This window comes from Columba livia, chromosome 4 (assembly GCF_036013475.1).
Source record: "Columba livia isolate bColLiv1 breed racing homer chromosome 4, bColLiv1.pat.W.v2, whole genome shotgun sequence".
NCBI lineage: Eukaryota > Metazoa > Chordata > Aves > Columbiformes > Columbidae > Columba > Columba livia.
The window spans coordinates 50,176,955-50,321,133 of NC_088605.1; the positions used below are offsets into that span (position 1 = coordinate 50,176,955).

Genomic DNA, 144,179 nt, shown 5'->3' on the forward strand with positions numbered 1-144,179 from the left:
CTCCTGTCACTTAAGGATCCAGGCTTCCTCAAGCCAAACGGTATGAGTAACGCTACAATATGTTCTGAATTAATGAAAGAGCACTTCAGTACTGCTGTAGCAGAATTAAAATGAAGTGCTTAGTAAAAAAGCACTTGGTTTTGGATTCTGGAATATCTTTTTTTTTTTTTTTTTTTTTTTTCCTTAGCAATGACTTTCAAGACATTAACAAAACACCTGAAATACAAATACAGATCTGTGATGTTATCAATACTGCAACAGTTTTGGACAGACTTATTATCTTTTTTTTTTTTTTTAAAAGTAAACAGAAGTGTAATTTATCTGGTTAGATTTATTTGGTTTTGAACTAGTTGACCTACTTAATCCCTATTACACCAGTCTCAAAGAGACTTCTTGTTAACAGCCTGCTACTTCTCTGTCTGGAGTCAGTGAGGATTATACTTGCCTTTACCTGATATTGTACCTGAATCTTATATTTTATCATGAAGCATGAAGGAAGGAAACTCCAGTAAAGTTTAAAACAGCTTGTGCTAAATAGTCAGTATTTTCTTTCAAAGACTGAGATTTTTAAATGCATCTGTGGGTTAAAAGGAATGAGAATGACCATGTAATGAATAGATTTAGTTCACAATAAGTTAAGTGGAAAACACCTTTCATATCTATTCTGCCTGATAAGAAGGGCTGACAGATTTTTTGCTTTATTTGTTCCAATTCAGATGTAATTTGATGAGATATACATGTTCAAATTTTGATTAAAAATGTAAAAGAAATCTTCAATGAATATTATTGAAAAGGAGCAAGGGAAAAAAAGACAAGACATCTGGGGCCAGCTTGTTGTTTGGGAGCAGTATGTAATCTGAGCAAAGACTTTGTTTATAACCTGAAAATTTTGGTCTGCTTCTTAACAAAGCTTTTAGTGCTGCTGACTTCGGTAGCTGAGCATCCCCTCCTGTTTTTCTCCCCACAAGCCTGATGGTTTTTTAATGCAGGCACAGTAAAACATGGCCTAAAAAACCTCGAGCCCAGTCAAAACAAAGCATTTGAACATGACACACACCCCCAGGTTCATCAGTGCATCCCATCCATCTAGGCTTTGTGCTTATTGTAAGCAAATGTCTGCACTTACTGGATACTTGTTTAGACTTTGCTACAGATACTCTTTGAAAGCAAAAAGTGAGAAAAGCAGAGCAGGTATCCTATCAAAACATTTTTAAGTTTTTAAAGCTCAGGGCTCTGAAAGCATCATGCAGATACTAAACCAAATGTAACTGGCTAACTGTAAGCATTGTCTTTAGGTGCTTAAACACATGGAAGAATAGTTTCTGAGGAAGGAAGCTTTGAAACCTAATTTGAACGTTCAATTTCCTAGTGTGAGTATTTGATTTTTCAGTTAAAAATATCATGACACACTGCTTGTGATCTGTTCCAGAATACAGAGTTTAAGCCTCAAATAATGGTATGTCTTCAAAGAGTCTTCAAATCCAAAATTTCTACATCTTTACTCTAAAAGTTAAGCTATCACCATTATCAAAATTGCCAAGGCTGAAAAAAACCTGTATCCTTTCTTTTTTTGTGTATGTTTTCCTGTTCTTAGTAAAGGCACAGAAGAACTGACAGGCCTCTAAAGAAACTGAATGTGTGAGGTGCTACATTCCTTTTCCAGGGTGATGAGCCTCACTCTTAAGCTGCTCCTGTTGCTAAAGCCTTTGCTCATCTTGTCACCATCTTCTGACCCCTTTTTGCACTGTTGTTGTCTTTTCAGAAAAGATCAGAGCTCTATACAGTGCTGAAGGTGCAGATACTGCACAGTTTCAATGTCATAATCCACTCTTTACTCCTCTTCTAATAATTCTGAACTTTTCCTTTGCTTTTTGACCACTGCTGAACAGTGAGCTGATATTTACATGAAATCAGCTGTTATTCCCCTATGGTTCGTTCCTGAGGGGTAACAGCTCAGAAACTGCCTTTATACATTGATGTTGGGATTGGTTTTTCTTGTTTCACTTTACTCAGTGTCCTTTCCCTACTCGTTCATTCCTCAACATATAATTAGGTCTGCAGGTTATTTGCTGTACTAATCAGCCTCCCACAGAACCAGACATTGATTGCAGCATGGGTTCCTTAGATATAAGCTGTGCATCTCTATATGGACGAGGGAGTTTCTGTCTGGGTCAGGCTGACATGTGCAGCTGAGCTAGTTTGCTTCTCATCAGTGCTGGATGTGACTGACTCCCTAGGAGCAGCTGAACAGTTTCAGGTAACGAGTTGTACACTAAAATACTTGAGTAGGGTTTTTTATTTTCTCCGACTTCTTTCTGTGACACAAGTATCTTTAATGAGCATGGAGTTTGTGGTGAGAATACAGGCTAAGTTTGGAAAAGGCAAAGTAGATGCTCCAACACATCCTTGTGACCCTCAGACTTGGAAGTAGCTTACATCTTAGTGGTTTGCCATGAACTCACCCATTCCCAGCTTTTCCTGTTTTCTCTTGTGTCTTTTAGTTCTTGCTATCTGAAAATGCAAATTGCAGTAAAGCTGCCGCTTTTACAGAGGGTGTGTCTGTAGTGCTGTTGTTGCTGATTTGTCCCAAGTCTTGATTTGGTCAATCACTTGCAAAGATTAGCAAAGCCACTTGCTAGTTATATGTATGTAGTCGCTCTGTACGCATTGGGAATTGTTTATGCTTTCCATTTAAAACCCACTATGGCAAAGGGCAGTTGCATGAGACTGATTGCTTTGTGCTCTTTCCTGCTATAAATATCAATGTTACCTTGAGTCAAACTTCAAGTATGTAAGTGCTGCCAGAGGGGCTGGTTTCATGCCAGCTGCCACTGAATGGGAGAGCCTTCTCTGTCATCTTTTGGTGATGGAGAAAAGGACTCAATCAGGTAGCTGAGGTCTGCTGTAGGAAAATGTTGTACTCTGACTTCTGTCAGGGATGAGGATAGTTAAGTTACACTTCTGTATTGACAATAGCTCTAGTGAAGATGCATTATTTGCTGGCACATGAGAATGTGTTCTAGCATAAAGCTAACTTATTTGATAGAAACACAAGCTACAGAGGGAAGCTCCTCTTTTACTGGCATAAGTTGCACTGGTGGTGTATGGGAATATAGCAGAAAAATGGTGAGGAGGTTGGTTAAATGTAAATACGCTCAAGTGACTTGCAGCTGTGGTGTGGAAAAAGCATATGCATCACACTAATTGTTTTACTGACCTTGTGTGCTTGACAAGCAGAACCTCTCTGTTAGATAACATAGGCCTGAGAGAAACTCTAAGGCACCTTGTCATCGTGCCTGAGATTCCTGCTTTGTTGTGAGAAAGACCACAAGGCTGTGCCTGCTTGAAGCCTTGAAATACAGGCGAACGCAGCAGGCCCACAGATCTCCTACCAGGGCTGAATTCTGCCCGCATGCATCCCCGGTTGTGTTACCTCTGCATGGGAACTTAGGTGCTACCTCGGATTTCCCCCAGTAGAGAGGTACCTAAAATAAAACTTGCTCTTTGCAAATGCATTCATGGCCTCTGGCTCTTCTTGCAACGTTGGTTGCATTGGTTTACACAGGTGGAAGGGGGACTTGCTGGTATCATTTCAAGCCTTCTAGTGCAAACCAGGCCCCAGAAGAACAGACATTACTGAAGGAGCAAAATACCAAGTAATTAACTGCTAGGTGGAGAATAATACACCCAATGCATCTAGAAAATGGGAGGAATGTATTGAAAAAGCAACATATGGTGCTGAGTCCTCCAAAGGATGGAGCACCTCAAGTGCCTGCTTTTCCATCTGTGCTTTACTTTTCCAGTGAATGTATTCTGACATCTGCAAACACTGTCCTTGGTGGCGTAAAGAATAAAAATCTACGTTTTACCCCAGAACCACTAATGAGCTCACTGGGACTCAGACACTCACACTCTTTTTCTCCTGCATCCCACATGTGGGTTAAGAAGCAGGCTCAGAAGCAGGCTCCTGCCTGCCCTGGTACTAGTGACACACTGGGATTTTTTAATGAGTGGCAATAGAAGCTAGAGAACCATGGAGGCTTTAGCTCCCTGGTAGATGGGAGCATATGATGAACAACCTTCTTGTCCTGTTGTCTTTATAGGTCTCACAGCAGAGTTTCTAAAAGGAGAGTTCAGGCTAAGATGCTGCTAGCTGAGGACAAGGTGTGACACAATGGAATAAGGCAGTTTTTGTTATTTCAGTAACCTCAGAGACATTAGAGAGCATCAAAAGGTATCTCTCAGTGACAGTGTCCTGAGATGTTGATGTCAGAGCATTATCCTTAATGCCATTGGTGCATCTTGTTAGACTGTGTGTTCGTGACGTGGGCAGGGAGCCACCTGCTCTCATATTTGTGGTGCTTCCACGTGGCCAGCATACCCTGCCGGCTGACCTTACTATCTGGGAAAGCTTTGAGCCACTGCTCTATGGACAATGGAGACTTTTAGAAAAACAAAACAAAAAAACAAACAAAAACCCTTCAACCCCCCAAATCACAGAAAATTGACAAAAACCCCAGCTTGCTCATGTCAGGAAAGTTCAGAAGCATTGCAGCTTTGGGGGAAGGGAAAAAGAAAAACCAAACCAAACAAAAAAAAAAAAAAAACCCAAACATTTATGAACTTTGATATTTCAGGAGAGGGTTGATTTGTCCTCCAGTATTTCATGTCACTTGGTGGTGAGCCAGCAAAGGTGTCAATGCTTAAGGTGTAAACTCCTTGGCTGCTGCAGATCTTCTAGAGAAGAGATCATGTTTGAATTTGTGTGAAGGCACAGTTGTACCTAATGGCATTAAAAGAAAAAACAGCATGGTGGTTTTGGCAGTTTTATTGTACCCAAGCAAACATGTCACTAGCAAGAGTGTGAAAAAACAATGGGAAAATAAAATTAGTATTAAAAATGAAACAGCCCTTTGGAATGGAAAATGAAGAAAATAACTGATTCTTGTTTTTTTTCTCATGCCAGACTGTTCATCAAAACTAGCATGTTTAAAAAACCAAAGACTACAACAACAAAATACCACCAGTAAATCTTTTTTTTTTTTTTTTTTCTTAAAAAGCAACAATGTTTAGACAAATGTCTGGCTGGGTGGGTTATGGTGTTGCCTGTTTCTGGTGGTTGCTCATGCCTGATGCCACCAAGAGCATGAAGTCAGATTCTGCATTTGCTGTACAGCAGAATGATTTGTGCTGACTTCCTACGAAGGTGAGACGCCCCGGTATTCAAAGTATGGTCAGATCTAAGCAAGCGCTCCTGTAACTAAGAGTAGCCTGGAGACCACGTACGAGCTCCAGTTAGGGATAATAAAGTCTGAATTGCCAGCAGGGAAACCCAAGAGTTTTTATAATGGAGCTCAAGGGGTGATAGAGAAGGCATGGGCTGTCAAGCACTCAGAGTCAGCTTTTTCTTTGAAGGGACAGATGAACAATTTCTCTGCTTGTAAGTCCTGAACTGGGAGACACTTGAATTTCTAGATTTTGAGGAAATGTCAAAGGGATGGAGTGAAATCTTGGTAGCTTTTGCTTATGTCAGGAAAGACCAGGAGAATGAACTTGTGTGGACATATTATTGATTTCTTTATGTATTTCATTGGTTTTTCAGCTTGACATGCTAAATCTTTGATCATGTGGCTGGGTACAGGGGAGCAGAAAGGTTTTCCAGCCCAGCTAGAGCTGTGAAAGAGCTGCCAAGGCGGAGGCCACAGGAGGCTGCTTCCCAGAAGAATGTTTGTGAAGGAAGCAGCAGGATAGTGTGATCGTCCAGAAAAAAAGTCAAGGAAATGAGTAGGGGACAAAATATAAAATCTGAAAAGTCAAGAATGATTTGAACATAGTGAATGTTGAGAACAAAGAAGAGAGAGTCCTTTGTCACCTGCAGGGCAGCCTTTTGAGGGTTTCTGTTGTGAGGTTTGTGGGTCTTTTTGCTGCAATCAATAGGATTAAAAGGTTTCAGAGTTCTTGATAAAATATGAAATGTGAGCAACTGCAACATTTGCTTGTAAGAAGGCAGGGGATTTGCATGACAAGAGGAGAAGCTGTGATCCTGTTTGAAAGATAAGATTTCAAAAGAAGGTGTGTGCATGTGTATCTCCTATTAATTTCAATGGATAATACAAATATCTATCAGGGTGACTATACACCTACAAATTTAAAATTAATGTCTGATTGCTATAATGCATACGAGGAATCTGATTTATTACAGTAGGAGAAGAGCAGCTAGACAAAATGATAGAGGATTAAAAAAATACATTGTGGGAAACTGCAGCGGGTCTGTGGAATCCTTGACAGAAAATATGAGAGTAGAGATCAGCCTTGAGATATTAAGATTTACCCTTGAGAAGGATGGGAGTAAAGGAGTATCCAGAGAGAGGAGAGATGTACCCGTGAGAAAGAAGGGGATAGAAGAATAACATGGATGATAGAAAAATTAACCAATGAGATGTTAGTGCTGTAACTTGTAACCAATAATGAAAAGACACATGAACCGGTAGAATTGTATAAAAATGCACTTGTAGCAATAAATGGCACTCCATTACTTTCATCTTGAAAGAACTTGGTCCATGTCGCTTGTCCGTCTCAACCGCGACAATACATTATGTAACTTGATGAATAATCAACAGTATAAAGTTTGTTTATGTGCCTATATCTCCAATTGGAACCCAAATATTATGCAAATTTATCTCCAAACGCTGTGCCTAGCATAACAATGCATTTTCATTCTGGTGTTTTGCTGCTTTGTACACAGCTTTTGCAGTTCGTGCTGTCACACAATAGTTCTTCTGATTGCAGCATGCACTATAATTTAAGCCTTGATTAAAAAATGCACTCTCTAATGGATCTTTAATGGAGTTCCTCTTTAATGAGGAAAGTAGAAGTGATAGGTAATGTTGAACACAGGAAGGTTTGATCCTTATTTATGTTGAACAGTTTTACACCTCTCCAGCGTTGAAAGGATTCCGTAACGTATGACATGAATTTCCAGATGTGCTTGTACTTACAGAGTGGGTAGAGAAGCTTGGAAATAAGAGAGTCTCAAAGTTTATTTTGGGGCTTGTTTCATGGGAAGAGTCAGAAGCACTATCTCTCATGGAGTTAGCAATGTGTGAAAAGAAAGTAACAAAATAAACCACCTACTCTCTCTCCTGGGGGATTTAGTCACAGCTACAGAAATGGTGGGAAGTGTGTTCCAATCCAAAGATGGGTTACTGAGCTGGTCAGAACATCATATTTGTAAGATCTAATGTTGTCTTTTTGGTCACACCATTAACTTCCCTTGCCAAATTGTAATTTAAGATGAACTTTGAAATAAATCAGATGGAAATTTTTTAATAGCTTTATTTTTGATACCTACAGGACAGGAGATGACTTGCTTAGCAGTCAGGACTTAATAGGGCTGTGGAGTCTAGGATTTCACTGAGCAGTTGTGACCACTGTACAGCAGGCCAAATGAGTCTTCAGAACTTTTTGTGTGAAAAGCACATTGTTTCAGGTTCTTGTACCAGCCCAAATATCTCAGGGTGCAAAGCTGGCATCTAACATACAGGCAGCATACAGTACCCACCAGTTGTATAGCAGCTGCTGCAAGCCGGTAGAAGTTGCTTATTCCTAGGCAGCCTTGCCAGAGGGTGCAGATGGCAGGAGAGAGGAGCAGCAAGCAGCCAGCCAGTGTTTGGCATCCAGGCCTTAGTACCAGCCATGTTGGAGACAACAAGCAAGGCCAGTTGTTGGCATGTTCTTCCTGTCTGCCTGCTGCCAAGGGCTGGTGTCTGCCAAGCCATGGAGAACAAGAGCAGCCAGGAACTCATCCCACTTCTCCATTCCCTGTGGAGATGACCCAGGCAGGCTGCCAGGATGATGCTGAGATATGGTGACTGCTGTAGTGCTGCAGATATTTCAGAGAGACTCAGAATCTCAGTGGTGTGCTACCTAAGTTTGGGCCTGATGTATAGAGCCTGGGAGGCCAAGACCTGCAGAGCATCAGTTCATGTTCTTTTATGAGGCTGTAGAAAAGGGCCAAATGAGCTTTTCTAACCCAGATGCATTCCCTGGAAAACCAAAGTACACATCAGTAAGCAAATAAGCACAAGAAATATTTAAAAATATCAAGGATGCATGAACTCAAGCACTCAGGCCTTGACCTGCTCTACTTGCATAATTATTACCTGATATCTTTCCAAATGCAACAGCCAGATTTACAGCTGAACATTTGGCTTTCTGCAAATATCCTCAACTTGTTTGATTCCAGAATGGTGCCTGTTCATGAAATGTTTAGAGGAGGTTACTGAAAATACCATCTAAGGAGCCATCTAGCAGTTGTCCTGCTCTTTTCTTGCCTGTCTGATCACAGAAATTTGTCAAGATGGGACTAGAAAATGTTACTGACCATAATATGTATAAATTTACCTGGTTTTATTTGACTTACACATTTTACATGAAAAGCAAACTCTCCTCTCCTGTAGTGCGAGACCTCCCAGTTATATGGACTGGAGAAGGTTTGGCCCCAGCTCCCCACAGGTGACACCCCGCTCTTCTCTCACCCCCACATATTCTCACAGCTCTTACACACAGATGAGAAAACACTTGTATTCAGGAGCCTCTGGCTATTGATCTAAAAAGTAAGCAATATTCGTTTGCAGTCGGGGGTTGTCATGATTAGCCTGAGGACAACCTACCCTGACAAATAAATTTTTAAGGCTGGTTTTCCAAAGATTAATTATTTGCCTAAATTAATTTCTTAAGTGCAGCATTTTTGAAACACTCAACCTTTTTAATTTATCTCTCCAGCAATACCTAAAACAGATACCCTAAAGCAAAAAAGCAAAATCCTCAAGGGATTACCAAAGCATGAGTAGTTCATTACTCTCTTCCACCTGACATCCACACAAATAAGTTAAAGCCAAGTGGCTACACTCATAGGAAAGTGAGTGAGGGTATTTGAGCTAGGAGAAATATATGATGCCAAGAAAGATTTCTCTGACAGGCTGAAATGCAATATTAATTTCAATTTTCAAACCTCTTTGTTTTATCCTGTGAGGATAGCTCACCTAGAAATCCTATACAGAAGTAGCCTGTTGTCCCTTATGTGGCTTATGAAAATGCTGATATTTGCATTTTAAAGTATTCCTGATTTGTATACAAACTGCATGATGCTATAGAATTATTGATACTGAAAATAAACAAGAAACTGCAAAAGACAAAAGACATGTTCAGAGACACATTATTAAATAGCTAAATAATTGCCTCTCCAACCCTCTTCAGAATACTTGAAAGAAAAACTTGTGTCTTCCTTTCTCTTTCTGCTTAGAAGTCTATCGTTAGTCACAACTACATGACTTCCACAGCACAACCTTCACACCCAGTATGGAGAACACTCTGGTCTCAGAAGTCCACAGGCAGGATGAGCTTGGTGCAAAGGTATGACCGAAGCTGATGTATGGGCATACGCTGGAAATGCAGCAGACCTACAGACCTGGCTAAGGCGTTGGCTGCACTCTGGTAACAAGGGCTTCTCACTGAAGGCATCTGCTGTACAGGCAGGAGGATTTTTGGACCCCAGAGCTTTCCCCATTGGCGTGTCCTAATGCTTTCCTTAGACCTCTGCTTGAGCACAAGCTTGTTTCCATACAGCTTTGATGCATGACATCCTGCAGATGGACTTACTGACATCACTCCTGGGAGTTTTGAGTGAAATCTTTCCTCTTGTCCTTTCTTCTGTTGGCCAGTTGTTGTCAACAGTGGCTTACAAAGTTTTCAGCACACTAAAACACTGGGGACTTCTGGTTTTGGTCCTTTTGTCAAGGCACACTGCAAAGTTGTGCATCCTTATAGGTGTATCTGCAGATTGCTACCAATGAAGAGCTCACAGAATATGTGGAAGGAAGATCAGCAGCTTGGGGGAATGTATTAAAAATGACAGCTTGATCAGAAGTCAGCAGCATGCATTAATAGGCAAGCAAAGCAACAGAATACTCTGCTTTAGTGGTGTACTTTGCAGTGGTAGGTTAATGATTGGATTGTATGATGATAAAAGTCTTTTGCAAACAAAATGATTCTACGACTGGAGTGTCTCTCTCTCTGCAGGAACTGGAGAAGCAGTCTTAGGGAAACCAGCCAGATGAACCTGGGTGTTGTCATTACCTTCCTATAGCTTAGTATGTAATGGGGAGTAAAATACATTCTGGCATTTTTGCCTCATGAGTGCTTGATTTTGCAAGCTTAATGTTGTTTAAGTGCATTTTTTGCCGTTTGTTTGATCGTTTGATGCAATGCTAAATAAAAAGGGCAGTAACCATGGAATACTTCTCACAGTCTAAGTATGTAATACAACCAGAGAGAGCACATATTGAATTAAGATTATAGTAATCTTTAGCTTTCAAGTTGAAATGAAAACCTGCCCAGGGAATCCGTAATGGATACCATTACAAAAGGCATAATGTGAGCATTGCCTTAACTTCAAATTTCTTGCTGAATGTTTACTAGAACTCTGCCAACATGTCTTTCAAGATTCTTTGACTATTTGTTCGGCTGCTTCTTTTTTAATAATATCTCAGGAACTTGAAAATGCAATAAGTTTTATTATTGAAATGGATTTGCCTTCAGCTTTTTTATACACACACTTGCTTGTTATTACAATATTTCTTCCAGAGTGCCAAGTGTCTGGCTGTGATTTGTCTAGGGCTTTTTAGGGAGCAAGAGAAGTTACGAAGAACATGCTTGGAAAGATGTAATGAACTGCAGTAGAACTACTTTACAAGCAATGCCTAGGTCAGCTTCGAGACGTAAAATGAAGGTGCAGACCCTGCTCTGACAAGGTTACAGAGTCAAACCCTAGTCCTATGACAGGATTTATTAAAGTTAAACTTAGTTCTGCAGTGAAGGTGCTTTTGAAATAATTTTTATTTTGTCATTTATTTCTATTAATCAAAAGAAAGGAAGCAAGTAGATATATGTAGACAAAGTGCCATGTTTATCAAGGACATTTGTAAAATAGGCTTCATTAAAGAATATTATTTGTCCAACCAGGAAAAATAGCTCCCCTTCTATTTTTCTGCCCTTGCAGGGCATTGTTCTGTGTTTGTAGCACTGTCCCTTTCATGGTTCTGAATCACTCGCTGTCACACAGATCCCTTATATTAACCAGTTTAGAAAACAGTTGCAATTTCCTACCTTGTTCCTAGTATTTGGGGAAAAATAATTTAAATGGGAAAAAAATAACTAAAAGCCTAATACTAAGAAGAAGGTACTTTTGAAAACATATGTCTCAGTCACCTGATTGGGACCATAAAATTGGTATGTAAAAAATAATGTCAATTTCTTATACTTTGTATTTTAAATCTTTTCGTTGTAATGAGGGTTTAGGATTTGCAGCATTATTCATAAGATAGCGTGTGATATCTGTGTTCAAATATCTTGAGAATCTTAGGTTCAAAACTGCAGCTGTAGATTCACATCCATCCATGATTTTTTCTAAACAAATGGGTCACATCCTGAGGTGCTGTATGTCAGTGAGACAGCATTGGCTTTAATGAAGCTCAGCAGGAAAATTGTGCACGATATATTCCATTAAGTGCTGAGCTGGAAGTGACTGCTGTCCTCATCAGATACCATCTCCTGACACAGAGGTGTTTAGTGAACGCCTTGAAAGAAAAAACCTCCTTTCTCTCTGTGATTTATTTAGCTATGAGGGTGATATTACACAGCACAGGGGAAGAGTTGTCTTATTTGAGAAGCAACAGAAGTCATTTGTTCCTGGAAGAAAATGCAGATTAATATCAGTTGTGAATTTTCAGGCTAGCTGTGTGACATTGATGTTGCATGGACTTTATGCTGGTCTTCTACACAGGTGATCTTATTCTCTGTTGGATCCGGAATATGCAACATTTCTCTACTATATTTACAAGTGTTTACATACTTGCGGAGTTGACCATGCTTGCTTTCTCCTGGTGTGGAGTTGATGGGAGTTGATTTCTGACGCAGAGATTGGTATCATGCAGAACCTGTGCCTTGTTTTCAAGAGAAAATGAGGATATGCATGACCTGACTTCTTTTATGCAACATTATAATTTATAAATATAAAGGCTTCACTGTTCACTGGAAATGGAGGGATATTAAGGTAGTGATAGATGTCCTGGAACTTGATATTTAGCAATTACCAATCATTTGAATGTGATTGTTCCTGAGTATTATAGACAGCTTTTTGGTTTTGTTGTCCAGACAGGCAGGATGTTCCTCTGGCTAAGAACTCCCCAGATATTTCCTTCCCTCATTTGGAAAAAGAGATTGCCTCATCTAAGCAGCTGCTGTGAGATGAGACATCCATTTAACTCGTATCAGTAAGCAGTGAGATGGGGTACTTTGTGAGTTTTATGTGATAACTTAGTTGAAGATGCCTGCCTGTTTTGTTTGGAAAAAGGCTCCTAAAATAGCAGACCCATCCAAAAATCCCTTCCCATGAGAGAAGAATACTTTGCAAGGCCTTTCTCCATGTCAGGGGCCAGGACAGAGGTGAGTTGAAGGATCCATTCTGGTTACCAGCTTTTTTTGTATTACACATGGAATGAGTTGTCTCCACTGTGTCTCCTGGGCAACAATCAGATGATGGGTAGAAGGGCTGCCATTAGCATCAATGAGCTAAGGAGGGAAACGCTCCACCCCTCACTGCGGGACTGGAGAATTGCAAGATATACAGGAGAGTGATCCAACAGCTTTCACAACATCTGGGGCAGAAATGGAGCACAAATTCAGATCTCGGTCTCAGCCCATAGTCTGGGCCTGTTGCATGGTGCTTTGCATCTTCCCACCATTAAAAGCTTACTCCTTGATTTGCTTCTCTCCATCATGGCATGTTGGGGAATTTCTTTACTATGAAGTGTTGATAGAGTACTGATAATTTATCAGTCTTACCCAGGCAAAATAATTGCTTTGAGATACAAGCTTCTAAACACTTCATAAATATACATTCCTCAAAACCATGTCCTTCCATGTACCTCTTTCCAAGGACAGTGAAGAGGAGATAGCGAGCTAAAGAAGCTGGGAATGTAGAAAAGGTGTCGTGGGAGTTGTCACCATTGTGTGTGCTGCTGGGGAGTGGACTTGATGTAGTTAAATATTCCAGATCCCCTGGGATTTGGCACCCAAATGTGTGAATAAAACATAATTCTTAGCAACGTAATGTTTTTGTGAAACAGAGATGTGGTCCCAAGCCAATTACTTAATTCACATTATTTCGCTCAATTGTGAAACCCACTGCACATTCCAGATTAATTGAATATTTACATCCTTAATTAGAGTCACGATTAGGAAGATTAAATGGCTATGTTTTTCACAAAGGACAATAACATTGTAAACCTGCCTTTGAAACCACCTCCTATTCTTGACCTTGGGGAGAAAGATAAACACATATACCATTCACTTGCTCCAGCTGACGCAGAGCCCATGCAGAAGACAGGATGATGTGGTTAATGTATTGGGGCCACGAAGAGAAGGTGGAAGTTCACAAATGCAGAGAAAAGCTCAGTGAACAGTGGCTCTTTTTCTTTCTTTTTCCTTTTGGGTTCGGTGGCCATAAAACCCGACCAAACAACAAATCAAAGACCAACCAAATAAAAACCAAAGCAACTTAGGAGGGAGGAATTAGTTTTACTTGGACTGAAAGAGCTATTTTGAGGGGGACTTGGACTCAAGTGAGAGAACAATGACAAAAGAAAATGTGTCTCAATTGGGAAAGTTTGGTAGAAATTAAGTGGTAGCCTTCACGGGTAGAAGTAAGCATCCAGCCTGAAGCACACAGACCCTCAGGGTCTTTAGAGACACCATTCTCCCATATTCCACCTCCCTTGAAGCCCAAAACCAAACTGTTACACCTGCTGGTAACTCACTGTGCATGTTAGGCCTGGCTGATGTGTAGTGTTGAGTCTTTCATACTTAGCCACTAACATTCATGAGGGGAAATACAATTCAGAGCCCCAAATCTTTAAATCTCATACAACAATTATAGAGCTTTGCACCTTTTCCAGCCTTTTCATACGTTTACTGAAGTATCGTGCTAAAAGCTGGTGGCAGTATTTTAGATAAGGCTTTCCCAGGGCTGAGTATACCGGAAGCAGAATGTCACAAGAGACTGTCTCATGTCTAGGCCTCCATCACCATGCTGTACTTTATCACATTGCTTCATAGCTTCATTATGTTGTAAAATAAAATTAAGCAGATATATTGGGAAACAGAAACTTTAAATGCCCAGAGGTGTTTTTGTTTTGAATGAAAAGATGTCCAACAATGCAATTAATTTTAAGTTTCACACAATGTGAGATGAGTTAAAGAAATTTTGATGTACAGATTCATAGGTATCTGTCATTCAAGGGCAGAACTTGGATAGCAGTTGTATAAAGAGGACACCCTGTTGAAGATAAGGGAATGGCTAGCTACTTCTTAAAGATAAGAAATTATCTTTCTCCTGATCATATACTTAAAAGACATGTAAAAGTTTAGTTTGTCCTCTTTAACTAGAACAAACATGCTGATTAAGTTTTGCTTTTCAAGGAGTAAAGGGGTTATTTTTCTTCTATTTACAAATACAGAAAAGGAAAACAAAAGCAAGTTTTTTACAGGTTTACTGTTCCAATGGTTAATGTAGAGAAAGATAACATTACACAGTATCACAGTATGTTTGGGATTGGAAGGGACCTCAAAAGATCATCTAGTCCAATCCCCCTGCTGGAGCAGGAACGCCTAAGTGAGGTCGCACAGGAACATGTCCAGGCGGGTTTTGAATGTCTCCAGAGGAGGAGACTCCACAACCTCCCTGGGCAGCCTGTTCCAGTGCTCTGTCACCCTTACTGAGAAGAAGTTTTTTCTCAAATTTAAGTGGAACCTTTTGTGTTCCAGCTTGATCCCATTACCCCTTGTCCTATCATTGTTTGCCACCAAGAAGAGCCTGGCTCCATCCTCATGGCACTCACCCTTTATATATTTATAAACATTAATAAGGTCACCCCTCAGTCTCCTCTTCTCCAAACTAAAGAGACCCAGCTCCCTCAGCCTTTCTTCATAAGGGAGGTGCTCCACTCCCTTAATCATCTTCCTTACCCTACGCTGGACCCTTTCCAGCAGTTCCCTGTCCTTCTTGAACTGGACACAATATTCCAGATGTGGTCTCACCAGGGCGGAGTAGAGGGGAAGGAGGACCTCTCTCAATCTACTAACCACCCCCCTTGTAATACACCCTAGGATGCCATTGGCCTTCCTGGTCACAAGGGCACAGTGCTGGCTCATGGTCATCCTGCTGTCCACCAGGACCACCAGGTCCCTTTCCCCTACACTGCTCTCTAATATGTAATTTCCCAACCTATACTGGAACCTGGGGTTGTTCCTGCCCAGATGCAGGACTCTACACTTTCCCTAGTTAAATTTCATTAGGTTATTCCCCGCCCAACTCTCCAGCCTGTCCAGGTCCCGCTGGATGGCAGCACAGCCTTCTGGTGTGTCAGCCACTCCTCCCAGCTTAGTGTCATCAGCAAACTTGCTGATAGTACACTCTATTCCCTCGTCTAAATCGTTAATGAATATATTGAATAATATTGGCCCCAGTATTGACCCCTGAGGCACTCCACTAGATACTGGCCTCCAACTAGACTCCGCACCATTGACTACCACTCTCTGGCTTCTCTCCTTAAGCCAGTTTGCAACCCACCTCACTACTCTATTGTCTAGACCACACCTCCTCAACTTAGCTGTGAGGATGCTGAGGGAGACTGTGTCAAAGGCTTTACTGAAGTCAAGGTAGACCACATCCACCGCTCTGCCATCGTCCATCCACCTTGTTACATTCTCATAAAAGGCTATGAGGTTGGTCAAGCATGACTTACCCTTGGTAAAGCCATGCTGACTGCCCCCAACAACCCTCTTATCCTTGATATGCCTTGAGATGGCACCAAGGATAAGCTGTTCCATTACTTTCCCAGGGACAGAGGTGAGGCTGACTGGTCTATAATTACCCTGGTCCTCCTTCTTGCCCTTTTTGAAGACTGGAGTGACATTTGCTTTCCTCCAATCCTCGGGCAACTCTCCCATTTCCCAAGACTTGGCAAAGATGATGGAGAGCGGTCCAGCAATGACTTTAGCCAGCTCCCTCAGCACCCGTGGTTGCATCCCATCTGGATCCATGGATTTATGGATGTCCAGACTATTTAATTGCTCCCTAACCCAGTCCTCATCGACTAAAGCAAACTCCTCCATTGACCTGGCTTCATCTGGGGTCTGAAGGGTACAGGGCTCCCCAGGACAGCCTCCAGCAGAGTAGACAGAGACAAAGAAGGCATTCAGTAATTCTGCCTTCTCTGTATCTTCTGCCACCAGGGCACCCACCCCGTTCATCAGTGGGCCTACATTGCCTCTGGTATTAGTTTTATCTGCTATGTATTTGAAAAAGTTCTTTTTGCTGTCCTTGACCCCTCTCGCCAGCTGTAATTCTAAGGAGGCCTTGGCTATCCTAGCTGCCTTCCTACATCCTCTAACAGCAGCCTTATATTCTTCCCAAGTGGCCAGCCCCTGCTTCCATGACCTGTAAACTCTCCTCTTCTGCTTGAGCATAACCAACAGATCTCTATTCAGCCACACAGGCCTCCTGGCTCCCTTCCTTGACTTCCTCTCTCACATAGAGAGCAACTCCACCACCACGCCCGGCTGGCTTGTCTTTCCTGAAAAGGGCATAGCCATCCATGACCACATTCCAGTCATGTGAACTGTCCCACCATGTTTCTGTAATTGCCACCAGATCATAATCTCCCAGCCGAACACAGGATTCTATCTCCTCTTGCTTATTCCCCATGCTGCGCACATTGGTGTACAGGCATTTCAGGGAGCGAGCAGAGCACACCAATTTCTCCCTAGGGGCATAGGAGGCCACCCGGTCCTCATCAGCTTTAGAATGCTGCCCCACTGGGACAAGCCTAGGCCCTTCGAGCCTAGTTTAAAGCTCTCCAAATGAGCCCAGCTAATTCCTGCCCCAGCATCCTTTTGCCCCTCGAGATAAACCTTTCCCACGTGACACTGTCTGGACTGGTGTCTTATAAAACCAACCATTATAAAAAAATCCAAAGCCCTGCCTGTAGCACCAGTCTTGGAGCCAACCATTTAGAGACTGAATTTTCCTATTCCATCCCACATTGTCCCTTGAAGATGGAAGGAGTGAAGAGAAGATCACTTGAGCCCCTGAGTCTTTCACCATCCTTCCCAAGACCTTGAAATCGTTCTTCATTCCCCTCAGACTACGGGAAGCAGCTTCCTCCCCATCTGTTTGGAAGACCAGCACCGGGTAGTAGTCTGTCAGGCGCACCAGTTTGGGGAGCTCTCTAGCGATATCCTTGATCTGGGTTCCAGGTAGACTACAAACTTCCCTAAGATGAGGGTCAACTCTGCATATTGGGCCCTCTGTTCCTTTCAGAAGGGAGTTTCCTATTACAATCACCCTTCTTTCTTTCTTATCAGAGGCAGTCTTAAGTTGTGAAGTCAACCGCCTCTTCCTATGTGATCTTGTAGGCAGGTCTGGCACCACCTCCTCACCTACCTCTTCTTCAAGATCCAGGGCCTCAAACCTATTACGGAGGGGCACCTGGGGAGACAAAGCAGGCAGGGAGGGGGGCTGCCCGTGACGCTGAACCGGAATACGCTTCCAACCCTCGTCGTCTTTCAGGTCCCCTACCTCTGCCCGACAGCAACAAGGGTGGGGCCGTCTCAGGACTTCCGCCTCTGTCCGAGAGGGCAGGAGGTCCATCTCCTTTTGGGGGGTACCTCCCTGGGGCCTTACCGACTGGCACGTCAGGGTGTTATTCCACCAGTCGATCTCCCATTTCGCACTCCCTGATGGTCCTCAGCGTCTCAGTCTCCTCCTAAAGTTTCACAACCATGTCGAGCAGGTCTTGCACCTGCTCACACCTCACACAGGTGGAGTGCTGGCCTCCCTCCCCCGGCAGCAGCAGGCTCTGGCACTCCCTGCAGCCAGAGACCTGAACAGCCACCATTCGGAACAGAACCTCCTCAGTCTGCGTAGCCACAGTCTGTTTGAGACAAGCTCTCCTCCTGGAGGCGACCATGGTCATCAGCAGTCTGGGATGCTGGCAATAAGTTAGAGGGGCTGACAAGCAACAAGTGCTCTCTGCACCCTGCTGCAGAAGCTACCACACCCGCTGCTGCAGCCCAGCGCGGGTGGGACTCACCCGCTATACAAACTGGTTGCTCCTCCTTACACCTGGTGGGCAGTGACTAGTCGCTGCCCTCCCAAAGGATTTTTCAAGGCAAGGGGAGGGGGTGTGGTCGCCGTCACCGTGGGAACGCCCCCACGGTGATACGTCAGCCGCTCTCTTGCAATGGCTGCCGGGGCTGCGGGGATCGGGACTCGCCGGGAATCACGCTGTCCCTGTACGTTTCCCTCTGAGCTTCCTAATCTCGGCTGAACCTCGTGGTCGGCTGAACCCCGCCGGCTCCAGCTCTCGCTGGGCTGGCTCCGATCAGCTGACATTACCCTACTAAGGCTTAAAATGAAGGGTTTCTATTACATGCTACATTTTAATGGATTCTGAAAGACCTGATTTTTTTTTAAGGCTTTGTTTTTGTACAAGTTGTAAGCTGAAGTAAGGTTTTATTCTGCATTTACAGTTTTAGTTTTAAATATTGAATAACTGTGTGTACAAGGATTATTAATAGAAAGGATGATGAAGTAATATATTGGAAGCTTAAAGAGAAATTGCTGCAATGTGGATCATAATGTGCTGAGTGCTCTTGAGTTTCTATAAATAAAATGTGGACAAGGAAAATTAATATAAACATGCAGTTCACTGCTCCTCAAATGTGACTTACACCCAAATATCTAAACCCCAGCATTTAAGCTAAATATAGAGCATGTTACATGTTCAGCTGTGTTACAGATTATGCATCTGCTCAGATTTTTGTGTCTGTGGGGCTAATCAGTGACGTCTTTTAAAAAACAGGATGCTTAGTTTTCCTAGTTTTGTTTCTATCTAGAATAGCAAGCTGATGTTCTCCGTGCCTTGTTGTGTTTTTTTAAAACCAATGTGTCATATTTTGGTGTAGATGATATGTCATTGGGGGACCTAAAAGAAGTTTACACATGTGCATTTCTCTTCATAGTTTGTGTGAGACTGGAGGAACAATTGTTTCTCAGACCTTAGAGGACGGTGGACATTTTATAGAATAAAAATAATAATATGCTTGGACATGTAAGCATTTGCTGGATTTTTTACTATTTCATTAATGGTTGCATTGCTGCGTGGCAGCCCTTCTGAAATCAGCTGTTGCTCATAGACTGTTCCTCAGTTCATGGAAACCATCCAACTTAGAATTAAAGTGCTTATAACTCTCAAGTTCTTAAAACTGACGTACTCACAGAGCACAGGTGTCAAACATCCGGCCCACAGGCTGGATCCGGCTGCCACCTTGTTTTATTCAGCCTGGCACTTGATTTCCACCCGGTGACAGTGCCAGGCTCCTTGTCCCCAGGTGACTGCCAATGCACTGGTCACGCGTGCAGCAATTGTGACACGTGTTGCGCTGCAGGAGCAGAATGGCAGGAGCTGTGGCTGTGGCTGCAGAACGGCCATGAGCCTGTGTAAGAAGAATAACAGGTGAGACTGATGGGGGATACTAGTAACTGCCTTGGGGCATTGAAAAACAAGACAGACAATAATTATGGGGGCGGGGTGTTTGGTGGTGCTTAAAGGGGTACTCTCAACTGGGAAAACATTTCATTTATTTTTTTTAATAAATTAGCTAGATACATGAACTTTAGCAATTGCATGTTATTTTTAAAAAATACCTATGAAAAGATATTTTGCAACCAGCAGCCAGGGTCTACGTTCTTTTCCATGGATATGGCCAGTTCTGCCGTGTGGGGAGGGGGTTTGAAGAAAAGGTGAGCCTGTGTGAGAGGGCCTGAGTATTATTTAACCTGGTCCTAAAGGATATCTTGGTTTTATTTGGGTGGTGCATCATACCATCTTTGGTGGAAAAATTTGCATCCCAAAATGTCCAGTAAGAGAAAGATTGATGCAGAAGGAAGGCAGTTTAATGATAGATGGGAAAGTGAATACATGTTTGTATTTGAAGGAGGAAAATGAGACAGTGACGGTGATAAAGGAGTGCAATGCACATAACCAAGTGGCAAACACAAGGCCCATGGGCCAAATCTTAAAATGACATTCAGCCCTTTGAAGGCAATTGTGAGGCTGATGTGGCCCCCAGTGAAAATGAGATTGACACCCCTGCTCTAGACCATTCTAGAAAGCTGTAGTTAAGTCAGGAAAAGTAGCCATTCCACTCTGCTTAGTATGAAAAGACTACAAAGAAGTACAGAAGCAAGTTTAAATATTGTTTCTGTGTCGTGGTTGAGACGGACAAACGACATGGACCAAGTTCTTTCAAGATGAAAGTAGTAGATGCCATTTTTTGTCACAAGTGCATTTTTATACAGTTTTACCAATTAATGTGTCTCTTCACTATTGGTTACAAGTTACAGCAGTAACATCTCATTGGCTGTTTTTGCTGTCATCAGTGTTACTCTTCTACTCCCTTCTCTCTCACGGGTACATCCTTAACATCTCTGGGTACTCCTTTACTCCCATCTTTCTCACGGGTAGGCCTTCATATCTTCAGGGCTAATTTCTGTTCCCATGCCCTCCGTCAGGGAATCCACGGACTCACCGTAGTCCCCCACATTTCTGCTCTCCAGCAGTATTCCAGAGGAACAGTTAGCAGAATGGGAGGGCTGGGAATTGTTATCATCTTTCTAATTTGTTCTGCGCTGGAGAATTTATTTTAAAATATCATTTATTAAATTGGAAACACAAATATTCTGTACCTTTCTGATTGTGTTTTGGAGACTTTCGTAAAAGGGCAAGAGTTTAATACCTGATCAAAAAATACACCTCAGGGTAAGGAGGAGACAAGCATCTGTCCCTCAGCTGAGTGCTTACCTGCAGTGTCTGCCTGGGTTTAATTTGTTTGTACAGCCACTTTTTGTGAAACGGCGAGGGCTTTTGAAAGGCTCACCTTTTCCCTTGAGTTTTGTGATGATAAAAGAGGGTACTTTAATACTTCAAACCTGGAGCTACCCACTGGCTGTCCACTGAACATAAGAGACTCTTTTGTGTTCTCCTCTCAGAGCAATATTGCTTCTAGAAATAATGGCTTTGCTGAAGGTGATCTTTGAACAGAGACAAGGTTGCCCTGGTGCAGGGCTGTCAAACTCTTCTACACTTGGGGCCACATCAGCCTTGCCGTTGCCTTCAAAGGGCCAAATGTAATTTTAGGGTAGGATAAATGTAACTACTCTTATACTACACTTACAGGGTTAGGGGTTTGGGTTAGGGGTAGGTCACAGAGGATGATCAGTTGATTGTGAGATACAGAATGAACTGTTTTGTCGATGGTAATTCAGTGTTAAATAACCATCAGGTTTTAGATTTAAAGAATGATAGAGCATTTTGTGAAATCTCTTAGTGTTACAATGTGTATTTTTGTCTATCCATTAAAGCCATGTGGGAGCCATGTCTTTAGCTGAGTTTTGTAATTTTGAAATGCTTTTCCTTCTGTAGCAGAACAAAGGCTTTTCATGTAAATGTTCTGTTAAATGAAATGTCCCTCAAGTACCCCGCTAGGGTTGAAAAAAACAATGTAATTAATACAATTTTTGAGGCTTTTCTTTATATTATTTTATAAATACCAAGTAAATAATTACTGAAATGAAAAGTAATTTCAAAATAGAGGATTAGAATGCTTTGTCCCACAATGTCAAAATAAAACATTTTTACCTATGTAAACTTTTTCCATTTTTATTTCAAATAATAATTTTCATCAAACACTTTACTATTGATGAACTCTCATTTTTAATGTAAAATATATAGCAGGAAAAAATCTGACTAAATGTGTGCAATGGTAGAAAGAAATATATTTTTCACTGTTGTCAATCTGAAGACTTGCACAAATGTTTAAAGGTTAAAAAGAACTAAGATCTGCAACAGAAGCCAAAGAAGGGAAATGTTCCCTAAGTCCCTTCAATTATCTTGTATTTGGTTTCCTCTGTTATTGATAAGCCTTACATCTTAAGGAGGATAACATTACCATACTTTTTATTTATTTAGTTGTAGTTAAATATCTTTGTTTCAAAGGCAAGTTTGAATTTTGAAAAACTGAGCTGAAAGTATTTTTTTCTCCGTTAGCTTTATCTGTCAGGCTCGCAAGTTTGTGAGAACTAGCTGTCTCCTGCTGTTAGAGGTGACAGTAACTCCGTTATTTACAAGGGCTAGATAAAATGTAAATGTGTGTAGCCTTGTTTAAAAGTTGATTGGGGGAGTTGACCAAAATATTAAAGTGTCAGTGTGTGTGTCTGAAAGATCTAAAGCCCAATCCTGACTGTACCAGCTATTTTTAGAGGTGGGAGGAGAGGCAGCAATATATAATGCTGCTTTGGTACTTCACTCCGCAGTGCCTGTTGGATGGACTTGTAAAAGAAATCTGCTGGAGTACTTACACCCCCTGGGAGAGAAGGAGCTGGGCTTGGGCATATGGGCAGACTTCAAGGGATATCAAAAACCCCTCAGCTGTAAAATCTGAGCTCCAGCAGGGAATTTAATTAGATACCCAGGCTATAAAAAAAGAAGCTACATCCTGAATAGGTATTCTGAAAAGCTGAGGTCCTACTTAGGCAACTAAATACAGTTTTTGATGTGAAAAGGTCTTGCACCCTCTGCCCAGTCTTTTCATTCAACTAATTAAATACTATCTGAGTGCCTTTAGAAAACCGCATAGCTGTTCAGGTGCCCACAGGGTAATGACTCTCCAGCATCTGATTTTGTCCATCATCACACTTGCTCCCTGTGTCACCAGCAAACTGGAAACTCCCCGGCACCTTCAAATAACTAGAAAGGAGAAGATTCTAGTAGACTAATTATAAGAGCGATCCTATTCAGTATCCTCTATTAGCTGTAATTCCATATTAATCTTTTAAAGACTGCAACCTTTTGATTTGCAAAGTATAGCGTGGTGTAGACACATATTCAGGAGCTATAAGCTCACTGTGGAATTTATAGAGAAAATCCCTTGACTTTATGGTGCTCAGGAAATGGTGTATTTTGAAATTTTTGTCATCTGCAAAGTTGTGGGAGGTGATTTTGGTTTACAAGATGTGCACTTAAACAGAAAATTTTTACTTTGATAATTATTGACCTGTTCATTGGTGATGAATGGGGAAGGTGGTACCTTCTAGTGTGTTCTCAGCTTGCTTGTAATTCAGGAAAATGAAGGTAGCAACACAATATTCTGATGTTTTTAATCTCAAATATAAAGGATAGACATGTTTAGGGCTTTTTTCTTGATAAACTTGCAAATGGGAAGTGCAGCACTACAGTTTTCCTTAAGGTTTCCCTGAGAAATCTGAAATTTTGAGGAAAAAAAATGATCATTTTGGAGATGTGACTGGAGCACAGTTGCAATGTGGCTGGCTTTCAGCCGATTGTTTCCAATGACATGTGCCAGACTGACTTCAGACTAGAGGCTGCTTTCCCTTGGATCCAAGGAGCAGGGTTTTTACAGGCGTAAATCACCATTGAGTGGAGTTTTATCATCTTATACTAACTTCTGCCATCACTGTGAAGATCTTCTGAAGTTGCTTTTATAACTAAACAGCTTTTCTTTCCCATACTATGTCTCCACAATGCCAACTACGTTTAGTTTCCACTTCCAAGGAGACAGCGGCAAAGGGCTGTGTGCTGCATCCTCCCCTTAAACTGAGCTTTCATTTTTTTCAAGGTTCTGAGTTAGCTACCACTTGAAGATACCAGATAGTGTAAGAGGAGAAACTCAGTGGTACTTAGCAAACTTTGATTATAAGCCAAGCTCTGCCCTTTTGAAACACCAAAATAAGACGCTTTTCTGACTGTGCACCATCACTAATACAGAATATCATCAGTGGCTGTTGTTTAGCTTCAATACCTTTACTGATAATGGTAAAACTGAGCAGAACTTCATATTTAAATGAATGAACACCAAAGCAGAGCAAAATTCCCTGTTATCCCTCCTTGTTAATGGTAACACATTCTTTGGAGCTTGATATTAAAGGAGTTCTCAAGCTATGCATGGAGTCAAAGTAAAGGGGCTGGAAATGGCCTCAGATAGCAATATAGTCAACTTCGCAGTTGCTCATCCTTTCCTGAGAAACATGCATGTTTTGCCTCTAATGCTGCACATTCATTTCTTTGGAGTGAATGGTTGAAAAGTCCTTTTATGCAGCCATTAATCTTGACTTTTTTCAAAGGGATTTTATCGTTGCTATAGAATAGTTAAAACCTGTATGAAAAGGATTAGACAAAGATGCATCTAAAAGTAAGTATATTCAGAAAAATAAAGCCAGAGGTTAGTAAAATTCTAGAATTTTAGAGAATGCCTGCAATCCTGGCATTTATCAGCTTTTAAACTTGACAACTATTTAGTTGCTTTTAAAATTTATAGATGATAGATACATGGATCAATTGTTGCATTACCCTCTCGCCTTTTAATTTGAGGTAGAAATAGTGTGATAGCTCCTTCTAACCTTAAAAGAAAAAGATTTCACACTACCATAGAATATCTGTGATCATTATGTATATGCTCCCAGGCATTTCAAGCAAGTGCATTTATGATGGGTTCTATCCTGAACTGAATTGTTTGAGTGTTTGAAGATGGTAAACTTGGGAAGATGATCTGGAACAGAGTTGCATGGAGTTCTGTATAAAAAGTGTGATTAAACAAGGTAACTTCATACCCAAGGCAGAAAAAAAGTGACTTGTCTGATTATCTCTTCTTACAGCTGCACACTGTTTGCCTTTCCATCACCTCCTCCTTTGGAAGGAAACATACGTGACAAGATCTAATTTTCCATTATTTCTGGAGATTTCTTCCAACTGGGAAGCAGGCAAGGATGTCATTTAGTAGCAGGTACATTTATGCACAGATGTTTAATTAGATTCAAAATGAAGGGTCTTTTTGATGGTTATGTTCTATAACTGTGCAAGAGTGTAATTTTACAGACATAAATACAGTATTGGTAAGTATCAAATATTGAGGTTGCTGTGCTTAAATATTCACCAACAAGAGTTTGCTTTGAAGTTGGGTTTGAGAAATTTCCACTTGTGTCATGCTCATTATTTACATAAGCCGCACCATCAAGGAATTGCAAATGAAACCATGTAGCAGAAATTATTAACCAAGAAAACAACTGAATATTTTCAAAAGCTGGTTTGCCATACTGACTCCAAAGATATTCAAACAGCTTTGAATATATTAAAATGAGAATTTTTCAGTGTGTCTTTTAGCAATTAATGGAGGAAAAAAAGGAAAACAGAATTTATTCAAAACCATATTTATTGGTAATTTTTGTTTTTCTCTGCTGACAGTATGGTATTTATGAACTGAGCTGCTCTGAAATCAGAACAGAAAGGTGGCAAATACAGATTTATTTACCTTCATTCAATTCCCGTATTCTTTTCAGTAAAATGTTTCTCTGCTGAAACTTTCAAAGCGGCACAAGGAAGATAGCTTGCAATTCCATTGAGTCCTTTTAGGACCTAGCACATCCAGTATATAAATCTTAAATTCTCAGTTTTTGGTGGCTTATGCCGGTTTGGTGTTTTTCCATTACAAAGCAACAGAAATTGTTTTTAAAGGAGCATGTCACCCTGAGTGCCATTGCACAGCTCATAAATCCAGACCTTGTTTTAATTTAGTGTGTCAGAAAATGACTCATTTGTTCATTACTACATTAATTCATTCAGAACAGTACTTTGTCATGGATGTCTAGCTGCTATAAAACTAATCATTTCAGACTGTCTTCTCTCTGGAAAAGCAAGTATACTTCCTTCTCATGATGGGTGGAAGCATACCTGACTAGAAAAATGGGTTATGCTTCAAATTGTGTGGGGCTTTATACCATCAATAACAAGTATTCTTAGAAAATATGAATTCTCCCTACCCGAATTAATTAGGGTAGATTAGTTTAAAACTATCCTACCGGAGTATTAAAGTGTAATCACTGTTTTAAGGATAGGGTATTTCTTTATTAGTTCTTTTTTTCTAGGTATGTGTAATGATCTGTGATCATGTTTCGAGAGTGATAGTACCAGGAACTTCTGTGTTCTGATGAAAGCTGAGATTCTTGTGTAGCATCTCCTTGACAGCCATGGTGCATCATGAGAGTACAGGGACATCATAAGCTTTAGCAACACAATAGCGAAGTCATTTCAACAGATGCAGTTTTAAGTGTGCATTTCATGTAACAGAGGCAGAAAGATTGGTTACATTCATAGAACTTGTCTTTCAATATGATTTGCTGTCATTACTCATCACCAAAACATGTAAATAAGTACACCTTCAAACCCAGTTTGTTTGTCTTAATTGTGCCTCCTCTACTCCCAGATCTGTATAAAGATCTGGAAGCAAATTTCCCCTTTCCTAGACTGATGCAGACCCACTCTGGTGCAATATTTTCTTTTTCTCTCTCCCCACTCTCCTCACCCCTCTTCTTGTCTTCATAAGAATTTCAGTGTAGGAAATTCTGTGCTTTGGGAATATTACACTGCAGTTCAGGAAGTTGTGATCAAGTTCTTCTCTAAGCGTTGTTGGTTTAGATACATAAAAAACACTGTTGACTTTGGTGAATTTGTTCTGGCTTTACTCCAATACACTGGCGAGCAGAACTAGCCATTTGCTATTTTATCTGACCATGGTCATCTCTTCGACTGGGTTTCTCAACTGTTAGACTCAGAACAATATCTTCTACCAGGATTTCAAAGAACTAATCCTGTTGCACTTGTCAAGCAGCTGAAGATCTTCTAAGCTGCTTCCAGCCTGTTGTTGCACTGTTGTGAAGGCTGTGTTCTCCACAGGAGGAGTTTTGCAGAGAGGCACAGTAAGTGTATATATTTGTGGGGTTTTGCCTATACTGCAGAATACCCACAGCTCTGTGGAGAAATGATAGTTGTCCCATTCTGCCACGGAGGAGACAAAGCAGTCAGCATGGATTCCACTAATAGAAGTGACAGATTCAGGATGCAGAAAATGCCTCCAATTGGAGAAAAAAACCCAGTAGCCATTGTGCTTCTTGCTGATATATGGGGTGCTTTGGTTATCTCCTTTGAACTTCTGTTGGAGAAATGGAAAATTACTTCTAGAACGAGGCATGGGCTTAAGGCTGCCAGACTTATTCTTGAGCCTGCTTTCTTCATCTAGAAAGGCACAATTGATGGGTGCCCTCGGAGAACGAATAGGACAGTAACGTGTTTTATCTGGTGCCCATGACTAAAATAGAAAGCTTGATGTAAAGGATGGGAAATTGTGATCTTACCAAAAATTGTTGTCACTGGAAATTTATTTGCTGCTAATGTTATGATGTATAGTATTTTTAAAGGCCCTGAATTTTCTTGCAGCAGGTACAGCTTGGAGAATAAACTTTGTAATCTTTGCTTTACACTCTTCAGCTGGATCTGTCTCAGACAACACGTTGCTTATGCAGGATGTGAACCTGTGTAAGATTTATTCTCTTCTGGGTACAGCAGATGATTTGTTATGGCACTCTCTAATCTTGATATGAGTTACTTGTCCTGAAACGTTTTTATGAAAAAGAGAAACAGTTTTTGAAAACCAAAATGCTAGGGAAGGGACGGGTGTGTATCAGGATTAGAATCAGTTCCCTTAATATATTTAAATAATGTCATCTTTCCGTTTAATTGCTACTGTAAATGTTAATATGTTAGTCTGACATTTTCACACTCCTTTTACAGAGCAGTACTTGTTGAGAAAGCAGAGAAAGGCATTGCTATGCAAATGACATGTGACTTTTAGACAATACGGAAATATTTGTGCTGAGTTTTGCTCCATTAACTGTGAAGTAGTCAGGGTTTTATGTAATTATGAAGTGCTGTGTTTCCTTAGAAAACTAGGACACAGATTTCCCAGGAGGAATTAGCAAATAATTAAAATCTTGAGGAAAATAAAACAACAATGAAGTCTCAGCCAACAGACTTCCAGATCTCTGATATCTGACAGCATTTTGATTTGGTTTCTTTTAAAGTGTTTCAACTAAAGGATGTTCTGGGTTTGACTCCATGCTGCTGTGTTGTGGTCTAGGAAAATAGATGCAAAAAGCATTGGATTCAGTGAGTTGTGCCAAGCATCTTCAGGTTACCATGTATCCATCTGCTTTGTAGTTTGTCATCCCTCTCCCATTCTGTGTTGTTCAGTTGTCCCTTTTCCTTCACTCCAGGCAATCAGTATTCGCACCACTGTTTGATACCTCTTGTACCTCTGCCAGAGGCAGAATGACAGATTTGTTCTGGATTTGCCCTTCCTTGTGCTCACCTGTATACCTGTAACTCCACAAAATAAAGTTTAAGGTGACCTTTCTTTCTTTCTTTCTTCTTTTTTTTTTTTTTTTTTTTTTTGTGGAAAGGAACGAGTTTTGATTTAATCTTTTTTTTTTTACACATCGTATTATGGTATCTACTTCATAGTGGTTAATTTCTGTGGAAGCAAGCGCAGTGGAGATCAATATTACAAGACTTACACTTTGCTAGGCAGTACTCATTGACTGTCTTTACACCTAATTACCTGTGACCATCTTGTCTTAATTACTTAAAGAAAGAAAAACGGAGTTTGTAATCCCATTTGGAGATGGCAAGGGAACACCTGTCCATGCTTTGCAACTGGCTGCATGTTACAGGTTAAACCACTGCACATCTGTGATGAGAAGTAATTTGAAAGTCAGTTAAAGCTGTGGGGTCTGTGCGTGTATATGTGCATATGATGTATACAGCTCTGAAGTGGGCTTTTATGCCAGAAGTACCTTTCTTCTCTAAGGAGTCATCATTTCAGTGTTCACAGCCTATCATGTGGAAGGATTGATGTAGAAGAGTCTGCTAAACTGTAACATCAGAAAGCTAAGGAGTGACAAGCTGTGAGGAGTACGCTTCATTATTTACCTTAATTTCTAAACCGGCATGTCCATCTAGGAGCATATGAGTCAATTATGCTCAGATTTAATTCTGAACTGAATATATTATATTGATGATTTTTGGAACCGAGCCTATCAAACATGTTAGTGAGAAGTTTAGATAGGACTCAGTAGCCTTTTTTGGTTTAGCAGATGAATTCTTTGCTCCCATCATGGAAAATGAGAGCACCCTTAGCTGCAGCATTCAGGTAGGAACGCTGCTGGTCTTCTGCTTCAGCTGTGCAAATTTATACCTGAAACTGTGTTACATCTTTCAGTTGTCACTGTTCCTTATACAGTGATGAGATCTCTTTGTTTTAAAGGTTTTTGTAATACGCCAAGTAACCATTGATATCAGGAGGTTAAGTGATTCCTCTATCATACTAATCTTAGAGGTTCCCTCCACACTAAATAAAATCCAGCTCATTTTGCTTGCACCCTGAATTACTAATCAATTTGGTGAAAGGCAAAATGGCTCCAGCTTTTGGTATGCTGTCATCAGTGCAGAGGGAAATCTGCTCCGGGTGCCTGATGAAAGGAATGCTGATTCACTGTTAGCTTTGATTTCTGACTGGAAAGGCTGGATTATTCCTTCAAAATATTCTTTTTCATCTCCTTTACAACTCCTTTCCTGAAAGTATGGGTATGAGTTCTCAACTGAACAGAATTGAGTTATGGTGACTTAAAAAAGTGTCTGCTTGCTGTGGGTGAGCCTTGGTAACTAGCTGTGTGATTGTTCTGACTTTGCTCCAATTCCAGAGTAAAATATTATTAGCCCTAGTGACATCACTGTTTTTCGGATAAATGTAGACTGAATGTAGACTATGTTTTCCTTCCTTTTGTGACTATGGATGTCTACATGTACCCTGAGGGCTTTTTTCTATGACAATAATTGGGAGGCTGTGCAGAGCAGGATGGAAAGTAAGGCCTGCTGAACTGCAGAGATAAAAACACCACTGAGGATACTGATGGGGTGCTAAGTCACAGAATAAGGGTCCAGTGACTTACTGTCTCTGCTGCAAGATCCTCATCAGGATCAGGCTCTCAAAGATTTTAAAAGGACACGGGCATTAATCTTATGCTGCTGTTATTGCCCAAGGGGAAAAGCTATTGTGTGCTCTGAATAATTAAGAAGTTCTTGTAAACATTGACTTTTTGTTTGTTTGTCTGATTTACTGAATCAGATTTTGAAGACAGTGAATAGTGTATGCCATCGTTTTACTTGGCACCAGCCTCTGTAGCTGCTACCTGTGCAGGGAGTTTGTTCTCATAGACCCTGCAGATAAGTGTTTCAAGAATTGGATGCATGGGATTTATTAATCACACACACAGTCAGTGACTGGCTTGTGTAACAAAGTAAATCTAGTATAGTCTAGAATAAATATTTATGAAGATGAAAACTTTTTTGGAATCTGAAATTGCAGTAGAAATAGCTCAGGTAATATCCTGCATGAATTTCTCCACCTTTTGGTGACACAAGACTTAAAGCAGTCTTTATCACATCTCACTGCCTTTCCTTGACCTCTGCTTTCCCCATGGGCCTGAGCAATGAAATGTGTCTCAGCACAGTCCTATGTAAGCACAACTTATCTAATACTACAAGCTACCATTCACGTACTGGTGACCTCTGTGTGTTAACCATCTCCTGGTGTGTTAGCCAAGCTCCGTTAGCAATGGTAAGAGCGTTTGGTCCATGTGATGTTGATTCTTTTCATTTGGTGATATGTCTGTTCTACCACTACAAGACTCTAACATGCATGAGCAATTTTGGAATAACTCTCGAGCAACTAAAAGAATACCACCACCACCTCACCAACTAACATTAAAGTAAACAAAACAAAGCAAAACAAACAAAAAACAACAAACAAAAAACCTAAAATTGCACTCTTGTAACTGAATGTCAAGGCCAAGATATTTGCTTGTGGGGTCACTGGCTGCTGGAGGAAGGGTTTTAGTAGAAAATTTGCAGCTATTGCCAACATACGTCAGCAGCTACTAGATGCTGATGGGATTTTGCACAGCTGTCGCTTCCAAGACACTACTTGGGGTCATCTATATTGAAAGTTTTCCATGCATGGAGGTCATATAACCAAGTCTGCTACTTGTGCCTTCCTGGGTAAGAATGTAAATGCCAGTGAGAGATGGAAATAACTTTCTTTGTTAATAAAGCTGGTAAGTAGTGATGGAGGGGGATTGTGAGGTCGTTAGAGCATCCTCTGTGTTTCCAAAGGCAACAGTAGGGCCCCTTTTTGACTGTCCTGGATGAAGGTATTTTTTTAGTCAATAGAATTAACTTTTTGTTAGGGAATTCATTAGTTGAGACAACAGCAATGCCTCAAATGAGAAAGTCTTCCATCCGAAAGAGATGAGCTTGTCCAGGTACTATGCTGCGGAGTATTACCTTTGAGGGCAGTGCAGTCCCTAGGCTGGCTCTGAAACATGTTGTGCGCCTGGGCTGTGACATTCAAAAAGAAGAATGAGGAAAACTTGCAACAGTTTTCTTTTCTGCTGCTGCGTTGAAGACAGCAAGGTGAATCTCGTCTTGCCAATCCCCCTGCTCTCCAGCAGTTAGACTAGTGTTCAGTTTGTTTTGGTGCTGTCTAGTGTAGTAAGCGGATGCTAGAAAAAGGCAGACCAGAGGAATAAAAAACTAGATGAAAAGGAAAAAGTAAATCATCCAAGTTCTTAGCAGAAAGAGCTGAAATTTACTTTAAGGCCCCATGTTTTATCTTCCTGTTCTTACCTTGTCCTGTAGTGAAGACCTCACAGTTTGTCTAATACAATAATACTTCAGAAATGGAAGCAGAAAGGGCAAAGAGAAATATGAAGAACAAGTCACCAAATTGTATTAAACTTTCTTAAATGCATTAGGAAGAAGAGCACAGTCAGGAGATTTTTACATTACTTCAGAGACAGCTGAATGAGAAGCTGCAGAAGGGGGGTAGTGGTTGCTCTCAGCACGCACTTGAAGAAAGTTTCAAGATTTTCTGCATTGCTTTCTGTGAAGACCTTCTTTACCATTGCTCTAATTTCACCACTATGGATTAAAAGCCTAATTACAAACAATAATGGCAAGTTTAAGAAAAGTATAGGATAAAGCTTTGGAAAGGCTTTGGAAAAAGCAGCATAGCGATGGCCACCTGTTGCAACCATGTGGAGTTTCAAGGTATGGGCATTTTGGAAGGTTTAGTTTCAAAGCTTTCCACTGGATCTGAAAAGGAATCTGTGGTCCTGCTGAGATCCAACAAAGCCATTCTGAAGGCATCCAGCAGGCAGTAGTGGTGCCTCCAAGGGCACTGACACACCGTGAGGGTATTCAAACATGGTAACCAGAGAGGTTGGGGAATATGTTTCATTCAACATATCAGAAGCTTCACTGGACAATTTTGGAGCTGCCTTCTCCAACTAGACATGTTCTGCAGGAGGCTGACTGGATGACCTGCTGAAGTCCCTTCCAACTAAAGTGACTGTATGGTTTCATGTGGTGTCCATTTATTTATATTGGGGGTGGGGGGAGAGAAGAAGCCTAGGGATGGTACTGAGGGATTAGATAAATGGCAGTAAAGGTGCAGGCAAGATGTGGTCTCCAGAACAGACAGAATTTAGCAGTGCTGTGTGTACAGTGTGTACAGAACTGAAACCTGCAGCTGTTACTGAGTAGAAAGTAGACAAGCAGCTGGTGATGTCATAGTAATTCTGAATAAGTTGCAATGCCTAGTTGAAATAAAGAGGGATGTGGTTAGAAAGCTTGTTTCTCATCATCCAAATTCTTATATTTGAGTAAAATATGACTTTTGTTTATGAAGAAATTGTTAGTTTCTGAGGATCAAACTAATAGAATCACAGTTGGAGTTGAAAGGGTCCTTTGGATATTTTCTGGTCCTACCTCACTGCTCCAAGTCAGCTAGAGCCTGATACATGTCCCATGTGAAAAGAACAGTTTGGGAAGGAAATTATGTGTTGTGACTTGTCCTGAATGTTAGGAGGCAAGATTTAATGCTACAGAAAATCTTACCCGTCTCTGGTACTAGATTACTAATTCTGCTGAAGTTCCCCTCTCAGTTTTGATAGGGATTAGAGCACAGTTCAGACTTGTTTCTAACACTGCTCTCAAGTACCTGCATGCCTGGAGATAATGCCTCATTAGGGTCCAAGACTAAATTATTTTTTATTACCTTACATCCTTCTCCAGGTCACTCTGTCAATATGAAGGGGCCAAGTAGAATTTGTTTCTGAACTGAAGTACTCTTTGCAAAGTGGTATAGAAAACCAGGCAGGAGCGGTTCCTACTATGAACAGTGTGGAAACTGTGTGATCGGTATGGCATGATGTTTGTTACCTGCATAAATTATTAATGGCCTTTAATTCTTGTGTTTAAGCTTGCTTGTAGCCAGCTCCTTGTTGTGGTAGGTCAGATGCTTCCAGGTGTCCTGAAAGAAAGGAGTCTTCCTTTAAACCCCACTACTTTTGTTCTGGAAGGAGCTTAAACCATTCATGAGCACTAAACACCAGGCTCACAGATTTCTGGATTGAGTGAGCATCCAGTGTTTGATATGAGACCCTCTACCATGTGTTATCATGGCAATGATAACACAAAGCAAATGAGGTTCTCTGCCAGAACTAGGAAGGTGGGGAGATCATAGTACAAACTGGCTGTGATGTTTCAAATTCTGTGCATAACAGATCTACTACCAGCCTTGCTGTCTAATACATATCTTGCCAGTAGGTACAGATTTACACTCCTTTAGAGTTTAAAAATACTGTCAACACATTCTTTCATGTGCAATTTGAAGTTTGTAAACCATTGGGTTATTTGAATTCATCTGCAGTGTTCCTTACTTTCTCAGGCTGTCTTCCAGTTCTGTGACTTCCCTCTTCTCCTCCCATCCTCACTCCAGTTACCTTACATTTTGACCTTTACTGTTTTTTCTTCAAAAAAAATTTATACAGCTGTCTACCCACTCTTGTCACTAAACTCCTGGTTTGCTTTCAAGCAGATATTAATATACAGATGTAACGCATTCCAGTGCTGAGGTTCCTACATAGTTTATACTCAGGGCTCAACAGTGTTATAGAGCTCTGTCTTACAGGGTGACAACAACTTTGAGTTCACTTTAGTTTGTATTCCAAAGCAGTTGTTTAAAGAGTGAATTTGCCTTGTTTGCTTACAAATAAACAATTTACTGTTTAAATGAACACTTAGTGGTACTCCCTCGATGCAGGGTCTTTAATGTCTGTCATGAGGTCATCTTGCCATCAGAAAATACCGTAAGAAAGGCACCACTTCCTTAAAATGACAGAAGCCAAATTTGCTATTTTCCCACTGCATATTACAGCCCCAAACTTTCAGGCACACTTACACTTCCTTACATAAGTAAACTGCTTTCAAGGGGACCATGCATAAGAAAATGACAGTGCACATCTGCGTGTTGACATCATTTAGACTCTGATAACATATCTCTGCAACCGGTGTCATTTTGTTCAGCTGCAGTTGCTGAAGTTGCAGGTAATAGGAGCTATTTCATATTGAAGTAGAGTTGTATGTGCACAAGAGCTACAGGTCTGTTGTGAAACAACACTCTTTTCTGGATACCCTTCTTGTGCACTTACCACCTTCAAAAGTCATAAAGTTTTGCCAAGGGCTGATGTTTAATAATATCAAGAAGATCCTTCCCCTAAAGCGGGAGAAATAGTGCTCTGCTTTATGCCTGATGGACTGCATTTCATTGAATCTGGTATATTAAGGCTTCAAAGGTCAATCAAGCTTTGATTCAGATATTTTCGTAGGCCCATTGAACGCAAGAACTCCCCAGGTACCTTTGGTCTTACCACATTTATTACTGTGTATAGTACAACTCCTTATGAGTAAGAATAATAGAATTGGGTCCTTGATTTCTCTTCTAAAAATAACAAACCAAAATAATCACTTTGCATCTTTGAACATTCTGCCTTAGTAGTTCCTGTAAACCAAGCATCAGAAGTATTGAAGAAGACTGAACAACACATTGTGAGTTATTCTGAGGCCACCTAGTTCGCCCAATAGACAGATACTTGCAGAGCTGACTTGTGTAAAGTATGTATCCACGATTAAAGCTTTTCAGTATTGAAGTGTCAAAATCTATTCTAAAAAACTACACGTTTGGGGCTTGCCTGAAATAATTCAAGACTTCTTGTCTTCCTGGCTATACAGAATAAAATCTTAAGATGGCATGGGCATGTTTGCCTTCAATAGCATCCTAAATGGGATGATAAAATTTGAAAACATCTGGAAAGTGCTTTTCCTGTATCAAGCACGCTGTGCTTGGTATAAAAGTTATGCTGATACTCTCTCTGCTTGTTTTACTGTCCGCTCATTATTTCTGTATCAATATTAAAGATTGAGATTACAGGGAAAGGACCCTTGATGAAACTGCCATGCTGTGTAAACTGGAGTCTTGTGGAATCTGAGTGAAGGCTCCCAGAACTCTCAAAAAAATGCCCATCACTGACTTTTGATAAATTTACTGTCCTGAGAATGGTAAAAGGTGTTGCTACATTAGGCAATACACAATATTGCCTTTTCTCACTACCTTACTTTCTCTGAATTGGATTCTGTCTATCTTTCGGCTAGTGTAAACTTGGAATAAACTCAAAATTATTGGTTTAGCTAGCTAATGTCACACTTGGGTTGAAATGTCAGATCTAAATCAAATGCATACAGAAAATGCACCTGCTGGATTGTCACAATTACAAAGGGACAGCCTAGGCATGAAAAGGATATCATTGCTTGTTGGTAATATCAGTCATTTTCTAAATCAAATAAGCAGGTGATAAAATGACTCAGAACTGTCTGCTGATGGGTTTATGCCAGGTCCTAGAGGAGTTACTAAATGCGCACTTTTGAAGTCCTTGAATTACTCCCATTCTGTCAAGGGACTGCCTCAGGGTGGGTGAAGCAGTTTTGTTGCATAATATCTCCAGAGAGCTGAGCTCCAGGAACGTGTTGACCTGCAAGCTGGTGAAGGAAATCAGAACAAACACCGTTGCCTGTGTGCTTCTAAATTACTGTGTGCTGCACTGAACAAGACAAGAGATCTCCTGCCCTTTCCCAGCTCTCCACAGCTTAACACTTTATCTTGTGTTTTCTTGATTGTCCTGGTACAGCTATTTGTGCACTTCTATGAAAAACTAGACTCAGGAAATGGATCTCAATGAAGCTTTGCGAGCAAAACATGTGAGTGGATGTGGTGTGTGCTGGTTTTCTTTTTTCTTTTTTTAACTGACCATGCTTTGAGTAACTTCAGCAGAGACCCTCCAATATGTGCAAATGTCTGAGATCAGAGCTTAGCCAGCTGAGGGAATGAGAAACAGGGGGGGTTCCTAAATGTTGTTTGATCAAATGGAAGTTGAAGATGACTTGCACTGTCCTAGCTGCAAACACTGATTGTCAAATGCACTTTACCTCTAAAGCGCTAAGGATTATTATAAGCTTAAAGACAAGTGAGTGACCGGATACATTTTAATGACAGTAAACAATGGGAAGGTGATGTACACTTAGCAGAAGCCATTTACAGCAAGTTTCTAGAGGGCTCTTTTACCTTCCTTCTGTCCCTCTCATTATCAGGAGGTAATGGCAGCTCATACAGTGTGTGCAATGAAAGGGACCATTTGAAGGGAAGCTCAGTAACCTGCAGCTACCATGAACACTAAAAGGAAGCACTTTTTACTTCAATGCTACTGTTAAAAGCTCAGCTTTAACCTGAGGGGGGAGGAGGCAATTTTGGAAGCCTGTTTAGCTTAATTTATTTGTGGCTTGAGAGCTCAGATACAAAGGTATATTTGTCATTTAATTCTTGCTGCAAGACTTGCCAAATACCCTGGGACTTTAATGAACCTGGGGGAAGACATCTTTACTTATGAATATCCTTTAAATTAAAAATACCAACTGGCATCAGAATTTTGAAGGCTGGGTGCACAACAGGGGGAATGAGCAAATGGTAGAGCTCATATGCACAACTGAGGACATTTTTTTATCCCTGGAAAGGTGTGCCCTTTGAACAGATAATGTTTTCCACCATGCTGCTCTTTGTCCTTTTTCTTGAATGCTGGAGTTAAAAGCCAGCTTTATTGTTTCTCCATTTTGATGTATATTGAGTATGAGAGTCAGCGCACCCTAGGCAGTGTGCACTTGGCTGCCAATGCAATGGGAAGCAGAAGGAACTTTGTAAAAAGTTGAAGAATAAAATTCAGCTCTGAAAATTGTCTGCTACATATTAGTCATATATTCCTTCTTCATTACATTAAAACTGAACTCCTAGTCATCTGTTGAAAAATAGAGCAAAACAGAGAGCCCAGTCCTTGCAGGGTCCTATTGTGCCAGTTCTGGGCTCCCCAGTTTAAGAAGGACAAGGAATTACTGGAGAGAGTCCAGCGGTGGGCTATGAAGATGCTCAGGGCTCTGGAGCCATCTTATGAGGAAAGACTGAGAGAGCTGGGGCTGTTCAGCCTGGAGAAAAGAAGATGAGAGGGGACATTATTTCTGATAATATCTCCAGGGTGGGTGTCAAGAGGATAGGACCAGACCGTTTTCAGTGGTGCCCAAATTGGGTCTTCTGAATAGTTTTATTTTACATCTCAGTTCAGTTGTACTTGTCTTGTACTTGCTTTCTCCATGCACTCTCTATTTCCTCATGTTTATTTTATCTCCTGCCCTACAGTCTTCTTTATATAAGAAAATGTACAGTATCTATGTCTCTAGTTGTTATCTTTGTGCAGCATGAAAGAGCTTTTAAGATACCTGGGAACTATTCATTCTCTTCCTTTTGTACTAATGGCATGGATAATAAGTGTATATGCACATCTTAAGCAAATCTAATGATAAAACGGTGTACATAGGTATCAATAATATACAGGAACAGTCAGCTTATAGGTGTATAGCACACACCTGTATAAAACAAAACTGCACTTACTGGAGGAATAGTGTTTATTGGTATGTCTTAAACCAGGGTTGGGGATTTTGACTTGAGTTTTGCACAGGGGCAACAATTTTATTACTGTAAGTTTATTGTAGATAACTTTTGGGGTTGTAGATGGTGGGTCAAGCTGCCTCGGATGTCCTTAGGCCTGTATGTTGTGTGACTTTGTAAGGTGGTCAGTGTTGTCTGAGCTCAGACATCAGTTTGCTCTGTTAAAATCTGTTGCAGAAGAATAGTCTAGTTCGCAGGGTGTTTGGTTCTTTTGGAGGGGGGAGGTGGTTTGGGAGGCTGTGGGTTATTTTTGCTGTTATTGATTGTTGGGGGGGGGGTGTTGTTTTGTTTTTGCTGGGTTTGGTTGGTTATTTGGGTTTTTTTTAGTAAAAGCCAACAAAGCAAGAATTCACCTTCCACCTCCTGAAAAATATCTCCATTAGGAAAGATCTCAGAATGCAATAAAAGCCAAGAAAATCTTGCCGCAAGAGGGGAAAAACAGTCAGGGTGGCTGAAATTAGCTGTCAAAGGCAGCTAAAATCCTAGCTGTAACCTGGAAATCTGCTGATGATCCCGTGCTTCTGATGGTTGAAGCTGCTTGGCATGTCACTGGATCAAAATTAACCTATTCTATACCAGGCCAACATTCAAGACTAAATCTGTTTTACAGATTAATTGGACTATCTATTGTGGCCAAGAGGCTGTGTTGAGTGGAAAAATTGAGATAATTATTTGAGAAAATTCTTGAACTGGTGCTCCTGCTGGTGTGGAGACAGAGAAAGAATTGAAGAGAAGGTTTTGAATGTCCTGGCAATTCTCCACTTTTGTGGTCAAACCATGCTCATGGCATAGACTGGTTTATATCATAATTCACCAGAAATTGCGTCCCATTTTTTTCTTGTAAAGAGATGAAAAATAATTGTATTTCTAGTCCCCATTCTGGTCTTTGGTTTAGGCATCCTTAACCACATGGACCAGATGTGCTAGACATCTGATGCTACTACTGAAGTCTAGCACAAAATCCTTTGGGAGAAAATGTATTATTTGAAATACCTGCTTTCCCAGCAGTCCCAAGAACAGGTAAAAGAACTTAACTATAAGGTATCTGGCTGTTTTATTCTCTTTCTAGTTACTTCAGAAATTCAAGAGAAAAAAACATCTGGAAGGATTCAAAGACTGCATTTAGCTAAAGAAAGTGAACAAGAACTAGCTAGCTTTTGTAATCCAGACTGGATTAGCAGTTAGGCCTAAATCAACAAAGTAGATAGAAGGCAGACAAGACATACTCTAACACACTTCTGAGTGGCAGAAGGGAGGAGTTTTCTTTTGAAAGCCCTTTCACAAAAGGATTTAGGTGAGAGAAGCTTATGTTAAAAAGAGGATAATGGGTAGCTGGGAGACTGTTACTTTTTGACAGCAGCAGGAATTAGTTCATATTTTAGAGAGATTTTCTTTAGGATAAAACCTGGAAAGTTTCAAGGAATCTAACCTATATGGCATTAAAGCAAGCAATAAGAATTTTGCTGTAAATCTAGAAATGGGACGGAAACCCCGGAGAAGAGAAATGAAGGGATGAAAGAGATGAAGATTACAGATAAAAGAGTATTATATTTCTTAGACTTTTCTTGTGCCCTTTTAAAATTCATTCTTTATCTGTGCTTATGAAAAACTTCTGGAAACAGTGGCTCAGGCAAGAGGTCAGCTGTGGAAAACTAGGCAATGGCTGAAGGACCTTCACATACTTACATTTTTCATGAAGTTAATGATGGTGTCACATCCAGGGTCTGCTACCTGTTCTCTACAGTCTTGTGTGTTGTGGTGTGCAGCCCACTAAAGGGAATAGCTGTAACAACGATCTGTATGAACTTTGGATCATGCATGTTGTTTGATGCTTAGATCATCCTGTACCACTGGCAGTAACTGGCTGAGATTCTGCCTGAGAAAGAATCATAGAACCACAGCAAGGTTTCCAAGTTTACCCAGTCCAACCTCCTGCCATGAGCAGGGACATCTTCACCCAGATCAGGTTGCTCAGAGCCCCGTCCAGCATGGCCTGGGATGTCTCCAGGGATGGGGCATGCACCACCTCTCTGGGCAACCTGGGCCAGTGTTTCACCACCCTCATTGATATAATATTGGTCCCTGGCAGACAGGATTATATATTATATATACATCATATTGATCCCTGGCAGACAGGATTATCCATCTGTAGACAGGCTTGTTAACCTGCCTTTGGAATTTGATTGTTATCTTCCCCTTCTAGGAAGTCAGTAAACTGGATGGGGTTGGGTTATTAGCATGAGAGCCCTGAGGCCAAGAGCTGGCTGGAAGTTGAAAAAGGAACTGGGTCTTTCTGTACATGTCACGAGTTGTCACAGTTAACAGGCAAGCAGTCTGGAAGAGATGCCAAGCTTGGAGTTTAAGTGAGTTTCTGTTTATTAGAGATCAGCAAAAGGAGACAGATGTATGAGATTCCTAAATCTTTCCATGGAGTAACTTCATTCTGTCTCCAGTAGGAAATGGTACATGGAAAAGCCTGGGCCAGGCATTGCTTTAAATTGAGTGACTCCGAGTTGTTGAATCTGCCCGTCTGGGAGGAAACCTCATTTCCCTGAAATTATCCTGAAAACTGAGGAAGGCTACAAGTATTTCCAGAATTCATGTGTTAGCTGCAGTTTTAAGTCAGATTCAAGGCTTTATCCAACAGCCATTCATCTGTCTTTTAACTTGAGAACTGAAAGTATTGTATTTGCATGCTTGTTTGAGAAAGAAAACAGAAAACAAAATTTGGTAGCATAATGATGTGAACATTTACCCCCAAATGGGGTTCTGCACATTATTGCTATTTTTGCCCTGTGTTTTGTAGTGATTGTTTCTGTTTGCACTGTTACGAAGGGACAAAAGTAGAACGTTTTGATCCTGTCTGTTGTGCCCGTGTCTCTGTGTTTCAGACTACTGTTTTTATTTTCAGCTATTGCCTTGCTGCAGTAGTTCTGTATCTTGTGCCTGATTTACATCAAGCCTTTCTTGCTGAATTGTCTTATCCTCTTGAACATAAACACTGGATGAATGCTTCTGTCCCTGCTCAGCTAGGCTAGTTTTAGTATTTAACTTGTTGTGCTGTTGGTACTCTTCTGAAGGGTGAAGGTTTTTTTGGCAAACAGATCAGCATCAACGGTGCTAATCATGGATACCTTCTTGTAGTCACTGCTTCCAAGTTCAACTAAATGACTGATTAAAAATGTGCAACTTCTCAGTTGTAGAGAAGGGCAATGTTACTTTTGCTCAAAAGGTGCACATGAGCTAAACACTTTATTCCTCTGCAGCATGAACCAGGTTCCTCGTGTAACTGTTTTTCCTTTTCCTTGCAGAAAATAATATTACAAAAAAGGTATTGAATAAGATTGTACCTGGGATGAGCCACAGGATAGCCACTGGGTACACTATGAAAATATATATGGTGTTAATACCCTAATTCCAAAGTAGTCATCTGATGTTTTCCTGCATTATTTTCATAGACAGACTACTTGGAAAATACATGCAACCAACTTTATGTGTACAATAAACCCTATTGAGGGAGAATAGAAATTGGTAGCAGAGTGGGTAAATGTGTTTCTTCTGCTTCCTGAAAAAAAATAAAGCAATGAGCTATTTTATCCCTAAATAATCTGCAGCACATCTGCTGTTGCTCTTAATTCAGCTGTAAACTTCAAGAGTTCAGTATCAAGGATATTCCCCAGCAGGTTTCTAGTACATCGCTGAATGGGCCAGAATTCAGCTAGCTTTCCAATAGCTCTGTTAACACAAATCATTACTGCCTTCCAATGACAGATTTTTGGAGAGTGGCATGTCTTTCTGTGTGGAAGGCACAGCCTTAGGTCCTGCAGAGCATGCCGGGTCCTGGCTTCATGGCTGGTTGCCTCTTCATCTGCTGCTCTCCAGGTTTGTGCAATCACTGCAGAAAGGCTTAGGAATGCCAGTGTGCCATACACTCAGCTGTCTCCTTTCCATTTGCTGTTCCCTCCCATTCATTAACACAATATTTATGGTTTTAATTAACTCTGAGCAAACTCATTGCTTGTCCATCCTGTCAGAACATCGTTAAAATTGTGCAGATGGCCACACAGACAAGGCCTTGGGTTTTTCAGAAGGCAGAGGAGTTGTTCATGTTGAAAGCTGCAAAATTTGTAGGAGTGTGCATCTACTTGGCTGGCTTTCAGGAGAGATAAGTGCAGTTTTGAGTGCCACTAGGTGGTTTTGCTCTAGAACCTGCGGTTTCTGTGTGGTGTAACTGGCAAGATGTCAAGCCTCTGCCCATGCCTGATGCCTTAGTGTGGATGAACTTAGGATACTCTGCTTTAAGATGGAAGTTCTGTTATCCATGTGCATGTGTGGGATTTTTTTTAAACTTCATACTCACCTGGTTGTCCTCTGATTAACTATTTTAATTAACTCTGGTTTCTGTGGAAAGGCAGCACAAGTGCATGGGTCGGGAGCTGAATGAGCAGCACTGAATCATTGCAGGATGCCCCAGAAGTGCGGTGCAGTGCCCCTTTGAATCCACACGCATCCAGACAGATACTGGGTCTCACTGGGTCGTGAACTGGGAGGATGCAGGAGGTGGCAGCAGGTTCCTAAGCTGTCACTCAGCTGCAGCTGATCATGTGGCAGTTTGATCCTGGTCCACCACAGGATAAAACTGAGCTAACACAAAACACGGCTGAAAATTAAGGTGTTTAAATGCTTCAAAATATTGCCTACTGTTGCTGTGCTGAATTTGTTTCCCTTTTTTCCATGTCCTGACCACTGATACAGTTTCTGAAAAGGCTCCCTGATGGAGCATAAGTTCACAACTAAATGAGTTCTTCCTATTAGCATTTCTGTGTGAATTGCCCTATGGAAGTCAGATGCATGAACTAAATTTTATTTTGTAACACATAACCTGTAAAATGGGAAGGGCTCCATATCTGTGTACGTATGAATAGGTATTTATGTAGACATCTCCAAAGATAGATACAAACAGAAAATTAACAGAAGCATGCATGATGTTACAGGCATTTTTCAGTCCTGCTGCATGTTAATGCTGTAAAGCTGTAATAAAAATATGCATAGAAAGAGAAGTCAAGTTTAAATGAAGATTACAGAGTCATCAGTGAGAATATTTAGACAAAATGCTGCAACCAAGAAAATACAGGTATAACAGATCACCAATTGTCTGTGAAAGGCCTGATAACCATTGTGGTTTCTAAGTTAATGTGCAAAGCCAAACTAAGCATGGATAGGAACAGTAGAAAAGATTGCATTGAATGGATGAAGAGATGTTATTAACTGGCCATTTATCTCAAAGAGGCTGGGTATTGAAGTACTGTGTCTAGTATTTTTCTAGCTAATACCTACTTGAAGGAGCCCATTTAGAGACCCTGGGCAGGGAATTTCAGAAGGACAAAATGCCAAAGAAATGTTGGTTCTGCTTTGTTGCTTTTTTTTTTTTCCTCTAACGGTCAGTTTATCTGCAAGTTGATTCTTCATGGTGTGAGGGAAAGCAAGTGATAGTTAGAAGTGGTGTACTCCTGCTTAGCTCTGACTTGTGGGAGGCCAGTATGGAAAATGCTCAGACCTGTGGTGACATTTGCAGTTGAAGCTCCAAGAACTATTCCCTGACTGCAGGTAGGTATCTTCTTGACCTCAGTGCTGCTAAATCAGTTGTAGTTAGCTGCAGAGCATAATTAAAACGCAAAACCATTGTGTCACAGTGTAATTTGTGTGATGGAGGGAGCTTCTTTGGGACTTAAGTGGAAGGCACTGAAGGTAGGCGTAGATCTTGCTAAGAGAAAGGGAATATCCTTTATGGTTATTGTAAAAGCATGTACTTTGGTAATCTGATATTTTTTATAATCCTGGGAATACTGTCTGCTTCTGTTGCCTTGAACTCCCCATAGTCTTGATATGAGAAGTCAGTGACTCGTTTAAAACTCTTAAGCAGAGAAACTGCATAATCCTGAAGAGACATGAGAATTAATAGAAGGAGCACTGGATTTCAGGAGAGAGATCAATTCCTGGCCTTACTACTGTCCTCCTGAGTACCTGGGTACCTCCTCTTTACTCTGTGTTTCAGTTTTCCCACCAAGAAAACTGGCAGAAGCAGCCTCTTTCTACAAAGCGTTTAAACATTTCTTCAGATTAAAGCATCTTCCCAACCCTGCGTATTGCATACAAGTGATTGTGAAGATGCTCCTTTAACTGAATCCAAGGCAGAATCTCCTGGGCTGCCTCTGTGGCATCAAGTCTTGTATGAAAGGGAATGCAGGTGCCCAAGTGGGAGCACTACAGCGCCCACAGAGAGGGCAAGAACAGGAAAATCATCCTAAAGTAAGTCATCTAACTCCAGCTCTGGAAGTACCAGTTTATCTCCCCTAGGTGGAACAGATTCTAGAGGACTACACCAGAAATTCCTGATGTTGTTTGCCAATATCACTGCGTGTCTTTCTGTGAGACTTCCCCCATTACCTAACTCTAGTGCAATCCTCCGTGTGTGGCAGTTGTTACTTTGGAGTTTATTCCATCCTAACATGAAAGTCTTGCAAGGAACAGAATTCATGGGGCTCCCACAAAGCATCAACATCCGATCCTGTACCCTTATTTAAGGTCTGTCTTTAATGAAGTCTAAACCAAATCTGAAAGACAAATTGGGTAGGTTTTGTTTGGTTGTTTTTTTTCCTTCTGGGTGTGGAGAAGGGTAAAAACCAAGCTCTAATAAAATACAGTCAAAAATTTATATGTATCTAAACACAAGGGGAGTGATTTTTGTATGCTGTGTGAGTTTTACATAGGCTTGTCACTAGAAGTTGTGCTTCCAAGTTCAGCAGTCCCTTACTAATATGCGGAATGTGATTTTTGCCCAGTGGTGTGTGATGAAAGATGGAGAATTGAGAATGAATGTCTGTGCATGTTCTCAGGGCTGCTGTCTGCATCCCAAGCTGTATGGATTAGTTGCCAAAGGATGCTGCCATTTGATGCCTTCACTGACTCCATTAAGTGAGCAGCAGTTCAGTAGACTTCAGTAGGAACTGTGCATGTGTATATCCCTGGGATAAGTTTATCTCTCAGTCTATCAGAATCCATTATATCTTCTGCCTTATCTCGAAACCACAATAAATAAGTACACCAGGGACGGTATATATAATACTGTAATACAAAGAAGAAAACTGAATCCATGGCTTTGTGCTCCCTTGCTGAAGTATGGGCTTCAGAAATAAATTAGAATCGATTTCTTTAAATGTCTATGTCAAGAGAGATATGGGTCTTGCATACAGGGGTTTTGGGTCTTCTTTTTCTTGTAGCTCCTTATATCATAACTAATTACCACTGAGGTTTCTTCTAAATAACTTTGTAACTATGTTAAAGGCAATTTAGTAGAATCTATATTACAAAGGAGTAATTATTCCCAACAGTGTCATTTTAGCTTCACCAAAGACAAGGCTGCTCCCTTGGGCATATAGCTTTGGTTTCAACTGTTAAGATTAAAGCCAATCAAACAAAAACAACAACAAAAACCTCCCCCCAAACTCCAAACAAACAAAAAACCCCAAATAAAAACCCCAAAACAAACAAACAAACCAACCCAAAAATCACAAACAACACCCCCACCCCCACCAAAAACCACAAAAAAACCTGGAGCTGTCTTTCAGTTTAGTCTTATAGAAATAGTCTCAGATTTTTGAAAGTCTGTTTACCTGCAAAGTGTCCATTGCTGCAGAACACTCCAGGCAGTGGTCATTCATCTGTAATCAAAATAACACAAACTGCAACCCTTTCCTCCAGATTTTAAATGGGGTGAATGACATCTCCGCGTTTCATTATGACTTGGTATCTTGCTTTAGAACAAGTTTGACACCAAGGTCGTCCCAACTCTGTTGCTCTGTTTGGTCAATCTGAAATGTACAGCAGTGTTAAGCTGGGAAGAACCAGGGCTTTCAGGATCTATGGGGTCATAGAGCAATGCAAAATGAAATTTTTGCTTGCTGCAGAATCTGGTAAAGCCATTTTTCTAGTCACTTTAAGAAACTTAACCCCAACATGGAACTTTTGCCTAGGCAAATAAGGTGAATAAGTTTTATTTGGAGTAGCTGCCCAATGGCTGTCAAAAGTGTATTGACAGGTAGAAAGACAAATGGAAGGACTGTGCAGGAAAGCTGGTACGGTAATATTCATTTACCTCATGTAATAGTGGCTTGTTGGTTCTGTATGACCTTTGAGAGAGGAAGGAAGAGTCTTATGGAATAAGACAGTTCACAGTACTGAACATCTGGGGAGACTGAAGTGCAATGGCTGCACAGAGCAAAGGAGGAAGGACACCATACCCTGTGCTCCAGCCCTATAGCAAGAGCCACCTGCGAATGATGTGATACAGAGCTGTGATCATCACCACTGCACTTGTGCTGATGTGCAGGTGAAGCTTTCATTATGATTTGAGTGTGATTTTTGTTTGGTTTTGTTGTTGTTGTTGTTGTTTTTAGTGATGTGAATGACCTTTCCATAGGCATTTTAACAATCTGAATGTTTGGATTTTATTATACTGGAAGTAGGCATTTGCATGAACACTTCAGAAAGTTGAGACATGAATATGAAATAAATACATTTGGAATACATATCACTTATGTAAATGCTGGGAGTTGTCCTAGTCATAAGAGAGACATACTGCTATCTATGAGATGGGACCTTATTGCAGTCAGTGGATTTAACCACAGCCTGTCACATACAATCATTTGTGAGGATATTTTAGCACATGTTACCATCTAGAGATTGAAACATTGGCTGGCCTGCAACTAGAGCAGCAAACACACTTCCTATGCATATGGTAGTAGCACTGAACTTAGAGTCTTGACAAAACCTTACAAGGCTGGATGCTCACATTAAGATTCATACCTGTCCTACAGCCCAGCACTGTTTCTTACCCCATCGCCTTTCTTAGAGAAACTGCACAATAAATGTGTCACTAACTTTTAGAGCTATTCCGAGGCCAGGTGTGAATGATATTTCATTTAGGAGAGAAATAAGATCCAAAAGTGAGGACTGCCTCACTGGAAACACCTATCAGCCAGCCCTTGCTCCTGTGGGCCCCACCATCATTAGCTTAAATGTATCAGCAACTGCCAATTGCGGTAGTATAGCGAAAGGAGAGAGTCAGGTTCCTGAGTGCTGTTGCAAGATAAATAATATTGTTAATAGTGGTGTGTGAAATAGCTAGAAGCCAAATCTACATTAGGATTTACTTGTTTTCCAGGTGTTAGGAGGGTGATGCTTTTTGGTATGTTTTTGCCTGTGATTCTGGTGTTAACTGGCAAAGAAACAAATTTCACTTTTTCTTAAACTATGAGTCTCTCAGCAGATGTAGATTTTACATACTTACTTGGAAAGTGGTGCTTGCAAGAGGCCTTAATTCTGGAATTTACTTTTTTTTTTTTTCTTCTAAGTAATGCCAATACTTGCTGATCATTGGATCATGGTCAGAGCACATGGCTATTGTTATTATTCATTCAATAAGCAAATGAGGTGAAGTCTGTTAACCACCTACAAGTTCTAAATGAGCCTGGACTGATTTTTATGTAAAAGTCTACTGTGCTTTCAGAGCTAGTTTACTACAGGAGAAGTTGCTGGTAATAGAGTTTGGAAATGTAACCACATTTTTTGAACTCTCAATATTAGGCAAAGAATCATGGATTCATTAGAATAAAGGTGATGTGTCACGGACTTAAGAAAGAAAAACAAAACAAAACCCCCCAAACAAAAACAAACAAACAAAAAGTAAATAAACTCATAGAGCTGCAGTACTATTCTAGAGATGTTTGGGAATACATGCTTTTTTCCCCATGGAAGAGAACCTTATAAATGTGTCATTTCAAGAGGAAAAAGAGTTGCTTTAGGGTCACCTTTTGAACTTTTCATGAAAACATTTGGGTTACCCAGTAAGTTATTTTTGATAAAAAACTTTTGAACTAACTCTACTATATACAGATTTTAAAGCTTAACTTCACTCTGCTGCATTTTACAGTCTTGACTTATGTTTCTGAACTGTCCGGATATCAGATGATAAATATTTTTCATTGCTGTATGCAAGTATAGTCTTGAAGGATTTGTTTTGACTCTGGGTTGTTTTTGGGAAACTTACTGACTGAATTGTGCAACAACATTAGATTGATACCATGGCTTTATACAATCAAATACTGTCTTGCTGAATAACTTGGGGTGAGAGAGAAAACATGCAATAAATTGTAGATGAGCTCTGGCTTTTCCTTTGTCACTATGCTGTGCTTGAATGAGTCCTGAAGCTCATTCTGTTGTGTTTGGCAGATTGCTTCTAAAACAGCAGCTTGAATAAAATCATCCCAGACCTGTCTGAGTCAAATTGAGCCCTGGCCCCTGGGGAAAACTCTGCTCAGTAAGCTGGATAATGTCATCTCACACCATTCTCAGGAGGAATTAAAGAAGTTAGGTACCTTTCTGTATCAAACAGCTTTCTGATGGGCATTAAAAGCTCCTTTACTAGTTACTGTTCTCTCTTTATAAAACAGTGCTTGATATTTGTGACTTTATCACTGAATTCTGCATATTTTTAAGGGCCGGATTCTCAGCTCTGCCAGTCTGCATTGTTTAATAAGGCATATAGTCAGTCTGGGGAGATTCTTGTCTTTGGGGTTAAATCCCACGCTTGCTCCATTCGTAGCTGATGTAAAGGATCAATTAAAGAAGTGTAGGTTTTACCTGAATCTATGCCTAACTTCAGTCCCTAGGTGTGCATACATTTGGGTATTCTTCAGCAGATATAGGCTGTAGCTAACCTACAATGTAAGAGATTTGAGCAGGCAAATGAATTTCTGTTGTTTCCAAATTTGTTTTCCTTGCTAATTATCATAGCCACAGGAAACTTGGATGAGGCTTTAAGGAAACCCAGAGAAGGCCTCAGAAGGTATAACCATGAGAGAGGCTGCATCATTCCAGCTAATCAAGGTTTTATTTCCCTCCTCTCCACTTCCTATCTATTATCTGAACTGTGCTTCTGAATAATCGTTTTAGAAGTGGACCTGTACTCAAGTGTATCTTGCCAGAAGAAATCCCACTTAGTGTACGTGAAATGCTGCCTATTTGGAAGATCACACTTCTGGATATGTATTCCCTGGAAGTGTAGCAATTACATATTCAACAATCAGTTACTGTTACCTGGCTGTAATACTGTAACACACTGACTTTGATGCTGTTGCTTTACATTACCTGCTTACTTCACAGCATGATGTTTTAAGACAGCATAGAAGACCAATTGATGTGAAAGTGTTTTGAAGTCTTTGATGCTCAACTGACACACAGAAAATGACCATACACCTGTCATTGAAACAGGAACTTTTGCATATTTTTTCCCCAAAAAGTCAACCATAGTTTAAGTGAGTTAATTAGGTTTTGATGCACTTTTTTTCTTTATGGAACAGCTGTCCATCACCACTAGTGTTATTCAAAGCACTTTTCTGACAATGAAGCAATAGTATTTGTAGGACTCTGATGCTAGGTGACTTGTAAACCAGCTGCACCTAGCACATGGCCCATGAAATGGGAGCAGAGATGATGCTGCTGTGCAGCAAGCAGTGTGCTGCCCTGTAGGATGCCAACCTGTAGAAGAGAGCCAAGCCGAAAGGTAACCAAGTGTATGAAAGCAGCTGCTGGATAATGCAACAGAGCGGGAAACCAAACCAAACCAAACCAACGTGTTTCTTTGCATGTGCCTCAAAAAAATGGGCACAAAATGTGTGTACAGCTACCTTTTTCCTCTTTGTCATTACATTACTTTTTAATGTTAAAGTACAGGAGTAATAGCCAGGCATGATTCTGTGTTGCTTATTTTGAGCAGCTCTAGCAAACTGCAGTCCAGTGGCTCCAGCACAGATGGAGGAGTCTGGGAATGCAGCTTAATTGAGGAGATTTGATCAATACTTCTTCTGTGGCCTCAGGCTGGTCTTTGAGATCTAGGTACTTAAAAGTATTTTAGGACTTAGAGGCTGGGGGAATCTGAGCTTGGTCTTCATCTAGTCTGCTTCCAACCTGCACAGGGGAAAAACCAGCTATTGTCTCTCTCTACCTCTGTGGCACAGGTTTTCTAATGCTCACCGTCACATGGAGAATGAGTGTAAACTGGAAGCTTTTCCCTGAGGAAGGCTCACAACACTTGCCATTCACTTCTGCTTGCCAGCAGACAGTAACTAATGCTCCTGGAGGCTGTGCTTTTCTCATTCCGTTTGATATCGACTCTACAGCCTCCCCAGGGAGGACAACACACAAATGCATGTTGATTTAGCTTTGAATGTTATATGACAGATGCAAGTAAATACTCAGACTGCTTGACTAGCTCCAGATGCAGTGGCCGCCTCCTGTTAAAATATATAATCTGCAAAAGATCAATGTGGTATGGAATCGAGTGGGTTGCCTCACTGGGATACTATCAGACAATAGGACAATATCTGCAGAAAAAAAGCCCTCATTAATGTTGTTTTTGGATTCTCTACTGTTCTTGCTCTGATCTGCTCTTCTCCATGTTCAACTCACCTCTCCTGAAGTGGTTGTGCAGGCTGTGACCTTCTGTTTCTCTAAACAGATTTCATTAGGCAGCTGCATGAAAAGGCAGTGCAGAAGGTGTGTGACATTTATTCCTGTGCATTTGGTCCAAGAATTAAATATAATAGCAGCAGAGCCTTTCCAATACATCTTCAGCTAGAGGAAACTGGAATAAAAATGCCCCGACTTGCTGTGTCTGGGAATCTGGGACGGAATACAAGCACCATTTCATTCCAGCTACCTTGCTTATATATTCTATGCCGACGAGCAGAATGGCTGGGAAGCATGCATGGAATTCCCAATTCTGGCAAAAGCAGGGCTGAGCTCTTTAAAAGTCTATAGTTGTGTGTGGCGATGGTGAGAAGAATCTTGTTTTTCACAATTTACTTGCCAGTCATGTCCTTATGGGGACCAAAGAAGAGCCCAAGTGTCTCATGTTTTCCCCTAAACACACATTTTTGTGCAAAAGCAATATTCAGATGTGATGTAGCTGTTTCTGCTGCTTCTGCCTTCTCTGTCACCATCAGAACAGGCTGTATCTGGCCTTGTAATTGTAGTATAGATGCCAGCAGAAGACTCCTACTTAGCAACAACTAAACCATCTGTGTATTATCAATGTTATTCTCATTCAAAATCCAGAACACAGAACTATACAAGCTGCTAGGAAGAAAATTAACTTTATCCCAGATGGAACGAGGACAAACCTAGAAACTCTACTGTGGGGGAGTACGGTGGGTCCGTGGATTCCCTTACAGGGGGCAGGGGAACAGAAATTAGCCTTGAAGATATGAAGGCTTACCTGTGAGGAAGATAGGAGTAAAGGAGTATCCGGAGATGTTAAGGATGTACCTGTGAGAGAGAAGGGAGTAGAAGAGTAACATTGATGATAGCAAAATTAGCCAATGAGATGTTACTGCTGTAACTTGTAACCAATAATGAAGAGACACATTAATTGGTAAAACTGTATAAAAATGCACTTCTGGCAATAAATGGCATCTACTACTTTCATCCTGGAAGAACTTGGTCTATGTCGTTTGTCCGTCTCAACCACGACACTCTACAGGAGTTAGCTCTGCATAAATGAGCCAGATGCTCATTTGCAGTGTTTGGCCAAAATGTGGCTACTCAGCAGAGAATAGCACTGTTTCAGAGTATAAACTCATTCTTTTCCTTAAAGGAATGTGTACTTTAGATTGTGTACTAAACGTATAGCGTAATTGTAAAAATGTGTTTTAATTAAAATAACTATTGTGACTGAGGCACTCTTACACTGTGATTTGGGAGCCCAGCTATTACACATGAACTTTTTTGTTTCTTTTAAACTATATCACTTCTTAAGCCGAGATAAAATAATAACTCCCGTTCAAACAAGGTGTCTATCTTCTTTCCCTTGGTTGCTTTGGCAGGGAGGTAGTTGGGGCAGGTTGTGAATGAATGGACAGCTGCTCACTAGGACATTGAATGGAGCCACCAGAGCCCCTCTGCCCCCAGCATAGTCCTCAAAAAGCAGCTGAATGATAATCACTTCCCCTCAATAATGAATCTACCTGAATTTCAACCAAACACTCCGAGATAAAAGCTTTCATAGTCTATTACCATTCACTGACCTATCTATCTAGCCCACACATTTAATTTTGCTTTAGTTCTCGTAGTTCCTTCCAAAAGATCTGACACTTGAATGTTTTTTTAAATAAATGTACTTGGAGCGGAAAACCGCAGTCCAACATAATAACGCTGGAAGTATGCTTGAATCAGGAGTCCTTCTGTAGAACTACTAGAAATTGTCCCCGTCTTGTGTTGCTGCTTGGTTGTTTTGATAGCAGATTCACATCAGGCTTGTGCCCCTTTAACTGGATTAGGCTTTGCATCCTAGCTTCAGCTCAGTAAGCTGCATGTTACAGAGTTTACATACTATTTCCTGCATAACTCTGTTGTTTTACATATTCATAGGCATTCATGCATTTGAGCGAGGGATTTTTACAGAATCAGTGGTATCAGGGCTGTCCCAGGACTTTAAATACCTACTGATCTGAGGTGGTGCTGCAGTATCACCAGTACTGGTAAATAATTCAAATTAAAGTCCTTTCCTCTGTATGTACCCCTATTAAGGTGACTTCATTTACTTTCTTTCAATGGTTTCATTCTGTGCTGTTCTCACCCTGCATTATTCATGTGCAACCTTGCAAATTGCCTCTAGTTCTTACAGCCCTGATATAAATCATAGGGTGATTTTCTCTGGAGGACTTCAGCCTTGAGCTCCACAGCTTGTTTTCACATGAAACCCTGTTCAATTAAGGTGATTTGTTTGCTGCACAAAAATTTAAGTATCTCATACTGCCATTTATAGAGAGGGAAAACTGAGATTATATAAACACAGCATGAGTATTTCTTCGGTTTTCTGCCTTCACCCACCACCTATCTCTTTTGCAGACATTTCCAGCTGAGATACAGTCTGCTGGAAGAGAGGTGCGATGACAGTGCTACAACAGTGTAGGCTGTGAGATGGTCTGCTTTTGGAAATGGCCATAATGTACCACCATACACAGTTGCCTGTCTTATTCTGAGAACTAGGATACATCTTGCACACACTGTATTTGAGTTAGGTTCCTAAATAAATGACCTTGTTTCCAAGACTGCTTGCTAGATACTAACCAAAGGAAAACTGGAGCAGGAAAAATGATCACTCACTAATATTGTTGGCCTCAAGGGAGGAAAACATAAATAAAATTTATTTGAAACAAAATATTGCCTACTTTTTTCTGCCTCTTTCACAGGAGGAGTTGAAGGATATTTGGAAAATCAAAGTTCATAGTGCTTGGGGTTTTGTACACTGGTGGTCCCGTGTTGGTATGTTGGGTAGAATGAATGGATCAGGTAGGGCTGGTATGTTAGCAGCAAAGAAATGATGGCAAATAAGGTGGGAAGGTGGCATTATTGGAAGGGCTATGTACAGAAGTGGGTGGTAGGATATAGAAGAGAAGCGTGCATGATGGCCAAGTGTGTGGACTGAGACATGTTTCTATCTGTATGACAGGAACAGTGTTGCACCTTAGTGTAGCTGTAATGTTCAGGTGACAGTTGCAGTCCTGTTTTCTGCCCCACATTTGCTCTGCTTCTTTGAATTTTGTTCTATAAACTCTTTCCCTCTTTCACAAAAGCCTGCATCTGGGGAAAATGGAAAGTGCAGCGAATTGACCTTTACAGCCAGGGCTGTTCTTGGATGCTACTTCGACTTTTATCCAATTGTGCAGTGGTCTTTAGCTAACAACAAAACCCAATCATGGCATAGTTCACTGCTGATACTGAATAAGGGAACACATCACTCACATATACAGTTTCAACACTGAAGCGTTTTGGAGAGGGAGAAAAAAGCAGTGGTGTGCACATGTCTGTGGCCAGAGAGCTGCTCTACTTCTGTGGCAGCCTGAGTTGTTCCAAACACTGTCATGAGCATTTTCAGCTTTAGCATGCTTCTGTGCACCCTCGATTACTGGGCTCGTGCAAATCTCCAAAGGAGACACAGTCATGAAGTCTAGCAAAGCATGGCAAAACTGACAAACCCTGAGAGGTTTGATAAGGCCATTTGTTGTCGTAGTCTCAGGAGGGTGATCATGGTCTCAGACTAAAAGGTGGGGCTGGAGAGGAATGCTGGTAGAGGAGGAAGGTGTGAAAACAGATTGTTGGGGAAATGCCCTGATGGACAAGAGGGTGGCTTATAACTAACCTATAGAATGAATAGTATTGTGTGTAAAAGGAAAGGTAATTAAGATCCTGCAACTAAAATTAAATGTGTGTTAGATATATGGAACTTCTATTTTATATTTCTGTGGATGTGATACATAAGAGCTTAATCCATATGCTTCTGTGAAATTTCCCTTTTTAGATGGGCCCTTGTGTTTGTGTGCATATGTATGTATATTATCTCTGTGTGTGTTGATAATCACTTTGTATTAATGTGACCAAAACTGCCAAGCTCCAGCCAGAGACTGGAGGAAAATCTACAGGGTGCTAGAGAGAGTTTGTAGAAAGCTGAAAGGGGTTTCCACACAGCTAATTGGTATAATCAATTTGTGGGGGAAATAACAAGACAGAGACCATTAATGTTTAATGCAGTGTAAAATGTTAAGTGTGTTTTATTATTTCAAAATAAGGAAGTTGGGGGCAAATATGTATTTGCCACTATACTTGTTTTTCATTAAAGTCTTAATATTGCTGAGAGGGTGTTGTGGGTTGACCTTGGCCAGCAGCCAAGCACCCACACAGTTGCTCGCTTGCTCCCCTCTCCCATAGAACAGGGAGAAAACAGAAGGAGGATGAGAAGACTCACGGCTTGATATAAAGACAGTTTAATAGGGAAAGTGAAAGGTAGGTGTGTAGACAAAGCAAAATAAGGAATTTATTCAGTACTTCCTGTCATCTAGAAGATGTTTAGCTGCTTCTGGAAAGCTGGACCTCAACTTGCTGATCAGTTGATTGGAAAGACAAATGCCATAGCCACAAGTTTCCCCTGCCCTTCCTCATTCTTTCCCTGAGCTTTTATTGCTGAGCATGATGTCATATGATGTGGAATATCCCTTTGGTCAGTTGGGGTCAGCTGTCCCAGCTCTGTCTCTTCCCAGCTTCTCATGCACCCCCAGCCCACTTGCTGGTGGGTGATGTGAGGAGGAGAAAAGACTTTGTGTAGGCAATAACTAAAACTCTGTACTATCAGCACTGTTTCCAGCACAAATCACAAACAAAGCCCCATACCAGCTACTATAAAGAAAAATTAACTCTCTCCCAGCCAGAACCAGAACAGGAAGTCACTGGGGGGGTTGTGAGGCTGGATTTACAACACTAAGGGTTGGCATTGTGGGGCAACAGATAATTGCACTGTTGATGGAAACTGGGGATCTGCTGCCTTCTCTCCTGTCAGGACACAGAGGCATTTTGTTTTAGAGCCATCAGTTCATAGCAGGAATAGGAGCCATGATCCCCTCAAGCAGGGAGAGACCCTCCTCCCAACTCAAGTGGAAGCCTGTACTTTGTATTAGTTGTGCTGGGTGGACTGTAGTATTTCCTTAAATAGTTTGTGAGATCTCTGGAAAAAAAACAAAACACAACAGCCAGTGTTCCCAATGAGTGTTTGCATGTGGCTGGTTGGTTTGTTTGATGCAGTGTTAGTCTTTACGCTATTCACTTAAAACAGTTTGTGACCTGACTTGATACAATACTTATCAGGCAGTGAGATTTGGCTCTGGAGCTTTATTTGTAATAGTAAACATAGTACTTAGGTAAAAGTACTTCTAAACTCATGTATATTTTCCCTTCAAAAAGTATTGACATCTGAGGCTTTAGACAATTGCCTCTAAAATCTAAAATGTTTGAGCAGGTACTTCTAATTGAAGGCAAACCCACTGTCTGCCTTCAAGTTTGCTATACAATATTGCTTAGTTTTTACTCAGACAATCACTTGTTTTTTGTGACAACACTGTGAGTTCTGGAAAACAGTTAACTCAAGATTTGCACAAAGAAGTGTTTCAGAAAACAAGGAATTTGTATTCAATATTTGTCCTCAGGGACAAACCATGATCTGTGCTGTACTTCTCTTATCCTGTTGGTTTTACTGGAATGGCAACTGTAGAATTTGGTTTCTCTCTGTAGAGTCACTAACTTAAAAATAATTAATATGTAGTACTTCTTCATGTACTTTTCTATGAATACACACATCCCTAGATACCCGGATAATGCTTGTTTCTGTGTATGTAGATTCAGTATAATCTCACGCACTGACCAAGATCACAAAAAATTGCCACAAAACCCAAGAACTGGTTCAGCTTTTTGTGTAGCAGCTGCTTCCTAGCACCAACCAGAGCACAACCAAGTTTTGTGCAACCCCTGTGCCTAAGCAGCTATTTCTCCAACTCCAGAAATGCAGCTTTGTACTGACATCAGCTGGCTTTGCAATCTCAAGGCAGTATGACTTGTACGCTTTCAAGGATTAGTTTCAAAAATTTGAACTCAACCTATGTTCTTTAGAAAACATACCTGGCCTGTCCCTAGCAGAGCATGCTGAATGTAATGGTTAAAATTTTGCAGTTAAAGTTTGGGGCTGGATTCTAGAGAATTTTAAGGTGCAAAAGAGGCTTTCCAAAATGAGCCAAGGGCCCAACCCTATTAGAAATGTTGGTGAGATCGAAGTGCCTGACTTGCCTGAATGATTTTGGTAATTGTGGTAAATGTTTCTGTTCTTGCCCCATGCTGTGCCTGAGCTTGCAGGATGTGAGTGCCCTGATACCGTGTGATCAGGCTGCTGCAGTGTCTCCTGCCAAAAGAGCCCCACAGTGTTGCTGCCCAGGCTTTGGCAGCTGTTCTATATGAGGGCTGTGCAGCACTCTGTGCCCTTGCCCAGAAAAAGCTGTCCCCGCGAGCCTCATCAGGTCCCTCAGCACTGTTCCTGTCCTACTGGTGTGACCCTGGGCTGTCCTCAAGATGCTGTGAGCATGCATGTCTCCAAAGCTCCTGTGCAAGGCAATTGCTACTTTCAGGAGATGCAGTGACCCCCTTGCTGTCATGTCTCCAAATAAAAGCTCTTGTCAACTGTGCTGTAGCAGGTGTCAAAGCGTTCACTGGCACCAGTTACACAGGGGAAGTTGAGGCAAGCCAAGGGCTGCAGGAGTGGGCCAGCACAGGGAACAGTAGCTGGCACAGTACGCTGTCTGGTGGCCTGAAATAGCCAATGCAAACAGCTTTGGATGAAATTGGTATGGGCCAAAGGAGGCATAAACATCCCTGCTCACAAATGCTTCTAGGATTTTTAATGCCATTATTCTACATGATCCTTCTAAAAAAAAAGATCAGTCTATTAGGGCTGCCAGAATATTAACATAAGATTTCTGCTTCCTTTACACAATAGTAACCAAGGGCATACCAACAAGGCCTGTAAGGCAATGGTGCCATTTGATGTCAAGTCCCATAGTTATGAGTTTGTGCTTCAGATTATCACACACTCTGGTTCCAAGGCTGCCATAATTTAGAGGGAACCATTAAGATCTGATCCATTTCTACACCACAGATAGCTTAATGTCCTGCCAGTTATTCTGTTATTAATTGGATTTTGTTTGTTTGTTTGTTTGTTTTTCCTAAGGGATGGTACTACACATCTAGTATACTGGGCCCATAAACACTTGTGAAAGGTGCTTTAACTTTTTTCACACTAATTTTTTTTTGCCACTGAGATTCTGCTTGGAAAGGTTGCTTGGGTGAGCAAGTGTTCACATGATGGCTGCCTAAGGATATTGTTGTTCTGCTTGTAGACCTCATTGCAAATGGGAAGCTTATGCCAAAACTATGAAAACCAATAATCTTACTTTTATTATGTTATAAACCAAACTATACTACACACATATTTCCTTTAAAATAAACGGTACTGTTCTTTATTACATTTTCCTAGTAAAACCAACTTCGTTACTTTTATTGCACCATTTTTACGCATTAAAATTTAATAACATTGGATGAAGCAAAGGAAACTAACTAAATTTTTAAATAATTCAGTACTAGCTTACTATCTCTAATATATGAAGATGCTTCATTGCTTTCTGGAACATTTTGAGCTGAATTCCTAAAGGCCTTTCAAGTTTTTAGTGGGTTCCCTTGAATTCATTTAACTACCAGGTTTTATCCTTCATTTGAAGCTCACTTTGTGGCTGGAAGTCTTCAGGGGGAAGGCAAAATGGGAAGCCTTAATGTTCTGTTCCTGTCATTGCCCAGACTCCAAATGAGATTGCAGAGCCCTCAATGGTGGGGTAAAGGAGTCACATCCCCTTTTCTTGTATTCATGGATGAGGTGCTTGTATTTTGTGACCCACTTACTAAAAACGCTCTTTACACTGGACGTTTCAGAGGGGGAGGACATCAGCATATCTTAAATGAAAGGAAAGGATCTGTTATCACCAAAACCCTCCTCCTTCCCTGCAGCATGTAGAAAGAAGATAAAGTTTTGGGAAGAAATGATGTTCTGCTCTAGTCAGACCATTTGAAACTTTTTAGTTTCTTTGAAACTTCAGGGTTAGTTCTTAAAGAAGGTTTTTATAGGGACTTAGAAGAAAGGCTAAGTAAGAAATAAGTATGTATTCTCAGGTGCTGAGGGAAGCGTCATTAGTAGGACTTGATTGTGATGGTGGTGGGTGGGGTCTTTGTCACCAAGTCATTTACACTGATCAGGATGTCTTCCTAAAAGAGATACTCCAGCTTCACAGTGCATTTACTGAGAGACTTTTGCATGGACTTTCCTGAGGAGAGAGACTTGATTTTTAGGGTGACAACTGGCTACTAACATGCAACCATGAAAACAGCAGATAAGGCAGTAGGATCTGCCCGTTTCTAGGGGGGAGCTTTTTAGGCCTTTGAAGAAAATCCTTTGTGATGGGGCTGTCACCCTTCAAAAGAAAGTCTCTTCAAGGTTCATTTTCTCTACAGTCATGACTCCTTTTGACCTAAAAACTGGCATGTCCAGGGCGTGTACAAGGCATGTACAAGGCAATATTGCTCATGTGCTCATAGTGCAATCTTAATGTGAATCTCAGTTGAGCCTAAGAGAGAGCAGCTACCATTTCTACCCCAGCTTTGCTGCTGTTAGCAACTTGCTCACTGTTGCCCACCATCTCCAGAAGAGATACTGCAGCCTTCAGATTACTGATTGACTGGCACTATGACAACACTCCTGTAATTATGGTCTTCTGTGGGTGATAGTGGTTTTTGAAATGGTATCATAGCTTAATGATCCAGCAAGATTCACTAGGATTTCTATAGTTACCTGGGGTTACAGATGTGTAGCAGGTGCTTCTATTCCAGCTCATTTCACTTTGCAGCAATAACAGAGTCTGCACTAAAAATGTTGCTTCTTTGAAGCAATTTGCTCAGTTGATCCAATGTCTTCCCTAAGAAAACATGTCACACATGGATTTATTTGAAACATATCTTCAATGTTCATAGCTTCAAGAAAGTTAATAACATTGGGACTTGTGGAGAATAAATAAGAATACAGTTCATTTTCTCCCGTAGCTGTCAAATAATGTAAATATAGCTTGGAATTGTGCAATGATTTTAAAGGAAAGAGATTGCCTACATATCAGCTTTTTAGAAAATCACAGTTATCTCAAGTCCAAATTTGCCCTGTCGTTCAGTGCAGTTCGTTATTTCAGGTATGCTTGCTATTTTCTTATGCTTAAAAGGATTCTGTTAAATTAAACAAAGAGCTTCTTTGGGATTTGTGTTTCTCTTTTAGCTCTTTGAAGAAATTCATTAAGGTATGTAAGAGAAATAAGAATAGTCTCTGTACTAAGCACCTTCAAATAAGAGATTGTGCACAAATACACCATATTGGTTAAAAAGGGCAATGCAAGATGTTTTCAAAAAGACCTGCTTACTAATTAACTCCATCTTTTCAGGGTTGATCAGCTGGGAAACCTAAAACTACCCAACACTGACACTTCAATGTTTATAACATTTGCCTGTGTATGCTGTTATTTGCACTTTAAACAGCTGTGCTGTTTGTTTACAGAAGTTGGGTTCCAGTATGGAAGGATTTGCACAGTGACAAGCGTAGCTTTTCACTTAATGTAAAGCAAATAAGGTTGAAAATTGAGGTACGTGTGTTTGCATCTGATTAATAAGGATGATGCTGTGTGAGCTTATCACATTTGTTATGTTGGTGTAATTTGGGCTCTACTCTAACCCATTTACCACTTTTTAATTAGTTGGTAACAACAGGAGGCTGTTATACTAACTTGCAAAAAAAAAATAAAAATTGCTGTGGCATGAAGTTAGTTCATTGGAGTCTGACAAACACTTCTAAATTATAGAAAATTAAATTATAAAATCATAAGAATTTAGAGGGAATCAAAGGTATTCTGCCTCCATTGTTTGAAGCCAACGGCAAATCAACAATTGCCCTTCTGGCAGGTGGGACAAGTACTGCATTGTTCTAAGTGTTGTGTTCTAGAGCATAAATAACTCAGTGATTTTCACAAGCTAATTTCTGTGCAGGCAGTCTTACACCTTCGTTCATGCTTTTGAACATGCTCTTTATCTTCTATATGTCTTGTGCACCAGAACTCTGGCTGTCCTCTGGGGATGTTGAAGTGGCATTTTAACTTCTGTGAATACACGACATAGCAAAGAGTCTTACAGGTGGCAGCCACTTGCAGCCTAGAAGGGTCCTCCACAACAAGTCTTCAATGAAACATAAAGTATTAACACAGTTGTGATGCTGAAATGGCTGTGACACCATAAAACCTGAAGAATTAAGTAATAAACTCTACGGCTCTCACCTCAGGCTTTTCATTTTCATTATGAGGAGACTCCTTGAATTAAAATAGTACAAAATGAACCTCTTCTATGTCAAGGAGAGTAGATCATCTGGAACTAATGACTGCTAGTCTACTGGATATTGTTACTGCCAAGCCTTTCAATGTGAACTCTGGGTTCCTTCAGAGTGTATTTTACACCTAACTGCTAATAGAGTGATTGCTTTGCCTATGGTCCAGATCCAGGGCTTTCTACTGAAATGTCCAACCAAGCTCATAAACGGCCTGCAGATGCATTTGGTGGTGATTCTTCCAAGCATAGCAGCAACTTCATTGTCTTGATGGGACAGAAAGGTTTTATTCAGCATTTCTAATGAAAATAGATATTTTCACTGATTTTCCTCTGTTTTCCTTTTGGTTAAGAAAGAAAATTCTTATACTTTTGAATTAAAGGTCTCATCTGCAAAGATTCATGCCTCTCCCAAATGGCTATAACCTGGCACAACAAATTCAAAGGCTATAATGGATATTTTTTTCTACCATACCATGGTAGATGTTTCTCACACAATTTAAAGGAAATGCTTCTACAGTCTTAGTACAGCTAACCAAGTAATATTATCTACGCTCCTGTTTCAGAGGAAGTGATGAATTGCAGCTTATGTGTCTGAAAATTATGACAACAAATCTAACATTTGATTAAAGCTGGGTATCAGAGTCTTAGAGCCAGATGTTTAAGTGCACAGTGATAAAATAAGTGGGTGCCTAGGTACAAAGTAGATAAAAATTGGGTTTCTTCTTAAGGGACCTCAGCAAAGTACTGCTGGAAGTGTGGCCCCATTGGGGATAGTTAAAACATTTACCATCTGGCCCATGAATGCATACAGAGTGCCCTGGGAGACTGGAAGGATTGTTTTTTTTCCTGTGTTTGGCTTTGCTAAGTCCCTGCATCGCTTACTGATATGCTTCCCAGCACAGAACCAGGGAAATGAGTGTTCCTTCTGCTGGGGATGCTGAGGAGGTCACAGTGGTCCTGGTCACCTGCCATGGTGGTGCCCTGCGTAGCGTGACCAAGGACCTGTGACAGCACAACTGTCATGTTCCATGCGGGAGCTTTCTGAAATCTGTTTCAATTTTCAAACTATTCGGGGTTTCAAGCTGTCACTAGAAAAAAAGAAATCTCACTTCTGTACATGGGGAAGCAATAATTATTTTTTCCAAATGCTTTTAGTGGTAAGAAAGCTGTACAAGTAATTTTAGCTATGACTGTCATAACTTCTAGGGAGCTTTTTAACTCATTATGGGACCCTTTTTATTGGTGGTGTTTATGTTTGTTGTTTTTTTGTTTGTTTGTTTGTTAATCACCTCTCAGAAGATGTCCGCAACAGTCCATGGCAGTCTGGCGGGACCAGGCTCATCTCCTAGGGAAAGTGTCGGCAGGCATTTGCCAAAGACTTTTTTAATTTCCCAGTTACCGTAGCAACATTGTAGGACATCAGATGGTGTCAATAATCAAAAATCCACTGAAACGTTTTTATTTTTGAGCTGTCTCTATTAATACAGTTTGGTTTATCTAGGATCAGGTGGTGATGAGTTCAGCTTGTATATTTTCTCTCTTCAGGTGACATTTGGTATGTTTGTGCATGTCTTTGGTGTATATTGCCTGCAAGTGCACTATACACTATTTTTTGGAAGGGTTTGAAACAAAACATCTTCAATATAAGCTATCTGACAGCATCAGTTCCCATATTGGAAAAGCTGTGCAAACGTTTACAGAAGTGACCTCACTTCTTTTATGAATATTGTCCTTGCCTGTTAACCGCATCTCATGATACTTAGGGTCCCATGGAAACAGAACTAATTAAAGCAACATTCTCAAAAGCCAGTGTAAATGTCACATTTCCACGCAAGCATCCAGTACCTGGATACCAAACCACATGCCAAATTTAGACTATGAAAAAGAAACAGAGTGATTTCATTTTAATTTTCTGATATATATGATACTTGAAAAAAAAAAATCACTGAATAACTAAAAATTATATGTGAGTTCTTCATAAACACTAGATGTTATTTAGAACAAAGTATTTTCCTCCCACTGCCAGAAGGAAATACCAGTTCTCAGAAAAGTTAATTAGTGAGACAAACTTGGTGTAGTTCTGTATCCACCTACTCTCAGATACAAAGTAATTCAATTGCAAAATTCTGAAGCTGAGATAATTTCTACAGACTTCTCAACAGTAGTGCAAAACATTAGAATAACTGTGTTCAGTTATGTGTTGTTTCTGATTTTTCTATAATTTTCCCACCTGACATACTTCATCATCTGTATTCTAGTTGTCAAATTTTCAGCTCATGTGAAATGTTTAGCTCCTTTTTCCGCAACTGTGCATATGCATCTTGAACATATGGAACAGTGTGACCCCTGAGATGGGGTTTATTTACCAAGATGTGTTTTCTTCCCACCAAAAGTTTCAGCCTAAGATTTTTAAGAAGTTCCCTGCAAAAAAAAATTATGAAATTATGAATGGGAGAGGTTTGTCCATTCTGAAAAATCAAATACTTCAGTTTTGTATGCTACCAGGCAGTCTCATTGTGACACCAATATAAGCAGGGAAGACATTAAACTCTGATCTGTTCAGAAGTGTGTGTAACTGTAACAAAACAGGCCAAAACACACAACAACTGGGAAGAAATCCTAGTGGTTATTGTTGCTAGGACTTGTTGTTAGAAATAAAAAAGAGACCACTTTCCAGGTTAGTGTCTAGATCTCCCCTGTACACTTCTTGCCAGTAGATGTATAGACAATCTTCAACCACAAGCAAATTACCGTACTGATAAGGTGGTGTCAAAACACTTTGTTACTGTATATTTTGAGCCAGAGAAATGTTCTGAATTCAATCAAGTGGTCACAAGTTGTTTGTGTTTCTGCAGAGAAGTACAACATTATGAGTTCAAAAAATTTCACTGCTGAAAGGCAGAAGAAAGGCTAAATAAATTCATAGTCTGAACTCAAGCTGGAAAAATACAAAACAAATAGTTCTTTCTACAGATTAATCAGAATTGCTACTCTGCTCCTGTGTAAGTAAAATTGAAAAAATTGACCTCTCCCTTTTTTTTTTTTTTCAATCTGCTTAACTGAAGAAGAAGTAAGGTCCACTTGTGACTTTACATAGAGTCACCCAGGGCAGGACTGCAAATGGAGCTTTAATTGTAGTTGACTGAATTAATGGAGACTGTCATTTATTGAACAAAATGTTTAGGAATCAGTGGCCCACAAAATGCCACAAGATGCTTGAGAAAGTGGTCAGTACCAGTCTTGGACACATATGACAACTTTTTGTCAGGATTAGTACTTTCAAGAGCGCAGGTAGTGTTTGCTGTGAAATTTACCTTGGTACCGTGTGGATTTTAAGATATTCTTGTAGCCCAGTCATGTCACATAGGTATTTCTTTATAACATAGCACATAGCTTGAGATAAGACCTGGCTTTAGAAACAAGGTTTTAATGCTGAGGTGTCCAGAGATGAAGAGTTTCCTGTGTCTTGAAGTAAATAATTTAAATAATTACAAAAGTTCTAAAATAAAAAGTTTAAGATTGAAAATAACCTCTAATATAAAATTACATGCATAATTAATATAAATGTCTAACTACTGGTGAAGTGCATTGTTAGTAATCTTGTGAGTTTGTAGTATTAGATTATGAGAAATTTTAACATTCTTCTCAGGCATGTTACTGTGGTGGGTTGTTTGTTAGTTTGTTTTTAAAGTCTGCTCCTTAATAACCTTGTGTTCGTTATATTTCTAGTTGGCTGAGTATCTCCTTGTTATTATATTAATAAAGGGTTAGAGGAGTACAATTCACCTTCTCAAAAACATTTATGGGAAATAACCACTTTCTACACTTCTGTCTTCTTCTGTTATTTTATTTCTTCCGTGTGAGACATTCCCAACCTGACCTGCCTTGCTGGGCCTCCAGCTGTTTTAAGTCTTCTTTTTAGAACCTACTTCATCTCTTTTTTCCTTCTTTCTTTTCTTTTTTTTTTCCTCCCAGTAGTTAGTCAGAATTGAACAGGATTCTCTCTTGAGAATACAACCTTGAAGTTATCTCAATGCATTTAAATAGTTTCAGTGTAGTTTTATGTCCTCTTTAGTTTTCACAGACTTGGGACACAGGGTAAGAATATCTAGGCTCTTTTGAGTAATATGCTCTTGCTGTGTATATTCCTCCTGGTGTGTTCTCCCTTCAACAGACCTTCATCGAGCTGCTCTGCCAGTTCATCCCACCTTCACCTCATTTTTCCAGTTGCTTCTAAAATTCATTACAACTTCTTCTGGTGAGTAATCTGAACATTCTGGTCCCATCTGTTTGTGTGATACGACGTGAGTATGATGAGCAACAACATTCCTAGATGGAGCTTTGGTATGCTTCACTGCAAGAAGCGCCAAATCTGAATAGAGGTGCGTTCCCTACCTAAAGCCACTAATCTCTGCCACATGGTAGGGATAGATCTTAAACAAACAAACAAAGGAAAGTCCAACAAGAAGCAGCTATAGGTGCTGTCAAATGCTGTTGCTTACTGCTTCTAACAGGTCACTTTGCTCTCAATACTTCTGTGGCTGCTGCGACTTTGAGTCCAGACACTTTGCAGTCTTTAAATTGTTTTATTTTCGTACTATTTACAGGGATAGGCTGTGCTAATTCCTTGTACAGTCAGGAAAAAAAAGGGCTGAGTAATCTGCCTAAGATCAAAGTAGGCTAATTGTGGGGTGAAAGGGCAAAGATTCAAGCCACATCTCAAACACTAAGCTATATCTTAAAGCATACAGCATTTCTTTTTCCCCATTAAGAGATATCACTTGCCTCCCTCCCTTGAGGACAGTCTGAGTTTTTTTCTATATTTAAAACCAAAATTCACCTTCCAGGTCACACTGGAGAAACACAATTCGCCTTTGGTTTATAGAACCTAACTTCTCAGGGCAGAATGAACTTTAATAGAAATTACAAGCAAGCTATTCATTAGTTTAGGATTGAAAATTAATTTTAAGTTATGTGTTTTAACAAATCTAGCATCTGTGCTAGGATTTGCTTTTGTCCTGAAGGTTCTCAGTCAGGGGGTAACAAAACTGCTTCAAACTTTTCAAACTATTAAATTAATTGAAATTATGTGTGGAAGATATATTTGAGGAAATCAGTTTGTAATTAAGTGAAATTATTGGTGATAATTTCCAGACTCTGTAATGATGGGGTTTATGAAATACATAATGTCTCAGTAATGTAGGTTTTTACCCTTAAGTAATTCTCAGCCATAAAACTATCTTAGCTTTCTTTGTCTGGTAATTAGCACTAAGGGGAGAGTTTGGAGTGCGTCATTCAGTTGAATTTGTTCTGGGTCCTTCTCTCTCACCCAGCCTCAGAAGTGATAGCAGCACTTCTTTGGGGGTTTGGAGTTAAAGCTGGACTCATGTCCTGGCTTGTGTCGGCACTAGTTTGGCCAACACAACCAAGGAAGTGACCATCCCCCTGTCCTGGGCACTGGTGAGGCCAGACCTTGAATCCAGGGGTCAGTTTTGGGCCACTCACCCCAGGACTCAAAGTGGTGGCACCAGGGGCATTAAAATCACTTCAGGGCTCAAGAAAGACCTTGAGGTGCTGGAGCGAGTTCAGAGAAAGGAACGGAGCTCGTGAGGGGGCTGGAGCACAGGTGTGATGGGGAGCAGCTGAGGGACCTGGGGGGTTCAGCTGGAGAAAAGGAGGCTGAGGGGAGACCTTCTCGCTCTTTGCAACTGCCTGAAAGGATGGTGTAGCATGGAGGGTGTTGCTCTATTTTCCTGTGTACGAAGTGATAGGATGAGAGGAAATGGCCTCAGGTTGCAGCAGGGAAGGTTTAGACTGGGTATTATGAAAAATTTCTTCCCAGAAAGGGTTGTGAGGCATTGGAACAGGCTGCCCAGGGCAGTGGTGGAGTGACCATTCCTGGAGGTGATGTGGAGCTGAGCTTCTTAGGGACATGGTTTAGTGGTGGACTTGGCAGTTAACTGTTGGACTCAATGATCCTGACGGTCTTTTCCAAGCAAAATGATTCTGTGGTATTAATACCTAGGCTCTCTGACTGTTAGCTCTTGAGGAGCCACTGTGCAAAACATCTCCAAAGCTTGCCATGGATCAGTGTGTCCATGTGCCCTCTATGTATGTTTGGAATGAGAGAGCTCTGAAACTGGAGCTAATGACTGTTTTTAGCTCAAATTGCTGCACCAGTGAAAATAACACATTTGCAAGCTCTACAGTGGAGCTACACCTGTCTCTGAGAGAACATAACTTTACATCAGAAGGCTTTGGGCTACAGGAACATTTGCCCCAAGTCAGCTGAATTAGATCCCATGAAGAAATTAAACCAGAAAATGCTCTTCTTTCAAATAAAATACAACAACAATAACTAACAATTACTAGAGTGGCTGTGCTGTGAGGATGGGACAAAGATCAAGGGTATTTTAATTACGGCATACAGGTTAAGCAATTATTTTTCATTAGCTCTCTCTAACAATAGTGATGGAAGCTCATCATGACAGGAGAAAGAGAATATGAAGGGCAGGGAAACAGAAATTGATATATTCAGAATGTATAGAAAGCACCAAGGTTTTCATTAATTTACAGGGTACTCAGATATTCACCATCTCATTCCACGTCCTACTCCTTCACTGCTAATACTTAGAGGTCTCAAGGGTTGAAGGTCCCCCATGGAGGACCCTGAGGCATATTGTGACAACAACAGTAAAGTGCAACCCAGTTCTCAGTCTAATTTTGCTATTCCATCATCTTTTGAGTTGGCTGCCCCACAGTGTCAATATAGAGGAAGCATGCATTCCCTTAGTTTTTTACATGTATTTCATGTGGCTTATACATCTGCTTGTGGCTAACACTGTCAATGCAGTGGCACCATCCAAGGGAAGAACTCTACATCTCTCTTAGATTGAGGTGCACTGCGACTTGTGGCTTTCGATGTGACCACGTAAAGCAAAATAATCCATCTACAGATGAAACGTAGCAGATTCTCAATTTAGGGAGCTAATCTCTGGCGTGCAGACATGAGATATACAGATTAATAGCAGATCAGTGGAGAAACTCACTTGAGACGAAACGTCAAATGTAAAGCTGCATCAAGTGTATCATACGCTGTCCTATCTAGATTCTTGTCACACCTGTAAGTACGGTATTTGAGGAAGACTATAATTGATGGTTTAAAGAATATAAATGTACTGTCAGCTTGTAACTTCCCTATGCATACACAGTGCTAAGGAATTTCCTAGAATTTCAATTTACTTCAAACAAGTACAATAATTTGGCTTAAGAAATAAATGCCAAATCCAGAACACTGCAGAAATAAGCCAGTTGAAAATGACGTATGGAATGCTTTCCAAAATTAGGACTTCAGCTTTAGTGAAAAGTTATCAAAATGATTTAAAAGTGACCCTTGTTGATGCACTCTTATTTATGCAAAATCTGAGGTTCCTTTAAGTGAGTGAAAGCAGTCTGTAAGGAATCTGATTAAAAATGTATGTCAGGCTGTTACTCTACAACCATATGATTTTATGCTATGCTGTTGAGCCAACAACAGTAACACCTTTGAAATTGTGAGACTGGATGAAAAGCATCACATTGAGGCTATGAAGGGTCTTCGGGTGTTGAGTTGTATTCTTAGATGTCTTTTGTGTTTAGTACTTGAGATTCCTATTTTGAGGAAGTCTAGAAGTGTACATTTGAAATAAATAAATACGCCTGCCAAAGAAAGCAAGCTGACAGGTTATCTGAGAGGCTTTTAGAGCATTCAGAAAAGCTATAAATATTACTAGGACCACAATTAAGCTGTGATAGCTGGAAATACTGGTTTCATTTTTTCACCTTTGCTGTTTTTTGTATCTGATATGCTTGGCACCTCTTCCTTCTGACACATGAAATTTTTTGCACTGAAAAGGCCAAGTTATGAAAACCCACCTCAGCAACTCTTAAGTGTTAACCAGTTCAGAGTTTTGAGCTAGACATCATGATTTAAATTTACATCAGGAAGATGGTGAAAATAATATTGGTTTAGAAGAACAAAGCAACAAGCAAAAGGGGGATGCCCACAAGACTGTCAGTACAGCTGAACTCACACTTGACTTAGCCTGAAACCTTGTAGTTTTGTACAAAGCCAAACCAGATTCAGTTCTGGTTTTACACAGCTAAACCTGATGAAAGCTTACCAAAGCCAAGTGGCCACAAGCATTCTCTGTTCTTAATATGGCAAAGCCAACATAGAATCATGAAGAACATGAACATAACGAAAAATCAATTCTAATGTCCGAAAAAGAGTCATTTGTGTAATTTGTTTATATTTTCTTTATATTCTAACCAATAGAGGGTGCTGTCAGTAAAAACATGGGAGGTATCTTTCATAGTAGTGTGTAGGGGTTTTGACATGTACCATCTGACATTTCCTCATCTGGAATGAATCTGTCTTGTGGCCCTAATTTCAGTACTACATGTTCTCTCCCAAGCAGCGGCAGGAAAGAGTCTTGTGGCAATTTACTGAAAGGCCGCAATAATTTTGATGCCTTCTTCTTTCCCATTACATTGCAAGTGAAAACATGCTGGAAAGCCTGTGCATAAGCAGGAAACTGTCACAAGAGAAGAATGGAGTATGAGAAGAATGGAGCAAGGTACTGATTACCTCTGTCCTGAGAGATTGTTAGAAACCCTTCAGTGGGAAAATACCTGCCAAACTTAAAAACTCTGCTTTTAAATTCTTCCTCTTAGAGGCTGTGCTTGAAGTCTGCAGCTCAGACAGCTCACTTGGTCCTCGTCTCAAACACAAGAAGCTCTGAATGCATCAGGGAATCAAGGACCACAGCATGATGTGTTTAAAAGACATGTAGATGAGGTTCTTAGGGATACGGGTTAGTGCCAGGGTTGGGTTAACGGTTGGACTCGATGATCTTGAGGGTCTCTTCCAACCTAAATAATTCTGTGATTGTACTGTGTGCTCATCTCACTGGGACACCTTAGAGCTGAGGCTTGCCAGCACCAGGGAGGTTTTCACTCAATTTGAAATGAATCTGGCTGAAAACATTTCCTCTGAGATGTTGAGGGGTTGTCCCCAAGGAAAAACAGCTTTTGCAAAAATCTGGAGGTTCATGTATATACCTCTGCAAATAATGATCCCTTTATTGGGAAAGGGGGAAAGAAATATTGAATAAAGGTACTTTTTGGTCACCAAAAGATAAGTTATTTTTCAAAGCCTGTAGCTGTCTTTAGCCAAAAGGCTTTTATGGGTGTTTGTCTTTTTGGCAACTGGTAAATACGCTGAACAGTTTTATGGGGAATGAAATTCTAACTGTCTACAGATTTAATATTTCTCTTGCTGTTATCAAACTGTGATTTCAGGTCATCTTAATGGAAACTTGATGTGATAAGCGTTTTCTGCTTGAAGATTAGTATTGTTATATTGCTTGTGGCTTTTTAAGACTTCGCTGTTCTGCCAGGAAAACAGCATTGAGTGAATTCAAATTAAGAGGAAACATAGCTGCACAGGGATTAACACAGGAAGAAAACATAAGTGGGGAGAAAAAAATTTAATAACTGCATCTGTGTTGGTGTTTGTGCTTGTGCTCTAAGGTTACACTTCCCAGCTTTTCAAAATATTTTTATTTTACTGTGAGTTTAAAAAAAAAAAAAAAAAAAGAAAAGAAAAAGGAAAGATTGGCAATGACAGAGCAAGAAAGCAAGATAAACACAAAGTGATACAAGCAAGTCCCTTCTAGTACTATTTCTGTAGACTACTAATGTAGATTATTTGTAAGCATCTAGGCATTGAGGTTATCAACACAAATATCTTAATTACTTTCTCACAGCTCTTAAAAACCACTGCTGCTGCTTTACTTTTTCTTGAAGACATCTTGTTGAACCATTCCTAACCAATTCACTTTCTACCAGTGTGCAATTCTTCTCACTTTTAAAAGAAACTTAGTCTTCCATAATGACTTTGCATTAGCCCTTAAGTTTTTTTTTCTTGGTTCAGTTGTTACTGGAGTGGGAGAAGCTCGTATCTGTGTGGTCCATTCATTAGTCTGAATAAATGAGACAAAATTTTCTACAGGTGATGCATTTGAAATTATTGTTCTCTGCTTGGAGTTGTGAACAAATTGCAGAAAGAAGCAGCATGTTGATTGTGCACCCTTATTTCTCCTACTGAATAGAGGGCAGAACAGAGAAAGATTTATTAGGTGTAACAAACCACTATAGAAGAGAAATAACACTCCAGTGAAGAAGTGCATATGCGACATGTGACTGATACCAGTTCTGTTGGTGAATGTTCTTCTATTCTTGGCCTTGGCAGCTCTGTGCTGAGTTAGTTTGAAAAATCTGGCTACTGAGATGAATAAATAAGGAAAGATATCCATCTTGGAAATTCTTATTGAGAGTATTGTTCAATTTTCAAAAAAACACTTATGTCTCTACATAACTGTGTAGTGGAATGCTAAATCTTGTGTGTTCAGTAGTGCTGGTTCAAGAAGATGTTAACTATTGATTACTTTTGTATATGCCTGTGTAGAATGGATGTTTTATACTTGAAAAAAAACCCAAAAGAATGTGCTAGATGAAAACGGTTTTTACCTGAAGCACCTCTGATTGGTGCATTTTTAATGAGAAAAACAAACCAACCAAAACAAAACCGAACAATAATGTGAACATTGGGCAATAACAATCACCACATCCTCAAGAAAACAGAATAAATGAACAAACATTGTTAGTGGAAATGTTGGTCCCAGTGTCTACATTTATATAAATGGTTTTTTACGATTAAACCTTCCTGCCTTACTCCAACAGGATGGAAAAAGTACAATTAAATTGCTGAGAAATGCCACAACATTACTGTCTTTATATTATGATAGGCAGGGAAACACAAGAAGCTGTGAAAGGGTTCTTGTATATACATGATGAATCAGGAAATATATGTCCTTACAGTGAAATCTTCAGAAAAAGCAGATGTAGGGGCTGACTGGGAAAACAGGATTTCTGTTCTGTGAACAAGCATTTCAGTGCCTGTTTTTGTCCTAAACGTAAAAGACAGAAGATGGCAGAAATGTTGAAATATTGAAAATGGTGTTATAAATACTTCTAGGGAAAAAATAAGTTTTGGAAATTGAAGTGTTGGGTTTCATGCTGACTGATACTAACCTAGAAAGAATAGTTTTGCTGCAGTATTTCAACTAAGCTGTAATGCTGATAATTTAAGTCTTTCTCTGAACCAGGATTTCTTATCATGTTCTCTCAGCGGAATATTGCCGTGTCCAATCTTCTCTCATGAAAGCCAAGTGAACAGAATTTGTGCCAAACAAATTATTTTGCTCAGTATTTTCTACGTTCGTATTTGTCTGTTACTCCTTCTCAGCACTGTTTTGTTCATTCTTATTTTTTATTTTCCATTTTTAAATGGAAAAAAAAGTAATTGAAGAAAATAAAAGAAAAATGGGAGAATGTGATTTTTAAGTGAACATGTTATGTTTTGGGATTTTTTCAGTGATTGAGGAGACTATAATAAAAAATCCGATCTTTTTGCCAACATTTTAACTGTGGGTCCAAAGGTGTGTTGGCAGTGGAGTGGTGTTCTGTGGTGCAGTGGAGTACTTGTCCAACGGGATGATACAATAACAACACAGTATTTTCATGAAATTATGCATTGTCATAAAACTCAGCACTATGCATATGAGCACCAGTTCATAATAAAGAATAATGGGTGTATAAAGTCTTTAAAAGACATTTTGATTCTGAAATGGATCATGAACAAATATATGGGATGTTACTTTCACAGCATTTCTGTAACCTGAAATGGTATGAATTTAATGGCACATGAAGTCCTGTAGCCAGGATGTGAAATGAGGAACATCATGTGTATCTGAAATTTAGGTTCCTGACTGTACTCGCCAGGGATTCCCAGGGTACCTTGGGATGTGTTCTCAGCACAAGCTGGCTTTTTTGTCCTTTGCAGATTTACCTTAGCTGGGTGGATGGGAATGCTTGCTTTGTTTATTGTATGAAGAAAGTGTCAGAAAAATAAGATTGCTGGCAATGCCACTTGTTGCCTAAATTACTTGAGAGCAATCTTCCAGACTTGTAATGTTTTTTTGTCTCCAAAATGCTTCATCCATCTCTCTTCTAAACAAAATTGTTGCTGCTTTGAAACAGCCTGTAGTCATATTAAAAGGTTGCTTAAAAATTTCTAAGCATTAGCAGTACAAAGTTAAAAAAATTCAGAACTGTTTTGTAGTAAAGAGAACTTCTTTTCAGTAGCAAACTGTGACAGAGGTCAGTTGTGTTCCCTCAAGAAAAAATTTTTGCATACTGCAAACAGACAAACCAGCCTCTCAAAATACAAGAGTTTCCAGTGTTGAATGACAGCTTTGTCACGTTTTCCCATTAAAGGAATGCCTGTGGTTCCTGGGTAGGTCCCAGCTCTGTTGTGTTACTCTGTACTCAGCATATCCAGCCCTGCAAAATATTTTTCCTGCTTTTAAACTGCTTAGATGAGGAGTACACACCTCCTTGAACACACTAATGTTCCATTAGTCAGTGGCATCACTGTTGTAGATCAGAAGTGCTTTGAGAGTATTATATCCTATAATATTTGCCCTGCCAAGGCTTTTGGAAATTCTGTTTGTGTCTTTCATGCCGCTCAGAAAAGGGGAAGAAACAACTGCCTTTTACATGAGGGACTGTTTGGGTCTTGGGGAGCAGAAGTGACTCCCTGGCTCTGCAGGAGCCATTCTGCTGGAAAAAAATCTCACACCTCACGCCATATCACCATTTTACTATCACCATTATGGTGCTGATTAGACTTTTTAAGCAACTCTTGCGGTTTTAGCAAGCATGACAGGGAGTTTAATTGATGCAGCAGTGCAGTGTTGAGCAGCTGAAGGGGACCCAAGGGACTGCCTGGTCCTGGCTCTGCAGAGACGCAAGGAGATCCTCAACAGCTTGTCCACAGTAGCTGATGATCTTCTCCCTTCTGTTTGTGTTTTGCCGAAGTGTAAGGCTGTGGGCAAACACAATCTTTCAGTTTCAGCTGTGCCATGTGAACAGGGGACTTCCTCAAGCTCCTCGGGCTCTCCCTGTACCAGGCAGCAGTGAGGCTGCACCTCAAATCCTGGGGTCGGTTTTGGGACCCTCACGGCAAGAAAGACTTTGAAGTTCAAAAGTGATTTTTTTTCCCAGCCATGAAACTGGTTTGATTTGCATTATTTCACTTCCTTGGCATTACCAGATCATCAGGTCTTGAAAGCATCTCCCTGTGAGTTGTAGGGAGAGCAGCTGAATGGAAAAGGTGAGCTCTTGCATACATTCGAAAGCTCAAGGCCATTTCACCGGTAAATAACAGCTGATGACAATTTCCCATTAACAGCCTTTTTCACCACAGAGGTCTTCTGTGTATTTTCTCTACTATGCAGTCATGAGCACTTGGTTAGTGTGACTGTCTCTTTTGCATATCACGTATAGGTAAACTTTGCAGTGGTATAAAGTTTGCATTCCGACATCATGCTGTCAGTGATGAGAATATACCTAATGTGCTCCTGAAGTGATCTGTGTTCAGTTGGAGTTGACGAGCTCAAGATAAATTATAGCCTTCTGTGTCTTGTCATTTTTCTTTAAACTCTGTTTCCACAATATATAAGGACGTTGCACAGGCACAGTCTTTTCAGAGTCCGAGCTTAACTTCCATTGCCCCTCGCTTTACCCAGGTATTTTAACACACTTCGCACACTGCAGTCTCTTATATTATCACATCTACTTTATGGATAATAAATGCTGTCAGGACTTACAGGCAGCTTGACCTGAGCTATTTCTGTGCCCTGTGGAGGCTGATACCCTTCCCTGACAGGAGAAGAGTTCTCTCTTTTGGGAAAATGTGAACCACACTTTCTTTACTGTTTTCACAAAACATACACAGTGAAGCAGGTATCTGAAAGACAGCAAGGTAAAGGACAATATTTCTAGAGTATTTTCAAAATCAGTTGTGTTCTTTAAAGGCAGAGGGTGTGTAATATTGCTCTTTTTATTGCTATAAAATCCTGAAGGCCTTAGGTGTAATGCTTTTTAGTGTTTATTCCACCTGTGTATTGTCTTGATCTATAGATCGATTAATTCTCAGAAGATATTTTTGGGGTAGAAAAAATGAAACATTGAGGCTTGTTGTAAAATGTTTTCCTGGTGGTGTCATTTCAATGTTGACTTTATCACAAATTCCTGTCTAACAAAGGAATTGAAATGAGAAACCCCCTCTGACTGCAAAATCAACATTATGTTCAACAGTTTTTCAGAATGTTTTCTCTCACCAAAAAGAGCAAGAGAATATTTTTTGCTTGGCATTGTTTCAGAAATGTGATGCTCACAGCTTCTTTGCAGGATTCCCATCCCTGTGTATCCTCAGCCTGATGTTAGGGTAGTGGGCTTGCTTTGAGTTTTGCTGTTTCAAGAGGGTTTGGGAACTATGAAGCACATCTGTGGCACAGGCCATATCAAGATGTTTTGTTTTGTGTGCACTGGGAGAGCTACCTCCTTCTCCAGGATTTAAAGAAAGAAAAAAATAAAAATAAGAAAAATGTTTTTAATTAAATAATTTGTGATTTCTCTCTAGGTCCTGGCTCTGTACCTGAACCTGTTGTAAAGGGCAGTAGACAGCCTTCAGTTCTCCATGAATCTGACTATCTGGGAAGGAGTCTTGCTGCTGTTGTCATTCACTGTAAAGGAAGATATGATCTCAGAAGTTAGCACTGGCTTCCTGGAGTCCCACATTCTTGGACCAGGAGTGAGAGACATCATGCCTTTTGGGAAGTAAGTGCTTCTGTTCTACACTCTCATGAACTAGGGAAAGGCTCCAAGCATACAAATCAAAGAGGAGAATGTGCTCATGCTGGGTCTGGTCAAAAAATGTGCCAGGTGGGCTGGGCTGACTGGTGTGCATTGGAGTCAGTTTGGGAGCAAAGAAGAAAGAGAGCTGAAAAACGAAAGAGCATCTCAGGAACTACATGGGGGAGGTGATTGTTTCTTCTCTCTCTCTTTTTTTTTTTTTTTTTTTTAAGTTTGGTTTTATTACATCAGAAGGTTTTATGGTTTTATGCTGGCTATCTAATTGTTTATAAGAACGTGTGTTTTTTAACCAATGTCAGCATTTTTGTACAAGGTAATAAAAAGATGTTTTTTACTACATAAAATGACTTCCAGCAGTAAGATACTGGAGATGCAGAGATAAGAGTGCTGTATGTTGGAGATGACTGCATGAGGAAAAGGGGGAGCAAGAACATAGCAAAGCAAAGTTTTTGGACTGCAGCATCCTTCTATTAAAAATGAAAGATTCAGCGGTGTAGTACATGTATATCTAGGAATCTTGCCAGCTTGTCTGGGACACAAAAGGATGTGAAAAATCAAAATGTTATGTCAACATTGTTTTAAGTGCAACTTTTTTGGATTGCAATAGAGTTTCGTTCTGCTGATTCAGTAAAAACAACAGCTGAACAGTTAAACCAGTAGCGCATAATCATTCACATGAAAATGGAAATGTAAGTGCTGATTTTACTTAAGCATGACTCTTCTTTGAGGAATGTATGAAAGCCCAGGGGTTGTAAAAATGAGCCCAGGAGAGCCATGGAAAGATCTGTGAGTAGAGAAGGTTGCCAAGGGGAAAAGGAGAGACAAACAGCTTAAGAAAAACATGCCAAGCTTCAAAAGCATTTGGTTCAGCTTAGGCTCATCTGCAAAAGAGATTTGACTCCCTAGGGAAGTTATGAGAAAGTGTGAGGAAAAGGGACTGCGTGATCCTGGGAGAAGTGGAATGCACATCTATGCTTTTCAGGAAGGACCACCTTTCTCCCTCCCTACTCTGTTCCTTCTTGCTAGCTAGGTGATCATCAAAATACATCTAATCATAAGAAAACCTCAATCTTCCCTCAATAAGAGAAGCCTTAAAGCCCTGAGAAAGGACATTTAATGCATTTTTGAAAGTATTGAACAACCTTCCGTGAGATCTAGAGAAATTTTTGACTTGTCAGTGCCTATAGAAAGAGGAAACCTCAAAATTACTGTCGCAGTTATTGAGAGCTCACACCAGGATGAACCAAAGTTCAGGATATTAAAAAATCAGGGTGTCAGGAATGGATGAAGAAGGATGCCAGAAGGATGGCTAGGGATGATGATTGATTGGCAATGATGATGATAGTAAGGGATGGGTTAACTGGCATGTAGAAATGGTGGCAAAAGCTTGTAGGGCCAGCTTCAACTAAGTGCCACCGAACAGCTGTCACTCCACATGTCTGCCTGACTTGCTTTCTCAAGACTGAATTAAACAGCCCTTGGCCTGTGTTTCCCTTTCTAAGCAGCAAGAATATTTATGTGGCAGCCTTCAGGCTCATCTCCTGCAGCAGGGATGGCCCATGGGCAGGCTCACTGTCAGGGAGGAGTGATCTCCATCCCAGCGTTACCTCCCACACCAAATGAAGAGCCAGCCACAATTCTCCATGCTTGGGACCCTGCACTGAGGCAAGGTGCAATGTGAGTCTTTCCAATCTTATCAGTCATGCTAACCCCTCAGAATGTGCTTACTGATCTGCCTGTATAGCCCAGATGCAGTTTAAATCAGGATTTCAGGTAAGATGCAGGTACATATGTATGTGTTTTTCAGGAATATCTTTTGTACGCTCATTTTTGATAGGCTGACAGACTTTCTTTTATTACCATGAGTTGCTTTTGCAGTGTTTTGTTTCAGCTGTTCTGTCTTGCCGAGAAGTTTTTCTCACCTGGCACAGGAGAGACGGGAACTCTGTTTGAAACAATCTGTCAGAAACATGCAAACAGCCTGATCCAGACCTGGTTGGGGATTTTCATTGCTCCAAAAGGCAGTTTCCTTTCAAAGTGGTGCTTTTGCTCTGTCCTTGAAAGAGACAGGACCTAGTTGCAGAATGTAGATCTGTAGGAAGGTTTTCAGCATCCTGCTGTGTGATGGCCTATACCTTGGATTTCATTTCAGGTCACTTTCTGGCACTGTGTATTTCATTTTTCATCTGTCCTGTGAGTCCTACTTTACTGTACAATTGTTGATGCCTCTGAAAGCTCCTGCCAACAGTTTGCCATCTGTTTTAAACTAAAAGCATTCAGTTTCTCTTGATGTGAGACAAAACCATCTGATATGCAAATATGAACAGTAGGTGGCCAACTTGTCTCTATTTAATGTAAATGAAAACTCACAAACAGTAGGCTGGGGCTTTGGTAATGTTCTTCATCCATAGACCCTTCCAGAGAGTCTCATTTAAAACTAAGTACAGCCAACTCCTAGAGGTGCAGGATTATGGCTCCTCTCCATCTCAAGAGACTGTTCTTTCATCATCACCACTATTCATTTCAAATTTGCATGAAACTGTGAGCAAACCTTGTTTTTTCATTCTAAAAGATTCTCAGATTTCTTAATTTGTGATTCATTAAAATATTTGTTGTTTTCCTCTTGGGGGTTTCTTAGGTGCCCCTGACATGAATGGAGAGAGAAATGACTGTTCACTGTGTCTCTTACCAGAGTGATGAGAGCTGTCAGGTGGAACTAGGAGGAGGCAGGTTGAAAACAAGAAAATGGAGGTGGGTCTTTGTTGTGACACTCTTGTGCTGCAGTGGATGCAAGTTTAGGAAGTTCAGGTGGAGACAGGAAAGATTAATAAAAAGAAGTACACTGTGGGGGTTTCTAAGACATAAAAACAACGTCCAGCTCAGGAAGCTGGAGGTGCGGGAGTATATGGCAGAAACATTGCTATGTGTTTGACTTCTTTGATCCCGTCCAGGATCCAGAGGCCTTTGATCAGAGCTAGCACAGGCTGGAGATGGAGGGTGAAGCACAGAATCCACTGTACTTGTGGGTGGGCAGTGAACATCTCTTGTTGGATACATCAGGGAGTGCAGGCATTGATCCTGCTGCTGCAGATGTGGAAAGGAAGTTTTCCTTCTGATGAACTGACAGTGATTGTCATGTGACAAAGAAATCCTCTCCAAGCCTTCTTTGACTGACAGTGGCCTCAGCTTTCAAAAGTGCCTTTTACTACTTTGGGCCATTTTCTCAAATTAGGGATCTAAAATGGAAGCAACAGAATACACATTTCTGTTGAGGTGAATTAACAGAGAAATCAATAATGAGGCATCATAAAATCCAAAATCTGTAGTAACATTGTTTTCTGATGGTGCTGGATTTTATCTGAAACAGGAACTTACTATTTGAAGCACACCAGCACAAGGCAAAAGGACCTCAGAGCAAGTCCCAAATTAATAAATTTGGCTGGGTCTCTGAGCTTGGGCTCCCTGCTGGTAGAGCTGGAACCAGAGGCAGGAGAAAAGAGGAAGATGAGGAGGGCATTGAGGCAACTGTGAGGCAGGAGGTTGAGTTGGGAACAGTGGCAGGAGCTGGGATGGAAGATAAGGAAGTAAGAGGAGCAACTGCCTAAAAATCTAGAGAAACAGAAAGGTCTCCAGAAACGATGCAAGTTATGAAAAAAAAAAGTCCTGGAAAAGTAGTTGTGTTCCTGGAAAAGTAGTTGTGTTACGGGAGGAGGCAGGCCAGTGGTGAAATAAAAAGGCCACAAACTCTGGTCACTTAGGAATCAAGTCAGACTTATGGCTCTATAAACTACTGCCCTCTATGTTTCTGCATACTTTTTAAAGTGGTCTAACAACTTAAGGGAATATTTTTAAAAAGCTACCATTGGGGGATTTAGGAGTACACATCTCCTTTCCTTTCAAAGGCTCATGTGCTCCTAAATGAATCACTCTTGAAATCTCCCTAGTAGCCATTATTTACGGTACAGACCAATTGTAACAGTTGTGTCTTAATTTTCCCCTTTCATTTGTGAAATATTAGTGATCATTTTAGCTGCTTGAAAGATAAAGGACAATGGTACAAATTGTATTTCTTCCAAGTTGCATTTTTAGCATTAGTTCATAGACTACCTCTTTCATCATTCCTGATTTATGAAATATAACTGAACCAATGATAGAGAGAAAGAGAGAACAAAGGGAAATCAAAGCCGTGTTTGATCAGTATTGGAATATGTACCAATTCCAAACCAAATGCTTCTGGCAGCTTCCAAAAAGGATATGAAGAAAGAAATTGTATAAAGGGAGAATCATCTGCACTTACATTCAAGATCATCATTAACAATAATTAACAGCACAAAACAGAGGATTCTCAGGGGAGTATGCATCTTGTGAAGATAAGGTAATGGTGGTGTGTGCTGTGATTGATTACATGAATTGATGCCTTGATCACAGTGCTTCAGAGAAGGCACTAACAAATTGGTGCATTATGCTAACGTTTGGAAAAAGCTGCCCTATCCACATGTGCAGACATGTTTCTAGAGCAAAATTCTTCTAGTTGAAAAATTCTCTTTCTTGCTTAATTTCCTTTTAACTTTTAGTGCACTTGAAGACATATATCTGCCCTTGGCACCTGACAGGTGTAACTGGTGAAGTCCCTAGGACTGCTCCTAGTGTAGAGATCCTGGATGAATGAGATTATAGAATCACAGAATAGTTTGGGTTGGAAGGGACCTTCAAAACTCATCTGGTCCAACCCCCTGCCATGAGCCGGGACATCTTCACCCAGATGAAGTTGCTCAGAGCCCTGTCCAGCCTGGCCTGGAATGTCTCCAGGGATTAGGCATCTACCACCTCTCTGGGCAACCTGGGCTGGTGTTTCACCACCCTCCTGTGCACCTTCCTGTTCTTCAGGTTGTCTCAAATGTGATCTTCTCTTACAGTGGGTGGTTCTTCATCCTTCCAGTCCCTGCCTTTGCCTTCTGTGAGTTGGGCAGTCTGGCTGGAGCACTTGCCAGTGAAGACTAAGGTAAATAAGTCATTGAGTACCTCAGCCTTCTCCATACTGCAGGCAACCAGGTCTTCCCGTTTCCTTCTGGAGAGGGCTCACATTTTCCCTAGTATTCCTTTTATTGTTGACATCCCTGTAGAAGCTCTTCTTTTTGCTCTTAATGTCCCTGGCCAGATTTAATTCTAGTGGGGCTTTAGCTTTTTTTTTTTTTTTTGATTGCCATAGCCTGATCTGTTGATAATGTATTACAAATGACTTCTCTAAGAGGTTTTCTTATAAATTATTGGAAAAGGTAATCCTACCGAGTGATCATTCTACCATTTTGTGCTTTTAAAATAATTTTCAAAAGGAAAAATGTGTTCTGTTGTAACTTAAGTTAAAGATTTGCTGTCCCAGTAAGTTAAATATTTGTGAATGGGATTCTAAGTATTTGGGTTCTGTTGGATTCTAAATCTTTGGGTTCTGTTATATTGTGTGTGCTCATATACGTGTGTGTGTCTGTATATGTGATTGCTGAGTCCTCCTGTGTTTAGTCATGTCACAGAGGAACTTGCTGCTATAGAATGCTGTACTCTAAGACAGCATGAAAACACATATAAAGATGTGAATATATATCAGTGAAAAAATGAAGCTTGAAACATTTTCATTTCTATTTAATGTTTAAGAATAAAAGCTGAGAAGCTCTTATTTCCCCCTAAGGTTTCCAGACATCACATCTAGATGTAGTGGAGCTCAGGGTTTTATTCCCATCGAGTTTCAATCTCTATTAGTGACATACAGGCAATTGGTGTTGCCACATTGCCTAGACTCCTAAAAAGGAGTCCTTTTATGTCAGTGGTGTTATTCTAAATAAGTACCTGTTTCTAGACAAGAAACAAATGAGCCTGCCTCCATAATCTGATGCACTGAGCTCCCCAAATCAGACAGAGATAGGTATGTATGGCCAGGACTTCAGACTTCTTCAAAAGCTCACCTCAGCCACTCAGCTTTCCAGGAGTTGAAAGACGATGCATATAAGCATTTTGCACCCCTTGGGATTGATGTTGAATCAAAAGGCCAGAGAGCTGGCATACAGCTTGAAAGGTATTAAGCAGGATGCACTACAGAGCAGAAAGTCAAGGAAAAAAAAAAAAAAAGTCTGTCTTCACCTAAAGGGAAAAACCTCCTAATAACTCATTCTCCTCTGGGCTCATCAGGACACTCACCTTTTATCAGGTAAATTGTCAAACCAATTCAGGTCCCCTGAAATTGCAGCTTCCTTCCTGTGGCTACTGATTTCTTACTGTGTCTAGGGATCAGGCCCTTTGGCATCACTTCTGCATAGATGAAACTTTATATATAGGTGGAGGAGAAAATGGGGGCTCTTCCTCCTGATTAGCATGTGCAAATGCTAAGGTATCTTTGCAAAACTTCTTCCTGAGATATATATATATTTAAAATATTTCAAATTATATTCCTAACAGAATGTCAAGGTTGGTTCTTTGAAGAGGAGCTCTGAATAGGAAATGCTCCTTTGGGAGGAAATCTAATTTGAAAGGGAGCTGGAGGGAATAATTCCAAGTGAGTGGGTGTTTCTTAAGTCTCTTCTCTGCTATATCTATTACAGTTTTGCATGGCTGTTTCTTGCTATCGAAGGCACCTTCATTACGCCATTGAGTCCCCGTTGTCTCAAATTGCTGCTTCAGTGATAAAAACTAGCACTGAGCACCATTATGGAAATATTTTAAACATGTTTTCCTGTCAGCTGAAATGGGACCTTTCTGGTTTGTTTCCCCTGCACTCCCCACAATTATCCTCTGTTGCCAGCTAAGAGGGGGAGAGCATTTTCGACACTATCATCCTGGTAACTCACCCAGCCTGTTTTGCTCAGTAGTCATTCGTGTTCCTTAGTTAACATTCATTAGCAGATAATTGTATCCAAACCAAAGGTGGGTATACTGTAATTAGCATCTTTCTGTCAATGAAGGTTTCATATCCTCTAATGAGTAGGTAGATACGTACACTGCTATGCTCTCTGCATAAATATGAGTATTTCTATCTTGCCACAAAATAAGCCAATTAGTTTTGCTGGGGTTTTTTTTGTGTGCATTTGTCTGTTTTAATAATGAAGCACCCTCCATGAAATCCTTAATTTTCCTGATAATTTTATTTATTGAAGTCATCTTTGCTATCATTTGGCTGTAAAATGCTGAAATCTTTATCCTTTGCCCTGATATGGATGCATTTTTTATTACATACTCTGATAGTGCCTGCCATGGTAGTGCCATGCATCCTAATTGTGTAGCAAGTGCTGCCTTAGCAAATGACCAGTGATTTGTGTCACAGTGGGGCAGGTGGGAAGGTCACCTCACCTACCTTCGCACCAGCTGATCTGCCACTGTATAACTGTATAGACTGTATAACCTGGGGATTTTTTCTGTGTAAGACAACCATGTGCCCATTACAACACATGGCAACAACAGAATAGCAATATTGCAGTGTGTTGTACACTACTTCTAGTTCCTTTTCTTTGTATGGTCACCATGAAGCATGTGAGGGACAGAGAGGTGTTACTGAGTGACATTGTCCCTGCCATCCTTCTCCTTTTGAACTACTTCAAAAAGCTACTGGAGGGGCAGGTGGGGATTCAGTCTGGTAGCAAAATAGATCCTGCTAGCAACAGATGTTCTTCTTCCTACAAACTGCCACTTTCTAGAGACCCAGCTTCAGAAATGTTGAATTTAGTGCTAGGAAGGTCTTCATAGCCTTTATCATAAAATAGTTCAGGTTGGAAGGGCCCTTCCAAGCTCATCTAGTCCCACCCCTGCCATGAGCAGGGACATCTTCACCCAGATCAGGTTGCTCAGAGCCCCGTCCAACCTGGCCTGGGATGTCTCCATGGATGAGGCAACCACCACCTCTCTGGGCAATCTGGGCCGGTGTCTCAGTACTCTCAGTGTCAAAAATTTATTCCTCATGTCCAGCCTGCAACTCCCATCTTTTAGCGTAAAACCATCACTTCTTGTCCTATTGCATCAGACCCTGCTAAAAGCTTTGCAAGGCTAAAATATGTTCTTAAAACTATGGAAAACTAATTCCCAAAACTGCAACAGGACTGCCAGAACTGAGTTTCTTTGCATATGAAACCTTAGAATCCTATGCTTTTGATTCTAGAATATTCACCAAAAGCTGTTTTAGATGTTGAGGTAACGTCTGTCACTGGATTTTATTTTAACCTTACATTTGATTGCCATGGAGATCTGCACATGTTTAAGTCTTTTGCCAAGTCATGTCAGGTCCTAACACCTGTGGTGTGACACTTTAGACTAGGTTTTGATAGAGGTGTTGACAATTTTTGTATGGAAATCTGGCTAAACGTACATTGTTTGCATCGAGCAGGAAACCCCATCCTTCCTGTCTGAGCCAAATGGAGCTCTAATTAAAGTGTCCCTATTTCCAGATCCCAGCAAGGACAGTTCAGTGGAACAGACGATTAGCTGGGTGTGCTATAACAACTTTGCAGCTCCTCTAAGGTAATGGGAGCAAGGAGGTGCAATTCTGGACCATCTAGTCCTAAGTAAGGCACAGTCCTCAGGTGAGATCGTAGGACATTCTCAGCAAAAGTTTGAGGTCATATTATTCCATATATGGATGAAATTAATGTGCAGGGACATCTTCAACAATGAATGTGTTCTAATAATCGTGAATAATGAGTAATAATAATAATGGTTACTATCTTTAGCATTGCTGTTCTTTCCGCTGGACTTTTTAATACACTTGCCCCAGACACAAATAACTTGGCTGACTATTAAAGGGTGTGTGTTCCTTCAAAGCAAGCAGTTAGCTGTGGGAAAGGCAGCTGTACATAAAGATGGCTGTGTTTTTGAGAGAGGAGAGAGCCCTGCCTGTACACTAACCCCTAGTCAGGCAGAGCAGAAAATCACAGTTGCTCTTTGGGCTCGAAGCATCTCTTGTTTACAAGGCAACAGCTCTCAGGCTTCTTCCTGTCACAAGAAACAGAAAATGTTTCCATGTAAAATCTTGCCTGTTCCTTTCATTCTGGCACAGAGCTCTGCAGCTTAGATTCCCCTCCTGACCAAATTATCTCTCTATTTTGAACCACATCTGGCTTTGTGCATCACAAAAAGCAGAGGACCAAAGCGGGGGTGACCCCTCATGGAAGGAATCAGGAGATCCCCATGACTGGCTAGCCCTGTCATGTCTTTTAATCTTACACCTCGCCCAGTCATGTCTGTGCTTTCCCATGCTGTTGCTTCCTGGATCTTCTCAGCTTACATTGACTTAGTGAATGTTCCCTCCACATCCTCACTAGCAGTGCTACTGGCTTTTTGCAGGATTTAGAAACCTGTTTTACTTTCATTGCTTTTCTTCGCTAATCTGTGTTCTTTCAGAGTGTTCAGGTGCTTGACTGGAAACTTAACTAACTTAACTCTTAGGAAGGATGCTCTACTTCTGGACAGAGCTTGGCATAGCCAGTGAGAGGTCTGCTTTTGGCTGAGGTATTTCATAACAGAACTTCATCTTTTCAGTCTGGTGTGGTAGGTACCAGGGAATCACATGCACTGATCATTTGGGTCACTTAAGAAAACAAGCTGCTGGATAAAACCGTATCCATCTTACTCTGCAGCTATGACAAGCCAGTGACCCTTATAAATAAAGCTGAAAAATATCTCAGTAGAGCAGGTGGAAATTTGTGTTGTTTATTTGTTTGGAAATTGTGATCAAAAAGAGCCCTGTAGTAATGATATTTCTTTCAATTACTTTTTGCAGAAGAACTAATGTTCCTTTGAATGCCACTGATTTGCAACAATATTCAAAATTAAATTATTTTGCCAACCATCTTTTTGCAGCTTCTGAATGTTTTTGCTTAAAAATAAAAGGGAATGGCTCATCTGATCTCAGCTTTTTATTCCCTTGCCTTTTTTCTAGAGAAAGACAGTCTAACAAAGGAGAGGTAGTTATAAAACAGGAGTAAGTAGGTCCTGCCCATCAAAACAAAGTGAGCCATATTTAAAATAACTATTTATAAATTAAAAGAATCTGTGAAAAGCTTCCAACATTGCAAGTAATCTTTGAACTGTTAATTTTTCATATAAAACTTAATTGTCCTTTTTGACTGTTTTTTTTTTTTTTTTTTTAATGCAGTTAGCGAACACACACCAATAATCTCTCTTGCTTCTTTTAAGTTAAATAAGGACATTTATTGTTGTCAGGGTTTCCCTGAGTTATAGAGAGATTTTCTGAAAGTCTTACTGTCCTTCAGGTTTTAACGTGTAGCTGTAACCAGATGAAATAGTATGGAATCTTTGTGGAGCTGAAAGCCTGAAATTACTAAATGGGCCATTTAATTAGTCTGTTTTTTTTTTTTAACTTCATATACCACAGAGCAAACAGAAAATAATTCCAGGACAGGAGTTCTCCTAATGTCACTGTGATTTACTGCAAATGAATATCATCAAATCCCCTCCGAAATCCCTGTTTCTAGAACAGCGGCAGCAGCAGACCTGACTTCAGACAGTATTTAATTCAGTTGGGCAGTCTCTTGCACAGCCCTCAAATCTGCATCACGTTTCCCAGCAAATGCCGTCAAAAAGGTTCAACCAGGAAAACAGAGAAGGTTATGTTGAAAAGTCTAACTGTGATATTCAGTTCCTATGTGTTCCCTAAAAGAACTCATAAACTACCTCAAATAGAAATGGTTTCTTTTTTTTTTTCTTTTTTTCTTTTAAATATAAATGCTTCCAGCAGGTTTCATGGACATCCCATATGTTTGCACTTAGCCCAGTGGTATCTCCCAGGGATGTAAGCAACAAGTGAAGCTTTGGTGACTGCCTTAAGAGGTAAATTGTGTCTCCCTCCTGTGCAGATCAGCAAAATTGCAGGGAATTTCTCTGTAACATAAGGAAATAGCTTGTCAGTTCCTCTCTTCTTAAGAAGTAGAGGTGCAGTCCTAGTTCCACTTGTAGCAGTCTGTAAGCACTAAAAATGTCCACTTTTAACATATCGATGCATCTTTAACAGCTCACTGCAGAAGGAGCTGAAACTGCCAATTCATCTTCCAGCATTTTGTTTTCTAAAGAGGAAATTGAAAAGGACTCTCAACAAAGTAGACAATCTTGTCTTTTAAAAGACAACTGTCTCCCTCTTCCCATTTTCAGGACAAATATTTCCTACAGCTGGGTTTTTATTAGGGCATCACGACCCTCCAGTGGCATTTATTCATCTATTTTTGCTTCTTGCTGAGAGAGTAGGAAAGAAATGAGGGGGCCAGAAAGAGCCACTCTCCTACCCACTTCTGGGAGCGTGCTGTTTGTCAACACTAATTACAAAGATGGCAACGCTCGATTCATTGGGAGATAAGAGAGGCAGATGGCATGTTCATTTATTAAAAGCCAACCCACTCCAACTATTTGCTGTAGTTCGTTAGGATTTACATTTTAAATGATCAGGGATATCATAAGCCAGCATGGCACCTCATTATCAAGGATGTATCTTCAGGTCTCTACCTGAAGGGAGGGGTGTGGACTTTTTTTTTTCCACTTAATATCCCTCTGTTTAAGAAACTGATGGCTTGCATTATCTCTGCTTACTTCAAAGTTTCCCCTTGTATGAATGCACCCTTCAACTTGGCAAAACACAAAAGCAAAACTTTCAGCGGCTTCCAAACAGTGTGCAGCATGGGAAACGTGGATTTACAAAGTTCTGGCTTGCTCATTGGAAGTATTTAATCAGCTCTTAACCAAATATCTCCTTTTGATGCCTGGGACCAGGAAGGAGGGGAAGGTAAACAAAGCTTTGTAGGCTTACAGCTTATTCTGGAAATCAGTGGAAACACATTTAATTCTGTTCTTAAATGATGTGGCAGTGTTAGTTATGGCTCAGGTGAGATGCTGAGAGCAACAGAGGAGAGTGGGGCCATACATCCTCTCTGTGAAGACCAGGGGCAGAGCAATAATTAAGGCATAATCAGAGTATCTTCCTGCTGCTTTCCAATCACCATTGAGCTAATAATCACTTTATAGATTAAATAGCAAGTTGCAACTAAGTTAGGCAAGTGTGACATAAAAACAATATTGATGTTTAAACAAATTAGGTAAACTTAGTCAATGAAGCATTGCATCTCATTCATATTAATCTCCAGCAGAGACCTGGTTGTTCCAGTCACTGATTCAATCATTTGCTTGCCTAACTATTTTACTTCCCTCTGTGCACTCTCCATTACATTCTCCCCTTCAGCATCCACCTCCTTCCTTGTAGGTGTTCCCAAGGTTAAATCTGCAGCCTCAACCCCTGTTCCTCATGGTAACTTCTGGGAAGAAATGGGTTAAGAAAGAAAGGGGGAAAAAAAAAAAAAAAGCAGCATCTAGAAAACTAGAAAACTGCTAGAGAATGTGTACATACATATATACATATACACATATGCACACATTTATATTAAAAAGAAAATCTGCAATGTACCACTAATGTCCGTTATCTCTGTGTGGCAGAGCTACATACACTGGTAGAAGCTGGCAGCAGAGTAAAATGCGTCTGTGTTTGAAATCTGGGAGTTATGCTCTCTGCAGAGCCCCACTGCAGACTGAGCTGAGAACCAAGCATGGTCAGAGCTGGACAGCCATGTGGTGGGGAAGAAAGACCAGTGTCCCCACACTATCCTGCCAGTGTCTTTGCTTATGTCCTTAGTGTCTGGAGTAAATGTACTTGGGAAATTTGGGCAGGATGTCATCTTCTGATCAGACAGCAAGACCGGGAACACCACCACCCATCTTTTAAAAGGATCACATTCCTTTGAACAACTAGCTGGGACCAAATTACAGCTATAGAAGCACAGTTCTGGTGCATCTGCTGGTAAGGAGCACATCACTATCAGTCAGTCTGTGCTGCCAGCCAAGCTTTGTAATTGCAACTGCTCATCCTGACAGAGCAGCAGAAACATAAGGAACGTTATCTGGTCATAGCTATGAACTCCTTTCCTTTACTGCCTGAGATACTTGGTTTATGTCTTTGAACTCTTGGCTTTGTGAGGATTTTAAACGCACTCACAGGGTTAGGAAGATTGCTAACACTGGGGACAGATGTTATTGGCATGTGGGTGGTTGGAGAAGAATTAGGAATTTTAAGGACAGTTTTACTCTTTCTGCCTCTCTCCTTTTCAATATCAACCTTCTCATATGTAACTTGCACCAGGGAGGATCTTTTTCTTTTCTTTTTGCTAGGAGGAAAGGAATCACGTAGAGGCAGAAAACAGAATGGCATTAAATTAGCAAAGATAAAATATTAATTATGGGAAAATGCAAAGCAAGGAAGGAAATCAATTGTGAGGAAACAGCATAAGAAAAGAACCTCTTAGTCTCATCAGATGCTTTGTGGGAGAAAGCCTTCAATCAGAAATATGCTGATACTAAATTATCCCTGGTTCTGATCTAGCTCAAATAATTGAAAACTCCCACTGCTGGAACAGAACCAGGTTGCTGAATGACCACTAATTTCTCAGACTGGATATTAAGTAGACAAAGCTGTTTCATGTGTCTAATGAGATTTGTATCTTTATTCCATGACACAGTACATCTTACGCTGTGTTATGATTTAAAATTATCACAGCATGCTCTGTGACATGCATTTTCTTTAGCACTGAAGCATTTCCTCTTCTGTCTTTGCAGCTGTGATTATAACTTCTGAAAGCAGACATTCAGAAATACATATTAGAAAAGGTGTCCAGATTAAGCCATTTGTTTGTTTATTTAATACCTTATTAGCACCTATAGCCTCCAGATTTTGTAGTTCTGTGTCTGTCAGGGAGCTCAGGGTGATTTTGCAGATGAGGTTTGCATGTGAAGAGGAGCATCCTTTACTCTTTCTCTGCCCCTATTTTTTGTGTGTTTGGTCTCCAAAAGAAAGATTGCACTCTAGTAACCATGGTCCCAAACCATCTGAACTGCATTTGTCTCTTTTTTTCCCCAAGAGAAGGAGAAAGGTACTCAGTTTAAAAGACAGACTGGTTTCTGCTTGTGAAACAATAGAAATAAAGACTACAGGTAGAATAAAAATTTTGCTCTGCATCATATATTTAAAATTCTATAAATATTTTACCTACTGTGACTCCAATAAAATGTTAGAAGTTCAATAAATAGTTACTAATGCAGGCGAACTTGGTGCTTCTCCTTTTCCTCCCCACTAAGTTGTTTCAAACTTTACTATGATCTTATCACTTGTTCCTTTTGAGGGTTTACTAACACAGTGCCCACTGTGTTATAATACCAGAAATAAAAATGGCACAAACCACGAGCCTTTCTGCTCACAAAGCATGGCCCTGTGGGTGGGCTGGAGAGGGCAGCAAGAATGAGTAAGACAAAAGTTTAGGGAAGAGCGGGCTGTGAGCATCTCCTTGGCACATGGCTGTTGCAAGTAGACTCTGGCCCTGGAGGGGTTTAAAAGATGCAGAGGTGAGGTTTTTGGGGACACGGTTTAGTGTACGGGTTTGCATTGCAGCAAGATCGCTGCATATTTGTATGTTGCTTGCATCTTCCTGGGTCTGCCTTATCTTCTGGAGACATTGGAGAGGGCGAGGAAAGACAAGCCTCAGACACCTGTTGTGGTTTAACCCGAGCTATCAATACAACCACAATAGCTGCTGACTCACTCCCTCCCCCCCAGTAGGGGAGAGAATTGAAAAGGAAAGGCGAAACTTGGATTGAGATAAACACAGTTTAATAAAATAACAAAATAGTAATATACTACTAGTAAATATATATAAAATAGAAACAAAAGATACTCAAGGCAATTCCTCGTGAACTCTGTCTACAACTGAGCAGCCAGTCCCAGGAAGCAGCTCCCTGGTCCCAAACAGCTGATCCCAAAGAGAGCAAAAACAAAAGAGGAAAAATGCAGAAAAGCCCAGAGGCCTCTGCAAAATGGCAAAAGGCTGCACTACACGTCCCAAACTAAACGCCCAAGAGCGAGAGCAAGAGCACGAAATGCCCAAGAGAGCCCGGAAGATCCCAACTCTCTTTAACAATGGAGTATGACACTAATGGGATGGAATACTCTCATTGATCAGTCTGGATGTCAAACAAGCCCCTCATCCATGCCCCCTTCCTCGATGCCACCCACCTGTGGGCAGAGCACTCAGAATGTCCTTGGCTCTCAGACCAGAGCAATTAAAAACATTAACTCTGTCCTGGGGTGTTATCTCTTGTTCTCAAACTAAGTCCAAATAATGAGCATGCTAGCTATGAAAGAGAAAGGTTACTAACTGCATGAAGAAAATTAACTCATTTTCAGTCAAACCAGCACAACACCTTAGCTCCAGGCTAACGAGTAAACCTGGAAGTGCTCAGTTTATAGCAAAAGCCACAGAGCTGTTTTTGTTGGGACTCTAAGCTTTGAACTGAACTGAGATGGAGGACTAGCAGCATGGTGTCACACCAAACTGATCTCTTACATGTAATGCCTTTCCCTTTTCTGCTCAATAGACCAGATCTGCTCCATTTGTATTTTTGCCATGGCCTCACTGCTGGATGACATGAAGACAATTATCGCCAGTATGAAAGTAACTTGGCCATTTCATTCCGTGCCTTGGGGGTGATGTTGAGGAAAGGAATGGTGCTGGTAATGAGCTTCTTCTGTGGTGCCAGGGGAAAAGAAGGATTCAGAGCTTGAGATGGTGCTGGCGGGTTCAGGATGAGAACAGATGCATGCCCCTAGGCCTTGCCAAGCTGGAAACTCTCCTCCTCCTTTATCATGGTTCAGTCTCCTCCATATGTAACATGCCGAGGCTGCTCAGTTTTATCTTCGCCAGTTGGGAGTGGTGAGGCCTCAATTCTTTCAGTCTGTGAAGCCTGATCCAAGGTGTTTTACTTTAACTGACAGGATGCTTATAGCACAGTCTCCTGGGACAACTGCCATCACAATTTGGTCCATGACAAATAGAGTGTTTTGTGTAATTCTGAGCAAGTAATGTACTGTTTACTTCTCTATTATGTGCACAACTTCATGTGGCCAGCAGTAGGAATGTTTGATAAGCCTGGCTATTCTAGAGCCAGGCAAAACAAGGGACTAGTGAAATGGGTCAGTCCAGACTGCAAGTTATGAGAGATGCTCAACTTCTAATGTTATGTCTTAACACACATGACCACTGCTTCGGCTTTGCCCTGACTTCTGTCGAACCAAACTCCACATGCTCCACAGTCAGAAACTCCAAGACAGCCCTGTCTGACTCTCACTCCAGACATCTCCATGTTCTCAGAGTTTGTAGAGGCAACCCTGCTGGAAGGCATCCCTGCCAAAAAGCCACTGTTTCTCTTCACAAAAGGTTTCAGCAAGGCCACAAGTGTTGATTGTTTTAGCTAAAAGTAAACCGTTTTAAAAACACAAAGCCATTCCAAGAAACCATCCAGCGTCTGTAATTTTTTTAAGAGAATGTTTCAGTGATTTTTCTGCCTTTCAGCTGGCATTTGCACAAGTTTAAAAAACGCTTGAAAAGCTCATTCTTAGACTCCTTCTTGCCTTGAGTCAAGGTCAAGACGAGGTTCTTCACATCTTATATTTGTTTTGTCAGCATTCATTTTTCCTCTAAAATTTTTCAACCACTATTACCCATCTGTTTCTAGACACTATTTCTCTAACATGACCTTTGAAGTCATGAGACCTAGTTACAGGAAAATAAGGGAACGAATCTCTGTCCCAAAGCAATAAAATCAAACCCAAATACCATTTTTGAAATGTTAACTTTCATGTTTGCAACAAACTACTGATGATATCTCAGGAACTGTTAGGCCTGAAGAAGACCAGAGAACATATTGCCAAATGCTTCAGGAGAAATAGTTGTTGTCAGGTTAACCTTTTGAATGAAGTACCAACATGGCTGGTTGTGAATTCATTTTTATAATTTCAGAAATTTTGTTGAGATCAGATTTAGAGAAACAAGCAAACCTTAGTATCCTTGCCCAAGTAGACTTCCCAGAATCACTGAGATTCTGACATTAACTAGATTATCTGGAGATGTTGGGGCAACTACCAATTTTCTAAATGGTGTAGTAGTCCAGTATTTAGTACCACAGGATCCCATGCATTACTATAATACAAATGTATGAACTTACATGAGATGAGACCAGGTGTGAGTTAACTCTGGGTTAATTCTGCATGGTTCTGTGAAGTGAATGACAGACAATCACTCCCGGAGTCCAATTCAATTATGAGTTTTACTAAAAGTACATGTTGGAATACCAGTTACAGCGAATAGTGACTTGGCAAAAGTATAACAGAACTTATAAGTACATTAACAGCAAAAGTCCTCCTACAAGCGATGTATTGGCAACCATTAGTAGCTATAATATGAAATGTAACCAGAATCCAACAGCAGAGCTTAAAGTTATGTCACACTTATGTTCAAAAGGAAAAGAGAGAAAGAGCGTGATAGAGAGGGAAGGAAAACTAAGGTATAAGAGAGAGTAATATATATACGTAAGGAGAGACAAAGAAATCGGAGTGTAGAAAAAAGGAGAGAAGGAAGGAGCAGAGAGAAAGGAAGAAAGGAGTGAGAGATCCAGTCTCTCTGTTACGACCCCACAGTATGGATGATAGGACTTGTATGATGATGTGTGGCCTCGATGTTTCACGGCGAGGATGCTGGGGTTTGCAGTTCAGGAGTGCAGAATCCTCCAATGTCTGGTTCAGTTCCCTTCGGCAGAGCTGGTGGGCTGAGAGTCCTGAGGGTGCTGGATTCCCCTCAGTGAGGCTGGTGGGCTGAGGTCCTCAGGTTGCTGGATTCCCTACCAGTGCTGTTTTAGGTGAGCTTTTTTATATCTCTCTGAGTAAAGGAAAGTTGTGGCGGGGGAAAGGGGCGATTGCGAAAGATTGACAAGTCTGGACAAGTCTTGGGCCACAATGAAGGGTCTCAGCTTTTCCCTTTTGTTTGCGGAGCTGGGCAAATCAGAAGATGGGATGTGCCCTCCAGCACATCCTCCACCTCCAGTATCGGTCAGCTGGCCTGATCTGTGGCTTGTTAGCTCCTGGTTAATATGTAGATCGCAGTTCCCCCTACACTGAATGTGTCACCTCCTGTGTCTGGCTGAACTAGTTATGCCACAATGTTTTTAGCCATGATCCTTATCAATACACAACAACCTATTACTGGTAATGATTCTTATCATTATTGATTTTATTACTGCATGTATAGCCCAAATCTATCTAATATGTCAAAAAAGAATGAAATGGAAATACTTCATAATTCCACAGTGGAAACCATTGAAAGCTACAAAACTGTACTTCTTAATGACTTAGAAAGTTTCACATAATCTTCAAAAAGAAATCTTGGTCACTATCCATGGGATGAGTGCCCAGAGTTTCAAAACCAGTTTTACTTCGAAGCCCTCTTTTACACTGTGATAACACCTTAGTCTTTAAGTATCTAGAAGATCCTAAACTTGAGGAAAGGACTCATAGTCCTTCAGAATGCTGTGAGATGGTAATGTGAATTGAGATCAGTAATGTGTGGTGAACTGAAAAGTTTGTTTTCTGTCAAGACACAGCCTCGTATTTCTCTGTTCTACCACTGCAACAGCTGATTAATGATTTTTTTTGTAGCTTCAGAAAATTGCGTCCAGTGACAAAGGAGAAAAGAGGCTTAACAGGACATACCTACTGTAAAATCATCAGTATGAAAATACAAGAGATCTGTGCTGAATCCCTTGTGATTGGGACAAACATGACAACAGTGACATCAAGCAGTTGATGATCATGCTTTGCTTCCAGACCAAGGCAGCTCTGTATATATTTTCTTGTGTGCCTCCATCGTCACTCAGCCTGCTTAAAACTTGCTTGGGCATCAGTTGACAAAGCTCCTCAAGTGATCTATGAAAACTAAACTACTTGTATATCAGGATGCTGATTTGTTGCTTATCAGATATGTTCTAGCATTTTTCATTTGCAAGAACAGTTTCCCAGCTAGGAGCTGAATACTATAATCACTGTCATAAGTACTGAAAAATGACTTCCTTTTAAAATAACAAAAATGTTATTATAATTGTGAAAATGCTCAGTCATCTATGAATACTTGTTTTGCTGGCAGTAAGTTGTGGGACTGATCCAAAGCCCAGGAAGCTCAGTGACAAGCTTTCCATTGGCCTTAGCGGGTCTTGGATCAGCTCCTCCATCAAGATACAGTGAGGAAACAGCCACTGCTGCAGTGCTGAGGCAGTGTGCATGAGTAAAGTGTAAGCACTAAGGTTAGTGAAGTTCTTGGTTGTAACATGTGAAGTATAATAAAATCCAAATGGGTTCGTCAACCCAAGACAATACTATTATCCCAGCTGTTAGCAATTGGGATTCACAGGCACCTCTGCCATTCATGGGATGTGCATTCTGCTTCCTGGCAGCATTTGAATACTCATCAAATAGAATACTAAAATAATAATGACATTGTGGTTAATTACAAAATCATATCTACCTAGTCTTATAAAAAGCAAATTACTTGAAATACAAAGTGTCTTTACTGAATAGCCATGGTAGCAAAAAAGCTACAGAGGGAGGACAGGAGGTGAATCACCTAGTCAGTGCAAAAGGATTTAGATTCACCCTTTTTGCTGTGCCTCATACTGAAAATACCTTCCCCCCAAATATCAGTTGAATGTAACATCCAAAAAGTCTGAAATGACCACTCATTTTTATACTGGGCTTTGGTTTTATGACTGTACCTTAATCCAAGCAATTACTGCACTGTTATTCTGCTGATTTATGACTGGACTGATGTTTATTTAATGGAAAGGCTTCCTATTAGGAAATGGTTATGTCCTACTTCTAAGGAAACAGCAGACAAATCATACAAAAATATTTTTTGCAATTACATGGCAACACTTATTAGTAAAATTAAAATCCAGGAGAAAATATTTTGATAACTGCTGAAGCAGCAGTTTGCATTTCAAGACAGTCTGCATGGAAGTGACTTTCTACACCCCTTAGAATAATATGATGCGTTGGCACATGATTGTGGACGTTTGCTCATTTAATTAATAGTGGGTTGTACATCGTTCAGCAATTATTGGAGTGAATAAAGGACTCAGCATTCCGATTCAATGTGAATCACACAAAGCCATTTATTACAGAAACGAGCCTCCTTATATATGCAACTATTCTCTGATCACGCGTCCACGCTCCGAGCATGCATTTGCTAATTGGATATCATCTATGTTCACGAGCTGTCCACGCACTGGAGTCTCACTGTTGATAGGTCCATTGATTTGCCCGACGTTGGGGCCTTGTTATTACGAAGTTGCTTCTTTCTCACAGCTGGTCCTGTTTAGCAATAAAGCCTTTGTGCTCAACTCCACTGAAAGTCATATGTGCCTGAAGTAGGAATTGTGGAGGATTTTGGCTCTCCTGTCAAAACCTTTATTCTTCAAAATTCCCATCAACTGCCAGCTCCTCTAGCAGAGTCCACAAGTTTCAGCAGAAGGCATAAGGTGCCACCTGTGGAAGAGAAAAAGTAGAGACAGACACTGCTACCTTTTAAAGCACAGCAGAGGATGGACCCCATTTAAAAACAAATGAACAAAACCCAGAAACAAAACCAAAAAAATAATTTGCAATGGGAACAATACATATGTTATGAGATAATGAAGAACAAACTGAGTGCGTGTGCAGCTTCCATCACAGCTCTGTCTACAACATGTGCTTCATACTTCCACACCTCTTTCTGTCTTAACATATTTCTTCTGATCTTTGTTCTTTTCTTGGTTCCCCTGTTTCACTCACATTTACTGCAGCTTGCTTTTAGTGAGGTCTACTGCTGGGAGTTTCAAAGTGGCTATTGACTTTCAATAGGATATGGGTAGCTAATTGCCTTTTCCTTTGTACTTATACAAATTCCAGACGTAGCTCCTCCCTGAGTTCATTTTAGTCTTTTATGACTGAATTTCTTGAAAAGTTATATCCCTCTTGTAAGGAAACAAGAAAGTGGCGCCTGTTTCTTTCTAACGTAAACCAAAGGACACAGTTGTCATTCTTCCTTTAAATGTCCAAAGGTCTTGGTCTCTTATCTAGTTAAGTTAAAAAATACAGACAATGCATTAATTCAAATGCATTAATTCTCCTTGAGATCTTGATTCCAGCCTGGTAGAGGATCTGGGTGATACAGTCTCTCTTTGTAGCTCCTCCCCAATGAGTGGCATACAGTGGTGGTTTAGAGCCGGTTAAAGGGACCAAAATGTTAAAAACTTAATAAATCTAGTCTTTGGGCTGTCCATTCAGCCAATGTGCTTCTGACTAGAAACTTTGTTATTTCTTTCACAGCCACCATATGTAATCCAGTGATGTCTGTCATATTTGACAAACAGCTTTGAGCTCTAGTTGTCCAAAGTATCTTGTCTTTTCTCTCATGACTGGATAGCTATGAGTTAAACCCTGCTTACTCCCAATCTCAGAAAAGCAAAAAGCAAGAGATGCTCAGTCCAAGACAGAAGTAAATAATTTGCCTAACACTGCAGAGAGCTCCACTGACAATAAAGGAAAAAATATATATATTTTGTAATGATAGCAGAAGTCCTCCAAAGACATTCAGAAAGGCAGAACAAGGGCCAGAAAAGTGCATGAAAGCAGCAAACTGCAGTGTAAGCATTTGGGAACTGCTATCTCAGCAAGAGGGAATCAGTCAGATGCACAACTGAGAGAATTACACGTAGAAAAGAAAATACGGGAAACCAGAGGCTGTGGGCAAAGGATAAAATGCAGGGGAGATGGAGAGAAGCATTAGTCACTGGATGGTTTATCCTTTTTCCTGTTTATCTCTGTCTTTACTGACCTCGTGGACTGTGCTCTGGCTTCAGGCACCTCTGTATGGACCAGGTATGCTGAAAACAATTTAGAAAGTGATTTACACAGAAGGAGGCTTCACTGGAAGTAGAAAGGAAGTAGGAATCCAAAAGAAAATAGAATATTCTGTAGCAGCTGTTGTTGCCCAACACATTAGTCCTGTGTGACTGTCAGCGGAAACACTAGGACAAAGGCACCTCTATTAGAATGAGAATTATTTAAACTCCAAAAAGGTACTAAACAGAGTTAGCTTTTTTTTTAAGGTCATACTAGCTTATGGAGGACTGTGTTTGCCTAGTAAAAGAAGACTAGACAGCTATTCTGTTAATTAAATCATATAGTGCCTCCAAGATGATTTCGTTCCAGTATAATTCATGTCAGTTTTAGGTTTCCCATTTTTTTTACCTTCAAAGCCATCTCCAAACACAGGAATCTGCAGAAAGGCTAGTGCACCCAAACCTTTGCCTAGTCAAGACAATTACCTCTCCTATAACCCAGTGGCAGCAGCAATGTCACTAGAAGATGGGTATGAGCTGTTCATAGATTAGTGCATATTGATGCCAACACTGGCTCCGTTTCCCTTCCAGGATTCCCTGAGTAATCCATCTCAGTGTCACTTTGGAGTCGTGGTCACTGCTTCTCAGCTTCCCCAGGTACAAAACGTGACTCTTGCTGAGTGAGTGATCAAAGGAACCTCTTTAGAGTCTCACGTTTTCAAACCACTGTGGCACAGGTTCAGGTAATTATCCTGTAGCCCTTCCTGACCACATACTTTTTTTCTGCAGAGGTTTAAAGGTGTGCATTTCCAGCAGAACTCTGCAGTTTGAAATAAAGAGCCAGCCTTTGTAGGCTGGACTATCACAGGTTTGGAACTCCTGTGAATTAAACCAAGCGAGTAAGTTAAATACACACTGAGCAGCATTTTACTGACGAAAATCTCTCAGGACATTAGAAGCTCATCTAGAAAACAAAACAAAATAAAGTAAAACCAAATAAAAACAAACAACCCAACACTGTCTCTCCTGGGCAACATACCACTTAAAAGTCCACTTATATGGCATCTACCATTTAGATCTTAATTTAATATTGACCATGGCACCTTCAGGCCGGGTTGTATTAATTTCCAGAACTTAATATAAATAGTCATGCTATCCAGCTCTCTTGGGAAAGACATAATTAGGAATACTGGTAATTGCTAGGCTAGCCTTATTCTTGAATCAGAGTCTGTTTAATACACAGGGAAGGACCTGTAAGTAAACTGCAGCAGAACTGACTGTAAAAAGATCGAAGTCCAATACATGATTCAGATTCTATCTCGGATAATATCATACATGTTGGGAAGAAATAGCCCGAGATGAGAGAAACAGCAGTGAAATAATTTTCTACAAGTGGGTATCCTCAGGTTGTAAAACTCACCTTGTTCAAAATGGCATAGACAATTTAATTACATCAGAATGGAATTTCTGGTAAGTCACTGTATAATTAGGCAGATTTGAGTAGATACGTCAGCAATTACCAGCACAACTGCATTCACAAGTTGCAACTTAATTGTTGTATTGAGTGTCAGTGCTCTGTATTTGGGAAACTGTCGCATTTCAGGTAATCGCAATGTACCAGCATGACAGAAAGTTAATAATATGTGTAAGCACATTCCTTGTTCTTCTGCAGTATTATAATGAGCTATGAGACTCGAAGTAGCTGATCAGCATTTCTTGATTTGTGCTCAGGTGTTACCATTGTACACAATGCCACCAAAAGTAATTCAGTTTGCTAAGGGTATGCCCAAGAGACCTGGGCAGAGGAAACTTCCATCCTTCATGCCAATCCCAGCAGCTCAGAGCATCTCTTCCTGAAGTTCCACATGTCTCCTCATCCCCCTGGCAGTCTGAGGCAGAAAAAGCATCCCACTAACCTCTTCACTGGGTCCAGTGACTCCAGACTGCTCTGTCTCTATGTGCTGGCCTGCACCACTATGGAGCTTATCTTGTCCTACTGGGTGACAAAGTATGAAAACCAAGGGCCCGAGTTAGCCCATCATAGCTCTGGAGTCAGCACAGCCTGCTTCTTTGGACGGCTGTGCCAGATATGCTGACAGAGTCTTAGCAAACTCACCTCTTGTGCAAAACCACATGCTCTTGCTTCCCAGCCATTGAAATTTTACTGTCTGGCCTCTCAGATCAACAGCTATGTTGTTGTAGGGCCCATGTTTTTCCTCCTACTAAATGATGGGATGTATCTCAGGATGGATCTCTGAGGAGGGCATTGTAAAGACATCCTGTGCTGTTGTGGGATAAGGGGAAATCTTTCTCAAAGGTGCTGAGCGAGTTCCTGCCCACCAGGACATCAGAGGACATTGGAACCTTTTTGAGCTTAGGAATTGCAAAGACTGGCAGGAGAGATGCTCAAATTTACAGTCACTGTTAGAGAGGACCCAGCAGTTTTTCTAATCTGAGGACAGCAAGGCTTAAAATGCGTTTGGAGCTAAGAAATTGTTTTTACATTGGGACATACCAAGTTTGAGAGGCCTAACTTATTGAGGGCCAATTAGAAGGTTGAGAGTAGGGCCAAGCCCAAGTCTTCAGTTCTAAGTCACAACTTCGTGATTGTCTTAACACCATCATTCAATCAAAATAGAATAAATAGTGGTCCCCCCTCAGACCAAAAATGTTTAGTGGGATGGATTCCTTCCCTTTGCCAACAGAACTATTCAGATGTAAACCTAGCGTGACCAAAAGTCGAACCACCTTTATAATGTGAATTGGTTTAGGTTACTCGTTTCTACCCTTCTCTCTGCCTTATCTCATGACAACCCTCTTCCAAAATCTGATTTGAAATAGAAATTCTAGCAGCACCCTGTTCAGGCCATTTCCTCTCAGAAGGAATGCAACAGCAAGGAGATTCCTGTATGCTGAAAGCTACTGAACACAATTGTCTAATTTCCTGTATGTAATAAATACATTATTTTTATTTATTATATCAATCCCCAAAGCACTTCTTTCTTGGGGGACTGTTCCCTTCCCCTGGGGTAGAGAGGGGGAAAGACCTCACTGAGGAGACAGAAGGCAATTAATTTTCTTTTATTTTTTTTTTTCCTCACCAGGGGATGGGATAGGGCTTTTTTCACAGATGAAGAAAATTTACATCATAATAATCAGATATTACAATTATTATAATCAAAGGAGCTCAGATTTTACCTCAAGCACTTTTTGGAGACTCACGTCTATCACATTTTGCAAAGATAACAACACACAATTAGTAGAACTTCTCAATAGTATGGCTTTTCTGGATCTAGAAGCTTGACTTGGTGCAAGAATATTATGAGAGAAACTGCTGTTGGTTTAAAGTGAGGGAAAATGGAGTAGATGGATGTCATTAGCTCCTAAATGTCAGTATTCTTTCAGAACATGCCCAGCTTATAGCCCCTAACGAGAGATGCAACAGTTAATCTGGGCACTAAATATAGTATCAGGAGGGCAAACAGATGTGTAAGACTGAAGATTGTCATGGAAGATTGTCCTGTCTGTCATAAATACATTCACATCCCTTTTGATCATGACCCTCTACTAACATCCCCAGGTTTGATCTGCTGTGAAGGCTAATTAAACTCTATACGTTACGAAGAATAAAGGGAGTTAAAAATAGTGCCTGTGCTGGTATTGTCAGATGTGGTTCCCTTGCTCAAAACTGAGTGGGTAAGGTCAAAGCAGAAGACAATGGGAAAAGAAACACAGAGAAAAAGAGCATCTGGGCCATGACCAGGGGAAACAAAAACCAAAAACTGAAAAACGATGAAAAACTTTGCTAGGGGGATGCATACAAGCTGAAAAGGAAATTTCTAGAGGAAATGAGGAACTAGCACCCGCACAGCTCACCTCCACAAAGATCTAATCCTAAGCCTATCTGATATATTTAAGCCTTAGCAAGCCATAGGGAGAGCTCTGCTAGTCCCAGTACAACCAGAGAGAGCAGCTGTAGGACACAGATCTCTGCTGACATAAAGTTTAATGCTGTTAAGCTCTACTGACAAATATGTGGAATCTTTTAACATGCTGCTTTATTGTTTTCTTTGTTATTTATCTATTTACCACTCATAGTTTCAGAACTGATTCTAGAGGAAGGTTAACAGCCATGATAACCCCTCATTTTATCAAGATGTTCATCCTTGTCTTCCTACTCTGGCTCCTAGATTCCTGTGATTATCTGAATATCTTTTGATTTATCAGTAGAGTTTGGTTTGTACTTTGATGACAGGATTATAAAAAAGAACCACCCAACAGCCACCAAAAAAAGCCCTACCTCACTCTCTGAAAATCAGAATAGAGAGTCAATAGAGTCCCTGGGCACTATTATCCAAAAAGCTGACAGAAAGCATGGCAGTCATCCATGTAAAATGTCCTCCAAATTTACATTTTCTTAGAAGCTGAAGGACTTTGTTTTCTGAACATTTGATGTGGATAAATTTGCATTTACGTATTTTTCAAAAACTATTACAGAGGCTTTTCTAATTCCTACACACAGTATTTGCAAAGAAGACTACTTCCTTTGGACAGAAATTCTGAATAAGTCCTAAAGTGCCACCAGTTGTCACAGTGCCAGGACCTTCCAACGAAAGCTGATCTAGCACAATATTACTTTCAAGCCAAAGTTTTTTGTAGAGATGGGAGAATCTTTGATTGAGAAACCTGATGAATTGATTTCATTGTGATCCATGGGCAGAGTGAAAGCAGCGTACCAGGCATTACTGAAATGAGATTGTGGAGTTAGAGGAGATGAGCTGGAAGGAAGAGTAATGAAACCAGGGAGGTTAAAAAAAGGAGGGAGGTGGGTGGGAGAAGAGAAATAAGGACAGACAGTTGTTTATTCCAAAGGATATAAAGACCAGGGGAGAAAAATAAAGGGGGGGAAGGGAGGAATGAGAAAAAGCTAAATAGGATGATAGGAGAGGAGTTTACATAAGCCAAGTATTATTCTTTCATTTATAATTGATCAGAGTTGACCGAAAATATCAGTTATTTACAGTGGGACATCCGGGTGTGGGGAAGGTGTTTTCTGTTACTTCATGTAAAAGCTAAATGCACCTGTAAAAGGGAAGAAAGGGAAATAGTATTGGAAAATATCTTGAAAAAATCATGGTACAAACCAAAGGCCTTTTGTTTTTCAGAATTTGAGGTTTTCTTGTTTAGTTTGGGTTTTCGGGGTGCTTTTTTTTCACTGTCGGAGTAATAAGCATGCAACTATTTTCTAAAATAGGAGTATACAAGATAGATCATCACAACTATTTCATAAATAATCTCAATCTTTCTCAGAGCAAAAAGGTAAAGATACATCAACTATCTTGAATTATGAACATATAAGTCAAATCCAAGACAAATTCCCATGTGTGTGTTCAGTGGGGCTCTAATTTAGGAGTATATCCATCCAGGTGGTTCCATCTTTCAAACAACAACATAACACAGCTCTGGCATTTCAGGTGCTAATGCACACCGTGAAATTAAATTATCCATTAATAAACATGGATTTGGTTACTCATTTGACTAAGCAGCATTAGGATGGTCAATTGGGAAACAGGTAGATTCAGGTGAAATCAATGTCCATCCAGCCAAAACAGGATATGCTGAGGGACAGGATCAAAAACCTTTTCAGGAGAGAGCCAAACAGGGTATTTCCAGTCAGGCATCTAGAGTTTGTGAAGCTTGACTCCCAAAAGAGCATGAAAGGTAATAAGAGTCACGAGGGGTTGAAAGTTCTATTACAGTCTAAGCTGAGAGAACCTCCCTACACGACTTAAGATAAAGGTTAGGCTTTCTTTACCAAACTCTTGAAACACAAACAAATCAACTAGACAGGCATTTATCTCTGTTATTATTATTGTTTTGATAGTAAAAGTAAGAAGACTGAAAAAGAGGGGAAAAAAAAAAAAAAAAGGCGATACAATAGTGAGCTTCCAAATACAAAGGTTGTGAAAGGCTTATCCAGGAGATAGTTCAGTATGGAAAACTGATTAAACAAATTAACTTAACACACATACTTCTATTAAAGCCTATATTTAGTCCGTGTTCCTCAGAGAACTTAAGTCTATGCTACACATGGATTCAATGATCCAAGGTTAACCATACTAGATGAAACATAGCTTAGTGAATTTGGTAGTGGTGTGTGGGTTCCCTCCCTCACCTTACAATGAGCATCTGTGGCAATGCCATAGTGTGACTCTGACATACAGAGAAATCATGAATACTTCATGAGACTCTCAGTTATTATTTAATCACAGCTCCTTTATGAGTTGATGGAATTTGTGTTGACTTGTTACAGAGGGAAAATAGCACAGCACTTTCTGAAATGTAATAGTGAAAACAAAGCTAAAAATAAACTAAGTTAATATTAAAAATACAGGAAGTACAGAAGAGAAATATAAAGAGATTGTTGAAAACTATACACAGACATTTGAAAGACTTTATCAAAAAGATCAATGTAAAAGCATAAGACGAAAGTGCTCATTTCTATGGTTTGACATTTCTACTCATATTCATGTAGAGAAGCAACTCCTTCCATGAGTGTCCCATAAAACTACTGATTAATCTGAGAGTCAGGGCTCAAATGAATTGCAAGTAGAATGAACAAGAAAAACATGTACAGATCTGGCCTAAATTGCTCAATTTTTTTCCTAAACCTATTTTTTCTCTAAGAGTATTAGCAGCAGTATGGAAACCATAGCTACTCAAAAATTAAATATTTTTTTTTCCAACTAAACTCCTACCATCACAGTTAACAGCCCAGTCAAGATTATTAACTCTAAGGTTAACAACTTAAATAATTTTGGTATTTAAATTAACTGGATCTGAGGTTTGTTCTTCCAGACCATTGTTATTATGAACAATGTTACGCAGAACTACTCAGTTCTTCAGATTTCATAACATCCATGTGCCAAGCCCAATTCACTGTGTGCATACTACATTATTTAAGCTGTTGTAACAGGGCCCAATCTAAAGCCTTTTGAAGTCAACGAAAAGGCTCCTACTGACATCAAAGGATTTCGCATTAGGCTCAAAGTATTTTATTTGCAAGGCTTTTGTACTTGATAGTATCTGATATGGTAGGGAAAGAAAGTGCAAGGGGAAATTATTGGCAGCTTTAGAAGGTCATATGCAAAAAATATCTATAGGTACCTGAATATTTCAGGTCAGTCAGTGTTTAACACAAAACTTCATTTAATTTAATGTAGGTCCTTCTGAAACAAACAAAAATACATGACATTTCATGGCAAAACTGAAAAAAAAAACCCACCACCTTTTGGACAGCATGCCCACCACTAGGTATTATTTTTAATGCTTATGGTTTACTTAATTAACTGGATTTTTTGTTGTATATGAAGGAAATGAACTAATTTTCAGTCAAACCAGCACACATATATTCCAAGGCCTCAAAAGACTTTATCATAGTCACAACAACAGACCATTAAAACGAACTTGTAGGTACAAAGGGTTAGGAAATTCAACAGAATAAATATAACCATGTAGAATACCTGGATGACCACAAAAATCTAATAAATACAGAAATACATAATAGCAAAGGCAGAGAGAATTTAAGATACCTCTAACATTTGAAAAAAAACAGTGCCCAAAACACTTTGCAGAATGAAAGGATAAGCTGAGATGGGAAGGAACCTCTGGAGATCATGCAGTCAAACCTCACTGCAGAAAGCAGCAAAAGCAGGTTGCTCACGACTGCATCCAGCCAGGTTTTGAATATCTCCAAAGACAGAGACTCCACAATCTCTCTGAGAAGCCTGTTTCAATGTTTGATCCACCTTAGATTAAAGAAGTTTTTTCTTATGTTTACACAGAATTTTCTATATTTCAGCTTGTGCCCATCACCTCCTGTCTTGTCACTGGATACCTCTGAGAAGAGTCTGGATCCACCTTCTCTAGCTTCCTCCACATTCTCATCAGGTATTTATACACTTTGGTAAGCTTCTGCTTGATATGTCTTGATAGACAGATCTACATGGTCAGTTTGTCTTGCTCCCTCTTTTGTACTTCAGCCCTGTCTTCAGACTATACCACATGAAAGTCTAATAGGCAAGACTAAATCTTAGGAGACTAAAATCAGTTCCTCCTTCCATTTCTAGCTTTGGGGATCATGCTGGGAAATTCACTCCATCTCCATGGTCTTGCCCATTCTCCAGTTTGAGGATGAACTGCATTGGGATCTTTGGCTGAAAAGTGCTGAGCAACAGTATAGTATTTGCACCACATCAGTCTTGTCTTAATAACAGCTAGCATGTTTACTGAAGACCAGCTGTCATGGAGGTTTTGGGAACCAAAGAATGTCTTTGAGAGGAGGACTTAGAGGTGAAAAGATTTATCGTCTTATTGACCAGATCAATAATTGGGCAGGAGAGTCCACAAAACTAAGGCTGAACCACAAAGAACTCCCTGGTATCTCTAAACCCACCTGTCCTAACAGATGTATTTCTGCTCTCAGCTTAAAAACCTTCAGTGTCTCTTCCCTTCTACATCCTGTAGCTTACTGCTTGGGTCAATGTCCCTGGAACTAAAGCTTTTGCTAATATTCAAGTGAAATTTTTATTACTTTAATTGCAGCCTGCAAATCCTTGTCCCATCCCTAAGAGGAAAGAACAGTCTATTCTCATATTTTTGCATATTTTGAACACAATTATCACAGCTCCATTCTCTACAGAATTGAGACTTTACCATGTCAGTTTTTTCAGGCTCCTGGGATGTTTTTGAAGATGCCCTGTCACATCCTCTGTACTCATTCCAAAAGAAGTGTGCCTTTTTTTGAAGAGCAAAGCCCAAAACTAGAATAGCATTTAAACTGGGATCTTATTGCTACTAAGAAGAATGGAATAATTACTATGAATCTTCCATGATGGGTCTTCCTGGAAGTATCAGATGCTCCTGCCAAGAGGAGAGCAAAGATGGAGCACCTTCAGACAGGATGAATAATCACCTGTTGCTCTGGCTCAGAAAGAGCTATGATATCAGCATGCACACATCTACAAGGTGAAGAGGGTGTCAGTTTTCTAAGAATGTCTGGAAAGTTGAGCAGAAGTTGCTTCTAAAGCAGAATGAGCAGAATGAATCACTTCTTTTTAAGATGAATCATCCTTTATCCCTTAGAATGTTATGAGACACATCTCAGTCAGGACACAAATACAGCTCACCCATAACAGATATATCTTTGTCCTCTTCGAAGAAGAAACATGTTCATTACAAGGCAGGTTCGTCACCCCCTAGGTATGCCAGGCAGATGAGCAGCAGAGTGCTGAGCAACATAAACTATCTCACAGGTTATTTCTGTTGTTGTCATAGAGACTACAAGGTGCCAAGTAAGTGCAAAAATCATTGTGGGTACAGACAGTGAAGCCAGTGGTTAAAACAGATCAGAGCAGGAGTGGGCACTCACTTGTTTGGGTGTCTCTTTTCAAGGACTTTGAGGCCAAGTAAGCAATGAAGCCTTACATCCTTCTGCAGTGACACATGAAAATGAAACCCCATCCAGAAAGACAAACTTGTCTGTGCGTGGGTACATGCATACACAGAGAATGTAGGGAGTATTGGTGATGATCGAGTTTTATGTGGTAACTTTTTTACTTCATCACCTACCAGGTACTAGAATGTAAGCCAAGAAACAAGCAAGAACAGAGTTAAAGAAGAAGCAGTGATCTGGGCCTACCTGGCTCTGACAGCTCATAGCACACCAAAAAGGGATATCTGGTTCAACTTGGTCACTTCCTTGAAAAGTGAGAACTCTGCAAACTCAATAGTCAACTGTATTTGAGCAGAAGAGGTATTAACCAATGCCTCAAAAAAAACTTCTGATATCCTGGGATCTGAAAATAGAGAAAAGCCTGGGGTTTTTTTTGTTTGGTTTGTTTGTTTTGTTGTTGTTGTTGTTTTAATGCAGGCTTTTTTAACACTACTGCCTAGTTTTTGATAGGTGGAACAAGAATAGCTTTAACACAAGTGGTCATCTCAATAGGTATGACAGGGACCTTGAATCAAACTGTAGAACTGTAGAACACAGAACATATCTCATTGGTTCTCTGCCTTCAGGGTGTGCCCAGCAGAGCAATTACTTGTCATCTCCTGCACCCTTCTATCTGCTTTACTGAGAAGATAGCAGCTAAGAGAAACAGGAACAACATCAAGGGGGCAAATGTCTTTATCCAAACCCCACTGCAGGCTGTATGGATTCTGTACATTAAAGACCATGCAGAAGCAGCGTCTGTTTCATCAGTCCTAGGTATCTAGAAGTATCTAGTGTGTATTAACACTCAATATATTTCAAACAAGTTCTGTTAATGACTCCTAAAATGCTATTCTTTGGCATTACTATTGCAAGGCATTTTTGTGGACTTTCTTTTGACCTGATCTAATAGGTCCATGGGGTTGTTCAGCCTGGAGAAGAAAAGGCTCCAGGGAAAACTTATTGCACCTTTTCAATGTGTAAAAGGGGCTTATAAGAAATATGGAGACTTTTTACCTTTAGTGACAGGACAAGAGACAACAGTTTTAAACTGAAAGAGAGCAGATTTAGATTGGACATAAGGAAGAATAAGGGTGGTGAGACACTCGAACAAGTTGCCCATAGAAGTGGTAGGTGCCTCGTCTATGCCCTTGACAGGAGGGCTGGAACTAGATGATATTTGAAGGTCTCTTCCAGTTCAAACAATTCTCTGATTCTAGGTGCACAGGTGTGATCTAGCCCAAGTTTTGATTTTCCATCTTCTGGAAAACTCCTACCTTCTGCTTCACCCAGATGTATTCTAAAGAACAGGATTTTTAATGAGAAGAACAAAACTGACACATTTGTATTTGCAGTAGCCATTCCCCCTCCACAATGGAAATGGGAAGAGTATTTAAATTATTTTTCTGCACCAATAATTTGAATTCCTGCAGCAGAAAATTAATTTGTCTCTTCTCTGTTGAAAGAAATCCAATGTGTATTCCTGGATCCCAGCTGGACTAGCAACAGAGGAGAAAGAAGCAACAGCACACCTCGCTGAAGAAATAGAATACAGAGCTCTTCCAAGAGGCAATTATATTTTCATCAGATCCTGATAGCAAACTTGTCCCTGTTGTGCTAAATGCAATACAAGCAACACTTGGAAGGTAAAGAAATGACAAGTAAGTAGTGAGCAGAAATAAGTTATAATAATCATATTCATGTGACATAGGATAGTGCACTGTTATGCATGGAGAGTATATTAAACAGCAGATGTTGTGTAGTTTTACACTGGATCCCAACAAGAAGGAGTATTGGCACTAGGGGCTTATAAAGCTGGCAGAAAAAAAAAAAAAAAAAAAAAAAAAGATTGTAGTGGGAAAGGAAAAAGGCAATTGAAAATATTTTGCTGTTGTTTGCTCTCTGAAAATAATCATTCTTTTAAAGTGAATGCTTCCCATCACCTCAACTTATGTCATTATTTGGAAAAGGGAATTGGAGCTTCAAGCAGAGTAATTGAGGTTTCTGGAGGTTTCTGTCAAAATTAAGCAAGTTTAGGTACTGAGTAAGGAATTAATTCAGTTCTGATAATATTCAAAAAGGACAGCAGAATTCAAACTAGTACACAAGTAGAGGCCTTCTGGCAGGGTGATGCAGCACAGCCACAAGTGACTCAAATTGATCAAGAAAAAACACCCAGTCCAAAGGAACAGAAATATTAATGCCTACATCAGAGTGAAGCTGACCATTCCCTTTTGTAGTTTCAGCCATTTTCATAGCTCTAGCTTGCCTGAAAATGTCTATATATTATTGAATAGATTTGTTTCAAACCATCTGCTTGAGAGCAGGGGCTAAGGAAAAACAAAAATGACCTTGGAAGGCATGTGCTCTTGAACCGGAAAGGACCAAGGAACCAGATGGCCAGTGTCAGCCCCAAATTAAAGCTACAGAAACTTGCCTGACTTTGCCCACAAAGAATGATTAAGTGTGGTGAAACTAGATTGTCAAATGTATTCTCATAGCCTGCGTGTCTGAGAGGGTAGGGGGAAGTTGGGTAGAGCTCTTCTTTGATTTTAGCCCTGTTGAGTGCTTTCGGAGCTTAGCAGAGATTCACAGACTAATCTTCTAAAGGTGGATGAGCAGTATCCTCAGCAGACCATACACACTCCAGGAGGAATCAAAGCATCACCACGATCTGGTCATATTGACCCAAACTTGCCTTAGGATGAAGGGCGCTGAGGGGTGGTACAGAAGTTGGCTGCTCTCACTCTGTACTAGCTGACAATTCAGCTTTTATATTGGGCCAAATCCTGTCCTAAGATACCTTACGTGGATGCCAGTTGAAGCATTTTCTGAGAATTTGGGTCACATTTGCTTGCAAGGGAAGATCCCTTGAAATTTCCAGTCCTTTTGCCAGAGCAATTCCAGAACAACAACAAAGCAGCCCATCACACAGAATACTATTGTTCTTTAGGTTACATCTTTCATTTGCTTTTCCTTTATTATTTCTGATTCCTGGGCTCCCTCCCCAGCTCAAAATCAAGGGAAACAGATCCATAACAGAGATGGCTCAGACCACAAATTTTGGCTCACAGCATGACTATTAAAGTACTACAAATCCAAACTGTTGCTGTGAAACGCTCTTTGTCCATATGTTTCAATATGCACATTTGTTCTGCCTGAATCTTGAATACTATTTATCATATTCTGCAGGCTCCACTTCTGAAATGCACAATGTAGTTTGCAGATGAGAAAAAATATTTTTAAATAGAATTTTAACTACATAAAGGATTTCATAGAAATATATAAGAATATACAAATATATAGATATATGTATTAAATGGAATTGAGAATTTGCTAAATAAATTCCAACAGTTAATTGGCAATTACTATCTAAGCCATTAATGCATAGCAGAATGTGTTAAGATGCAAGTCAGGATTCCTATGAAAGGAGCTTGGATTTTAAATCTTTGTGTTCATAGGTTTTAAAGTGGTATCAGAATCTTCTTGTTGGTCTATGACAGAGTTTCCAGTTGAATTTCAAACACATCCATTTCTAGAATGAAAAATACGGTATTGAATTGTGCCATGGAAAGAGATATAATGAACAAAAGAAAATGAGATTTTTTATTTCCTGCAGAGAAGCAAAACAAGGACAACATTTACTTTTTTTCCAGTAGCGCAGACAGTAATATTACAAAAGTGACAAGAAGGTAGCCAAGACTACAGTGTACTTTTCCTAAGGGTAAGAAGGAAACAGGAACAGAAGAAGGAGCCCAGATGAAACAAAGGAATAATTAGCTCTAGCACTGGCAGTGCATGCTCTGGGTGTTGTTATTCTGTAAACACAACACTTTTAATGAGATGTGATTATTAATGACATGCTGTTGCTCTCTGGCAGTGACCAGCATCTATACTTGAATGAAGCTGGACTTACGCACTCTTAAGTACTTGAACCATTTGGCCTTTATGGTCTTATGCATGACGATGGTAGGGAGCATAAGCAACAGCAGCTAGAGGTACATAGCAAAGTTCTTCCCCAAGTGTAAGGGACACTCATCCTCCAAAAGCAGGTCTTGCAACCTTCAGTAGTGCGTACTGTATATCATAGAATCACAGAATGGTTTGGGTTGGAAGGGCCCTTCCAAGCTCATCCAGCCCAACCCCTGCCATGAGCACGGACATCTTCACCCAGATCAGGCTGCTCAAAGCCCCATCCAGCCTGGCCTGGGATGTCTCCAGGGATGGGGCATCCACCACCTCCCTGGGTAACCTGGGCCAGAGTCTCACCACCTTCATTGTAAACATTTTCTTTGTCATATCTAGAAACCACCCACTGCAGTACCTGGGGAAAAATGCCCTGGAAATGAGAAGGTGGTGATGGTATTCCACCAAAATGCCCTGGTTTTCCTCCCACTCATATTCCATAATGGTCTATCAACCAGACTCCAAACAGTGCTGCAGACTTGCCAGCTACTCAGTTCAACTGGCCCAAGACCAAGAGTCTAAAGCAACAACAAGCATGCATAATTACTGGTTGTTGCAGGAGATAAATTATTGTTTCTTCTGTCCTGCCTCTTTCTACTCCCCAAACAAACTTAGGGGCTTTGGAGACTCTTGTATTAAGGCTTCAGTCCAGAGCTGTCCTGCGACACCTTTCATCAAGTTCTGGTTTGCAAGAGCTTCCTTGGGAAGTACAAAAATGGAAATTAGGTGGGGAATTGAATCTGCTGTAGCTCAGATTTGTCTCTTAAGCAATAGTGGAAATTTAAGTGACTGATTTGAAAAGAAGTTCATTACAACACTGGAAAGGGATGGAGGCTGTACAAAGGAAGGAAGAAAGCTGAGTTTGGTGGTAGATATTAAAAATTTCAGTATGGACAGGATCAAACAAGACTACTTGATAAGGTCAGTGCTATCTAAACCAGTAGTACTTGAAAATTCACTTTGACACAAGGAACTCAATGTGCTGAGAAAGCCTTGTTCCAAGAAAGAAAAGAAAACCTGCCTTTGCACACACATCTGAGTTACTTTGTCCAACGCACTTTAAACATACAGATTGTCTGACCAGCTAGCATTCATCGTGTACAATTAAATGCCTTTATTTGGATGGGAGATGTTCAGTTGTGGTTATTATAGGATCTATTAGCTGAAAGTATTATAAAAACATTACTTGATTCTTATTCCTAGTAATGCGGTCAAGTTTTGATTCTTCAGCAGACTTGCTACACTGCATTTTCCAGCTCAGACAATATTTTCAGAAGAGAGGGGCAACATTATCAGTAGATTTTCCTCTGAGCTCTGATAAGTTAATACTCAAGGCTGAGTTATTCTTGAGAAGCTGCTGTTAACACAGAGCTAAAACTCGTGGAGGAAAAGATTACCCTGCATGTTACTGGACACTTCTCCTTCCTGAATTAGTAGTAGGGCTTTAAATGAAGCATATTAGAGTACGCTTAGGAAAAGCAATGATTCTGTCTCCACTGGGAAGCCAACATGCTTTCTGCTATCTGTCTGAACACATCATAACCTACCTCCTTCAGGCAGTAAAAGTCTTATCAACTTTTAAAATCACAGCAGTTATTTTACAAATGTCTTCAGAATTGCCAGATTCTGTACAATAGCATAGAAGGGGACTTTGCCATGGAGAGAGTAAGCCTAGAGTAAACTGCAAAAATGGATGAGTTACGGGATTCTTGGTTTAGGCTAAGCCTGGCTGTGTTTGGAACATGTAGCATTGCAATGGAGAGTGGAGGTGTAGAAACGTGCAAATAATCATGATGAAATTCATGGATATAATTTCATTCTCAAACTTTTGCATCGACCATAGATTTCTACCAGTACTGCTAAGGTAAGGTTAATACCATTGTTGTCATAGACTTTCCTGCATGAACCCATATATGGATAATCACTACTAACTTTATATAGTGATATTCAATTTCAATATGAAGAGAAAAGCTATAATTTGTCTGGCATGGACAAAACCTAATTATTTCAGGTAGTATTAAATCTACAATCAACAATACATTAAAATATAAGAATTATTTTGAAACACATTTCACTGAGGAAAGACAATGCACTGGTCTTACATCTCTTCTTAAATGCCTCACAGATTTTTTCTAGGCTAGCTCAAGGCATGAGGAAAATTAAAGCCAGCTCTACCCTGAGCTCTACACTCCTCATGTTTCAATGCAATATTATAACAAATTATCTGCATGAATTAGCAAATAAACCTCTATTTTTCCCTCTTTGTAAGCCCTTCCCAGCACACTGCAGACTTTTTCTCATAGATCTGTTCTTGCAAGGGAAGTAAAAGTTTCTGCTCCCAAAGTGAATTATCTTAGATCAGCAGAATATTTACCATGTGTTCACGGCTACATAGGCATTTATCAAGGGCCACTTCCCACGTCTGAATTCCCTATGGTATTACGAAGAGACTTCCAGAAAGCACTTCTAAGCAGGAAAATTGGACAGCTAAATTCAGACAGTGTGATCTTTCCTCCTTTTCTTTCAGCTTCCAGTGTTTACAGTATAAATTCTGCAAATATATGGCGATGTGCAGCCATCAACGGAGCATCTGGTACAGCAGTGAGAAGCAGACCAGGAGAGTACAAAATGGTGATTCCAAAAGCTGAAATATCTCCTGGAGTCAAAGGGAGACCTTGTCTGTGAGAGTGAACATCCTGGCACACACACCAGTAGTAGCTAGGCTACAGTGTCCTCCTTAAATAGCATTTCTGCCCTACGTGGACTGTAGGTCTACACCAGTGAAACAATTTATAGGAATTCTGTAGACAAAAGGTATTACTTCACCCCTAAAAGGATAGCCGTAAAAGATGAAGAACAACTTGAAAATGTTCTACTGGAAAAATCTACGGATTTTGCAGAGTCATTTTACCCTAATGCTTGTAAGAATATATTTGAAGTCTGTGCAAGATAAAAAAAGACATAATTTGAAAAATTTTATTAGAAACAATGTATCATTTTGCAACCACTAGTAGAATTAAAAATTTAGCAAACACTTATTAACATGTAAGGCAAGTTTGGTGGAACATACACTAACTGCAAATAAAATATTAATAAAATGTTCATAAATATCACAAAAGGATATGGCATTGCATCTGTCCCTTAAGAGTCGCACATACAGTATAGATAAAGATGCCCTCTTTTACAGCAGGATTTTGGGGAACTGCTCGGATTCCTACTCCATAAACATTTTAACAAACACCACTGCACTATTCTGAGGAACAGAACGTCTTTGAAAACACAGAAACCCAGAGCCTTCCATAAAACATTTATATATACCTGTTTTCTTTTTTGCTTTGGTGATTTTTGGATTGCTGTTCTTTGTGTTTATCTATTTTGTGTTCTGCTAGACCAGAACTTACCTCTTGAGAAAATGTCCTGTTAGTTTGACTATCCAATTTAATTTGATTTGTGATGTTTATCTTTCAAGTTATGTGTAAGCAGTTTAAAACAAAGTTAAAAATCCTCTTTAACTCTAAGCTCAGGTACTGTAGAAGAAAATGTGTAATTCTTTACATATATTTTATACTGGATTACTAGTAATAATACTATTGCATTCTCCAGATACTTCATGAACATGGATGTTTGTTTGACATGTAAGACTTCCAGATTATATAGGAAGGAACAGTTAAGTTTGCTCAAGGCTATCAAGCAAAAGGAGTAGAGAAACCAATAAGTACCTGGGAATGTAGGAAACCCACATTCAGATCCCGGTGAAGAATCAGGTGGAGGAAAAAGTTGACACATCCCCATCATCCAAAGACTCAGAATATGGAGAGACAGAAAGTCCAGCACCTACAGCTGTGCCAAAGCTTAACAGATGCAACAAATACATGTGCACGAGCCTGTGGAGGTTACAAAACAGTGCTCATGAAAAAGCTGAGGGTAGCTTTAGAGCATTGTGTGTAAAGGTCATCTCAGTGAATGTTCTGAAGGAGAAATAAAAGATCACAGTATCACAGTATGTTTGGGATTGGAAGGGACCTCAGAAGACCATCTAGTCCAATCCCCCTGCTGGAGCAGGAACGCGTAGGTGAGGTCGCACAGGAACATGTCCAGGTGGGTTTTGAATGTCTCCAGAGAAGGAGACTCCACAACCCCCCTGGGCAGCCTGTTCCAGTGTTCTGTCGCACTGAGAAGTTTCTTCTCAAATTTAAGTGGAACCTCTTGTGTTCCAGCTTGATCCCATTACCCCTTGTCCTATCGTTTGCCACCGAGAAGAGCCTGGTTCCATCCTTGTGGCACTCACCCTTTATATATTTATAAACATTAATAAGGTCACTCCTCAGTCTTCTCTTCTCCAAACTAAAGAGACCCAGCTCCGTCAGCCTTTCTTCATAAGGGAGGTGCTCCACTCACTTAATCATCTTTGTTGCCCTACGCTGGACCCTCTCCAGCAGTTCCCTGTCCTTCTTGAACTGAGGGGCCCAGAACTGGATACAATATTCCAGGTGTGGTCTCACCAGGGCGGAGTAGAGGGGAAGGAGGACCTCTCTCGATCTACTAACCAACCCCCTTCTATAACACCCCAGGATGCCACTGGCCTTCCTGGCCACAAGGGCACAGTGCTGGCTCATGGTCATCCTGTTGTCCACCAGGACCCCCAGGTCCCTTTCCCCTACACTGCTCTCTAATATGTAATTTCCCAACCTATACTGGAACCTGGGGTTGTTCCTGCCCAGATGCAGGACTCTACACTTTCCCTTGTTAAATTTCATCAGGTTATTCCCCGCCCAACTCTCCAGCCTGTCCAGGTCCTGCTGGATGGCAGCACAGCCTTCTGGCGTGTCAGCCACACCTCCCAGCTTAGTGTCATCAGCAAACTTGCTGATAGTACACTCAATTCCCTCGTCTAAATTGTTAATGAATATATTGAATAATACTGGCCCCAGTACTGACCCCTGAGGCACTCCACTAGATACTGGCCTCCAACTAGACTCCGCACCATTGACTACCACTCTCTGGCTTCTCTCCTTAAGCCAGTTTGCAACCCACCTCACTACTCTATTATCTAGACCGCACCTCCTCAAATTAGCTGTGAGGACGATGTGGGAGACTGTGTCAAAGGCTTTACTGAAGTCAAGGTAGACCACATTCACCGCTCTGCCATCATCCATCCACCTTGTTACATTCTCATAAAAGGCTATGAGGTTGGTCAAGCATGACTTACCCTTGGTAAAGCTATGCTGACTGCCCCTAATAACCCTCTTATCCTTGATATGCTTTGAGATGGCACCAAGGATAAGCTGTTCCATTACTTTCCCAGGGACAGAGGTGAGGCTGGCCGGTCTATAATTACCCGGGTCCTCCTTCTTGCCCTTTTTGAAGACTGGAGTGACATTTGCTTTCCTCCAGTCCTCAGGCACCTCTCCCATTTCCCAAGACTTGGCAAAGATGATGGAGAGCGGTCTGCCAATGACTTCAGCCAGCTCCGTCAGCACCCGCAGATGCATCCCATCTGGACCCATGGATTTATGGATGTCCAGACTATTTAATTGCTCCCTAACCCAGTCCTCATCGACTAAAGCAAACTCCTCCATTGACCTGGCTTCATCCAGGGTCTCAGGGGTACAGGGCTCCCGAGGACAGCCTCCGGCAGAGTAGACAGAGACAAAGAAGGCATTCAGTAATTCTGCCTTCTCTGTATCTTCTGCCACCAGGGCACCCACCCCGTTCATCAGTGGGCCTACATTGCCTCTGGTATTAGTTTTATCTGCTATGTATTTGAAAAAGTTCTTTTTGCTGTCCTTGACCCCTCTTGCCAGCTGTAATTCTGAGGAGGCCTTGGCTATCCTAGTTGCCTTCCTACATCCTCTAACAGCAGCCTTATATTCTTCCCAAGTGGCCAGCCCCTGCTTCCATGACCTGTAAACTCTCCTCTTCTGCTTGAACATAACCAACAGATCTCTATTCAGCCACACAGGCCTCCTGGCTCCCTTCCTTGACTTCTTACATGTGGGGATGCTCTGATCCTGAGCGTGGAAGAAGCAATCTCTGAATGTAATCCAGCTATCTTGGGCCCCTTTACCTTCAAGCAGTCTTGCCCATGGGATTTCCCCCAGCAATTGCTTGAAAAGGCCAAAGTTAGCCCTGCTAAAGTCCAGGGTTGCAGTTCTACGTGCTATTCTTCTGTTCCTGCCACACAAGGTGCTGAACTCCACCATCTCGTGGTCACTGCAACCCAGGCAGCCCTCAACCTTTACTGCTTCGACCAGACCCTCCTTGTTAGTGAGGATGAGATCCAGCAGTGCACCTCTCCTAGTCGGCTCCTCCACCATCTGCATGAGGAAGTTATCATCAATGCACTGGAGGAACCTCCTGGACTGTGGCTGGCTGGCTGAATGGTCCTTCCAGCAAACATCAGGCAAATTAAAATCACCCACAACAACCAGGGCCTGTGACTGTGAGGCCACTCTCAGCTGCCCATAGAAGGCCTCATCAACTTCCTCAGCCTGATGTGGTGGCCTGTAATAGACGCCCACAACAGTATCATCCCTGCCAGCCTGCCCCTTAATTCTGACCCATACACTCTCAACTCTCAACTATGTAATTTAAAATTACCCAGGTAGACTGGGATTTACCTTCCTGAACTTTAACTTAAGATGGTCTTTACAGAGAGAGTGAGACATCAGCTCTCCAGATAGTGATTCATTCTGCTCTGATGGGATGGTATGAATCAGCCTCTGGGTTTAGTGTTCTCTCTGCTGAATACAGAGAGGGCCTAGATGATTATTTCATACTTAACCCTCTTTTCGTCACAGGTAAAATTAGATGTAGTGAATCCTACCCATTCTGTGTTCCAGATACTATGCAGTTTATAAATTTTTTTTTCATAATGGAATAATAATCCATATATTTGTTATCTGCCTACCCCTGTACAGAACCTCTTTGGGATAATAAATGTACAACTTATGCCATAAATAAATAATTAAATACATTTATTAACAGATGAAACTATAAAAAATAGGTAAGTGAAGATTGTCTCTGCTAATCTACTATTCTGCAAAGTTTATTCTGACTCATAGAAGTTAAGATATACAAAGTCTTCCAAGGCATCATGATGACTTTGTCTGAGGTGGTACCAGTAGTTAAAACTTCTGGCCTGGGATCACTGACTGCTGAAGTACATCACGTCAATAGTGTTTCATCCCCAATGTGAATCTGGGAGTCGTATAAAGCTCTTCATTAGTAGCCCTGGTTGCTGTAGGACACTTAGTCTTTCTAGAGTCTGTCTCCCTTTTCTGCCTCTTCCAAATTAAGATCTCGACTAGGAGTTTAATAGCAGCATTTCCTGTAGAAAGCTGGCCTACCCAAATCTAGCAAGTCACCTGTATTGCTCACTGCAATTAGAAGGAGAAGTGTGACTTTGAGAAAAGCAAACCCACCTTTTTTTTACCTAGGCAGCAACCACTGGAAAATGCTTTTCCAGATTTTGCCAAGTTTCTTCTTCCCTGAGACAACTGTTCCTATCTCAATATTTTCCATATTTTTTCAGTCAGGTGTTGTTTTGTTCAGATTGATGGCAGGTAAACTTCTTTATTGAGCAAAGAATGATTCTTTTCTCATGGTTTAAAGCATTGCTGACTTTTATCATATGCTCCATATAAAAGAATCATCTTCCAATTGTGAACATATTCAAGTACTAGCTTCTAGTTGTTTCCATTTTTCTCTTGTAGTTTAGGATGCAGCTCCTCAAAATGATGACATTTATTGTCTCTTCTTCCCTTCTAATTTATTTTTTCACTTTAGCTGCAACTGCTGCAATGGAAATTTGAAACAGCACAGCAAGAAAATCAAGCACAATATCTTAAGTTTCCGTGCTACCTCACCTTATGAGTCCCTCACTAATTTATGTATAAAAGGTAGGTCTTCTGCTCCATTACTATTATATAGGGGTTTGTACTAAATATATTCATCATCTCTGAAACTTGTCCCACAAACAAAGTATTTTTAGAAAGTCTGTGCATCTGTTCTCTGTCATCCTGGCTTGTAGTTTACAGAAGAAGAGGGAAAAGGGCACGTAAAGGAGCATGGAATTCAGGATTCAGCCTCCTGGAATTTGCCCATGGATTTTTATTGCTTTTCAAAGTGTGAAAAGGCAGTAAGTTGAAAAGTGAAATCTTTATTCTTTTGAAAACTTTCTCCAATTAAAATACGTGTGTGGGTGTGTGTTTGTTGTACAAACTTGGGATGCATTCTGTGATACAGTTTTCGCCTGGAAGCAATTTTCACTTTCTGGACACCTCAAATATTTGAAGGAGAAAACAAATTTAATACTGTCCTCCTTATTAGCCAACAAAAGCTTCTACCTGCCTTTGTCCATAACTTTTTCAATCAGATGCTTTCAGTGGAATGGGGAGAAGTTCACCCTGGTGTAATGCCATTACCACCTTGGAGCTCCTATACATTGAATTTGGCTCCTAGGTATTAATTATTTGGGCCTGCTAAGCAATGCCATTATGCTGTTCTTCAGTGCATATAGTTTAGCCAGTAGTACCTTGGGGATAAGCACAAGTTCTGGAATGCTGTTTGAATAGATTGCTGCAATTTATGAATGACGCTATTACTGCGGTCTAGTGAGTATGATCTATATAGTTTTCTAGGCTATCTCCCATTAAGCCCAAAATAATCAAAAACTAGATGAGTCCCTACAAGCAGTGAGTATTTACAGTACCAGAAATGACATAAGGTTATATTATTCACAATATTCAACCTAAACTGTGCATTTACACCTGAGAATAGACTGTGTAGTTACTTCAGAGACAAAGCAATGTTAATGAGATTGATAGTTTCAGAATAGTTGCTCAATACTGTACTAACCCACGAGGACATAAAAAAACATTCCTTTTTTTCTTACTGTCTCTGACTACACCCCAGCATCCTCACCCTTAGCTTTTCACATTTGCTTCTTCACTCTGGGCAGTTTTTTGCAAAACTGGAAGCTGTGGCAGGCTGACCTTAGAGTTTATTCAGTTCTGCTGCTGCCACTTCTCCTCAAACAGGTTGGAATCTATCTAGAATCTTCTAGTTCACTTGAGGGAAATTAAATGAATTTTTGATTGGATAGTTTCCAGTGAATCATAAACTGCACTAATTTTCTATTTTGAAGTATCTCTATCTTTTTTTCACTTGAGTGAGAGGTGGAGGAGTTTCTCCTTCAATTGTAAATCCCTTAAAATTTTAATTTAGTTCTGGCAAGAAATATTTTGGTAGAGTTTTTCTAGTGATATTCATACATACTCTGGGCATTTTTCTTGTACAGCTGCAACACAGAAAGGATAAATTTCATACAAGAAAAGTTCTGCTCCCCCAGCCCAATCCCCCCCCCCCCTTTTCTAAAACAATTTCTATAAACTGGATAGCATCCACTGCAACAAATATATATCTCTCAAAGAGAGAAAATTGAAAACAGAATCTGTATACTGTAGTCTCTCATTATTTTCTGGGGAAGTAATTACGCTCAGATAGCTAGACACTGTCACCTTTCTCTCTTAGTATTTCCTGCCAAGAACAGTATGCCACTATACATTATGAGTATTTATTGCACTGGTGAAACATTGGTTCATATTTTTTTATTTTGCTTCCACACTAATACTACTAGTAAAGTCACAAAGACCTTATAAAAATCTCAAAGGCCTTCAGTATCAGAACAGCCCAAATTTGTGCTTCAAGAAAATGTTTTCATCATGCAGCTTTAAGCTATCTCTAATCCAATAAATCTACACAGCCCAAAGTGGTGTTGCCTTATCATCCCATTAACCAAAAGGATGTGTTGCCTTCCGAATCAATGACAAATCATTACATGTCAACTTACCCAAGTTCCCGTATGCAGTCTAGGAAATCTCCCGAACAGCTACACCTCCCGAGGCTCCAGCTCCTCTTTCAGACACAGCTTCAGGTGCCAAACTTGGGAATCACAGAACGGTTTGGGTTGGAAGGGACTGGAGAGTTTAGTTGGCAGATGCAATACTTTTTGTCCTACAGTAGGAGTTTGTATTCCCCATACTGTCCTTATAATTCAGTGCTAGATTTAAGAAAAAAAATAAATAAATATATGTGTGTATATATCCCAAAACATTAAAAAACCCATCAGAACCCAACCTCCCAGGGAACTGATTGTCTCTGCTCTTTTGCCTTTTGCTGGAAGAGGCATCGTTATTGGAATGTTGATTCATTTGAGTGAATAGAGCATTTTAGTGAATAAAGAGGCTGTAGCCTCTTTTATTTTGTGTATATAAGTTTGAAAGCTCCTCAGATATAAGGAGGTGCTTCTTCAGTTCCTGTCTTTCTGCCTGAGGGCCCCTCCGTCACTGCTTTTGAGCTGCTGCATTACACCTCCCACCCTAACGGTGGCAGAAAAACCCTGCACTTCACTGCAGTGACTGCACTTAAAACCAACTACATGAGGGGAAAAGTGACAGGGCACATCCTGCCTTAGCGTTTAAAAAAAACAAAACAGTCAGAAAACCATCGACAAAGTGAGAGATGCTCCATAGATCATTGTAAGGAAAAAGACTGCAACTGTTTAATTTAGAGAACTCAGAAGTTACATAAAAGACTGAGCTAAATCTATAACTGGTAAAATCAGGAGTCCTCATTGCTCGTATCCCCCAAACTAGAAGAAATGCCATAAAATTTTCTAGGCAAAATGTTTTACATAAATAGAGAAAGGTCTGTCTTTTGTTTATTTTAAACACAATTCTTTCTTAACTTTTGAAATTCATTGTCAAAAGACTTGGCGTTTTTAGCAAGATCTAACAATAAAACAAAGTTGACATCTTTGTGGATGCCTCCTGAATAATCGTAGTAGATGGGGAATGAAATGAATGTGTTCACTTAACTGACTTAGAAACAAAAGACCGACTATGTAAATAGAGGTGTTTGCTGAAGATCTGAGTAAAAATTTGGGCAATATTTTTGAAAATTCACTTTCTACTAGGAATAAGTTATAAAATCTCCTTGGCATGGTCAGCTTCTCAGTCAGCCAGAACTAGTCATGCATCTCCTACACTCATATGCAATCTGACAAGTAAAACTAAACTAGAATCAAATCAGTCACTTGATCCTAACATGGAATATTGGTGAAAAGAAAAAAAAATAAGAAAGAAAAAGAAAAAGGAAAAGAAAAAGAAAAAGGAAAAGAAAAAGAAAAATGAAAAGAAAAAGGAAAAGAAAAAGGAAAAGGAAAAGGAAATGAAAAAGAAAAAGAAAAAGAAAAAGAAAAAGGAAAAGAAAAAGAAAAAGGAAAAGAAAAAGAAAAATGAAAAGAAAAAGAAAAAGGAAAAGGAAAAGGAAATGAAAAAGAAAAAGAAAAAGAAAAAGAAAAAGAAAAAGAAAAAGAAAAAGAAGAAAAAGAAAAAGAAGAAAGGAAAGAAAAAAGAAAAGAAAAAGAAAAGAAAAGAAAAGAGAAAAGAAAAGAAAAGAAAAGAAAAGAAAAGAAAAGAAAAGAAAAGAAAAGAAAAGAAAAGAAAAGAAAAGAAAAGAAAAGAAAAGAAAAGAAAAGAAAGGAAAAGAAAAAAAGAAAATAAAAACAAGAAAACAAGTAGCAGTCACAAAACTAGGGCCTTGCTACAAGAAAACAAGTGCATCATCCTGCATTTCATGGGGCCAGGAAAGAATTTTCTTCTTTTAAGAAAAAGAAATGACAGTTCAGCATAAGCAACTCAGGAATCTGGCTTTTTTAGATTCACCTGTGGTAAAATACAGCCATCACTAACTATTGGTGATATATTCATTCCTCCTAGTTTATAAATGTATACATCTGTCAGATAAATTGATCTATTGCATGAACAGCACTGAATTTTCTCATTATGAGCAAAATATGTTGAGTGCTTATGACTTATATGATACTAAACCTGAACTCTTAGATATGTATTGATACCATATATTCTTCAGAAATGCTTAAAATAGAGTAAGGGAGAATCTATGCTAAGCTGGAGGTCATTCAACATCAGTAACAGTAGTATGATGCTGCTGCTGGAATGTCTGGGAAGACTCACAGAATTCAGGAGTGAGGTTAAGTTGAAGAGAAACTTCAAATGTGTTAAATTGGGTGAAATGCAAAGACTGTGCAATAGAAATCTGTGTCCTCTTTGCTGAGTAGTAACCAGACTACCCTAATGCCCATGCTGTAACTACATGACATGATGAAACACAGTCTCATCTGAAAAGTTACTTTGGAAGCAACTTCTGGAGGTTATGTAACCTGACATGATAGAAATACCAGGTCAGAATGCTATACAGATCATATTTTTTTATTGTTACACCGGTCATATTTTTTTATTCCATACAATTCATTCTCATCATCTTCTCTCCTACTTTTTACTTCCATCCTAGTTTTGCTTGAGACAATTATTTTCTCTACTTTCCCATATCCCACTCTTTAAAGGCAATTAAAAAGTTATTAATATGTTATGTTTAATGGTTGGACTCCATGATCTTAAAGGTCTTTTCCAATCAAAATGATTCTATGATTCTGTGATTAAAAAGCACATTTGTAAAGTTGGTGGCAAGCAGAATGGTTGCCACAGACAGGAGACCCGCAAGTGAACAGCCAAAAAGGAGAAAACGCCTGGAAAATAAGCAAACTAATATATACCTGCCACCAGACTTCAGCTTGGGATCACCAAATAGGAAATGGACATTTGTCTCCAATCAGGGCTGTAGGCACTAAGAGCCCCTGTGCAAGTCCAGGAGCAGGGCCTGCAAAGCTGACATCAAAGAACAGCTCTCCTGCCTCTGAAGGTGCAGACAGGGTTCAGTCCTGGTAGCGCTGGAGGTGATTTAATCCATGTATAATTGAAAACACAATCGGGAGCTTGTGTTGTTTGGCTTTCACAGGACCCCTTTTGAGAATGGCACTATGTGGCTGGACAAAAAGGAATGAAACTCATCAACTCAGTGAAGATGGAGTTGCAGAGTGGGACATGGGAGCAAATATATAAAATAAAAGTAAGTTGTGTGGCTGTGAGGAGGGTCTGAGGGATGAGGAAGAGAAGCAGACCATCAAAATCAGGAGAGTAATAAGAACAAACACTGCTTCATTTCCATCCAGGAGTCAAGACTTCCTTCCCATCCTTACTGAAGAGATGAAGCCTCTTGAGGAATTTCTTAAACTATATTAGAAATCAATGAATGGCAGTGGTTGCAGAAGAAACAGACTCTGGGAGAGTTTTCCTTGGCCAGGCTGTAGAAACTCAAGAGCTGCCTGACGGACACAGAACATCCAGCACAAACTCCTGTTCCCAGGACACGGGCTGTTGTCTTACATATGAGAATCCATAAAGCAGCAGACACCATTTGAACCTTAATATTAATCCTGATTTCTTAGGTAGAAGATGTTAAATGTCTCAAGGTCTGAGTGTTTGGAAGAAATCCAAAGCCTTTACCATTTTATGCTCCTTTAGAAGTGCCATTGTAACTCAGGACCTTTGCCTACTTAATAAAGTAGCTGTTCTTCTAAACCCTGCTAAAGCTGCTGGCTTTCAAGCTTCTGGTGGTCATGAGAAGCATAATCTAATTCTGCATGTTGCACAGAAACATTCACTTCATCTGAGAGCTCAAGATTCCTTCCTGCTGTTCAGCTTTCTAGTTCCTTCTCTGCAGAGGAACTGTGGGTTCCTCATCCTTCTTTCTTAATTTTTCATGTTTTTATTGTGTCACCATTGACTGATTTGGTCACTGATGTTCAATTAAGACCAATAGCAGCTTCAGCATTTCTTTGAACTGCAGCAGTCACATATGTGACCTGTAAGCCTCGGTTAATTCAACCTCCCTTTTTACAAGCATTTTTTCCATATCTGTATTTATTTTTGTTGAATCTCAATTAATTCTGCATTATCTTTTTAGAGATCAAGTGCCAAGAACTGAACATAGCTTTTGAAGTAAGGTTGAGCTACTAATGTACAGAATGAAATTTATAATTGTTTCTATATTATTCTTTATCCTCCAGCATCCTACTGTTTTGTTACCCTCTCTTACCAGAGATGAAGATTAAGCAAAATTCTGTATTGATCTGCCAAAAAGATCTTTTGTTAAATTGTTTTAAGATCTCATTCTTCTCACTTTACCTCACAGCCTACGGCAAGATCTTTGTGATTCTGAGCTCTAAAAACCCCCTAGACAACAGCCATATGAAATATTTCTGCAACATTCATTCAGAAGATGGTCAACAGGGTTGTACAAGCAAACCACAACATTTTGAAATACCATCCCTTACTCCATATGACTAGTTTAGAGGCTGCCAAAGGAGAACAGAGGAGGAGGATCATAAAAAGCTGTTAGATTTGGACTGAAATCCTTGAAATCTGGTGGGAAATCTAGAAACTCAAAAGTTCTCCATGTCTAATTCAGGCTTCCAAAAGACTGAACTAACATGCTTCTGGAAAGGGAGGATTTTCCTTCCTCATTCAGGAGAGATCTGTGTTAAGGTCAAGTAATTTTCAAAATTTAAGCCTAACTTGTGCCCTCTCAAGGGAGCATATACAAAAAATGCTGCTTTCTGAAAAGATAAAATCTTACTTGCCAAGAACTTGGAAGGTTTTACTGTGCTGTGGCTTCATTTCAATATCAAGAGCCTTCTCCTGTCTCCTGGTTTTCCATGAGAGTGAATGCTTGTCTCATGTCACCAGAGTATGTCAGAGGGGAAAAGGGGACAGGTTGAGCATTCAATTTCTTAGCTTTCTCCTGGAAAGGGAATTCTTTAACTTCCAATGTGTTTCGCTTTCTGACGCTTCATGTCTGAGCAGAATAAATGAAAGTGATGTACACATTTCTGTACTTTAGAGAAGCCCAGTCCTTTGCCCAGCACTGCTGGGATTGAGTTTTGTATCCACACTTGATTTTCCTGGAAGAGTTAATTTCCTTTTGTCTGGGATGAACTGTGTGGTTGTGACAAACCCACCCAGTCCAGCATGAGGTTGGAAACTGCTCCTATCACAGTGCCAAGAGATAATTAAATCAGCAACGCTAACCCACATGCCTGGCATTCAGTTACCAGACAGGGTGGGAACAGAATGCAACAGGGTTTCCACTGCAGCTGTCTGCTGACCCCGCCGTCTGCTCTCTCCCAGCTGCCCAGGCATCTGTTCCTTTTCTTCAGCTATGGCACCAGTTTGTTCAGGTGCCAGTGAGCAAAGACAGAGAACTTGAGGTGCCAGAAGGCTCTATGAGAAACCCGTGCACCTCTGCTTCTTCCTCTTCCAGGACCCCTTTCCTTCCCCTGGGTCCCCAACAGCTCTCCAGCTCTCCTCTTCTCTCCACAGGCACCAACAGAACCCTGCAGGCTGGTTTCTTGCTTCCTAGGAAAAGCAAATGAATCTCAGAAAAATGCACATGGTGTGAAAATCCATCCTTAAAATGAAAGCTCACTGAAAAGGCAAGCAGAAGTGACATTGAAATGCCTGTGGTTCAAAAGCTCTGTGTTGGAAAGCTGCCGTTTGATGTATTTGGCCAAGGAAGACTGAAGTAAGTTGTCTAAATCAGAAGAGTTTTGCACAGAGGGGATCTAAAATGCCTTGCAAATACTGCATGACTGACAATATAAAATGTTCCATGCCTCTGAAGAGGCTGGAATATACTTGCTTGGAAGCAACACCTGTGGGACTTCGGGACTTTGGCCACAAATCTTACCTTCAAAAGTAGCTCCTTTAGTCCTTCGTCATGATGTTAAAAATCCCAAGAGGGACCTGTGTCCTGGTTTCAGCTGGGATAGAGTTGATTTGCTTCCTAGTACCTGATATAGTTCTGTGTTTTGAGTTTTGAATGTAAGTAATGTTGATAATACACTGATGTTATAGTTGTTGCTAAGTATTCCAAGGCTCAGTGAGGACAGCGAGCCAGGGGAGGTTTAGGTTGGACATTAGGAAAAGGTTCTTCACCCAGAGGGTGCTGGAGCACTGGAGCAGACTCGCCAGGGAGGTGTCACAGCCCCAAGCCTGACAGTGTTCAAGAAACAATTGGATGACAACCTCAGACACATGGTGTGAATTTTGGGGTTGTCCTGTGCAGTGACAGGAGTTGGACTCAATGATCCTTGTGGGTCCCTTCCAAGTCAGGACACTCTATGATTTTGCAGCTTCTCACACCATACCAGGTGCAAAAGAAGCTGGGAGGCAACACAGCTAGGACAGCTGACTCCAACGGTCCAAAGGGATATTCCATACTGTATGACATCATGTTTAGTACATATTTTAGGGGAAGCTGGCCAGGGGGACCTCTGCTTGGTAGCACCTCCAGTTTTTACACACTTCAACTTGGATAGAGGAATGATGCTTGCAATTTAACCCTTCCACATCTAAAGTCCTACGCCCCAAACTTAATCACCTAAACCAATGCTTCTTTGTTTTTTACAATGATAATATAGAAGGGTGCCTAGAATGGCTGGGTTATGGCCAGGAAATCTGGATCCAAAAGGGGAGAAAGATAGCTGCATTTTGGGATGCAGATGATGTTGATATCATTGGACAAGTGTGTGATATCGCATAAGCCCAAGCCAACATCACTTTCATAGGAGAAAGGTTAGAATTGGGACAAAATCAAGAGGCACAGCTGGAGAGCTGATGATACTGTCAACTGGAATCTGAGCTTATTATTATGAGCAACAGAAATAGAAGTGGTTTCTAATACCTAATTGTTTGCTAGAATTAAATTATACCTTTAAGGCTAGTAGTTAATCTTGTAATACAACTTTGGCTATGGAAGCAATGACTACTAGTGACCTCTGAGCCTAATTATAATCAACATTTTTTGGACAAAATGTGCAGAACTGTAAGAAATTCATAATATATCAAGGAAACTGACCCATTCCTATGCATGAGTGTTTGACTATTTTAGCCCTAATTAATATTTAGTTCCAATAGAAGGAAGAGAGGGAATTTCAAAGTGAAGAGGGAAGAACTGAAGTGCAGAAATGCCAATCACTCTGACTTGCATGATGAGAAACACATTCATTGTTTGTTGAGGAGGTCAGTCTAGTTAGCAACGTCAGTGTGTGCAAGGTTTGGAACAACTGCAAATCTGATGCTGTGCTGCTAACTGCAGGGCTAAGACAGAACTGAAGTGAAAAAAGTCTCTAATAGGAAATCCACCACCACCTTGTTTGCAGTGCACCTTCATTATATTCCAAGCAGATACCAAAAAAAAAAAAAAAAAAAATCTGTATAAGTTCTTTCTGTAGTAATATTTGGTTTGGACTGGGATCAGCAGTCCCAGTTCCCCAATCTCCATTTTTATTAGTAGTCCCCAGGAAAAAAAAACATCAAAGTGACAATTACAAAGTACTGACCTCCACCACATCAGCAGAAAGCAGATGAACGTGCCGAGCAACAATTCTTCCCCTAAAGCAACACTGCTTTGTGTAGGAGCCATTTTCTATTCAGGCAACCCCCAGTGGACAGTGTTTGGGATAATTCCCAAATATTGAAGAATACAAAGTAGGCAGAAGTTAAAGAATATTTCTCTCTCTGTAACCCTGATAAAGAGTCATTTGAAAAGTACCAGGGCAGATTCTGTCCATCCTGATGATTTTGAATAATACTTTGTTCCACCAAGTCTACGTACTGAAATGAAACGAAATACCAAGAATCTCCGTCAACACTCTTGGGCTGAGGGGAATAAATATGAGAAGAATGAAAATAATCTTATAAACTTTTTAAAAACAAACACAAACAAAGAAGAAAATGAACAGACCAACATAATATATTAGAGGGTAAAATAAAATGAAAACCTTTTTTTTTCTAATTTTTCTTTTCTCTGCTTCCTGTAACAAGGGCAGAAGGCTGTTTTCCACTCAGAAATACCTCTTTACAGTGAGGCGTGTATTAATGTCCAGATTTGCTCAGAACTATGCAAAATATTTTAATATTCAGGTATCTACGTATAATAGTAGAATTCAGAGATTCTAAACAACTATTAGAGATCCTCAGCTTTCGGCCCTGTACAATGCAGCCCAAACACAAACTGAAACACCTTGATTCCACAGAATCACATAATGTTAGGGATTGGAAGGGACCTTGAAAGATCCAATTTTGAAAGTCCAATCCCCCTGCCAGAGCAGGAACACCTAGATGAGGTTACACAGGAATGTGTCCAGGCAGGTTTTGAATGTCTCCAGAGGAGGAGACTCCACAACCTCCCTGGGCAGCCTGTTCAGTGTTCTGTCACCCTCACTGTGAAGAAGTTTCTTCTCAAATTTAAGTAGAACCTCCTGTGTTCTAGTTTGCACCCATTGCCCCTAGTTCTATGTTTGGTTGTTACCAAGCAGAGCCTGGCTCCATCCTTGTGACATTCACCCTTTACATATTCATAAACATTAATAAGGTCACTCCTCCGTCTCCTGTTCTCCAAGCTCAAGAGACCCAGCTCCCTCAGCCTTTCCTCATAAGGGAGATGCTCCCCTCCCTTAATCATCTTTGTTGCCCTTTGCTGGACTCCAACAGTTCCCTGTCCTTCTGGAACTGAGGGGCCCAGAACTGGACACAATATTCCAGATGTGGTCTCACCAGGGCAGAGTAGAGGGGCAGGAGAACCTCTCTCAACCTACCAACCACCCCCCTTCTAATCCACCCCAGGATGCCATTGGCCTTCCTGGCCACAAGGGCACAGTGCTGGCTCATGGTCATCCTGCTGTCCACCAGGACACACAGGTCCCTTTCCCCTACACTGCTCTCTAACAGGTCATTCCCCAACTTATACTGGAACCTGGGGTTGTTCCTGCCTAGATGTAAGACTCTGCACTTGCCCTTGTTCTATTTCATTTAATTTCTCCCCACCCAACTCTCAGGCCTGTCCAGGTCTCTCTGGATGGCAGCACAGCTTGGTGTCATCAGCAGACTTGCTAACAGTGCACTCTAGTCCCTCATCCAAGTCGTTGATGAATATATTGAATAGTTCTGGTCCTAGTACTGACCTTTGAGGCACTCCACTAGGTACAGGCCTCCAACTAGACTCTGCCCCATTGACCACGACTCTCTGGCTTCTTTCCTTCAGCCAGTTCACAGTCCACCTCACTACCCAGTCATCCAGTCCACACTTCCTCAGTTTAGCTGTGAGGATGCTGTGGGAGACTGTGTCAAATGCTCTATTGAAATCAAGATAGACCACATCCACTGCTTTGCCATCATCTAGCCACCTGGTTATGTCCTCATAAAAGTCTATGAGGTTGGTTAAGCTTGACTTCCCCTTGGTGAAGCCATGCTGATTGCCCCTAATTAGATGGCATCAAGGATAAGTTGTTCCATCACTTTCCCAGGGATGGAGGTGAGGCTGACTGGTCTATAGTTACATGGGTCCTCCTTCCTGCCCTTTTTGAAGAGTGCAGTGACATTTGCTTTCCTCCAGTCCTCAGGCACCTCTCCCGTTTCCCAAGACTTGGCAAAGATGATGGAGAGTGGCCTAGTGATGACTTCAGCCAGCTCCCTCAGCACTCGCAGGTACATCCCATCCAGGCCCATGGATTTATGGATGTCCAGATTGCCTAACTGCTCCATAACCCAGTCCTCATCAACCAAGGCAAACTCCTCCATTGTCCTGACTTCTTCTGGGGCCTCAGGGATATGGGGCTCCTCAGGACAGCCTCCGGCAGAGCAGACAGAGACAGAAGGCATTCAGTAACTCTGCTTTCTCTGTATCTGCTGTCACCAGGGCACCCACCCCATTCATCAGTGGGCCTACATTGCCTCTGGTATTATTTTTATCTGCCATGTATTTGAAGAAACTCTTTCTGTTGTCCTTGACCTGTCTTGCAATATTTAATTCTAAGGAGGCCTTAGCTTTCCTAGTTGCTTCCCTACATACTCTGACAACAGCCTTATATTCTTCCCAAGTAGCCAGCCCCTCCTTCCATGATCTATAAACTCTCCTCTTCCACTTGAGCTTACCCAGCAGTTCCCTGTTTAACCACGCAGGTCTCCTGGCTCCCTTCCTTGACTTCCTACGTGTCAGGATGCTCTGATCTTGAGCTTGGTAGAAACAGTCCCTGAACACTAACCAACTATCTTGGGCTCCTTTACCTTCAAGTGCCCTGTCCCTTGGGATTTCCCCTAGCAGTTGCTTGAAAAGTTTGCCCTGCTGAAGTCCAGTATTGTGATTCTGCTTGGTATTCTGTTCCTGCCACATGAGATCCTGAAGTCCACCATTTCATGGTCACTGCAGCCAAGGCAGCCCTCAACTTTTACTGCTTCAACCAGACTGGAATTTTAAACCAGGGTGTAACTGTTTCAACCTGCAGAGGCTCAGCCAGCCATCGAGAGAATATAGGCTCAGTCTGTGAAGAGGCTGGTGACAGAAATTTATAGCACGGTCCGATTCTCTGAAAGGTTGGAAGAAAATCTGGAGGAACCTTGCATGCCAGGAGCCCCAGGTTACATCCTACAGACTCCAGCAGGCAAGAAAATCAGGACTGTAGCAAGAAACACAGCCAAGCATAGGACAGGCTAGAGCAAAATGAGAATGATGGAGGAGCAATACTAAAGGGGAAAGTTTTGAAAGAAAAGAGCGTCTAATATGCCACCAGGAATCTGTAACGCTGAGGGCAGAAAGAGAGAAAAAAATGGTGGGAGATCAGCTTCTACAGACGTAACAAAAGACAGTAGCTAGAATGAAAGAAGCATAAAGAGAGAAAGAAACTCTAAAATAATGAATTCAGGCTTGGCACGTAGATGTCATCGAAGGAGTCCCATGTTACTAACAAAGGCATCTTTTTTTGATTGCTTTGGTTTTGTCAGATTGAAATTGGCATTAAAAAGCCAGAACATTGCATTTTCATATAGATTTTCATGTGGCAGCTATGCTTTCTTTGTTTTCACTCTGTGTTGCAAAGAAAGTCGTAAAGGTTAATAGCTGATGAGTAGATATTTTAGGCCATGTTACCAACATGTGCAGCGTATGTAATACGTGTTTTAAGAAAATGTTAGTAGTAAGTACTATACATAATTATAAGCAGCCTATCAATTTATTAAAACTTAATTTATTATACATCTGCAAATAATTATTAATTTTACATCAAGTATTTCTATACACGTTCTTAATACTGTGCATGAATACCTTCTCATACCAAGAGCTGAAAGAATAATCATATTCAAGTAAAGAAGGAAATCTTAGGCAGTTTTGAGAATGTCGTATTTGTTACAGTGTGACTCAGAGACCCAAAGAGGTGTTACAGCATCAAAAGGTACAAACAGATGCTGACTGGGATTTCCAGAACAGCCTAGAGGCTCCAGTCAGTTCTGTTATGGACCTTAAACTCAGAATTTGTAACTACGCCTCTCTGTTGATGGCACAGAGAGCCAGGGCTTGTGTACCCATGGCCAGTAAGTGCTGGAATCAGTCATGGCATTGTAGTAAGAGTTCCAGGTACCCAACTAGCTGAACTTCCCTTAGGCTCCTGTATGCACAGTCTTTTCTGAAAACGTAGGTACATTTTAAAACATACACATGAACTACGTAGTTCCCAAGTTGGGAGTGAATGCGGCTTTCCCAAGTGGTGTCAGCAGAGGAATGTCATAGTTGGCTCCTTGTACTTTGTGCAACTCCCATGACAGCAATAAGCTGACCTCCTAATGTTGCCTTTTTGAACTATTCTAACTTGCAGACATGTCTAGAACAGAAATTTGATCCAGCATCTTCAATAATATCATTCATCTCAGGAGTTACATACTGTAGGGATTTGCATAGTTTACCAGGAGGGTGGGCATAGCAATAACCTAAACTGTCCTGTATTTTGATATACTCTTCTTGTTTCACGTAAGAGATGTAAAAGAAGTATTTCTAACTTGAAAAGTGAATGCCTGAACTGGAACTCTTTCCCTTTCTTTTTCTTTTCCAGACCTGTTAACATTACACTTCCAGTGCATCCCCAAACCAAACACAACATCCCTGAGAAGTGAAACCTGGTTGGGAAGAAGCAACTGGCTGTTAGACTTCAGGACAAAAGGAAAACATCATGGTAAGTCTTAAGCAACTATCTTGTGCTTGTTCTTAAAAATGTATGTTAATTTAGCAAGTTGGCACTGAGGACTGCTACGATTTTAATGATGCCTTGTATTTGGAAAGACTAGCAAAACAGAAGAGTGTGTAACCTTTCCCTTTGGTGAACATCTATCTTACTGTTAGCTTTGGAAGCAATGCAGCCATGGTTTAATCACTGAACATGATTGGTAGTGACAGAATATAGGAATCCTTGGGCTCGGACTAACTGATGTGGTGTGAAGTTTAAGAAGAAATTATTTCAAATGTATGCAGTTAAAACCTACAATAGCTTTTTTTTTCTGTTCTCTCAAATCTTGATCAGCAGAATATAATAATGATGTTGTCTGACCTGTGGCTGGAGTACACGGTGGCAGCTCAGCACCAGCCCATGATGAACTAAATGTTTGAGCTTGATATTAGGGTATCCTCACATTTCCATACTCCTGTTTCAAATCCCCAGAAGACAGTACAAGAATAACTAACCAGAAGTTTGCTGGTAAAAGAGAACAGAGTACAGTTTGCACTGAAAAGGTGAAAAAGGTGTGTGAAAGAGAACAAGGTGAATGAATGATACAGGAAGAAAATGAAGACAAGGGAAGGGTGGAAAAGTGAATGCAAAGTGTCTGCAGCACATCCTTGTGGTCAGACTGTGCACAGAGCACATGCTTTTACATTAAGTAAAATGCTAATCACATAGTTTTATGTCATTGTATTATTATCACACAATTACTGCCTTACTTGACATGTACTCTCAGCAACGGTTGCTCTAGTCTGGAGCACAGGCAAGGAGAACAATCGTGACCTTGTTACTGCATATTTATTAGGGTAGTGACATCACCCAGGCTGGCCACTAACTGACATCACTTAGAGGTTAATTCCTGGAAAAATTATATGTATTTAAAAAAAAAAAAAAAAGAAGGAGCACTGCTTTCAACAACTGATTTCACTCCAGCAACAATCAAAACCCTGCAACCAAATTCCAGATGTACCCCTCTGTTTTTCTGCCACACAGCAGGCTGTTCTGTACCAACTAGACCACTCAGGACTCACATGAAGAGTAGATGATGACTCCCACTCTTGCTCCATAATCACTGGAAGAAAATAAACCAGAAATCTTGTTAAGCAAATGAAAAAGCTTTTTGTTGCACATGCACTCATCTGTAGTAAGATCCGAACATTCAGCTTGGATATGTTTAGGAATTGTGTTTTAAATGTTTTACTGGGTTAGGGTTTGGATTTTATTTATTAATCCATTTCTCATATGGTAATCTTAGAGGAGGAAGTGTTATTTTTTGTCTTTTAACTTACGTTGTGTCGCTGAATATCCTAATTACATATGTTTCACTGAGTAATACAGAACTGAGTTAGGAACGGATTAGTCACATCAAATGTGCTGTTGTAATCCAGGAAGAGTATGAAACTGTAAGACTTCAATTTTAACATATTTATGGATATTTTGAAAGAAAAATACTCTAGAAGTACATTATGAACTGGTGTCTATCCACCAGTTAGTCCCTGTGGATATCAATAAATCTTATTCCTGCTCATTTGAATAAGTTCTGGAATCATTGCTAGCAGAAGTGTTTCTTTTTAGGAAAATATGAAGTGAACTGTGACCCGTTTGAATTAAATGGAGATGGGCCAGTTTTAATAAGTGAATTTTGCTACCTTCTTTCATTTCCATGAAGACCATAAAAAATTGGACCTAAATAGTTGGCTGCCTCTTTTAGCTGGATTTCCACCCATGGAGTAGGTAAATAACACTTGTGCCTGGTACCAGCTAACAGCCTGAAGCTAGAAAATGAGCTGCTGTATATTTTGATTGGAGGCCAAAAAAAATTTAAAAAATCAGTTACCTCAGTGGATTTTTGGATGAGGCTACTTGGAATGAAAACATAGAATTGGGTTGAATTATCTTTGTCCAAATTAGCGTGAGCACGTTTTTCACCACTATTTTAGACAGCAACAAAGAGGAGAATTAGGAAGGCAATCAAGAGCTCTTTTGAAGACCTCACTTTTGGAATAATACATAATACGACTGAAGGCTCTCTTAATAGAAATCCAGATTTTATAAAATGCTGTCAAGTCATTGCCCTGTTTACTTCACAAAAGTAAATAATACCATTTAAAAATAAGAGTTTTAAATAAATACACTGGAATATTCTTAATGCAATTTTTGCTCCTTAAAGGTGGGATTTATCTCATCTGAGGCTCATAATATGAAAACTGATGTCCTATTAAACTGGACTTAATCTCAACCCACAATTTTTTTTCTTCTTTTCCTCCCCCTTTTGACTGTCTCTCCTATCCCACGTGGGGATGATGGGAGGAGCGAACAGCTGTGTAGTACTAGTTGCTGCCTGGAGTTAAACCACAACATCCATACGCATGAGAAAAGCCAGCTTTAAGGTGCCAGAGGGTTACAATTGCAGTGCTGTCTTACAGTCATAGAGAAAACGGAATAATCAAATAATAACACAGGAACTTATAAAAGTTCTTTGAAATAGTTTTTCAGTCTATTCTTGTTACAGGAAAGTCTGTTATCTCGAGCTGTTCCAACACTTTTAGTAGTGTATGATTTACGTATTGCCTTAGGTCAGGAGGATACACGCCTTAAAAATAACTAGTGGGAGAATGAATTGAAGGTTACAAGCATGGATGAAAGCATTTTCTTCTGATCTCATTAGATAATGGTCTTCCGCAATATTGAGAATACTCTCAATTGCAGACACTAAAGCAAAAGTTTTTCCTGGGAGATGGATTTGAATTCTGGATAGAGCTCTGCTAGGAATAAACTTTCCATCCATACCAGTGGAAAGATGTAAATTCAAAGGTAACAGTTTTTAAAAAGTTTCTGTAGCTTCATGGATGATTTAATGATGATTGTATTCTAGTGAATTTTATCATGCACAATGCTTTGGTTTGTGTTTTGATTTAGTCAATAACATATCCTCTGCTAACTTGTGTCTGGGAAATTGAGATTGGTAGTGCAAATTCTGCAGTGGAATGTAAACAAGTTTTTGAAATGGGGCAAATCAGACAAAAAGAGACAAAAATTACATTGAAACTAGATAGTTCATGATGAGTCCCAGTCCCTGGATAAAGCAGATTGAGGAAGTATGTGCTACTTTTCTTCACATTACCAGCTCTCTAGTAAGTTATCATCATCACACCAAGAAAAGATGGTAAAGAAAATTCTGAAAAAGGAGTATCAGAGAAAACTGGGGCAATACTAATTCCATCCCAGGCAGGCAGCAGGTTTTCCAGCATTGTAAATGGAGATTTCACCTGGGCAGTGAAACCAACCACATGGCTTCACATTCAGCAGGGTCTCTGGTTTTGTATTTCATACTGCATAACTTAGTGGCCATGGGGCACTGTAGCCAGATTAGATTATATTAATCCCCTCAGTGCATGTTTAGCTAGGCAGGCACAGAAATGCTTTGAAATTAAGAGGCAAGGACAGCTGTCTGAAAGGTTTCTGCAAAACCACCATCCAGGTATGACATTAGGATGGCGTGTTTGCACTGAAAAGTTGGCAGCCATAGCTGACTGTGAGTGAGGAAAAAACAAAACTGATTCCCTTATAGCTATGCTGGTGTAATGTCTACATTAGAGTGCACTATCCTGGAAAGAAGTCCCTCTGTTGGGCAGTAACACCACTGTACCTCACTGGCATAAAACCAGGCTGACACCTGATTTTGTCAAACTAGAGAGTGAAGGGATTCTCTTGTCACTTTTTTTTTTTTTTATTCCAGTAAAGCAAACAAACAAAAACTGTTTCGTAAGTTTCACCAGGGGGAATAAAAGAAGAAGGGGAAAAATTAATTTTCTCTAGGTTCTTGCCCTTGCACCCACATACTGCCTAAAGAAATACTGAGGAAAGACAGAGAAAAAACAGCTCTAAACCACAGGGGAAAAACATCAAAGCATAAAGAAAATGTTCTGATTGAATTGAAATGTTGCCATTTCCCATGCCCTTCCTAGAACATTTCAGAATGAAAAGTTTCATTCACTTGTACTGGTTTTTGGTTGTGGTTTTTTTTGAAGCAGGGACACCCTGATCAGGTTGCTCAGAGCCCCGTCCAGCCGGGCCTGGGATGTCTCCAGGGATGGGGCATCTACCACCTCTCTAGGCAACCTGGGCCAGTGTCTCATCACCCTCAGGGTCAAAAATGTCCTTCCCTTGACATGCCTAAGAGCAGAGAGATGCTTCATGTCCCATCCTTCTCCTCCGACTTCCCTCCTGCCCTGCTGCAGTCAGATACATGCGAAGAGCAGATGTGTTCAGAGGCTGCATGGGGGTCACATCTGGGAGATGCTCCCAGACTGGCCAATATTCAGGTGGTACAGCAGAAAATAGGAACAGTCGCTTTAATGTAATCATAATCTGTACATTTTCTCTTGCAACATGTGAATTTGATAATACTCAGTGCTTGCTGAGCTTTCCCATTTGGCCACAGAGCATTGGAAGGTTTATGTGAATCACTGTCATAGGGCAAGTTTAAATGGTGATAAGTAGCCTACATGTAAAAGCAGTATTTCTGCTTCAAGTAATAATGCTGTGTTTCCTGGGAAATGAAAGGTTGAAATCCATCCCTTGTCACACAGTAACAAGCACAATAAATGTAATTTAAAATCCATTATAATGCTGCCAAATACATTAAACAAAATATACAGATTTATCCACTAGAAGATTTACAGATTTCCTGAGTGGTACATCATTATCAGAACTGTCAATTTGAAAACAAAAATTGTCAAACCACCACTGGAACATAATAAAAGCTGTGACAGAAATACACAATAGCTACTCAGTTTTTAAAAAATAAAACCCTCAGCAAACCCACTCTACACACAATTATCACCTCTGTAGACTGCCAAGGAAGCAGTAAAGTACTGACGGGTACCAAAAAGGGAAGTGTGGTACTCAACATAGTTAATATCAGCACCACACCAATTATTATGTGCAAGCACCATTGAAAAGCAGATGTGTCTTTAATGATGGAATACAGAGGGGCTAGCACGCAAAACAGATAAAATCCCAGCTAAAAGATGATCATTTGCTCTCACTGGGCTCCTGACTGGTCAGCCTCACACTTCTTTGCCTCCTTGGTTAAGCTGAGAGAAGAACAAGAAGTAGTTTTGTCACAGTCTGCAAGTAATTATAAAATAAGACATTTCTGTCACATAGCTTTGGGTGAGCCTTTCCTACCTAAAAGCTTACGGGGCTGATGTGTTCCAATTCCAGTAAGCCTGATCCAAGAGTAGGACAATACCGTCTTTCCCTTCCACATCCTTTCTGATCCCTCCACCCCATTATTTCCTGGCAGACACGGGAGTTTATTGCAATGATGTCCCACAAGCCTAGGGCCGTCGCTCCCTGATTGTCTAGTAATTGAAGCACACCTTTCTCAGCTCCCAAATCTTTCAGGTTCTCCAGATTTATAAATTGACCCTTCAAGGACATGTGATAGTTAAAAACAGGCACAAAGCCCACAGAAGTGATTCTATATAGAAGGGCTTTCCACGTGCTCTTACCATCTCACTGCTTCACTGGACTTCTGCTTGGATGCAAGTCATTTACTCCATTACTCTTCATATTATTTACATGTCAACTCTTGGTAAAATTTCATTGACAACAGAAGGAAAAGATAACAGAGAAAGCAGCTAGTGTTCCATTAAAAATGAGAGTTTGCAGTTTCACACTTAGAAGCGTAAAGATATCTGAATCAGTGGTTTATTGTTATTAAATATATATTTTTATATTTTTTATATATATATACATACAAGTAGGACAGTTAACCATTTAAATGACTTAGCAGGGGCTACAATTTTTTGAAATCCTCATGATGAACTTAAAACTCCTAATAAATCTGTGTTGGACCCTCTTCTCAGGCTTACGCTCAGAAGCAGGCTGGTCTGATTATCAGAATACTATCTGGCTTAAAAAGTTGTAGTTTTACTTGATGGAGATATGGTGGCAGTTTCTCTGCAAAACTGCTCCAGAGGATCTTGGTACTAGCGCATCATGTGAGAACCTTAAAGAAAATCAACAGTAAAGTATAGAGATCCACAGAGAGATTTTCTATGAAATGACTGACCAGACTTGTGTTGGGTCACTATTTCTTCAAGAGTTTTGGAGATCTGTGTGGGTCTTCACTCTGGAATTTAATGGAGGCAATGGGAGCATCACCACTGAATTTCCTGTGTTGGGGATCTAGAGTTTTGAAGTCAGTAACTAATCCATATTGGCTTAAGTGAAGCCTAGTAAAAAGTTTTAAATGTTGTGACACAAAGTGGAGTGAGTGGGGTTACTGCAGCATAGCAAGTTCACTGTGGTTTAGATTAATGCATTTTAGATAGCATTTGCTGGTGGCAAAGGATGCTGCTGTAGTCAGTTCCTGTAGCTCCGTTGACGTATGAAATGCCATTAAGCTGCAGTAATTCATTTGTGCATCTTTATGCTAAGCTTTTACTGGCTGTGGATGTATCCTAGATTATTATCAACTTCGTATTGTTAGACTGCAAAAACTGATCTTCTTTTTGGTTGCAACTTGATTCAGCTTCATAAAACATAATACGATGTATTGTCAATACTATCCTTAAAACGTGGTACTGTATAGACTGATTTGAGCTGATGCCAGAATGTCCTTAAGCTTGCCTGATTATTTATGCTTGCTAGACCTCTAACCCAGACATACATCCCTGCATATTTCATGCTGGTACCTTTACAATATTGACATTTATTAACCTGACTTTACAGATGGTGAATTGAAGTAATGACAAGATATTGAGTGGGACTTCAAAGAACCCAACATACTTGCTTCTCCTTCAAAAAGGAAAACTACAATAGGCCTGGTAACAGAATCAAACTCTCTCAAGCATAAACACCATTGAAGCCACGTGAGCACCCTCGCTTATGTTACTGCTCCCTTTGGCACAGGAAAATCCCAAAATCGGAAGCAATTTTTTGCAGTACCCACAGAATCTGGCTGTATTTGCACATTGTTGTCCTATCGCTTTTGAAATCGTGGCAGCCAGAGATAGGTATCCTGCTTTGGCTGTGAACATCTGGTCACCCTTGGATGGAGCCAGCAATGCTAATTAGTTCCAGCAGTACACAATGCTTTGTTCTGTACTGTCATAATTCACTGAAGACAGTACAACGTATGCAAGCAAGCACGTGTTTGGAATATTATTGCATACGTATTTCACGTTCTTCTTTAGCCCTGATTTACCTCAAAGGAAAGTTCAATTGCTTATGCTTGGCATAAACAGCAGATTGATATAGCTTGCTGAATAGACCTTTAACCACAAGGAAAGCTTAATATTTACTGAAAACACCACCAATTTTGTTTGTTGCATTTTAACTGTGAAATAATTTAGATAAAAAGCTGCCTTCTCTTTCTTGATACCCACCCCCGCCTCCAAAACCCCACCAAAAAAAAATCAAAGCTAATACTTTTCCATTCCAGTGAGGTTTGACTGCCTAATAGCCTTATAGGCCTCTGAAAATATATGGTTTAATGGAAGAAGCAGCATTTTAATAAGAGGGATAGCAAACACTTTACATCAGCAGAAAAAGACAGTAATTTAAGAATACCATTTGTTCTCTTTTAACAGTCTTGGGGTAAAGTGACATTTTCAGTACAGATGCAAATTATTTATGTATTCTACTTCTTCCATCACTAGATTCATCTCTGTTCCAGATTGTTGCATAACACACTTCTAAAAGAAAAGGGCAGCTAGTGGAACCCAGAGATGGATGGCAGGATATTAATAAGTGAAAATATTATTTCAGTGACAAGAGCGATGTACCAGAATGTTGGGGGAGAGGAGGGATGACAATGGGAGGATTCATTGAACACACCCACAGACTTAATTCATATGCATAACAGATCATATAATTAATGGTAACTTACTGGCTTTCTCAATTTTCCTGTTGGATATCACCAAGTATTGTGATGGCAGCAACAAGAGAAGGGTGAGTAATAACTCAACAGTAATTTCCCCCATGCCTGTAAATAACATTGTTGGTAAATGAGTGATGGAGGTCAATGGGCTGTGCGGTCATTAGATGGTTTAATGATATGCTGCAGGTTACCTCAGGGCACACTGCACTAATGACATTCTCAGCCTTCCCTGCAGCAAATAACCTCTGCAACCTGAGATAAGCAATCACATTTAATGATACAGTACAATAGCAAACGACCCCAACAATAACATTTCTCTTCAGTTACACATTTAATGTGCTAGTATCCATCAAAATCTGTCTGAAGAAGAGTGCTGTCCTTCTTAAATCTGGTTTTGCTAACTGAGAAGGTATTAAAGGGCAGAAACCAAATGTCCTCAGACTTGTGGCTTATGGGCAAAGAGGTAATCAAATTAGCTGAAGAAGAATATCTAGCATATAACATCCTGTTTTGCTTTCCTGGCTGTTGCTTGGTCCTTGCAAAGGCACAATTCAAAGATAAAAAGTATGACAAGAGTGGTCTGTTTTGTGCAGGAGGCCATATTAAAAGATCATAGCAGACCCTGTAATCTAAAAGCCTCTGAATTCATGAAAGCTGCTAGGTCACTTGTCAACAGCAGTTTTTGAAGTAAGATGGTAACCCAAGTGATCACAGCAGATTTGGGATCAGCATGTTAGGTAGGTATAAAATGGTGAAGTAACTTCAATGCTATCCCAGAGCTGAAGGGAACCTCACACTAGGGGCAGGCAGTCAGCAGCCCATTGATCTTTTTCATCATCAGTAACACTGTACTGTGCCCAGAGACTCCATTTTGCTTAAACCAAAAGATAACACAGAGCGTTTTCTCTTTGTTACCCCTTCTGTGTCAGTACAGAGACGAAGTTGTTCACACCCCCAATTATTGTGGATTGGATATGGTAAGACCATGTAAAACAAAGGTACTTGTAACACTGTGGCAAAGAAGGGACAAGTCATCCCAGACTTGGAGTTTCTCAGGAGAGACACTAAAAATGAAAAAGACTCAGTTGAAGTCTTCCATGACAGGGACATTTAAGTACAGGTAGTTTTTCTATGGTTTAATTTATTTAAAGTAAGTTCAATATTTAAATATATCACAATCCAGTGTTTATTCAGTGTTAACAATATTATAATGTAAAAGCAAAAAATGCACTAGAAAAAGGGTTTGAGAGCACAAAGCAGATGGGGAGTAGAGACTGGGGAACCACTGCCTGCAATAGAGGAATCCCTTTCTCTTACAATGGGAAGGCTGGCCAGCAAGCTCATGGGCTGGAAGCCACTTACTTCATCTGACTTGTATTACATGTTACTCTTTCCTTTTTTAATTTGCTGACCAATTAGTGTGTGACTGCAGCAGACTGGGTTCCTGCCTATTATCCCACCCAAAAGTAGTATATATACAGGGTGTTTTAAAAGTTGAACCCAATTTCTTGCTGAATTGCAATTCAAATTGGGTCCATCTTTTTAAAACACCCTGCATATAGCAAGGACAGTTAAGAAGCTGGAGTCGCCGTGACCATACTAAATTTGCAACATCTTAATATGAGACTAAAATTGTGAACTCTGTAACACAAATGTATCAAAGTCTCAAAATAAATAGTCTTTGCTCCCCATTCAGAGCATATACATGCTATGAAAAATTCCTTAGCTCCGATTATTGGAAGAAACAAACAGTGCGTGCTTTCCATAGACCCTCAGTTTATTCCATTTGCTTACCTCTAAAGACCTGTTCTGAAGTTCTGAAGTTTGCTTTTTTTATCCCTTCCCTCTTTCTTATCAGCTAGACGAGGCAGCGAGTGCAAGGCTTGTTTCAGAAAGGCAGATTCGTATCCTGTTCCCTGTTTTTTCACACTTTGCAGGACACAAAGTGAAACCTGTGGAAAGCCGCAGCTTATTCAGAAGAGACATGAGGTTTTTGTTACCCAAGTATGATGAGAGCTGTTGCTGTGAATGGAAGGGTGAGCAACTGATGCAGATGACATGTGTATGAGACAGTAAACAAAGTAGTGCCAACCGTAGGTGTTCTTTCTAATTTGGATGAGATTTGCTACAATAATTTAACATCCTGCTCTGGAACTTATTCTGTTTTTTATCAAAGCTTTCTTAGCCGTAGGGCGTAATTAACTGGGATTTTATTTTTGAAAGGAGGAAGGCTATGAAGAATTGTCTTAAAGGGGAGTAATTCCCTTTTAAACCCCTTTTTATTCTCTAGCCATTGATCACATAATTACGTATAAGACATTCTGGTGCAATTCAACCTTTGGCCTGCACTACACAGGGGAAATTAACCACCAGAGCTGTTCCGTAATAGTTTCTGTTATTGCTATTTTGGTATAATTCAGCTCTTCTGGAATGCCTCCCCAGTGCAGACATCCAGTTCCAGAATAAAAGTGATTTTATTCCAGAATAATTAACCTGCTTGCAAGGGGGAATAATCATTCCAGAATTAAGTCACTTTTATTTCAGAATTGCACATGCAGGGAGTTACTTGGGCATAGCTCCCCCACAATGTTATTGTAGTGCCAGTTAATTTTCTCATGTACGCAAAAATGTTAGTAACCTTCAGCAATGCTGTGTCTTATTATAGTTAGTTGTGTTTACATGCTAATCTGCATAAAATTAAGCACTAAGATTTAGATTGAATGTGTTAAACTGTGTGAATTTTCTTTTATACCTTGTCTTACACATAGATTGTGTGAGATTTATCCAATCAATATCTAATCTGAAGAAAAAAAATGCTCAAGTACTTTCCTTTGCATAAATTTTATACTATAAACTGTCATTTCAATCTGAAGTTTACTTTCTACAGTTTGCAAAAATAGTCGAACAAATAACTCCTGACCGCACATTGCACAACCAGTGCTTCAAAAGTGGAATGAACTGGGCTACGAAGTTTTTCCTCATCTGCCATATTCACCTGACCTGCCACCAACCAACTGCCACTTTTTCAAGCATCTCAAAAACTTTTTGGAGGGAAAATGCTTCCACAACCAGCAGGATGCTTTCCAAGAGTTTGTCAAATCCTGAAGCACGGACATTTACACTACAGGAATAAACAAACTTATTTCTCTTTCGTAAAAATGTGTTGATTGTAATGGTTCCTGTTTTAGAATCACAGAATGTCCTGAGTTGGAAGGGACCTACAAGGATCATTGAGTCCGACTCCTGTCCCTGCATATGGCAAA

The 144,179-nt window shown here is 40.4% G+C and overlaps 3 long non-coding RNA genes across 3 annotated transcripts; 2 read left to right on the forward strand and 1 right to left on the reverse strand.

The window, feature by feature from the left end:
- Positions 1 to 11,657: 11,657 nt before the first annotated feature.
- On the reverse strand, positions 11,658 to 19,541 carry LOC135579371 (uncharacterized). Its single transcript, XR_010472329.1, has 3 exons — positions 19,400 to 19,541; positions 11,912 to 12,002; positions 11,658 to 11,748 (listed from the first exon to the last, which is right to left on the reverse strand). It is a non-coding gene; the product is annotated as an uncharacterized LOC135579371 (long non-coding RNA).
- A 32-nt stretch (positions 19,542 to 19,573) lies between these two features.
- Positions 19,574 to 115,419, forward strand: LOC110365848 (uncharacterized). The gene is made up of 6 exons (XR_002425735.2): positions 19,574 to 19,637; positions 24,854 to 24,981; positions 75,521 to 75,717; positions 105,401 to 105,489; positions 108,499 to 108,693; positions 113,526 to 115,419. It is a non-coding gene; the product is annotated as an uncharacterized LOC110365848 (long non-coding RNA).
- Positions 115,420 to 126,365: 10,946 nt separating this feature from the next.
- Positions 126,366 to 139,905, forward strand: LOC135579372 (uncharacterized). Its single transcript, XR_010472330.1, has 3 exons — positions 126,366 to 126,502; positions 132,861 to 132,980; positions 139,767 to 139,905. It is a non-coding gene; the product is annotated as an uncharacterized LOC135579372 (long non-coding RNA).
- The last annotated feature ends 4,274 nt before the right edge of the window (positions 139,906 to 144,179 follow it).